The 144179-nt window shown below is 43.7% G+C and overlaps 3 protein-coding genes across 11 annotated transcripts in view; 2 read left to right on the top strand and 1 right to left on the bottom strand.

Annotated features, from left to right (window-relative positions):
• The first annotated feature begins 16487 nt into the window (after window positions 1–16487).
• On the top strand, window positions 16488–40026 carry SPMIP2 (sperm microtubule inner protein 2). 6 transcript variants are annotated; one of them, XM_069976618.1, is made up of 6 exons: window positions 16509–16591; window positions 18263–18349; window positions 18487–18574; window positions 20493–20722; window positions 25951–26009; window positions 39883–40026. In XM_069976618.1, the coding sequence occupies exons 3-6, from the start codon at window positions 18493–18495 to the stop codon at window positions 40001–40003; spliced, it is 492 nt and encodes a 163-aa protein (XP_069832719.1). In that variant the 5' UTR covers window positions 16509–16591; window positions 18263–18349; window positions 18487–18492; the 3' UTR covers window positions 40004–40026. The 6 variants fall into 6 exon arrangements, with proteins under 6 accessions (XP_069832718.1, XP_069832720.1, XP_069832719.1 ...); XM_069976617.1 differs by lacking the exon at window positions 18263–18349 and having other exon boundaries at window positions 16488–16591; XM_069976619.1 differs by lacking the exon at window positions 18263–18349 and having other exon boundaries at window positions 16498–16591; window positions 18492–18574.
• Window positions 40027–47773: 7747 nt separating this feature from the next.
• FNIP2 (folliculin interacting protein 2) lies at window positions 47774–118200 on the bottom strand. Of its 4 annotated transcripts, none has more exons than XM_069977855.1 (18): window positions 117890–118200; window positions 91832–91958; window positions 82864–82995; window positions 79704–79804; window positions 75964–76035; window positions 72123–72211; window positions 71475–71564; window positions 70237–70308; window positions 69855–69990; window positions 68959–69160; window positions 65002–65090; window positions 59237–59383; window positions 58923–59092; window positions 56085–57318; window positions 54514–54670; window positions 53744–53944; window positions 52322–52437; window positions 47774–49039 (listed from the first exon to the last, which is right to left on the bottom strand). In XM_069977855.1, exons 1-18 carry the CDS (start codon window positions 117961–117963, stop codon window positions 48961–48963), a joined length of 3288 nt encoding a protein of 1095 aa, XP_069833956.1. In that variant the 5' UTR covers window positions 117964–118200; the 3' UTR covers window positions 47774–48960. The 4 variants fall into 4 exon arrangements, with proteins under 4 accessions (XP_069833956.1, XP_069833955.1, XP_069833953.1 ...); XM_069977854.1 differs by having other exon boundaries at window positions 117865–118200; XM_069977852.1 differs by lacking the exon at window positions 117890–118200 and adding an exon at window positions 96410–96810.
• Window positions 118201–133995: 15795 nt separating this feature from the next.
• The window catches only part of PPID (peptidylprolyl isomerase D), a 15261-nt gene continuing 5077 nt past the window's right edge, over window positions 133996–144179 (top strand). The window contains exons 1-9 of the mRNA XM_069977856.1: window positions 133996–134200; window positions 135464–135604; window positions 135759–135865; window positions 138781–138969; window positions 139413–139535; window positions 140158–140264; window positions 143003–143144; window positions 143257–143343; window positions 143440–143482. Of these exons, the coding sequence (XP_069833957.1) occupies window positions 134116–134200; window positions 135464–135604; window positions 135759–135865; window positions 138781–138969; window positions 139413–139535; window positions 140158–140264; window positions 143003–143144; window positions 143257–143343; window positions 143440–143482 (1024 nt within the window). The 5' untranslated portion in view covers window positions 133996–134115. The remainder of the gene's footprint in view (window positions 134201–135463; window positions 135605–135758; window positions 135866–138780; window positions 138970–139412; window positions 139536–140157; window positions 140265–143002; window positions 143145–143256; window positions 143344–143439; window positions 143483–144179) is intronic.

Consider the following 144179-nt stretch of genomic DNA (forward strand, 5'->3'; position numbering starts at 1 on the left):
AGCAGGGGGTGACACAGGGGACTGGGGGGAGCAGGGGGGTGACACAGGGGACTGGGGGGGAGCAGGGGGTGACACAGGGGACTGGGGGAGCTGGGGGTGACACAGGGGACTGGTGGTGACAAAGGGGACTGGGGGTCTCTGAGAGGGGACTGGGGGCAGCAGGGGGTGACACAGGGGACTGGGGGTCTCTGAGAGGGGACTAGGGGGTAACACAGGGGACTGGGGGTCACTGAGAGGGGACTGGGGGGATCTGGGCACACACCCCTCCTCCTCCTCCTCTCACCCCCGACACCGGCGATCTCCTCTCAGCCGCACATGCAGCTCCTCGATCTCTGGAGGAGGAGGCCGCGGGGACTGCAGGGTGAGGTGATCGGATCGCTGCAAGTCCTGGGGCTGTAAAGCAGGATCGAGGGTCTACACTGCATCCCCCGATCCTGCTGAACAGCCCCAGGACTTGCAGCGATGCGATCACCTTGCAGTCTCCGCGGCCTCCTCCTCCAGAGACCGGGAAGCTGCATGTGCAGCAGGGATGCTAGGGGGCGGCGGCTCTGCTAGGTGGCTGTAGGCCCCTGCACCGCACACCTCCCCTCCCACCACCGCCGCCGCCGCCCACCTCTCCGTCGTCTTCGGGAGGCCGGCCGAACAGCTGCAGCCGTCACTGATGCCGGCCCCCCTCTGCCGTGTCATCAGCTGCTCAGCCACGATTGGCTGAGCATAAAGTTAAGCTCAGCCAATCCCGGCTGAGCAGCTGATGAGGGCCGCACTTACAGGAAAGCTACCATTGAGGTGGGGGCCGCAAACTAGTGTCCCGAGGGCCGCAGTTGGCCCGCGGGCCGCGAGTTTGAGACCCCTGGTTTAAACTGTGCTTCAAAGCCCTCAGCAGTGACAGATGTGCTATCTATTTTTGGTTTAGATCGGATTTATCGTTTTTTACAAATTTACTTTTAAAGACCCCTAATTTCCCATAGAAAATAATGGCTCATTGAAAATAATGTTTACACTGTATACGCTAACAGCCAATTACAGCACATATGCAAATAGCTGAAATATTGCAGCCAATAGAAATTCTAAGGTCTTGTCAGTCAATGCCTCATAACATCCACACAGTCACATGTCCACTATTGGCCAATAGAAGATGTAGAAGATGGAAGGTCCTTAACAATTTTGTCTCCCTAACATGAGTAAGATTGTTGTGGTAACCAAGCAATGATCTTTACCATTAAAAGTAGCAGAGGTCAGTCAGTGATGTAGTAAAGCTGATACCCGCATGACCTAGCAGAGGTCAATCAGTAAAGTAGCAAAGCAGAGAGGACAGTACCCAAGTCGCTCTTAAAGTGACTGTACCAAACTTGCTCTTAAAGGGACTGTACCAAAGTTACTCTTTGATGATCATCAGTGATGTCAACAATGATGTTGTCGATAAAGTTATCATTGTTATCAATGATTGTCATCAGTGATGTCATCAGTGATGTCATTGATGATGTCATCAGTGATGTCATTGATGATGTCATATCGATGATGTCATATCAATGATGTCATCGATGTTGTCATCACTATTTGATAACGTGCTCACTATTTGATGATGTCAACGATGATGTTGTCGACAACGATATCATTGTTGTCAATCATTGTCATCAGTGATGTCATCGATGATGTCACCAGTGACGTCATTGATGATGTAATCAGTGATGTCATCGATGATGTCATCAGTGATGTCACTGATGATGTCATCAGTGATGTCACTGATGATGTCATCACTATTCGATGATGTCAACGATGATGTTGTCAATAAAGTTAGCATTGTTGTCAATCATTGTCATCAGTGATGTCATTGATGATGTCATCAGTGATGTCATCACTACACGATGATGTCATAAGTGATGTCATTGATGATTTCATCAAAGATGTCTTCGAAGATGTCATCACTACTCGATTATGTCATCAGTGATGTCAACAATTATGTTGTCGATAAAGTTATCATTGTCAATCATTGTCATCAGTGATGTCATTAATAATGTAATCAGTGATGTCATTGATGATGTCATCAATGATGTCATCAATGATGTCAACGATTATGTCATATTGAAGATGTCATCGATGTTGTCATCACTATTTGTCAATCATTGTCATCAGTGATGTCATTGATTATGTCATCAGTGATGTCATTGATGATGTCATTGATGATGTCATCAATGATTTCATTGGTGATGTCATTGATGATGTCATCAGTGATGTCATCACTATTTTATGATGTCATTGATAAAGTCAACGATGATGTTGTTGATAAAGTTATCATTGTTGTCAATCAATGTCATCAGTAATGTCATCGATCATGTAATCAATTATGTCATCTCTACTCGATAATGTCATCAGTGATGTCATTGATGATGTTTGATGATGTCATCGAAGATGTCAACAATGATGTTGTCGATAAAGTTATCATTGTTGTCAATCATTGTCATCAGTCATCAGTGATATCATTGATGATGTCATTGATGATGTCATCAGTGATGTCATCACTACTTGATGATGTCATCAGCGATGTCAACGGTGATGTTGTCGAAAAAGTTATTGTTGTCAATGATGTCTACGATTAGTGATCAGTGATGTTGTTATTGATGTCTACGATTATACTATTAATTATGTCATTGTAGTGATTGAAAAAGCACAATATTTTAATCCGTATTCTTCTTCTTTTCCAGCCATTATTCTGTGATTCTGTGATGATTTTGTCAATAATCATTGTTGTCAATCATTGTCATCAGTGACATCATTGATGATGTCATCAGTGATGTCATTGATCATGTAATCAGTGATGTCATCACTACTCGATAATGTCATCAGTGATGTCAACGGTGATGTCGATAAAGTTATCATTGTTGTCAATCATTGTCATTAGTGATGCATTCGATGATTTCATCAGTGATGTCATCAAAGATGTCATCGTGATGTCATTGATAATGTCATCAGTGATGTCACCAGTGATGTTATCGATGATGTCATCACTATTCAATGATAAAGTTATCATTGTTGTCAATCATTGTAGTCAGTTATGTCATTGATGATGTCATCAGTGATGTCATCGATAATGTCATCGATGATGCCAGCAGTGATATTATTGATGATATAATTGATGATGTCATCACTATTCGATGATATCATCGATGATGTCAACGATGATGTTGTCGATAAAGTTATCATTGTTGTCAATCATTGTCATCAGTTATGTCATTGATGTGATGTCAACATTATTCGATGATGTCATCGATGATGTCAACGATGATGTTGTCGATAAAGTTATCATTGTTGTCAATCATTGTCATCAGTGATGTCATTGATGATTTCATCAGTGATGTCATCACTAGATGTCATCAGTGATGTCATCGATGATGTTTGATGATGTCATCAATTATGTCATCACTATTCGATAACGTCATCAGTGATATCAACAATAATATTGTCGATAAAGTTATCATTGTTGTCAATCATAGTCATCAGTAATGTCACTGGTGATGTAATTGATGATGTCACCACTATTCGATGATGTCAACGGTGATGTTGTCGATAAAGTTATCATTGTTGTCAACCATTGTCATCAGTGATGCAATCGATGATGTCATCAGTAATGCAATCGATGATGTCATCAGTGATGTTATCGATGATGTCATCAGTGATGTCATCAATGATGTCATCAGTGATGTCATCGATGATATAATTAGTGATATCATCAATGATACTATTCGATGATGTCATCACTATTCGATAATGTCATTTGTGATGTCAACAATGATGTTGTCGGTAAAGTTATCATTGTTGTCAATCATTGTCATCAGTGATGTTATTGATGATGTCATCGATGATGTCATCACTACTCGATGATGTCATCAGTGATGTCAATAGTGATATTGTCGATTAAGTTATCATTGATGTCAATGATTGTTATCAGTGATGTCTGCGATTATATTATAAATTATCAATGATGTCATCAGTGATGTCATAACTACTCGATGATGTCATCAATGATATCATGAATGATGTCATCGATGATGTTTGATGATGTCATTAGTATTCGATGATGTCATCAGTGATGTCATCGATGATGTTTGAAGATGTCATCGATGATGTCATCGATGATGTCATCACTTTTTGATGTCATCACTATTTGATAATGTCATCAGTGATGTCAACAATGATGTTGTCGATAAAGTTATCATTGTTGTCAATCATTGTTATCAGTGATGTTATTGATGATGTCATCGATGATATCATAACTACTCGATGATGTCATCAGTGATGTCAATGGTGATATTGTCGATTAAGTTATCATTGATGTCAATGATTGTTATCAGTGATGTCTGCGATTATATTATAAATTATCAATTATGTCATCAGTGATGTCATAACTACTCGATGATGTCATCAGTGATGTCATGAATTATGTCATGAATCGATGATGTTTGATGATGTCATTAGTATTCGATGATGTCATCAGTGATGTCATCGATGATGTTTGAAGATGTCATCGATGATGTCATCGGTAATGTCATTGATTATGTCAGAGATGATGTCATCAATATTCGATGATGTCATCGATGATGTTAACGATGATGTTGTCGATAAAGTTATCATGGTTGTTAATCATTGTCATCATTGATGTTATTGATGATGTCATCGATGATGTCATCACTACTCAATGATGTCATCAGTGATGTCATCGATGATGGTTGTTAATCATTGTCATCAATGATGTCATTGATTATGTCATTGATGATGTCATCACTATTTGATGATGTCTTCACTATTTGATGATGTCATTACTATTCGATGATGTCATCACTATTCGATAATGTCATCAGTGATGTCAACAATGATGTTGTCGGGAAAGTTATCATTGTTGTCAATCATTGTCATCAGTGATGTTATTGATGATGTCATCGATGATGTCATCAGTGATGTCAATGGGAATGTTGTCAATAAAGTTGTCATTGATGTCAATGATTGGTATCAGTGATGTTGTCAATGATGTCTAAGATTATACTATTAATGATGTCATTATAGTGCTTGAAAAAGCACTATATTGTAATCTGTATTCTTCTTCTTCTTCTTCTTCTTCTTCTTCTTCTTCTTCTTCTTCCAGCCATTGTTGTGTGATTAATACAACCCAAACCGCTTTGCGCACAGACTCCGCTCAAACTGCGCTTCGAAGCCCTGGGCAGTGACAGGTGTGCTATTTTTGGTTTTGATCGGTTTTGTCGTTGTTAACAAATTTACGTTTAAAGACCCCTAATTTCCCATAGAAAATAATGGCCACACTGCATACGCTAACAGCCAATCACAGCACATATGCAAATAGCTAAAATATAGCAGCCAATAGAAATTCAAAGGTCTTGTCAGTCAATGGCTTACAACATCCACACAGTCACATGTCCACTATTGGCCAATAGTAGATGTGTAGAAGATGGAAGGTCCTTAAAAATTTTCTCTCACTGACATGAGTAAGATTGTCACGGTAACCGAGCAATGATTTTTACCATTATAAGTATCAGTCAGAGATGTAGTAGAGCCGAAACCCGCATGACTTAGCAGAGGTCAGTTAGTAAAGTAGCAAAGTAGAGGGGACAGTACCCAAGTCGCTCTTAAAGGGACTGTACCAAAGTTGCTCTTAAAGGGACTGTACCAAATTTACTTTTTGATGATCATCAGTGATGTCAACGATGATGTTGTCAATAAAATTATCATTGTTGTTAATGATTGTCATCAGTGATGTCATCAGTGATGTCATTGATGATGTCATCAGTGACGTCATTGATGACGTCATCAGTGATGTAATCGATGATGTCATCACTATTCGATGATGTCATCAGTGATGTCATTGATGATATCATCACTATTCGATGATGTCGATGATGTTGTCGATAAAGTTATCATTATCATCAGTGATGTTATTGATGATGTCAACGGTGATGTCATCAGTGATGTTATTGATGATGTCATCGTTGATGTTATCGATGATATCATCACTATTCAATGATGTCATCACTATGCGATGATGTCATCAGTGATGTCAACGATGATGTTGTTGATAAAGTTATCATTGTTGTCAATCATTGTCATCAGTGATGTCATTGATGATGTTATTGATGATGTCATCACTACTCGATGGTGTCATCAGGGATGTCAACGGTGATGCTGTCAATAAAGTTTTCATTGTTGTCAATGATTGTCAACAGTAATGTCGTCATTGATGTAATTGATTATGTCATTAGTGATGTCATCGAAGATTATGTCAACGATGGTGTCCATAAAGTAATTGTTGTCAATCATTATCTTCATTGATGTCATTAATGATGTCATTGATGATGTCATCAATGATGTCATCGAAGATGTCAACACTATTCGATAATGTCATCAGTGATGTCAACAATGATGTTGTGGATAAAGTTATCAGTGTTGTCAATCATTGTCTTCAGTGATGTCATCAATGACACATTGAAACAGAGATACACATGTAACACCAAATTTGTTTTCTATTTAATCACTTGCCCCTGTGGTTTGGGTTATGTAGGGGAAACAACAATGGAAGCCAAAGCACGCATCAGTAAACATAAGAGCACCATCAGAAAGGACTTGACGGACCTCCCCATCCTCAAACACTTCCAGGAAGCACACCACACGATAAGTCAACTCAAATACATGATCATTGACCATATCCCACCCCCTAAACGTGGTGGTGACCGGCTGATGCTCCTCAAGCGTAGAGAGGCAGAATGGATTTATAAATTTAATACGCTACTGAAGGTCTGGGTTCATCTAGACATTGGTGTGTGTGCTGCTTATGTCCCAGGATATAACATGTATATTATTCTGTATATGGTTTTGATACATGACCTTTGGTCACTTTATTTTAACAGTGGTTGTGGTTATACATTCAGACTGGTTCCTTTAGGTCTCATGTCAGACCTGGTTATATCTGATTCTTTTTTTGCTTCTCTTTCAGAGAGTGCGGCCTGTGTGGATTGCCTGGATGACTCTATGACCAGTATCGGCAGTGTGGCCCACACTAGATCACCTCCTATGACCCCCTCCTCTTGTGGCTGGCACGGGATTCCGCCTTATTGCCTCACCATCGGCCCCCAAGCATCTTGAGAGCCTGATCCTCCTATTATAGCCTGTAATCTATCCCCATATGTCTTCAGATTTTTCTTTATCTCAATAAATACACCCCTTTTTTTGTGCATATTGGAGGCGTGTGTGTATCTTTCAGGTGGGTTGTTGGACTCTTGGGTGGGCCTTTACATTCTCCCCCTGGGTAAATGTGTAGTGATTTGTGGGCACTGTCTTGACCACCCTTCCTTGTCGACCTAGTGCCGAAGGGGGCTGGGTGTGTCATCTCCCCGGTTGGGGGGGCGCCAGGGCTATGCATACATGGCGCGGCGCTTCACATGACTGGGGTGGGTGCCCTGGTACGTAGAGTGTTTGAATCCTCCTATGGCTCCGCTGAGATCGGGTCTCACTCTCTGAGCCACTGTGCCGGCCTTGTACCCTCCAGCTCAGGCCAGAACACTACCATACCTGAGCCCTTCCCCTTGGTTTATGTTGTACACTATGATTCACCGGTTCCACCTCTCGCTCTCTTAGGATGCCCGAAGTGTGGGGTTCCCCAGGTCCTATGTCCCGCATGCGTGCCACCTATACTCTCCCTTTGAGTCACAGCGAAGTGGTCTGCTACACACAGAGTTTCCCGGTACGGAGCGCTCTCTGACCACATTGGCTGCACTCACTTTTGCATCTAGTCTGCTCACTGGCTGGCGCTGAGGCTCAGACTACGGTGACAGCCACGGGGCTGAGCGGAATTATTGATGCTACAGCGTCTCCATGGCAACGCAATACGCCGCTGGCTCTTAAAATGAGACACAGACATCACTTCCGGGGTTGCCTAACTAGGAGTTGAACTCCCGCCTGACGTCACCAACGGCCCGTTCATGCTTCTCCTTGCACATGGTCCAGTCGGCGGGCACTCCCGGCATGGAGCATTCTACTGTGGTACTCATGCATTCTTTAGATGATACATTGTTTGTTATAGCAACTGCATATGAATTTACCAGTGTAGAGCTGTCAGTACACAAAGATTCCAGTCCATCTTTTTTATGATACTCTTGTGTATGTGCAACTCCCACTTGACGTTTGATTGGTGCTAGTGTATTTCCTCACTTATATAATCTTGTGCTTCATTATGGTTGTGTATACTTGACAAAGACCCCGGATAGGGTCGAAATGCCGTATTCTTTGTAAGCTGACTCCTTTAATAAAGCATTAAAGTTTCATTGTGGATGCTGTTGGACCTCTTCCATACTATGTTATCGCTACCCACTTGAGGGATTGTGGGTTTACCAGCAAGCATCCCACCAGAAGGCTAGTTTGGCGTCCATTGGTGCTGCTGCTTCCACTTCTCCGCCCCCAAAGTTATCATTGTTGTCAATCATTGTCATCAGTGATGTCATTGATGTCATCAGTGATGTCATCAATGATGTCATCAGTGATGTAATCGATTATGCCATTGGTGATGTCATTGATGATGTCATCAGTGATGCAATCGATTATGTCATCACTATTTGATGATGTCACCGATGATGTCAATGATGATGTTGTCGATAAAGTAATCATTTTTGTCGATTATTGTCATCAGTGATGTGATTGATTATGTCATTGATTATGTCACCAGTGATGTCATCTCTACTCGATGATGTCATTAGTGATGTCAACGGTGATGTTGTCTATAAAGTTATCATTGTTGTCAATGATTGTTATCAGTGATGTCGTCAATGATGTCTACGATTATACTAATAATGATGTCATTATAGTGATTGAAAATGCACTATATTGTAATCTATATTCTTCTTCTTCTTCCAGCCATTCTTCTGTGAATAATACAGCCCGAACCGATTTGCGCACGAACTCCGTTCAAACTGCGTTTTGAAGCCTTCTACGGTGTCAGGTGTGCTATCTATCTTTGGTTTCGATCGGATTTGTCGTTTTTAAGACATTTACGTTTAAAGACCTCTAATTTACCATAGAAAATAATGGCCCATTGGAAATAATGGCCACACTGTAAACACTAACAGCCAATCACAGCACATATGCAAATAGCTGAAATATAGCAGCCAATAGAAATTCTAAGGTCCTGTCAGTCAATGCCTCATAACATCCACACAGTCACATGTCCACTATTGGCCAATAGAAGATGTAGAAGATGGAAGGTCCTTAACGATTTTGTCTCACTGACATGAGTAAGATTGTCATGGTAACCGAGCAATGATCTTTACCATTATAAGTAGCAGAGGTCAGTCAGTGATGTAGTAGAGCTGATACCCGCATGACGTAGCTGAGTTCAGTCAGTAAAGTAGAAGAGCTAAGGGGATGGTACCCAGGTCGCTCTTAAAGGGGCATTACATAAGTTGCTCTTAAAAGCACGGTACACAAGCCGCTCTTAAAGGGACGGTACCCAAGTCATTCTTAAAGGGACGTTACCCAAGTCGCTCTTAAAGGGACGGTACCCAAGCCACTCTCAAAGGGACGGTAACCAAGCCGCTCTTAAAGGGTCAGTACTCAAGCTGGTTTTCAAAGGATGGTACCTAAGTATCTTTTAAAGGGACAGTACTTCAGCTGGTCTTAAAGGGACAGTATATAGGTCACTCAAAGTGTTGGCACCAAAGTCGCTCTTTAAGGGACTGAACCAAAGTTGCTCTTAAAGGGACTGTACCAAATTTGCTCTTAAAGGGACTGTACCAAAGTCGCTCTTAAAGGGACTGTACCAAAGTCGCTCTTAAAGGAGGGTATTTAGGGTTATTCTTAAAGGGAAGTCACTGTTAAAAGGAGCGCTGGTGTAAAGTAGAATTGTCTTAGTTGCCCCTAGCAACCAATCAGATTCCACCTTTCATTTTTCAAAGGTTGTGTGAGGAATGAAAAGTGGAATCTGATTGGTTGCTAAGGGCAACTAAGACAATTCTACTTTACACCAGTTTGATAAATCTCCCCCTGTTTCCCTGGAAATGCAAATCTAGTTTTAATTTGATATTGGCAGCCTCATAGCGGGTACCTCCGCCTATTCCATTAGGTCATCCAAACTAGATGATACGGCCCCTGCTGTAGGTAGAGGAGCTGGAGGAGAAGTTACACACATCACTTAAAATGGCTGTAGTACTGTGAGGCTTGTGCAGGTGCTCCCTCGTAGTCCTGCTCTGCGCTCACCATGCTGACTGTTTCTGAGCTTTCTACTCCCACTAAGGCAGGGTCACAGTCTCTCATCAGGCTCTCCTAAAATGGTGGCACTGTGTGGACTCCGGATGTTTTGGCAGTAAACTTCCTGAGTGGAAGTTGCTAGAGAAGTTTGGTTCTGGTCTTTGTAAACTTTTGTTCCCCTGAGAGGCAATTGTCAGAGCAGCACAGTGGCTCAGTGGTTAGCACTGTAGCCTTGCAGCGCTGCAGTTCTAGGGTCAAATACCACCAAGGGCAACATCTGCAAAGAGTTTATATGTTCTCTCTGTGTTTATGTGGGTTTCCTCCCACACCCAAAACATACAGATAGGTGAAGCACTGCAGAATCTGTGTGAACTATATAAATAATAATTCTTAGCATGCTTTTGACAAACCTGCTACACTATATTGAAGGGCAGTGGCTGTCAATAGGGGGAGACTTTGAGGTGAAATAACACTAATAAAAGTCATTAGTGATAATCCCATGCTCATGCCATTGTTCTAAAACATCTTAAAAATGTTTTAAAACACCAAACTTAACCAAAAATTCACTTAATTAACAAACTGAATTTGTTGCAAAGTTTAAAATGAACCCAGGTTCAACAGGTTTGGTTTGTTCATCTCTATTTGTTTAGTAATAGCTTGCAATAGGGTGGTAATGCTTTATCTATAATCTCTCTGGATGCTTGACCAAATAGTTATATTTCTCTGATAAAGCTCCAGGAATTCCTAAAGCTTCCTGTCTGTTCAGACTCCCAATTCTACAGATTTTACAGCCATTTCACTAAAGACGATCAGGTGAATGAACAATCCTACATACATTTATTCTATTACGCACCTAATGGTGCGTTTACACAGACAGATTTATCTGATAGATTTTTGAAGCCAAAGCCAGGAACAAACCATAAACAGGGAACGGGTCATAAAGGAAAAACTGAGATTTCGCCTCTTTTCAAATCCATTCCTGGTTTCGGCTTCCAAAATCTGTCAGATAAATCTGCCTGTGTAAACGCACCATAATGCTGAGTTTACACGGAGCGACAATTCGCCCAATCGTACGATTAACGATTTCTTTTATAACGATCAGCGTTTAGATGGAACGATATATCGTACAGAAAATTCGTTTTGCGATCGCTTAAGCCTATCTCACACATAGGAAAAATCAGTGAACGACTGTTTACACGGAACGATCGGCGAATTTTTTGCGAACGACCAACGATAATTTAAGAACCTGTTAAAAGATCAAAATGAACGATTTCTCGCTCGTCGTTCGATCGTTCGCTGCGTTTACACGTACGATTATCGTTCGAATTCGATTGTTATCATGCAAATTTGCACGATAATTGTTCCGTGTAAACCCGGCATTAGGGTCCATTTACAGTGAAACATTATCTGACAGATTATCTGCCAAAGATTTGAAGCCAAAGCCAGGAATGGATTTGAAAAGAGGAGAAATCTCAGGCTTTCCTTTATGACATGATCTCTGTTTATAGTCTGTTTCTGTAATCTTTCTGTGTAAATCAGGGGTGGGGAACCTTTTCCATGTCGAGGGCCGGTCGGGCATTAATAAAATCATTCGAGGGCCCCATACCATGCGCGGCAATTAGTAGCGGGGGTTTGCAGCACCCAGGACAAGGCATAGTATTGTTCCCCTAGTGCCCCTGCTATTGTAGTTAACCCCCAGTGATGCCCCTTGTAGTCTAGTTAACCCCCAAGTCATGTCCCTGGTAGCCTAGTTAACCCCCATCAGGCATGTCCCTGGTAGCCTAGTTGTCCCCCCCCCATCAGTCATGGCCCTGGTAGCCTAGTTATTCCCCCCCCATCAGTCATGTCCCTGGTAGCCTAGTTATTCCCCCCCCATCAGTCATGTCTCTGGTAGCCTAGTTGTCCCCCCCATCAGTCATGTCCCTGGTAGCCTAGTTGTCCCCCCCATCAGTCATGTCCCTGGTAGCCTAGTTGTCCCCCCCCCCCATCAGTCATGTCCCTGGTAGCCTAGTTATTCCCCCCCCATCAGTCATGTCCCTGGTAGCCTAGTTGTCTCCCCCATCAGTCATGTCCCTGGTGGCCTAGTTATCCCCCCATCAGTCATGCCCCTGGTAGCCTAGTTGTCCCCCCCCCATCAGTCATGTCCCTGGTAGCCTAGTTGTCCCCCCCCATCAGTCATGTCCCTGGTAGCCTAGTTGTCCCCCCCATCAGTCATGTCCCTGGTGGCCTAGTTATCCCCCCCATCAGGCATGTCCCTGGTAGCCTAGTTATTCCCCCCCCCCCATCAGGCATGTCCCTGGTAGCCTAGTTAACCCCCATCAGGCATGTCCCTGGTAGCCTAGTTGTCCCCCCCCCCCATCAGTTATGTCCCTGGTAGCCTAGTTATTCCCCCCCCCCTCAGTCATGTCTCTGGTAGCCTAGTTATTCCCCCCCCCCCATCAGTCATGTCTCTGGTAGCCTAGTTATTCCCCCCCCCCATCAGGCATGTCCCTGGTAGCCTAGTTATTCCCCCCCCCATCAGTCATGTCTCTGGTAGCCTAGTTATTCCCCCCCCCCATCAGGCATGTCCCTGGTAGCCTAGTTGTCCCCCCCATCAGTCATGTCCCTGGTAGCCTAGTTGTCCCCCCCCATCAGTCATGTCTCTGGTAGCCTAGTTATTCCCCCCCCCCCCATCAGGCATGTCCCTGGTAGCCTAGTTGTCCCCCCCATCAGTCATGTCCCTGGTAGCCTAGTTGTCCCCCCCCATCAGTCATGTCCCTGGTAGCCTAGTTATTCCCCCCCCCATCAGTCATGTCTCTGGTAGCCTAGTTATTCCCCCCCCCATCAGGCATGTCCCTGGTAGCCTAGTTGTCCCCCCCATCAGTCATGTCCCTGGTAGCCTAGTTGTCCCCCCCCATCAGTCATGTCCCTGGTAGCCTAGTTGTCCCCCCCATCAGTCATGTCCCTGGTAGCCTAGTTGTCCCCCCTATCAGTCATGTCCCTGGTAGCCTAGTTGTCCCCCCCATCAGTCATGTCCCTGGTAGCCTAGTTGTCCCCCCCCCATCAGTCATGTCCCTGGGATCCTAGTTAACCCCCAAATAAAAAAATAAACATCCCACTCACCTTACCTCCGCTCCCACGCAGTCCAGGTCCTCTTCTCTCCCAGGTCCTCTGTGCCGGTCTTCTCCTGCAGGCGGCGCGCGATGAAATGACGTCATCGCGCGCGGCCCGCAAGAGACTAAAGACACGCGCCGCTCTGCTGGGGAAGAAGCCGGCACAGACAGCATCCTCCGGTGTCCGCCAGCTGTCACAGACACCGGAGGATGCGGTGTATGCCGGCTTCTTCCCCAGCAGAGCGGCGAGCATCACAGGGGAGCTGCGGGCCGGAGGTTCCCCACCCCTGGTGTAAATGGACCCTAAGATTTCCAAACTTTAGCCAACAAAATACATGAACAATCTTGTAACACCCCTTAGGGCATCATAAAAATCATGGTTTGTCAGTATCTCCTTGTGTAAACAGTTCATTTGTTGTGAACAAACAATGTCTATGAGCCCAGAGGTTTGGATGACCAACTGTAGGAAGGATGACTTCATGTAAACCCCTACTGATAATTAACAAACTACTTATAATATTGTCAGTCAGCGCTTATAATGGGCAGGTTAACTGTCTGTGGGAAAGGACATCTGGATGCAGGCTACAGTAAACCATTCCTCTAATATAGAAGTCAGAGGGGGGATGGTCAGGTGAATGAATCTTTAATTCTGACTACATTTACTACATTAGTGAATTGGGGCATATTTTCACGTTCTACATTGGGACAGTGCAGTAGACTCCAGTTTCTTATAAATAGAACCTGTCTCTACATATTATATAATATATTGCCTACATGGCCTAATAGTCATCTTTGACTGGGTTCACATTGCGTTTTTGCAGTCTATTTAACATATGCATTTTTAATTGGTTAGTCAATGTTGGTAATTGGTAGTCAATGGAAAATGGATCCAAATGGATTGCACACAATTGCATTCATTTTTGCATCCTGTTTTTCTCATAAACGGAAATGTTAAACAGACGGCACAAATGCAGTTCACACTACGTGGGTTCACACTACTTTTTTGCAATCTGTTTTTTTCATCAGTTTTTGAAAAAAAAAAAAAGGTTGGAAAAGTAGATGGAAAAACAGATGCAACTGTGTGCATCCGTTTTGATCCGTTTTTCCATTGACGGATCCGTTTTTTTTTAAAGGACACAAAAATAGGGTTGACTACGTTTTTGTTTACGTTAAAAAATTGATCCATTTTGATCCGTTTTTTTTTTTTTTTTTTTTATGGAAGTCAATGGAAAAACAGATCAAGACGGATGCAAACAATTGCAAAAACGGATTGTAAAAACGTAGTGTGAACCAAGCCTTACTTTCTTCGGGTAAATTTATGCTTGGCTCAAAATTATGTAATGTAATTTTGATTACATCATCACTGGAAAGACAATACAGGAGGACAAGGAGCAATTGATCAGTACCTACAGCATAATAACATAAAACGGTCAAAATCCTCTTTTAAAAACTTGAGTATGTATATATACAAACACACAAATGTTTGCCTATAAACTACATTTCCTGAAAAAACAAGTTCTTGCAATGTGACAGGTGTGACAGGTGCCAGTTAAACTGCCTTCATATAGGATGATCCTACTTAATGTCTGTTTAGCCTACACAAATAGGTAGCAATAGTGGATGACATCTGGATGTTCATCCTCCCCATGGAGCAGCAGGATTACTTTCAGCATCACTGGTGCCCATTGGTGCAGTTCCAGAATATCCACATGCAGAGGCTGTTATGGATCATTGATGATCATTTGCCTGTAGCGCTTACAAATGTGCCAGATAATAATCCTATTCATTTCAATATGAAGACTGTGAAACATCAGATTTTCAGCACCAACACTGATAAGAGTATACAAACAAATCACAACAGAACACAACTTGCATATTGGATTACATAAACTGTCTTTTATTCCTTGGACTGCAGTAGTTAATACAGAAATATACAAACATGGGGAATAACCCTTGAAATACATGTATGCGATAATAACGTCAGGTTGGCTTAATTATCCACATAACAGCAAATGTGAACAGACCTCTGAAGACTCTCATTATACATTCTAGTAGGTAGCAGAACTGCACTAAAGTGGAACATCACTTCTCACAGCCAGTTCATCCAATAACATTTCTGAACCCACAGGGGAATGCTTGAAAACACCCAAGTAAGGGAAACATTTCAACTCACAATGAACTTTAACTGTGGTTTTGCATTTAAAATGATTTTGTAGATCATCCTAGGCAAAATGCACATATCTCTCTATGACCGTCTGTGCCTCATATGGAATAGATTTAGAGGGAGAAAGCTAAAATTCTCTAAACACACGACAATGCCTCCAGTTTACTTCATCCACGTCTCCCAGATTTTGGAGAAGGGACAGGTTTATGCAAGGCATTATCTAATATAGGTCTGATTTACTAAGGTGTTCCTAGCAACAAATTGTTTGTTTTTTGTCCATTTGTCCATTTTTGTATCGACACAAACCCACCAAAACCGCCAAGTGGGGGTGTTGTGGGTGTGTCATGGGTGTGTCATTGGTGTGTCCATTAAAACCCACTACAACTGACAGATTTAGGGCCAGTTCACATGGAGTAACAGAGGCAGAATTCTGCAATGGAACCTTCGTTTTTGCAATGTGTTTTCTATTCTAAAAACCAGCCACTTCTATTTTGGCGGGATGGTCTGGCGTTAATTTTGCCCTGTGAACCCCCCAAATTGATGCAATGTTAGTAATTAAGGCCCTATGACTCTAAGCTGTAGTGCCTTCATAACACAGCCAAACAGGGAACTCATAACAGGGCCAACAATAACTCAATCCCCAACAGAGCTAGCCATAGTCATGCACATACACTCGCTGAGGCTAGTTTTACATAAGCATGTTATATGCACTATATATTTTTTTTTTAAATCAATTACCGGTGTGAGTGCCAGCCTGTGTATCTGTCCTGCGTGGTCAGATAGGGACACTACTACAGAATGACCAGTCACTGGTTGCTTTCTAGTAGTCTCCTCTTCATGTCAAAGAGTTTGACACATTAAGCTGATGTTGTACTTTTTATTCTTGAAAACAATTGCAGAGAATGTTGTGAAATAATATCTGTATATTTTTATTCACAGATTCTTCCATAAAGTGAATTCAAATGCAGAAATAATACTATGTGGCTCGAGCATCTCCAAGCCACCTCCGGCTGCTCAAGGTTGCTAGGCAACAAAACAACTTTTCTTCAGTTACAGCGGCCGCTCTTGCCTGCATCACTGGCAGCGACAGGTTGAGGTACAGGCCTTGCCTAGCTATTGGTTTCTGTATTATCAGCCGCTTCCTGATTCCTGCAGCTGACCCTACCTCACCCTACAGTTATCATCTGCTTCCTGTGATTTTGTTGCTGGCAGGGGTAAATGCATGGAGGGAGTTAAAACCGTCCCCTGACAAATATGGTTGTCTGCTATAGTGAACTAGGGAGCCATTAGCTGGAGGGAGGTAGGGTTAGGTATTAAGGAAGCCTTTTTACAAAGAGGGGGCATCCTTACTTTTCTGGCCCACTATTACTGTATGTGGAAACAAGGGGGGGACCATTACCATGATGAGGTGCTAAGTGTTATTAATAGAGATGAGCGAACCTCGAGCATGCTCCAGTCCATCCGAACCCGAACGTTTGGCATTTGATTAGCGGTGGCTGCTGAACTTGGATAAAGCCCTAAGGCTATGTGGAAAACATGGATATAGTCATTGGCTGTATCCATGTTTTCCAGACAACCTTAGAGCTTTATCCAACTTCAGCAGCCCCCGCTAATCAAATACCGAACATTCGGGTTCGGATGGATTTGCTCATCTCTAGCAATTAATACTATATTTTTGCCACTAAGGGAGAACTATTACTTTGTCAGACACTAAGGGCCTGTTCACACTGAGCAAATTCGGCGATATTCGGCCTTCCTCAGTGTCAAACAGTGTGTCTATAGGAGGGCTTGCGCGCCAATTAATTCTTTGAGCAGAGAGCAGAGGCACGTGAGCCCTCCCACGCTGGTTGACACTGAAGCAGGGGGGATTCAATATCGGAGAGCTCAGCTGCGGAATTCCACCGAATTTGTTCAGTCTGAACAGGCCCAAAGAGAAGCCCTTTTAACTGTGTAGGACACAAACTAATATTCTGTGGGGTACTATAGCCATCTTGGGTACTATGTGTTTTGCACAATGTTTGGGAGGCAGCAGCAGGCACAGTACTGATAGGTGGTGTTAAAAGGTTAGTGGGATGAGAAGTTTAGATAGAGGGTGGGGAATAAGTAGAGAGGGTGCTGGGAAACTAAGGAGCTACATCGGTTCAGTCTATGTCTCAGGTAATATGTAGTCATAATGTGAAATTATTTGGCACTTTTAGGCCATGTTCACACACTGTTTCTTGAAGTGATAATTATGGCCGTAAAAATTATCATGATCATTATTTAAGGACATCCAAAAACTGCAGCTTTTCACATAATAAAAACGATGTGTGAACATAGCCACCTATACTGCTATATGGGCAGTATAGGTGGTATGGTAGTATCCTCTACCTTAAAACATGCACCCTCACCAAAATGTTATGGTTTAACAGGTGTAGAATGGAATGTAACCCAGGGAGCCCAGACAATTTTACTGTATTGATATTTCAAAAAGTGGCACAGGCCATGGTATGCACATAGTAACCATAACCCCAATGATTATATGTTAGTGATTTGTCATTGCAGTTATTATCTCGTAGCTGATTACCTTTGACAGGCCATGCATTGTTTTAACCCTAATTACACATATGAGGAGTGTTTAATTACAGGTCATGATAAGACGTCAAAGCATGAGAATGGTGCTGTGAAAATTATATATGTTGCTTGTTGTACTTTAGACTGGATGTAATGTAAATAGCTATGTATACTGTGACTGTATGTAACACAAAGCTCCTGTAATGTGCCTTAGGAGTCGGACGACGTTAGCTAGGACCACTTTCAGTCCTATCCACTACCATTGTGATCTCCCTGGTTGTCCCGGTGACTTTGTTGCTTGGTAAACATTGTTTAGTCAATGGACGAAGATATGAGAATCCTATTACAGCACTCAGAGACTGCCGGCTGATCAGGCTGCAGGCTTCATCCATTCATATAGAGTTACTGAACTTCTCTTGCTATTTGGCTTCCTGACAGCACAGCATGCATCCAGTACATAATGGTCGGCCCTCAACCTCTTCATCCTGCTACCCTCATGATACAGGAAAAAGGATGCTGTATACAGGTAACGCACCAGCCCACCAATACATCACCAGTGCATGAAAGATGTCTGCTTCTCATTCAGTAACAACTGCATTGCATAGTTTATAAATATGTACAGTTTTATATTATAGTCACAATTATACTGCTGCATATCTATGTATCCTATATCTATCAGCCATGGCGGCAGGTATAACACATGCAGTTTTAGATACAGACTTTTTTTTCTAGATCTGGCTTTGGCCTAAAATGTGCAATAAAGGGGCCATAAAAATGTCATGTGTGATTCTCACCTACCTTTCTGAGGATCACTGTATCATTTACTTGACTGGGTTTCCCTCAGTTTGTAGTACCCTACAGGTAATTAAGTGATAGGCATGTAAGGTATGTATTATGGTTATATCAGGAGAATTGTCTATCCAGATACAAGTGGATTGGTATATAATTTAGATTATGTACCATGATCTCAGATTTTCAGATATACAGTACAGGTACAGTGGATGAGCAGCTGTGTCTATATGAACAATGAGGGATTGTGTCCCCTTAATTGTGCTGACCGGCAGAGTCCCAGAGATTGGATCTCCACCAATCAAACATTGATGATCGCAGAACCCCTTACCGATGGTGTAATGTCTTGCTGAATGCCTCCTGTGTTTTTATATATTTGCAAATCCTTATGTAAAGTCAAAGTCCATCACAAATCAGTTTGCCATTGTATACACATAACCAGGTAATACAGTAAACTAGTCAGTCTGCTAAATGCTGTGTCTATAGATTTATGGAACACAATGAAACCTCATAAAACCATTGTTGTACAGGTAACTAAGCAACATTAGGCCCTGTCAAATAATTTTCAAAGCATCTAATATTTACTAGCTTTTTATACCAACACAAAGTATATAAAAGTGTAAAAGACTGCTTATGATAAGTAACATGAGGGAGACTAAAACCAAACTTTTATTAATATCATTACAGTATCCATCAATAATGTTTGAAATTTAATACTTATAATACACATTTGAAAAGTAGCTCTCACAATGGTTGCATCCTTTTCATTATATACTCTACCAAACCGGCTCCATCATTTCATAGTCAGTGTGATTTTGCTGTCATTGATCCATGGCTGGTAGAAACACCAGGGATATATACTTTGTCCCCTAGCAGGCTCAGCTCACCTCTCCCCCAAGGAGCGGCTTCTCCATTCAGTCCCTTACCAATTGTAAATCCCAGTACATCTACCTTATTACAAGTCTAAAAACATACGCAGACGGAACACTTGGAGCTTAAAAACTGAGCTGTAATTGGTTGTCATGGGCAGTTTACACAGCTTTCTATTGTACACAGTTTGATAAATCTGGGCTACAAACAATCCAATTATCTTTACAATTCTGCTCATACACATTTTGGCATGACCGAACGTTGCTGTGTTCTATATGGGCAGGCTAGAAAGCTCTAGCAGCAGTTTATTCCTCCAAGAACAAAGGGGTCAGACAGTGAGTGAACAGCAGGTTCAGCTGAAAAAAATATAGCATGTAGACTGGTGTAATGCTGTGCGCCAGGCATCGGTGCTATGGTGCTGTGTCTGTGTAGCCCAAAGCAAGCGGGCTTAGTCTGGCAGCAGTGGGGTTGCTGGACTACTGGGATGCTCCCCTATGGGAACTGGTATTGCAGCGATGGTGGTGCTACTGCACCGTTTAGCTAAAAGATCCACTTGAATCAGAGGGGGCTGTGAAGTGGAAACTGGGCATGTACAATTTGATCAATATGGGTAATAATTTTGTAATTTTAATTAGAATTCTGCTGAGAATCAGTTGATCAACTTTTAACATGTAGAGGTGTAGCTAAGTCTTTTTTCTACATTTTTGATAAATTCCTTATATATATTCATGTAAAAATTAAAAATGTGGTTAATAAAAACATTTGACTCATTCTGTCCCCAATAGGCCCGGATTATAGAAGAGATTACAGGCCAAAACTTCATGACTACACCAGATACATTGGAGAAGTGATGCCATCTGCTGCTAGCACCAATGATGTTGAGTATCTGTGTCGCCCTGCACCAAGCACTCCTGCCCCCCAGCCTAAAGACTGTTATGTGGGTGGAATAGGCTGGGGAGTGTCTGAATTCAGCTTCCTAAACCAAAGTCAGTTATGTAGTAATAATCAGATCAAGGTATGTATAGTGGGATTACCACTAGAGATTAGTGAATCTCCAGCACTCTCCAGCACATGTTCGTCTGAACACGAGTATGCAGCATTTGATTACTGGTGGCTGAAGAAGTTGGATGCAGCCCTAAGGCTGCCTGGAAAACATGGATACTGTCATAGGCTGTATCCATGTTTTCTAGGACTCCCTAGGGCTGCATCCAACTTCTTCAGCCACCGGGAATCAAATGCCGTACATTCAGGTTTAAGTGTGCTCTAGATTCGTTCATCTCTAACTACCACATGTATACATGCAAGTCTTACACGTCAAAGTCAACTATATCAATCTACTCATTGTAAAACCTCCTGCCCTGCTATCCTGTACTGACCTGCCTTATTTCCAGTCTGTAATAGCCTGCGTCATTTGGGACAGATACACTCACAGCGATTGCAGTCAGATTAGCCCCTCCAGGTGTTGGTTATTGGTGCTTAAGAGAAACATTTCTAAATATAGCAGTTTTAGCGGTTTTCTGACACTGTCTTTCAAGTTTTTCCGTAACCTAAGCAGGACTGTAAGGACCATAACTGGATATGAGCGAAGCAAGTGAAAGTTTGTTTTGCAAGAATTTGCGAATCAGATGCAAACAAATCTCATTAAAACAGCACAACTTGACAAAAATGTCAATAAACTAGTCAATTATTCAATTTCCACTATGGAGAGCAGTGCACATTGATGTATCAGCGACGTAAAATCGGAAAGCTTTCTAAAAACACATTGCACACGTTCCAATCCACCGTCAAGTACTCTTGTGTGGAAACCTTTGTCTCCCCAGTGAATTTAAGTGTCAATTTTATTTCAATTTCAATTAATTTAACTTTATTTATTTCAATTTTAATTCAATTAGAAGTTTATTCACATTTTCTTTTAAATTCAAGACTCCAGTGGTTTATATGCCAAAAAGCAGTTAGGAAAGCAAGGGAGTGGCAGCCTATGACAAAAGTATGGGATGGTACCAAGAGAGGTTAGGAGAGGATAAGTTTGTTCTAGACTGCAATGATGATATTGCGCACCCTACGTGAAATCTCATCTTCCGGGGATGAAGATGGATTTGATCCACCAAGCCAGTGTCAGGTCCCATCCACAGCTTGTCGTTCCAGAGACAAAAGGGGGAGGGGTCAGCTAATCAACAGCATTGTGCATAACCTAATACCACAGAACAAAAACTAAAAAGGAGGAAAAAGGGGTAGGCGTACAGCATCAGGCAGTAGACAATGGCAAGGCCCAGGCACTCAATGAGTACCCCAAGGCAGCAGTGGCAATCCACAACAGCCTAACAGTGCGCCTGCTTCGATCTTGCAGTTCTTCTGTGTCAGTGGCAGCAAAGACCACGTAGCCATCTGTAGCATTTGTGAGCATAAAGTTGGTTTTGGGTTCAAACCAAGGTACTGCACCTATGCGTCAGCACATGGAACCAGTAGTCGATTATAATAGGGGCGTTTTGGACGGCAGCCCGGGGCCCTGAGCTTCTGGGGGGCCCATGACCACCCAAAAAGACATACTTTCAATGGTGTACTGTTTCCTGGCTACACTTCTGCCATGATTTGCAAAAAAATCACTGTTTTTTTATGGCAATTTTGCACAAATCAGGACATCATGACATTACCTATCCTGTACTATGAACGCCAGTCTAGTGCTTCCATAGTTACAGTGGGGTGGGGGGCCCAGGCTTGGTGAACAGCCCGGGGCCTATGGTAAAATTAATCCGCCTGAACCCACACGCCACTTCTTGCCTGTAAACAACAACAGATGCCGTTACCATCGCACAGCCTCATTTCTGCAAGTCAGAATAATACAATTTGTCACAAGACACCTATCTCGAATTCGCTAGGATAAGTTATAGGGAAAGGGTTAATGAACCCTACACCACTATATACAACACACTACAATATACTAATAATAACCTATATAGCTAACTAAATGTAAACTCCCTTGCTCATTTGTATTGTGCACAATGCCTACGGTGTGAATGACGTCATCCCCCTGCTTCACGTCATGGAGACTGCATAGAGGAACCAAAATGCTCTTAAACCAAGGTACCACTGTATATTGTAAACTTGCGTTATATCACATCTGGTGCTGACATCACAGAGGGGCTTGCAGGTGATTGGAAGGGAGCAAGAGATTTGGGATAATCCCTTTCTCCTGCCAAGTGACTGTCTGTAAGCTAACGTGTCCATGTTTTTGTACACAAATCACTGCGAATTTGCTTTGGAGAATGAAACTAATTGACATCCCGCTTATCTCTTATCATAGCTATAATGTGTAAATTGGTTATGCTGAATAGGTTCTTTTTTTAGGCACAATTGGCAATTAAATTAACTTTTGACTTGACACACAGACATGTCAAAGGTTCCGAACTGATCAGACCCCCTGATCAGTTGCTGGATGAAGAGTGTTGCCAGTCATGGAGTGAAGTGTGCTGCTTCAGACTTCACCTGGCTATAAAGATGTTCAGAAGTGGTTTAAAGAAAAAACAAACACGCCAAAGGGCCAAAAGAACTCCTCAAATGGCCACTAGATGGCTAAGAGTTCTCTAAATTATAAATCTCATCATTCTTTTACATAGGGGAAAACATTCTGGAAGAGAAATGTACATGGCTGGAGGTCATGGAACCTGGTAGCAGAGAAGTCATGTTACAGATTTTGCATTGGGGTCCTTTAGCTTTATGGTACTCATCTGTCACCCCTCTGTTCTAGTTTTAGTGTTTTGTCTGCTTTGAGATTTTATTCTGTTGCTCTTCACTTTCCTGCTTAGGGATCAAAGTTCATTGCCCCTGATAAATATATGTAAAGGTCGTGCCATCTGCTGTTCCGCAGTTATCACAGATATTTTAGGCTGAGGAATAGTGACACATTCTATCACTCTTCCTGGTATAGTTACACACTTGTATACGCCACACACTTATGGAATACTTCTGTCATTTACCATAGATCCCAACAGGCATGACTTCTTATAGAGATTAACAAGTCTTTAGAGTCAATGAAACTGTACAATATCTTATAGCATTCTAAAGAAAGAAGTACTGTATGGCTTTGTTTCTGCTTGACCAATTCACTAACTGGGGTTACATAGTTATGTATTCAGAAACCCTCTTCTGTCATAGAGTATGATCAAACCAGAGGAGACACCAATTTGTCAAGCATGGTTTACTTGTTTTAATTGAGAACTAAGTTCTTTGTCCTTCAATGTTTCTAGGTCATATTCTGTCAATTTCCTTACACATCAAGTACCTATGGCCCTTAGATCTGTTCAATACACATTTCCTTCAGAGATATAGAATACCCATTGGGCATCAACGTTAAAATGACTTGTTACAGACTTGTTACTATGAACACAATGAATGTATCTTGCTCAATCCATTGATAGGAGGTTTGGCATAAAAGCAAAGCTTTATTAATTTCATGTAGATAGCCTGTGGATAGCTCACACTTACCCCTTCTATTTCCTGTGTTCAGAATAGAACAGCAGGAATCTACTCTTAATGACTAACCTTGGTGGCATTTCCTACAATGCTCTTCTCAATAGGTCACCTTTGAGTTAAATCAAACACTGACTATTCTTGAAGGGTACAATTATGTTCTTAATTATATACAGAAAGAATATAATCAATTCATCCCTATTATTGCTTATGCACTGGTGGGCAGAATAATATACAATGGATTTCTTTTCAGTCACTGGTGACTTTAAAGACTGTAATATTATCTCTGAATCCTGTCAATGTCCTTACATTACATTGGCATAGTTACATCTATTCTAGCAGCATTTAATAATATGGCTACTAGGATGCTAAGGAACTCACCAGTGAATTGCTATAGATTGTATGAGTTTTTCTTTACAGAAATATCCAGAAGGGCTATTTCTAGGTTCCTAAAATAAAGGGCCTGTGCCTCAAATCATGATTATTATTATTTCTTCATTTCCAGTCAGCTTCTTTATTTTCACACTCTGATCAACAGAAAACACTCTTTAATTCTATATCGTTCGAATTTAAAAGATAATCGTTCTGTGTAATTGCAGGCAACGATCGAACAATTGTTTGTATGCCGCTGATCGGTGATTTAGATCTGAACCTAAAGTTATCGTTAATCGCTCGCTAATCTTTCGCTGTAATTCCACATTTGTTCGCTCAAGTTCTGCATTTGTTCACTAATCCGTCAGCGTAATTGCACATTGCTCATTGTTTTGCTGGGATCAGAAGGAGTAAACGATCATAGTAACGATCGCAATAACGATTATAGTAACGATCGTAACTAACGACCATCGTTCTGTGTAGTATGGTGAACGAATTCAGGTTAACGTTAACAATCTCGTTTGCGATCGTTTATCATTAGTCGTTAATTGTTAAAAATCACTCTGTGTAATAGGACCATAAGTTTACCTATACAGTCTGTATATATATATATATATATATATATATATATATATATATACACACACACACACACACACACACACACACATATATATATAAATTATAAAAAAAAATAAAGAAAAAAAAAAAATATATATATATATATAAAAAAAGAGTTTTTTCTGAAACAAAGATAAATTACCTGCCAAATGGGCGCAAAAGGCACAATCTTTTGGCATCTGCCTGGTCTGAAGGGGTCCACTGAAAATAGCGTGAACATAGCCTTAGGTATACTAATAGCTATTGCCTGCCAAGCAAGAAAATAGTGGAGTAATTCTCCATGTGTTATACTAGGTTTTCATGTGATGGGGTGTGACATGGTGGAGAAGTAATCCACAGGAATGAGACAGCACTTTAAACATGACATTTATTCACACCAATGACGCAACATTTCGGCTCACTAACAAGCTTGAGAAAAGCTAATTAGCCGAAATATTGCATCACTGGTGCAAATAAATGTCACATTCATGTCTGAAGTGCTGTCTCATTCCTGTGGATTGATTCTATATGGACTCAGGGTCCAGTCCGTTGAGGTGTGCATGATGGATCTTAAAGATATGTTACGTAGTATTTATATCCTGTGTGACTCAAACATATGTAAAGAAGAATGGAGATTATTAACTGGTAGGATCCATTCTTCTCATAGGAAGGTGCATACAAAACTACTCATTGGAATAAAGTTGTATGAGAGATGGTGGAAATACTCCACACAATTGTATTACCTTTGGATTTCACTTTTGTTTGTGATGCTCATGCTGGTGTGATGTTTATTTCTTACATTAGATTGGAGAATTCCGCAAAGAATGTGAAGATAAAGTAACTCACAGATATCAAAATCCTTGGTAAGTGCTGTGCATCTGACCTATTAACTGTGCTACTGTGCTAGTATTATCATTAGCCTTTGTTATAAAGTATTCGCCTTTATTCATCTTATTCATTGTGACTTCTAACACATATGGACAACAGGATTCTGATTAACAATATGAAATATTTAGGTACTCAAATAGGCTTTCCTCTCTAGACATACGTTTATGTCAGATTGGTTCCATGACGATAAGCTGATCGGTTGATCACAGAATGACCAGAAGCAGGGGTGCACAGCAATCAGCTACAATCTGTGGGGGGACCTAGAAGTATGTGTGCAGTTACCCTGCAGCACCACCCCAAGGGGAAAAAAGCATTATACAGTTCCCATTGAAACTAATGTGCTGTCTGTGTAATGCATGGGTGTGTTTAGTCCTCCAGAGCATTAGACAACATATTTCACCACAATGGAGGTCCAATAAAGGTCCAATTAGATACAACCTCCCAATTAGATACTTACATATATAACTTCAATAGTTTTTCTCCTTTGGGTGCCGAGTCCATTAACAAGGTACCATACATGTCATCTAAAAATACGACCCGACAAGTAAATACACACAATGCCCATACACAGTAGTTAAAAGGTGTCTGATCCTACCAAACCCAACATTCAACTGTATGAAGGAATTGGCAATGGTAGCTGTCTGGTCTGTTGGGCTGTCAGCTATTGAAGGTATATAGACATTTTTAGTCTTCACAAGTCACCCAATTTCATGAGACAGCATCACACAGGAAAGCTTTAGCAGAGAAGTCCCATTCAGGTGGCATGGAGCCACAGCAAAAAAACAAAAAGGTCTATAAAAAGATTTATTGAAATGCAACAATGAAATTGTATGATATTGTGCTACTGCAAGGTTCAATTGCTTATTATATAATATTGACAACTGCTGGTGATATAAACACTGGCCTGGGGCTATACCAAGTATATAGTCCTGGTTGGAAAGTTTGGTAATATACGTATAACAAACCCTAGTAAAAAGGTCAAGGGCTGGTTGCAGCGGAGTCTCTAGATTGGATGTAAAGTGTTTATTAGATTTATTTGGTGTTTGCCTTGCTAATAGATCTATTTCACTGTCACATCATGCCAGCTATGCTAAGGACCACAGGAGTGTAATTTGGCCTATATCAGGGGTGGGGAACCTCCGGCCCGCGGGCCGCATCCGGCCCCTGAGACCTCCCGATGCGGCCCGCGGCTCCCCTGTGACACGCGCTGCTCTGGAGGAAGGAAGGAGCCGGCGCACACAGCATCCTCTGTGACAGCTGCCGTGCTGTCTGTGTCGGCTCCTTCCTCCTCCAAAGCGGCGCGTGTCTTCAGTCTCCTGCGGGCCGCGCGCGATGACGTCATTTCATCGCGCGCCGCCTGCAGGAGAAGACCGGCACAGAGGACCTGGGAGAGAAGAGGACCTGGACAGCGTGGGAACGGAGGTAAGGTGAGTGGGATGTTTATTTTTTTTTTATTTGGGGGTTAAATAGGCTACCAGGGACATGACTGATGGGGGAGGATAACTAGGCTACCAGGGACATGACTGATGGGGGGGGGGATAACTAGTCCACCAGGGACATGAGTGATGGGGGGGGGGGGATAACTAGGCTACTAGGGACAAGACTGTTGGGGTTTAACTGGTCCACCAGGGACATGACTGTTGGGTGTTTACTGGTCCACCAGGCATATGACTGTTGGGGGTTAACTGGTCCACCAGGGACATGACTGTTGGGGGGGGGGGATAACTAGGCCACCAGGGACAAGACTGTTGGGGGTTAACTGGTCCACCAGGGACATGACTGTTGGGGGTTAACTGGTCCACCAGGGACATGACTGTTGGGGGGGGATAACTAGGCCACCAGGGACAAGACTGTTGGGGGTTAACTGGTCCACCAGGGACATGACTGTTGGGGGTTAACTGGTCCACCAGGGACATGACTGTTGGGTGTTTACTGGTCCACCAGGCATATGACTGTTGGGGGTTAACTGGTCCACCAGGGACATGACTGTTGGGGGTTAACTAGGCTACCAGGGACATGACTGTTGGGGGTTAACTAGGCTACCAGGGACATGACTGTTGGGGGTTAACTAGGCTACCAGGGACATGACTGTTGGGGGTTAACTAGGCCACCAGGGACATGACTAATGGGGGTTAACTAGGCCACCAGGGACAGGCCTGATGGGGGGTTAACTAGGCTACCAGGGACATGCCTGATGGGGGGGTTAACTAGGCTACCAGGGACATGACTGAGGGATTAACTAGGCTACCAGGGACATGACTGATGTGGGTTAACTAGGCTACCAGGGACATGACTGATGTGGGTTAACTAGGCTATCAGGGATATGACTGATGTGGGTTAACTAGGCTACCAGGGACATGCCTGATGGGGGTTAACTGGTCCACCAGGGACAGGCCTGATGGGGGTTAGCTAGGCCACCAGGGACATGACTGTTGGGGGTTAACTAGGCCACCAGGGACATGACTAATGGGGGTTAACTAGGCTACCAGGGACAGGCCTGATGGGGGGTTAACTAGGCTACCAGGGACATGACTGATGTGGGTTAATTAGGCTACCAGGGACATGCCTGATGGGGGTTAACTAGGCCACCAGGGACATGCCTGATGGGGGTTAACTAGGCTACCAGGGACATGCCTGATGGGGGGTAACTAGGCTACCAGGGACAAGACTGATGGGGGTTAACTAGGCTACCAGGGACATGCCTGATGGGGGTTAACTAGGCTACCAGGGGCATGCCTGATGGGGGTTAACTAGTCCACCAGGGACAAGACTGATGCGGGTTAACTAGGCTACCAGGGACATGACTGATGGGGGTTAACTAGTCCACCAGGGACATGACTGATGGGGGTTAACTAGGCTACCAGGGACATGGCTGGGGGGGTTAACTAGGCTACCAGGGACATGGCTGGGGGTTAACTACAATAGCAGGGGCACTAGGCGAACAATACCTTGCCTTGCCCTGGGTGCTGCAAACCCCCGCTACTAACTGCCGCGCACGGTATGCGGCCCTCGAATGATTTTATTAATGCCCGACCGGCCCTCGACATGGAAAAGGTTCCCCACCCCTGGCCTATATTAACGATATCTGATGTCTCCAACTCAGCAGCGATTGAATGGATCTATACAGATTATATTAGAGGCCAACAGTGATTATACAAACAGCCTGAAGATTCAGGTTCTTTGCATATCAATGGGACACTAGAGTGCTACCGCTGCTCCACTAGCTTTTTCATCTGAGCCTGAGAGTGCATAGCAATAGTATACACTTAACAACTGGGGGTCCTGTCTGTGTCAAGTGAAGTATAAGGAGTGGGGCTAACTGTCAATCATTGCTCCGCCTGCTTCACTATCCACTTGAAGCACTCTTGACAGACAACTTCCTAAGGTGTAATGTCTATGCTTATGCTAATATTCACTAGAAGACATCAGGGAAGGTTCAGTAGCACTAGTGCTGCACACACAGCTATCAATATCTAAATGTGCTGTCCCTAAGGCTGCCTGGAAAACATGTTTTCCAGGACTCCCTAGGGCTGCATCCAACTTCTTCAACCACCGGTATGCAAATACTGAGACGGACTCAAACTCTCTATTTCATCTGCAATGCTGAACTGGCCCCAGTTCAGGCTTCCTCAGCACAGCATCTTATAACATACACCACCTGGTGGGAACCTCTCCTATTTTTGCCAGCAACAACAATGCCAACAACAGTCACATGTGCCAATCAGCTCCTTTTTACAGGGCTTTCATGTTAGTTTCATGTGACAAGCTGCTGTGGTTGCAGAGACTAGCATTCTCTAGCGCCTTGTTGCTTAATCACACAAAACTGTAGCCATAGCCAATTCACAAAACAAAAATACAATATAAGTAGAGAATGCAACTTTGCAGAACATATCACATTTTCCACAGCAATAAACATATTTTCCATTATTAACATAGCAAAATAGCAGTAAGGACAAGGCACCAATGAAAATATAATGAAAACCCCCCACTAAAGATTAAGTTGGAATTTACAGGGTTTATAAGGATGCACAAAGTCTTCAGCTATACTGCCATGTTACTGCAGAGGCTGTGCTCCTTCTCTGAAAAGGAGGACAGAAAACTGTTTCTCATGGCTGCTCTACAGTGAGCATGGGGTCACTATGATGAGAGCTGTCTGTGCAGAGAGTGACTGAGCATGTGTGGGCAACCAGCCTGAAAACTATACTGAAATTCTTTGGGGCATTGAGAATGCTTTAGGAAAAATGCATGGCCACTGGCTCACTTGCACCAGTCTCTCAGATTCTAAACCCTCTGTGTGTGTCTCTCTCCCTCACAAGTGATCCCTATGAGGGCTTCCTCTCCCATGAACAAAAGGATTGGGCATGGTAAAATTGGACTGTTTCCTCCCTCAATATTTGCCATCAAGATATAAAATCATAGATATAGACTTCCGGTTCCGTCGCCATGCTGTAAGCCACGCTTTGCCTCGGCTCCGCTCGGCGGCTCCCGTACCTGACATATATACACCCGCAGCTGCGATCTAAACAAGACCTTTTCCCCCCCCGCTCCTGTTGGGCATCCAGATGGATAAGTACGTCCACAAGAAAGGGCAGCAAATTAAGCAAAAGAGCCGCTCCCGGACCCGGAGGACAGAAGGAGTTGAGACCAACATGGCGCCTTCGCCCGCGTCATCCAGAGCACCCTCACCGACAAGGTCAGAGAGAGAGCTGTCCGGGGGAGAGGAGGAAGTAGATGCTCCTACCTTGGACTATGTAGCATTGGCTGCGGAGGTGGCCAGACACATTACGCCGGAATTGCACGGTACCGTCACGGCGGCGGTGACCGCGGCCATACAACAGCTGCAGGCGGAAGTAGGAGCCCAGGGGACACGTCTCACAGCAGCAGAGGAGAGAATCAGCGCCATAGAGGATTCGGCTGATTCCTGGCACACGAGAGTAGTCGAGGTGGAGAAAGAAAATAAAAGGCTGTGGGACAAAGTCGAGGACCTAGAAAATAGGTCTCGGCGAAATAACTTGCGAATAGTGGGGGTCCCGGAAGCGGTCCGCCAAAAAGACTTAATGCAGCTGTGTGAGGTAACCATACCCTCATTGTTGGGCCTCCCGCGTCCGTGCAAAGTGGAGCGAGCTCACCGGCTAGGCATGGAAGCCCGCCAGTCTCCCGATGTCGGGATCCCCCAAGGACTAGCACACAGAGACAGACCACGGCAAGTAATTGCCAAATACCTGGATTTCACTGATAAGGTTGCTATCCAGCGGGCCTTCCGCAATTTGCCTGAGGGACTTCGCTATGACGGGCAGCGTCTCCTTATCTTTGGCGACTTCTCAGCAGAGGTCACCCGCAAGAGAAAATTGTTTTCCCCCATCTGCACTATGCTGTTCAAAAAGCAAGTACGATTCGCATTGATATATCCGGCAGTGCTAAAGGTGTTTCATGCTGATGGCTCAATGCAAACCTTTCTGGGTGTTGATGAGGCTGCGGACGGCCTGAGAGAATATATCTCTATTCTCCCATCGGATGGTATCTCCAGCCCCCGCCGAGGTGGAACTACTGCAACGACGTCCTTGGCTATACCGAGACTCTCTCAAGACCAATGGCCCGAATTACCGCGGAGCCAGAGAGCTCGCCGGATGTAGCCCTGTGGAGTCTTGATTCAGATTTCGAGGCAACGTTTCCATGGCGGATGCAAATTGGCAACGTGGAGAAGGGTCATGCCGGGAACTGACTTTTGACACAAGGGGCTTTTTGGGTGCTACCCTGTTTAAACTTTTGTTCTCTTAGCTGTAGTAAGGAGTCAATCTTTTGGTTTCATCTAGGCTGCCCCCCTCTTCTTTCCCGGGGCTATGGTTGCTACCCCCCCCCTGTTCCCCCCTCCCTTTCCCACCCCTCCGCCACATCCCCTTCCCCCTCCCTTTTCCCCCTTCCCCTCTCTCCCCCCCCTCCTCCCTCCCCCCCTTCCCCCTCCCTTCCCCTTCCCCCCCTCCCCTCTCTCCCCCCCCCCTTCCCCCTCCCTCCCTCCCCCCTCCCCCCCCCTTCCCCTTCCCCCCTCCCCTCTCTCCTCCCCTCCCTTCCCCCTCCCCCTCTCCTTCCCCCTCCCCCCCTCCCTTCCCCTACTTTCCCCTCCCCCCCTCCCTTCCCCTGCTTCCCCCCTCCACCCCCCCCTCCCCCTTCCCTTTCTTTCTGGGTCTTGGATCCGTTGACGGCAACGGTTGGAAGATTGACGATACATGTGATCAATAATATGCTGCCTGAGCCTTAGAGCCGTAGGCGTTATTACTAGAAGTGTTGTGAGATTTCTGCGACTTTGCTGTGGAAGGCTCAGCATGGGAAGAAGTGAAGTCCTTAGCCATATGGCATGTACATGGTTTTATGTGTTGTTTTCTGTTGGGTGGGAGGGTTGTGTTTGTTGGGTTGGGGGTGGGGGGGTGGGAGTTCTCTGCTTGCGGTTCACCAGTGGTCACTCATCCGGGTTACATAGAGTTATCCTATATTTTGTCCAAACATGGTACATGTGATATCATGGAATGTTAAGGGCTTACGCTCTCCTCACAAGAGAAATATGGTTTTGCGCCACCTAAAGAGGCTTGCTCCCGACTTGGCGTTGTTACAAGAAACACACTTGGATGATGCGGACTTCTTTAGGATGCGCAAAGGGTGGGTGGGTGAAGTGTATGGGTCGGCCGCTGTCTCCCACAAGGCAGGGGTCATGATACTAATACATAGATCGTTTAGTCATGACACTATTGACACCTGGGCAGACTCCGAAGGGAGAGTGTGTAAAGTACGTCTCAAAACTGCAGCAGAGGAAATGGAGTTCATCAATGTCTACGCTCCTAATGATACTAACATAGCTTTTTTTGACTCTCTCACCCCTATAGTACTCCGGGAGGCAGTCCGGACAAAGGTGGTAGGGGGCGACTTTAATACTGTTATCAACCGTGAGGAGGACAGGAGATCGAGCAGGACCGTCAGCCAGGGGTCCCGGAGCAGGGATCAGGTACTGTCGCAGTGGACTCGAGCGGTGGGCATGGTGGACGCGTGGCGGTGGAAACACCCTGATGATAGGGAATATTCCCATTTCTCACACCCGCACAACTCGTGGTCCAGAATAGATTACGTTTTTGTCGCTGATTCTCTGCTGCCTCGCCTCCACCATGCGCAGATCGAGGACCTGGTCATCTCGGACCACTCACCTGTATCTATTCTACTGCAAGACACCATTCCGAGGGGCTCAGATTTTATATGGCGGTTCCCAATGGGCTTAGCCAGAGATGAAAATTTTCAGTCTCTCCTTAAACTCTGGTGGTGGGAGTATACTAGGGACAATGCAGAACACGTAGCTCAACCCCAATTATATTGGGAGGCCGCAAAGGCGGTTTTGCGGGGGCGCATAATGGCATATGTCTCAGGACAGAAGAAACAAATTGCATCTCAACTTAAAACACATAGTGATGCTCTTCGGAGGGCGTATACTGCTTTTGTGGGGGCTCCCTCCTCGGAGACCAAGGAGGCTTGGCAATCAGCCAAAACTGCCTATGAGAGTTGGTTAGAACGTAGTGAGAACATAAACAGGTCTCATTTTGAGGCATCGTTATTCCGATATGGCAATAAGCCGGGTAGAATGCTGGCCAGGCTAGCAAAAGGCAGACAGAATCTTAATCATATTCAGTCTCTCCGGGATGGTGCGGGGACTCTCCGCACCCATCCGGGTGAGATTAACGATGTCTTGAGATCCTTTTATGAAACTCTATACGCTGACTCACCCTCCCAGGCGTCCTCTGTCAGGGACTGGTTACGGGAGGCGGGCCTCCCTACGCTGACCCCTGAAGAAAATGAATCTCTCAATGCTACCATCACCATTGAGGATATTACTAAGGCCATCAAGGATATCAAGCCCAATAAGGCCCCTGGGCCTGATGGTTTCACCGGAGACTTCTACAAGGTGGCAATTTCAGAGATTGGCCCGGCCCTACAGTCCTTGTTCAACGCCTATTTGCAGGGGTCTCCGGTGTCCCCCACCATGAACACAGCTGTCATCAAGGTGTTGCCCAAACTTGGGAAAGACCTGACATCTCCGGGGGGATATAGGCCTATATCCCTCATCAACGTTGACCTAAAAATTATGTCCAAAATCTTGGCGGACCGGTTGGCGGCGGTCCTCCCTCGCCTTATCTCTCCGGCACAGGTGGGATTCGTCAAGGGACGATCGGCAGTATCCAACTTGCGCAAAGTGATAGGTGTCTTGGACACCATCCGCCTACATCCTGACTCACACCCCACCCCCGCAATTCTTTCCATAGATGCCGAAAAGGCTTTCGATAATGTGCGGTGGGAGTGGGTGTGGGCGGTGATGTCCCGGATGGGTTTTGAGGGGTCATTTATGCATTATCTCTTTGCATTATACTGTGAGCCATGGGCCAGGGTGGGAACCCCGGGTTTTTTATCTCGTCCATTCAGGTTGTACAAGGGGACCAGGCAGGGATGCCCACTATCACCCCTTTTATTCAACATAGCTCTTGAGCCTCTGTCAAGGGTCTTGACGGCTCTTCCAGATGTTAGGGGCATAATGGTAGGTGGCATCCCTGTCAAAACTGCCCTTTTTGCGGACGACTTACTTTTGTTCTTGGAGCAACCTGAAGTGGATCTCCCCGTGGTACTGGACTGCCTCCAGGACTTCGGGGTCAGCTCAGGCTTTAGAATCAATGTTGCCAAGAGCACGTTGCTAGACCTTTCCACTGGACAAGAGGGATTCCGGGACGGGACATCTGTGGCAGTCACGCGAACTGCCATTAGATATTTGGGCATTATGATAGGCCAAACTCCGGGCTCGCTTTATGGGCTCAATTACCCACCCCTCATCCAGTCGATCCTCGGAGATGTGGAAAGGTGGAGGTCGCTCCCCTTGCCTACCATGGCTAGGTGCCACTTACTCAAAATGCTAGCCTTTCCAAGATTACTATACCCTATGCAGACCCTTCCTGTTCTACTGAGGCATGCAGACATCCATAAGTTACAATCGGCCTTTCTTAAATTTATTTGGAAGGGGAAAAGGCCTCGGATAGCCCTCAAAAAATTACAACTGTCTCGGGATCAGGGGGGATTAAATTTCCCGGATCTTAGAAGATATAACATTGCGTGTTTGCTCCGCCACGGTTTTGACTGGATGAGGGGGGGAGGTCCATACTCTAATTATAGTATAGAGGCGGCTATGGCGGCCCCCTGGTCTCTGAGAGCAATGCTCTACGCCAAATTCTCGGAGATACCCTCCTTTATAAAACGTTCCTTGCTACTTCGTGACACCATTGCAGCCTGGAAGGCCGGATTGAAGGATATCAAACTCCCTGCTTTTATAGGAAAACATATGCCATTGTGGGCCCATCCAGGGTTATGTACGAGTCAATTGGACAAGTCTTACCTTATTTGGCAGGGAAAAGGGATAACTCAGGTACTCCACCTTCTGCATGATACAGAACATCGGTACCTCACCTTTCCCGAGTTGAGGGCGAAGTTTGGTTTGATGGTTGGACATTTCCTGCTGTACGGCCAGATCATGGCTTTTCTCAGACCTAAACTGAAAGATCTTTCCTCTTTCTATTGCTCGCATTTGGTACATGATTTGTCACAGCTGGAGACCCCCAACCATTCACTTTCTTACATTTACTGGGCGCTACGTCAACGGGCCTCTCAACCCTTTGGGGCGGGAATCTTCCGATATTGGGAGGATAAGCTAGGCAAAACTGAACTGGTGAAGCCGATCTTAGATGGGTGGGCAATGGTGCGGAAGGCGGTGGTGAGCGAACACTGGAGGGAGACTCAGTTTCGCATTATACACCACGCCACATATGGCTTTACATTACCTAGAACGGTAGATAGACCTGATAGGATAGATGCATGCCCTAATTGTAATCTCAGAGGAACTGACTTGTTACATGGGTTGGTGACGTGCCCTATGACTCGTCATTTCTGGGTAGGACTGAAGGACCTCTTATACACAAAGATTCATGTGCGTCTCTCATTGAAGCCCGATTTCCTCTTGCTGCATATCCCTTCAGGTGATGGGGCGCCAACGCTACTTACTCATGTCTTTGTGTTGGTAGCCAAGCGCTGCTTGTTGGCTCACTGGTTAGAGTCATCCATGCCCTCCACTGCTGAGGTGGTTTCCCAGGTTAAGAAATACTTGCTATACGACCAGTTGGAGGTGTCGCGCACAAAGGAGAAATCCACGAAGGGCTTCTTTAAAAAGTGGACGACCTTCATTTGCAACTTTCTTACTCAGACTGAAATAAGACAAGTAGTCCTGCCCTTTAAGAATACCAAATGGTATCTGGCTAAAGATGTAGCCGGAACTTTGGGACGACTGAAGGTGTAGAGGTTCTTACAATAACCTGCAGATAGTGCCTCTATACTGCCTTTCCATGGTACCTACGTGATGAGTGATGATCTGGAATTCTCAGGGGACACGGGTGTGACCGCAGGAGGGGGGAGGGGGGGAATTTTCTATTGTTTCTATTGTTTCTGTTTATGTAATTGTTGCTTTTCACCTGTTGCATTATGGAACTTTAAGTCACGGTCTGTGCCAGAACTGTCATTGAGAGATGCAATGTGATGTGCCTTTGAATATCTGAAGTGGAGGTTTGTCTCCGCTAACTTTGTTGACATATGTAAAAGGGTGGAAAATTTTGAATAAAGTATTTAAAAAAAAAAAAAAAAAAATCATAGATATAAAATGGGTGTCCATTGCTGCCAAAACAGTTGCCTGACATTTAAAGGGGAATTATCAGCAGGTTAGAGTCATCTATTGCGCAAGAGGTGCCAAGGATGAAGGTATGTCTCTTACCTTAATTCTTGCCGCTGTTCCCAGGCATTATTCATTTACTCCTTGGTCCCCATAACATTAATTTGCCCCCAGGGGGGTACTCCTAATGGTCTTACTGGACTGAGGATTAAATGACTAACTGCACAGGAACAGTGATGAGGATGAAGGTAAGAGACATACCTTCATCCTTGGCGTTTCCTGCGCAATAGGGGGCTATCAGCAGGTTAGATTCATCTAACTTGCTGATAGTCACCCTTGAATGTAAATGGTCAGCTTAAAAGGAATCTGTCACATTGAAAATGAATGCATCCCCCCCCCAAAGCTGCTAAAAATTCTAGTTCTAATTCAAACCTATGTTCACACACCACTGAAATGACAGCCATTCATAAAGGACAGACATCATTTAACTGTAAATTTTAGCCATTATTCTAAAACAACCGCTGTTTTTTTAAATAATGGCCAAAATTTGCTGTTGCTAAAATTTGCTTGTTTTAGTGTTGTCCACTAAAAACGACCATCATTTCAATGATTACACAGGACGATTATCGCTCGAAAAATAGTTATATCGTTCAAATTTAAACAATAATCGTCCTGTGTAATTGCAGGCAACGATCCAAAAATTGTTCTTGTGTCGTTGATCCTTGATTTGGATCTGATCCTAAAATCGTTGTTAATCGTTCGCTAATTGTTCAGTGTAATGGTGTGTTTACACAGGCAGATTTATCTGACAGATTTTTTAAGCCAAAGCCAGGAATGGACCATAAACATGGAAGGGGTCATAAAGGAAAGACTGAGATTTCTCTTCTTTTCAAATCCATTCCTGGCTTTGGCCTCCAAAATCTGTCAGATAAATCTGCCTGTGTAAACGCACCATAATTGCACATCGTTCATTCTTTTGCTGGGATCAGATGGAGTAAACAATCGTAGTGACGATCGTAATGGTGCATTTACACAGACAGATTTATCTGACAGATTTTTTAAACCAAAGCCAGGAATGGATTTGAAAAGAGCAGAAATCTCAGTCTTTTCTTTATTACCTGTTCTCTATTTATAGTCCGTTTACTGGCTTTGGCTTCAAAGATCTGTCAGATAAATCTGTCTGTGTAAACACACCATAACTAACAACTATCATTCTGTGAAATATGGTGAACGATTTCAGGTTAACAATAAACAAGCTCGCTTGCAATAGTTTATCATTAAAAATTGTGTAATAGGGCCCTAAAGCATTGTAGGGATAAGACTTTCTAGTAAATCTTAATTTCAAAAATATATATAAAACATTTGAGATTAAATACATGGCACAATACTATGGTGTATCCAGTGCATGGATTTCAAAATCCAAATTAAACGGGTTTTTTATTTCCTACGGTGCTGAAATGAAAAATGATGACTAAGAGTGTGTAAAAAATGTTTGAGAGATTAGGTCGCAAAATGTTTTTGACTTCAGCCTTTTTTCCTTCTCCTGACTAGGAACAAATGGAATGCTGTTCTATGGAAGAAAAATATTTATGTTTAATTTGACTTGTCTTTGTGAATCAGAATCCAGATGGGATCTATTAGGAAAGGTTCTGTGATGTCACTAGAAAATAGGGAAATACACTTGTTATAACTCTTTAGGGCCATCTGCTGGCAGTAAGATGGAAACATTTGGTACAAAAGTAGTGACAGAGTGAAAAAAGCACTATTACACGGCTCTATACTGTGGTCCTTTGCTGCAAACAGTTGTCAGACGCTTATCTCCCATTATACAGGGAGGTGAGTGGCCGATGGCCGATCATTTTTTCACAAATCAGCTGACAAATGAGTGATTGCTCTTTTGTTCGCTAATCACTAGCCCTATTACACCAGGCAAATGTAATGTGGGCCAGAGAGAACATTCACATGTACCCTGCTTGCTGCAGATATGATGCTGTGTAAATCAATGTAAATGAATGATTAAACACAGCATTAAATCTGCTGTGTCAACTCAGCAGCAAACATGATACATGTAATTGTACTCTAAGGCGGTGTTGAAATTTGTAAAGCTGATTTTTATGGATTTGGCTCGTCACGTTGTCAAGGGTGAAATTTGCCATATAGGACTGGCTACCAATCTTTTCTCCATGTATTGTACTTCACTGCAAATTTTCAGGGTGGAATTTGCAAGAAATCCTCCAAGTCGGAAAGTGACTTAACCACAAGAACTCCCAATAGGCCAATATACTTTCCAAATGAACAATTACCCTAGGTCCACATTCAGAACTGGGGTCAAGAAACATAGGGTGATGATCCCATGTGTATTACCACTTTATTCATTATTTGTGTTGTGTTTGCTCTGCTCCTATCTTTGGCCATTAAATAGTGTGCAAACGTGACCACTAGAGAGGAGTGCAACTCAAGATCAATCATTCGGCATTTGAATTCTGGTTAGAGTTGAATGAACTTCAAGCATGATCAGGTTCGTCTGAACTTGAGCGTGTGGCATTTTATGGCTGCTGAAGTTGAATAAAGCCCTAAGGCTTTAGCATATGGCCTATGGCTGTATGCTTGTTTTCCAGGGAGCCTTAGGCTGTATTCACACGTCCGTAGATTTTGCAGACCTACAGACGACCAACGTATTGTTTCCCCGCTGTCGGGTGAGAAAACAATCCATTGCATGCATTCACCATCCGTAGATCCGCAAAGTCTACAGACGTGTGAATGCAGCCTTAGGGCAGCATCCAAATTTAGCAGCCACCGCTAATCAAATGCTGCACGTTCAAAGTTCGCTCAACTTTAATACTGGTGGCTGAAGAAGCTGTATGCAGCCCTAGGGAGTCCAGTAAAACATAGATACAGCCTATGGGCTGCAACCAACTTCTTCAAATGCTGCACGCTCAGGTTCGAAAGAAACAGAGCGTGCTGGAGGTTCGCTCATCTATAGTGCTGATTCCATAATGTTTCCAAAATATTGAGGTTTCCAGATAGACATTCGCCATGTATTATTTTAGTAATTGTATTAAGGTTTCTGAAAGAATAAAATAACCTAAATGTTTTATTCCCCCCACCCACTACAGGCACCCTCTGCCACGTTTGCTGGATTCAGAAGGATTTGGATCACGGGCATCACTTGCATGGACTCAGGACAGATATCTAGATTACTGCCATACTAAATCAAAATGGGCACAACTGCAATGAGTAAAGACACTTATCATCCAGTACTGACTTTTTAGCGCTGGTATAAAAGAATAATGATCCCCTCAATGAACGATCAATACAGTACAGGGGTATATGGATAAAATAATAAGACTGGTCTTAAGTTATAGTACACAAGAGTAAGATTTACTAGATGTATTAAGAGGAGGAAGCCTTCTAATAGATTCAGCACTTCTTTCTCACTGTCCATGCATCACCAGCTATGAGATGAAGTAGATTTCTGCCATAAAATACACCTTTTCCTGCAAAATGTTTAAAGTTACAAATCAACGCGTTGACCTCTGTGTTCCCCAAATGATTCCTGAACAGTTTTTGCTCTCTGGCAGGGTGCCTTATCCTGCTGCAAGAAGCCACTGCCATTAACGAATACTATGGTCATGAAGGAGTGAAAAGAAGTTTCCCAGCAAAACATTATCCAGAGCTTCATGCTGTCACCACTGGCTTATCTTCTTCCCATAGGGCATCCAGGTGCTACCTTTCCTAGATACACAGTGCCCATGTACAGGATCTGGACATCCACATGATGAAATTTGATTCATAACAAATCCGTACCAGGTACAGAGCTGCAGACACAGGCAGATAGGGAGATAAAACACGTGATGCTTTTGTCTTTGCCGATGGCAATTAGCAAAGTTATAAAATAGCATTTTTCTACAAGAGATTAAGTGCCACAGCAATCTGCTTTTAGCCTTTTTCTTGGAATCTGAAGTGCCTGTCTGCAGCTCTACCTGGTAGGGACCAGACAGATTCCATTTACCCCTGGTCTGTCCAGTGTTTAAGGATTCTTCCCATTTAAGAGTTCTTCCCTATATCATTAAGTGATAAATCTTAAAGGGAACCAGTCAAGTTGAAAATGAAGTTTAATCTGTTACGTGTTATAGAGCAAGAGAAGCTGAATATATTAATACACATACTTGTAGGAAAACAAATAATTTATTCATCTAAACCTCTACTTATTCTAGGTCTAGTGGATAGACCTACTCAGTGACTTAGGGCCATATCCGTGGTTTGGTGTAATAGTTCATATTAAAAGGAAATTATCACATTTCCAAGTCTCCAAAACTGATTTTTTTTTTAGGGACCAGTTCTTTTTTTAAATGGATTTAGGAGGCTTGTATACTGGAAACCCCCATAAGTGACCCCATTTTGGAAACTAGACACCTTAAAGAATTAATCTAGGGGTATAATGAGCATTTTAACCCTACAGGGGCTGGAGGAAAGTATTCACAATTAGGCCGTAAAAAAAAAAAATCGAAAATGTTAAGTTTAGATTAAAGTTTCTTATTTTCAAAAGGAACATGAGAGAAAAAGCCCCCCAAAAATTGTAACGCAGGTTCTCCTGAATACAACGGTACCCCATATGTGGGCATAAACCACTGTATGGGCACACAGCCGGGCTCAGAAGGAAAGGAGCACCAATTAGCTTTTTTAATGCAGATTTTGCTGAAGAAGTTTACGAGCACCGGGTGCGTTTGCAGCGCCCCTGTAGTGTCCGCAGAAGAGAAACCCCCCAAAAGTCACCCCATTTTGGAAAGTACACCCCTCAAAGAATTCATCTTGGGGTGTGGTGACCATTTTGACCCCACAGGTATTAGAGGAAAGTATTTAAAATTAGAAGTAAAAATGAAAAACTTGAATTTTTCCAATATGTTCGTTTAGTTTGAAATTTCTCAATTTGACAAGGAACATGAGAATCCGCACCCCAAAATTTGTAACGCAAGTTCTCCTGAATACAACGGTACCCCATATGTGGGCATAACCACTGTATGGGCACACAGGAGGGCTCAGAAGGAAGGGAGCGCCAATTAGCATTTTCAGTTCAGATTTTGCTGAAGTAGTCTCTGAGCGCCAGGTGCGTTTGTAGTGCCCCTGTAGTGTCCGCAGAAGAGAACCCCCCCAAAAGTCACCCCATTTTGTAAAGTACACCCCTCAAAGAATACATCTTGGGGTGTGGTGACCATTTTGACCCCACAGGTATTAGAGGAAAGTATTCAAAATAAGACAGTAAAATTGAAAAACTAGAATTTTTCCAATAATATGTTCCTTTAGTTTGAAATTTCTCAATTTCACTAGGAACAGGGGAGAAGCTGCATGCCCAAATCTGTAACGCAGGTTCTCCTGAGTGAAAAGGTACCTCATATGTGGGCATAAACCACTGTATGGGCACACAGCCGGGCTCAGAAGGGAAGGAGCGCCAATTAGCATTTTCAGTGCAGATTTTTCCGAAGAAGTTTCTGAGCGCCAGGTGCGTGTGCAGCGCCCCTGTAGTGTCAGCAGAATAAAACCCCCCCAAAAGTCACCCCATTTAGGAAAGTACACCCCTTAAAGAACTCATCTTGGGGTGCAGTGAGCGGTTTGACCCCACAGGTATTAGAGGAAAGTATTCAAAAAAAGACAGTAAAAATGAAAAACTCGAATTTTTCCAAAAATACGTTCGTTTAGTTTAAAATTTCTTAATTTCACGAGGAATGGGAGAAAAAAAAACAAAAAAACAAAAAAAAAAAAAAACACCCCAAAATTTGTAACGCAGGTTCTCCTGAGTACAACGGTACCCCATATGTGGGCATAAACCAATGTATGGGCACACAGCGGGGCTCAGAAGGAAGGGAGCGCCAATTTGCTGGAGCAAAACCGCAGCTAGTAATAGTTATTAGAATAGCGCAGTTACTAAAATACAATAAAAAATGAGATTACAGGTAATATGGGGTGGTCACGGGCAACCTGCGGTGGTTACGAGCAACGGATAAACTGAAGTGCTTATAGGTAATCTGGGATGGGTACCTGTAATTTGGGGTCATTAAGGGCAATCTGGAGAGGGTCACTGGCAATTTGGGGTGGTCGGAGGCAATCTCGGGGGAATTGCATGTGATGAGGGGCAACATGGGGTGGTTACAGACAATCTGCGGTGGTTACGGGCAACATGGGGTGGTTACAGACAATCTGCGGTGGTTACGGATAAACTGAAGTGCTTATAGGTAATCAGGGTACGGGCAATCTGGAGGGGGTCACTGGCAACGTGTGTGAGTTAGAGGCAACGTGCGGTGGTTATGTGCAATCTGGGGGGTTACACGCAATCGGGGCTGATTACGGACCATCTGGAGGGGGTCACTGGCAATTCAGGGTGGTTACGGTCAACATGTGGTGCGGTGGTCATGGTTACGGTGGGGGGCGACACTGACACTTTTTATCCCTGTCACCAATCATTTATGGTGACAGGGGATAAAAAGTGCTTCTTTGCACTGGGAACAAGCGATCAGCGATATATAGTATATACCGCCGATCGCCTGCTCCGGGACCACACGGGGGGGGTCCCCGATCACTGCACCATGCTCTCCGCTACCTCCGGTGGCAGAGAGCATGGGGCTTTGATCATTTATTCATTTCCATCCCTGCGAACAAACAGTTTGTTTGCAGGGATGGGGACGGCCATCTTGGATGTGATGGCCACCCGGGGAGGGGAGCGGGTTAGTGATCGCCCACTAGGGGGGCTGATCTGGGGGATACATTTTCATCTCCCCCCACTGGGGATTCACGGTGGGGGGGGGGGGGGAGATGAAAGCTGTCGGCGGCGCCGGTAATGCCCGGTACTGGTGATTCGCCGCTATAACGGTAAGCATTTATTTCTGTTAAAGTTAATGATTATGGATTACAGCCAAAAAAAAAAAAAACAGAAGTCAGTATTTCAGAAAATTAGATTATATAAAACCAACTGAAAAAAAAAAGTTTTTAACACAAATGTCGACCAAATGAAAAGTCTGTACAGTAAATGCCCTCAATACTTTGTCAAGGCACCTTTTGCATGAATGACAGCATCAATGCGGCGTGGCATGGAGGCAATCAGCTGATGGCACTGCAGATGTGTTATTGAAGCCCAGGTTGCTTTGATAGCGTCCTTCAGCTCGTCTGCATTGTTGGGTCTGGTGTCTTTCCTCTTGACAATACCCTATAAATTCTCTATGGGGGTAAGGTCTGGTGAGTTTGCTGGCCAATGAAGTACAGTGATGCCGTGGTTAGTAGACCAGGTATTGGTACTTTTGGCAGTGTGGACATGTGCCAAACTTGCTGGAAGATGAAAATTCAATCTCCAATATTTTTTCACCACAAGGAAGCATGAAGTGCTCTAATATTTCCTGGTAGACGGCAGCATTGACTTTGGTGTGGATGAAACACAGTGAACCTACACCAGCAGATAACATTGCTCCCCAAACCATCACTGATTGTGGAAACTTCACACTAGACCTCAAGCAGCTTGGATTGTGTGTCTCTCTACTCTTCCTTCAGACTCCAAATGAAATGCAAAATTTACTTTAATCTGAAATCCGCACCTTGGACCACTGATCAACAGTCCCGTTCTTTTCCTTGGCCCAGATCAGACCCTTCTGGCGTTGTTTATTGGTCAGGAGTGGCCTGACACATGGGATGCAACACTTGTAGCCTATGACCTGCAGATGTCTGTATGTGGTGGTTTTTGAAGCCATGACTCCAGCAGTAGTCCACTCTTTATAAATCTCTCCCAAATTTTTAAATGGCATTTTCATTACAATCCTTTTAAGACTGGTTCTCCCGGTTGCTTGTGCACCTTTTTCTACCACAATTTTTCCTTCTACTCAACTCTCCATTAATATGCTTTGCAGCCAGCTTCTTTAGCAATGAACTTTTGTGGCTTACCCTCCTTGTGGAGTGTGAATGACTGCCTTCTGGACATCTGTCAAGTCAGCACCTTTTTATAATACTTCGGAAGCCACTGCAGGTGTTTTGGGTTAATTATTCTAATTTTCTGAAACACTGACTTTTGGGTTTTTCTTGGCTGTAATCCATAAATCAACTTTAAAATAAACGCTTGAAAAAGTTCACTCTGTATGTAATGGCTCTATAGAATATATGAGGTCACTTTTTGAATTAAAATACTGAATTTTTTTTTTTTGTTAATATTCTAATTTATTGCAAACCACTGTATATTCATTGCAAACCACTGTATATTCAGAGTTATAAGAACACCATGCAGGAGCATATTTCTTCAGCTCTAGATTAGATTACATAGTTGGGGGGGGGGGGAAAGAAAAAAAAAAAAACTAAAATTTTTTATTCAAAGCTTTATTGCACCGAATTCCACATAAAGTTTATTTAAAATGTTACAACAGTAGATTTGAAGCAAATATTTCCCAATTTTAACTTACAACTGTTCAATGGAGATGTCCAGTGCAGACTGTTCAGGAGTTTCATGTGGACATGAGCCATTTGTGAACAATTCATATGTTAATAAATAAAATTCTGCCTGGTAAAATCATAGCCTTCAATAAACCCCATTTTTATACAATGAGACAAAATTTAAAAACAGGAAACATTTATGAAATGAACTCTACTGTACTAACCCTCCCCCCCCCCACACACAAAAAAAAATTGCTTCAACACTGCAGCAGCTGATTAAGACACAGATCTTTAGTTTTTTACACCTTCCTGAGGCTGGGTTCACACTACGTATATTTGAGGCTGTATTTGTGAGGCTGTATAGCAACCAAAACAAGGAGTGGATTGAAAACACAGAAAGGCTATGTTCACATAATGTTGTAATTGAGTGGATGGCCGTCATTTAATGGCAAATATTTGCTGTTATTTTAAAACAACGGCTGTTATATTGAAATAATGGCCGTTATTTACTGTTATATGGCGGCCATCCACTCAATTTCAACATTGTGTGAACAGATCCTTTCTGTGTTTTCAATCCACTCCTGGTTTTGGTTGCTATGAGGACCTGACTTGAGGACCAAATACTGCCTGAAATATACATAGTGTGAACCCAGCCTCAGTCTTCATTTAGCTAAAGAGTCAAAAGGGTGACAAAGTGGCAAATGTCCACAATAGGCCTTAGCTAACAAATCCAAGCAATACATACAAATCCAAGCAATACATACAAGGCTGAAGCAGAGTCTACTTTAATACTGACAAACAGGTAAAAAAAATTTCAGCGTGTACATTTCTGTAAAAATTCTGAGGGCTTAACATAAAAAAATAAATCTAGCATACAAGAAAGCACAGTCTATCCCCCCACATCATGCACAACACATTACAAATTAACAAAAAATGTATTTCTTCAGCAAATTTCAATACAATCTTGCTTATCACACCACAATATCTAAATTTTCCATTTTAAATATTAAAAAAATAAAATAAAAAAACTAAGACCACACAGTAGAGTCACAATGCTAAACAATTGAGGTAGAAACGTGAGGAGAAGATAGTGACTAAAGGTCTGGATAGTTAGTGTCATTTCTATTCAACAAAAGACTTTGTACCTTACTGATCCGGAAAACACTTGAGGTTTCTAGACAAGTCTTCTGCACAGTTTCCCCGTGGTCATTGCTCAACAAAGGCCAAATGCAGTAGCAATGTTAAGCATAGTCTTGGAAATGCTGCATGTGTAGGATCTAGTGATAACCTAATAACTTACAGAAAGGTGTGCATATTGCTAATGAAAGACTGCTAAAAGTAAACTTCATGCTAAGAAATGGTCCATATAGGTTGTAGAATTTACACTGCAATTCTGCACCAAATGAAAGTACAATGTAAATAGGCAAGGCTTAACAGGCCCAATTCACTTAGGGGTATACACAGTCCATTTGTTGTGTCTTCTGCAGAAATGCTATAAGTTTCATCGTCGCAATGTCTGTTATCTGCAATGTAATGTGCATGCAACGTTGATTCGTAGGCTGGCTTAGTAGCAATTTATCTATGTATGGACCCAGCTTTAGAAGTTTTTCAGAGAATAGCAAAAGAAAATTTACAGTAAAGATGTGTGGTTGACGTATAGCCGAACATTTTCATATGGCCAAGGCATTATCCTAGATACACAGGAGCATTAGGGAACGTTGTATACATACTGTGGGTTCTATTACAGCACTTATTAGAGGGTTTCATAATGTCTTTTTTTCTGCAGAGATATCTATATCCCAAAGCTTTCTCCAGATCAACCAACCAGTTTCATATAATAAGAGAAGATTGTAGAACAGTATAGCCCAAGAGCCTGAGAAACCCAATATTTAATCCTTCCGTCAAGGTCTTTCCATTGCTTTCACACACACAAAAAATCTGGTCACGTACAAAGTAAAGCTTACATGTGAGAATTGTTTTTAAGTTTTATATCAGAATTTTCTTAATACTAGTACAATGCACATAAATGATAATATAACTAGCCGAATACACTCACCCTTAGCACCATAGCTTTATCTGTACTGCAAAAAACTTTGATGCATTACACAACCTCCAATTACACCCACATGATTCTTCACATTAGCATTAATATGTCTGTACTACTGTATAATCAGTGTCAGCAAGCGTGGTGCATATATAGTATACACAAGACTCAAGTAGTATTCCACTCAGACGGATACTCTGACACAATAGTCAAAAAAAACTAATTTATGTCAAGTCATGGAATCAGCATCATTGTGTGGCTGTGATCTGACATCACCACGCATTGACTTTTTATTTTTAATAGAATAAGGATTGGCATCTTGATTGAAACAAGAACAAACAGATTGTGAATATTTTGTCAAATGAAAAACAGCATCACAGAAATTCTACTTGGAGTGTTGTGGATAGAGAGATAGACATACATATTGAGGGAGATTTATCAAACATGGTGTAAAGTGAAACTGGCTCAGTTGCCCCTAGCAACCAATCAGATTCCACCTTCCATTTTCCAAAGAGTCTTTGAGGAATAAAAGGTGGAATCTGATTGGTTGCTAGGGGCAACTGGGCCAGTTTCACTATACACCATGTTTGATAAATCTCCCCCACTGTGTTCTGGCTCATGACTGAGTAGAGATTATTCTGTTTTGAGGGTGAACCCCCACTATAATGTGAATAGCACCACCCATACATACAATATGTAAAGTAGACTCAACTACCAGAATTATCACACAGCATGATTGTTAAACCCTTAAAATAAATGCGCTGTCAAAGATTTTCATTGGTGAATTCCTATATAGCCACTGCAGCCAGAAGAAACATGGTTTCCAACACAGTATAGAGGTCAAATCCATACACTGCTTTGTTACTATGGGATCATCTTTTCATTGACAGCAGGCCTTGAGTACTGAAACTAGAAGAGGAGTTGGAGGCCTTCTATCAGAATCAACGGAGCAGCATACAGATCAGTATTAGTGCATGTTCCCACATTCAGGTTTTTTGATAAAGTTTGACTGAGTGCAGTCTTTTCTTTACACATATCTTCCACTAATGTTCCAATACTTCCTGAGTATTTGAACTCGAAGTACCATACCTTGAACGTCCCTTTAACTAGTATAACTTGTTCTTGGGATTGTCTTCAATGATTTATGTTTCTCCAACTATCACAGAACTACAAGTTGTCCAAATTTCATGGTAAATGTAGGGAAAAAAAAAAAAGTGATGAGGTGGTGGAATTATTCTAATACATGGTCACACTGCAAAGTACTATATCATAGAAAAGAAAATATTGTGCATACAGATAGTTGTGTGACCACATGTATGTATACATAAACATTAGGTTGGGGGTGCAATATATCTAATTTACACACTTATGTCCCCTGAATGCCATGAAATATTATATGCTGAATCCTCTACGTCCTCGTTATGAACACAGTGCAGTAAGACTAAAAAAAGATACTGGTGGAAAGGGGGAACCGTACAGTAGATAAGATTTCTGAAGAAACTGGCTGTCCAGACATCAGCACTATAGCGTTTTAGAATTTCAGGTCTCCAAAATTCTTCCCTGTGAAGCGACAAAGGCCACTGGGAATAGCGTAATGCCTTCACTTCATGTAAACTTTAAAATGTGTCCCCCATAGAGTAGAGGGGGTACAGTTCAGTAGAGGAAAACAAGCATCATTTCCTGTCTCCATTTTTCCTGAATGGTTGTTTCTCTGTAGCTTATGGAATGACCTAATGTTAGATGCAGCTTATAAAAGGATTTGGGCAACATGAGGAGAATGAGTACTTGCCACAGCAGCCAACAGAGGCAAGTCACTGGATTCAATCCTGAATGGGAAACAAAATGCAGAGGATATTAGTTAGTGTGCTTGGTACAATATCCAGCTATTAAAATATTTCTCTTCAAAAGTTTCCTAGCAGAAGTGTCAATGTGTGTGCAGGGCCTGCCATATCCTGTGTTACACAGGCTCCACCTGCTGCCACTGCCCGGAGGGGAGCCGCGCTCCACCCTGGGCAGTTAACCCCATAGGCACCGCAGTCTGTGGATCCGCAGCGTCTATGGGGCACCCAGAAGGAGAACTGCCTGTGTGACATGGTATAATGGATAAAAAAACTGAAATAAAAAAAAAAAAGCCCCAAAATTCCCCAGGCCTCTGTCATGTCTGAGGTCTGTGGTTGAGTCAGGTGACGCACTGAGGCCACATATGGGGGATTTCTAGAACCATTGGAATAAGGGAAATATGAAGTTCCATTTCTCAGTTAGTATTTGTTGTGTTAGAAAAAAAAAAATGGATTCAAATAGAATTCCCCCCCCCAAAAAAAAAACAAAATTTTTGTATTTTTTTTTTAATTTCCCCTCCAACTTGCTTAAATTTTTAACACAGCCCTAAAGGGGTAATTCCATTGCAGTTACTGCACATCCTGAGCATGTGTCATAAATGTCTAAGGGTGAGATTTAAAAGGATTTATTCAGCCAAGGGTACAAACTCACTGGGCAGATCACTCACGGGATGTGTATCCTTCTGCGAGTTTGTCTGCCCATACTGTACAAGGCAGGGTTTCACAGCAAGTGATCCGCCCAGTGAGTTTGCACCCTTACCGTAAATGTTTACAATACATGTAGGATAAAGAACAGTAGCAAAAAACATGACCTATAAAACTCCACATAGCCTTTAGTGGTCTCCTTAAAGCGGCACAATCAGCAGTTTCTTCCCAGAGAACCTGCTGATATGCCGCAGTAGCAGAGGAGCTCTGTAGAATGGCAGTTACTTTGACCCTTGTCTTCCCCCGCATTGTTTGTAAAATCGCTAAATGCTCTTATGCAAATTACTTGCTTAAGAGCATTTAGGGCGTTGCTCGGGGCTGGAGAGCCTTGCTGCACCCCGCCCAGTTTGCCCCCTCCCGTCCACTATGAATATTTATATATGCATAGTGGGGTCTATACACTCCAGCTGCGCAGGGAAGCAGTCCCGTCGGAGACTGGCTGCTTCCCGCGCATGCCTGAATCCCCCAGGACGCCCCCGATCCTCCCGGAGGTTCCTCAAGACGTAAGTATATCTTATACGTATGTCCTGAGGGACCACCAGGAGGGTTGGTGGCGGCCTGGGGATTCAGTCCCACAGGACTGCTTCCCTCCGCAGCCGCCATGTATAGAGCCCACTATGCAGTTATGAATAATCATAGAGGGCGGGTGGGACAGGGCGATGCTTTTTGGCCCAGAGGAAACGCCCTAAATCCTCTTAATTTGCACAAGAGCATTTAGCGATTTTACAAACAATACGGGGGAAGACAGGGGTGAAAGTAACTGCCATATACTACTGGAGGGACACAGCTACTGCAGCATATCAACAGGTTCTCTGGGAGGAACGATAGATTTTATTTGGGCATCTGATCGTTACCAATTTTTCACGGGCAGATTGTCGGCTGAATGAGAGTTTGTAGGGATGCTTGTTGCCAATAATCAGCTTGTCATAAGAGCCCCCCTAATACAAGAATTTTTTAAAGCTCTTAAGGGTATGTTCACACTATGGAATAAGCAAGGAATTCCCGCCACAGACTTGAAATTCTGCCTGTCCCATAGATTCAATTGGATTTCTCAAGCACACCCAGCCATCCGCCTAAATAAATGGCACGTCAATACTATCGGCAGATGGTGGAGGGCGCTTGAGAAATCACATTGAACCAATAAAAATAAATAAAATATTCGCAAATCGGCACTTTCCGCCGAGTACGCCAGGGGGCGGAAAGTAGGCAGGAAGTGGGCGGAACGGAGGGCGCGGACTCAGAGTCCGCGCGATTTATCATCCGTTCCGCCCAAATGTACGCCGAAAACCTACTCCACTCCTCAGCTGGCGTAGGTTTTCGGCGGTGCGCACAGGATTTATGTACAGGCAGTCCGCCTCTACATAAATCCCCGTACCGCCGGAGCTGCGGGGGCATTTTTAAGTCCGGCGTAAAAACCGCCGGACTTGGGAAACGCTGAACTTTCTCCCAGAAAGTTCAGCGTTTCCCAAGTCATCTGCGCTCTCGCAGAGAAGGCAGTCATGTGATTGATGGACACATTGAGCTGTGACACTCATGACAAAGTTCCAGCCCGTACAGTCTTTTTTAAAAAAGCTGCCTACAGGAGACTGGACCTGGATTTCCGGTAAGTATAGCTTTGTTTTATAGGGAACCAATCAGCACATGGTTCCCAGAAATATAGTATAGAGCTACTGTGCAGCCCGCATCACATACCAGAAGAGAAAAAGTACTTTTATTCTGTTGTGGGAGGCAGTGAGAGGGGTGGCAACTAGTCATCTGGGCAGGGAGCCGCTGGTGACTAGTCACCGCTATCTCTGCCTGTCGGAACACAGTACAGTGATGATTGACCGGCAGAGGGGCTATAACGGGCCTCTCTAGCAATCATCCCCCACTGCCTACCGACTGGCAAAGAGCAGTGACTAGTCACAGGCTGCTCACCCCGCCCAGATAACTAGTTGCTGCCCTTCTCATTGCCTTGCTATATGAATTTGAAGTTTATAACGACAGTGACACTTTAAAACTTGAATATACCCTGTGTCAAGCTCAGGAAATCTCAGGTGATATCATGAATGTAGTTGAACCCGATTATAGCCAAACATAGCTCCTCTATAAAGCACTGATCTAAAAAGAACCTGTCAACTTATTTTAAATCTCTGTACAAACGCTGTAGAATCAGTGACAATCCTGCTATAGATTGTCTATGAAATGGATGAGAAACATCATGCTTAGATTTGCTTAAACCTTTTTAGTTAAACTTCGGGCCCATTACACAGATTACAAGAATTTAATTATATGATTAATAGAATTATACATTACTCATTATATGTTTGAATTTAAGCGATAATCTTTCCACGTGTAGTCAAATAACGAAGAAACTAACGAAAATTCAATCGTATGTTGATCGCATCTTTTGAGCCCACCATAAAATCATTGTTAATCATTTGCAAGTCTTTCAATGTATGTTTATTCGTAATTGCGATCGTAACAAACAAAATCGTTCCATGTATTAAGGTGATTGATTTCATGTTTGCAGCTGTTTATCGTTGTAACCCTGTCTCTAATAGGAACAGGAATTGAAACACTTACCCTAACACAACTCCAAGCTCTTTCACATGGACTCTGGTGTGTCCTCGAAGGTACTCAGCTAGCATTTTACTTTTGAAATACAACTCTTGAAGTTTGTCCTCTAGATGCATCACACACTAGCAGCAGAGGGAGAAAAAAAAAAAAAAAAAAAATAAGATATAAAGGGATAACTGCAATGACAGCTGTACACATAGAAAAAGGCTAAAAACAAGATCACTCATTTACTACTACTTTTCAAAAAGGTGAAAGATCTTCCACAAATTCCTAATGCGGCCTAGTGGCCTAATGCGGGAATGAGCAGGGAAGCTACAGTGATGTCAGCCCTCATCTATTATTACACAGGTAATTCCTTTTAGGGTCTGTCCACACGTATAGACTTTCAGCGTAAATCTCACTGCGAGTCTGGCAGTTCCCTGTTACTACATACTTGCAGCTGTCTGAAAGACTGCTGCAAGTATGTAATTCTGCCGCCCCCTTAACGCCTTCGTCTCCCGTTTAGCTGCGTGTATACATTACCTCTCCTTGCTGCGGGAGCCGAAGGCGTTAAGGGGCGGCAGAATTACATACTCGCAGCAGTCTTTCAGACAGCTGTGAGTATGTAGTGACAGGGAACTGCCAGGACCTGCAGCAAGATTAAAGAATTGTACTTAAAGAAGCACTTTATTTCCCCTTATATAATGCAGCGTGGGCTATTACAGAATAATTTAGAGCTTTTTTTTAGCTGATGTGACATGCATGAAGTTCCAATTTCCCCTCCAATGTGGTTTCCTAATGCTGCCTACATTTGCCCCATCATCTCTGGCTTTGCAGAGGGAGGGATGGAGTCTTATCACTGCTCTTGCTCTTATCAAAGTGCACTTATGTGATATGGCTACACGGGGCCGGCGCCAGCACAGGGCTTACCCGGGCAAGTGCCAGGGCTCACGTCACCTCTAGGGGCCCAAAGAGTGAGAGGGGCCCGGTGCTCTGATGTTCAGCCCCCTCACTGTACTGCAGGGTGAGTGCTAAACATCAGAAGATACGAGCAGGACCTGTCAGCGAGGGATGAAGGACCTGATCACATGAACCGCAGGTCCTCAATACTACAGTGTGGAGATCTGCCAGGCAGAGAGAAAAAGAGGGAGAAGACTGAGCTGTAAGTGTGTAAAATAATATATTATATATATATATATATATATATATATATATATATATATATATATATATATATATATATATATATATATATATATATATATATATATATACACACACACATACATACACATACACTAGTGGTGTCTGAAATGATTGCGTACAGTGGATGGATGAGAGGCCCACTAAGGCTCTGTCACCCAGGGCCCGCTAAAACAGTTAAATTGTGAAAATTCTTAACATTTATTAAATACTACTAATAAGACCACTAGTAAGATGAGTACTTACAAAAACAGGGGGTGTCTTCAGTTTATGAAGCTGTAAGATAGATTGAAGCAAACTGCACACTTGACTGGACACTAAAACCTCTGTACCAAGCTTCATGCTGTCTACTATAGTCTTCTGGCTGCTCACCACCTGGACGCTGCATTTGTCAGTGTCTGCCACGATGCATACGGCTTCTGCTAGGGGCTCATCCAGAACAGGGTGCTAGAACCAAAGAACAGTTTTCAGTCAATCAGTTCAGTTTCTCTCTCGTTTATTAATTCCTTAGAACTACATACAAAATTAATCCAAGCCTAAAAACCAATATTAACAGCTTGTGGTGGTTTGAGAATTTCAAGCAGACCCCTTATTCCCCCTTGCACAGCTACAAGCTGACACTTCATAATTTCACTGCATAAATGTTTAAACAGTTAGGCTGCATTCAAACGTCCTGTAAAATGGTCTGTGGTCGCGGATCCAAATTTTAGGGACCATTAAAGTAAATGAAGCCATTCACATGACGCGTGCCATGACCAGCACCATGAAAAATAGGAAATATCCTAGTGCGGATCGCGGCATAGATCACATCCACCCCACCCCCCGGGGTAGGGGCTCCACCGGATTGTGGCATGGAGCGTGTAATACTTCAATAACCCATTTAGGCCATGTTCACATTAGTGCTGTGGTTTCTGCTCATTCACTTTCAGCAGAAATGTGAACAGAGCCTTATTTTATAATGAGGACCCATTGTGCTCCCTGGGGCAATGTCATCTGGCTTTAGGCATAAAACCTACATGGGTTGAGTGAGACAGGCTGGCTGCCAAACTTGACTTCAGCTTCTCAGCACTTGCAATTCCATGAAGCACCATATCAGGCATATATGTGGAGCAGTAACCACCAAACAGAGACCTCCCAAAATTTTTAACACTTGGGCTGCTGATTACATCAGACCTAGCAGGAGAAAATAGATAAATAAGATAAACACCACCACCAAAACACCTGTTTCTATACAGCTACAATCTTCTGTTTTATAGTAAATGATTTTGGAAAATGTACCACCTCAAGGGCTCAAAAGACAAAGATGGCTACATCTCTAGCAAGGTAATATTAAAAGGGTTATACAGAGTTAAAATAACATCCCCTATCCATGGGTCTTTGTTATGAATAGAATTGCCATACATGTGCGCGGCCACCTCAGTCATTCAGTATGGGGGCTGCCTCAGTCAGCCAAAGCATCATACTCCGCTGTTCTTGGTAGCACCATAGAAAATTGTGTTAGATTCATAAAGAGTTTAAACCTCATTGGAGCTGTTCTGGAGATTGCGGGGGGTTCTGAAACTTAACCTCTAGGGTCGGCTCCAGGCTTTTGTTGTCCCTTGGGCGATAAGAGTCTCAGCCGGCCCCTTTGTATAGCAAATCATGTGGCATCCTTATGAGGGGGTCTTAGCAAAACCTTACTACTATACAAGATGCAAGGAAAGCTGGGTGACCTCCATTGTACGGCCTACTATACAAGATGCCAGGAAATCTGGATGACCCCATTATGCTGACTACTATGCAGGATGCTGGGTAACCTCCAACTATTAGTGGCTTCCTGCTGTACAGTCCCCTCTCTAATCCTCAGGCCAATCCTCCACCCGATAGGGAGGAGCCTATGGGATATACTAGGGGCCCTATTTTTGCTGGTACAGTGCCAACAAAACTGGGAAAACTGGGGGGGAGGAATGTAAGGCTTGCAACAGGCATCATTTCACTGGGGTCTGGTTTGCCTGCATTCTGGGGGGACGGGGGGGACGGGGGACAAGTCCCAGGGTAAGCCAGGTGCCCTGCCTCTATCCATAATTTTGTTTTTCTTTTAACTCTAAAGACCCTATTAAAGATTTATTTAAAACCTAGGAAATGCTAAACATTTATATCAACTGGTGCCAGGAAGATGTACAGCTTTGTAAAAGACTTCTACTTTTTACTGCTTTTTACTGCTTATCAGCTGCTATGTGCCCCCGAGGAAGTCATGTTCTTTCCAATACCCTCAATCCATGTAAAGAACTGTCGTCCAGGACCGAAGCAAAACTTTTCCTCCTGTGCAGGTAGCATCGTGTTGAATTGGAAAGAACGACAATTTTCTCTGGAGAATACAGCAGCTGACTAGAAAGGTACAAATCATTTACACATCTATATAACTTTTTGGCACCAGGTAATTTGAAAATCTTCATGCTTTCTGGAACACCCATTTAGTACTAGATAATAGAACAGAGAAAAGTGACAAAGTATATTGCAAAATGTGACACCATATATAAAGCCAGGCAGTCTGTAAAAAACACATGTAAAAACATTATATAAGTTGATGCTTGACTTAATGTCTTACGTAGGTAGTGGAAGTTCTACTTCTGTGTGGTCACTGCTGTGGTCCCAGTTTTCTGGATGGCTGTGACCTGTGTTCAGCTCCTCATCACTGTGGCCCAGGGCACTGTCATAACTTTTATTCCTTGGAATGTTGGTGCCAAGCTTGCCGCCAATCTTTCTGAGGGAATCCCCACAGGGGATACTTTGGGAAAGTATCTGAGGAGGGTGTATGTGAGTGTGAACCGCATCTGTCAGGTCGTTCTCACAGGTCCTTTTCTCTGTATGGTTATTTGATACAATACTAGAAACAAAACATTTTTCTGATAATAGGGAATGACAGGGAAGAGATTCTACTGTATTCGTTTCAATACTGTTACCCTCCACAAAATACTCATCAAATAAACTCGATCCTCCCTCACAGGAGGGGATACGCGAATGCATCAGCCTCCTTTTTTGAGCAGCAAGTGACACATCTGTGGGGGCAAGCGACCTGTAGTGTTGTGATTTGACACTTCCATTCAGTTCCTTATTGCAGGTCTTCATATCAGAGTCGGATCCCATACTAAAGGCTACTTTCCCCAGAAGGGAACTATCCTCTTTCTGGTCTGCACGGAGTACCTCTTTTGCCCATTCAGACAGTTGCACTGGAGAGCTAGTTCTCTTTTCATATCTGCTAGCAGGAGGGTGGCTTTTAACATGGGATGGCAGAGAACCAGAGGTAAACAGATCAGTGTTGCATGCTGGCATCCTTGTGACAGAAACCAGTGTCTCTACTTTGGCTTCTTTTACCAAGGTTACAGTTTCTTTACAAGAACCTCCATTACCTAAAACAGCTCCATTGCTTGTTGACGATGCATCAGTCCTCTGGGCTAGCTGAAAGCGGCCATCACATTTACTATCCGTGGTTACTGAAATGTCAAAGGCCTCAGGTCCATTTCCTTTCTGAGGGGATCTAACACCCGAATTACAGGGCAATGTTGGAGACAACAGGGCAGACTCATTGTTCAGTGTAATGACCACATATTCAGAGTCTTCCACCTCACCCTTCTCTAGTAATGTTGTGACATTACTGCCCTGTACTATCTGCTCCCCTTTTTTTAAGGCTCTGCTGTGCACTAGATGGTTCTCCTGAAGTTCAGAGCAACGGATGAAATAGGTAAGAATGTACAAAATGCGCTGGACCAAGTCTTTCCGTTTTCCGACAACAACTGTCCGATTCATCCTCACAGGGGATCCTATAGCCCCATATAGATCACCTAAAAATAGTGAGATAAAGTAAAAGGGATCACAAGAAAATCTTAATTGAATCCAACAAACATTTCACTAACAAGTGAAGTCCACTGGGCTTGGCCAAGATGTCGTTATATTATATGTTGCATGTAGTAAATTTTTTTTTTCTCTTCCAAAAGACAGAATCTGTGACAGAGGCCCCTTATGCTAGAGCTAAAACTATTCTCCAGAAGAAATAAAGACAAGAAAAAAAAAAAAAAGTCAGCAGTGTTGGAAATTTTGGGGCAATAGTTGTCCAAAAATGTATTTCGTTCATGAATTAATGTTTAAATGTGAACAGTCTTTTAATAAGACATAGTCCTTATACAACCTCAATAACTTTCAGCCGAATGGCTAGGCTGCAAGTTATCCCCCCCTGTCCTTCTAATACACAGACATTCAGCATGGCCCAACATTCAAGGTTCTGTATGAAGAGGGGTAAGCTAGCACCAGACTCCTCTGGCACAGACTTATCTCTTCAAGACCAAAGGGATTGGGTAGTAAAAGTCCACGACACCCGACCTTTATCTCTACCATTATAATCCATCAATGGAGACTTGTGGAGATTTTCTACAGACAAAAAATAAAAGTGTTGGAGCGGTCAGGAAAAAATGCTTTTAGAGAAAACACAGATGAGCCAGTGACACTATCCTGTCTCACCTGATATACTCAAGGATGTTCTAAAGACTTTATAAAGCTGCTGAAGATAAGAAGTTTATCCCTATGTCGTCAGATTTACTGCAGCCTGGAAGCAGTCACCCACTAAGCCCAAGGATCAGCTTTTTTTTTTTTTTTTTAAACACAAGTATGTTAAACAAGAAGTCCGGTCAGTTCTCAGCCAGTCAATGAGTGGTTTGGGATGCTGCACCAGTGTCACTGATTTGGGGGGGGGGGGGGGGGGGGGGGGTATTCCATTTTTACTACAAACAAATGTATGCAAAAACTTGGAGGTAAACAAGGCCTCATTTAAAAACAGCCAGCACTTGTAAGGGCCCAGACCCTATAAAATTACATTAATGACAACTAAAACCTACCAAACTATGAATTGCTTGGAAAGGCACAACATGCGAGAACAGATAAAGGAGAAGTAAAGCGGACATGTACATGACCTGCCCAGGAGCTAATAAAATGATTCAACAGAATGGATATTATGGGCTCAATACATTTCAAAGGGAAACTGTATTACATGGCTCCAGGTAAGTTGTGTATGTAAGTGTTGATCTAGCAGATCAGCACTTGTTTACAGACTTTACACAACCTCACGATCATACAGCCAGGGCTCCATGAACCTTGCTAGATTACACAGAGCAGTGTCTGGCTGATGGTGGATAACGTGACTGCCAAAACAGGCCAATATTAGAGCCAGCTTAGTTTAAGCCTGATACTGTCCATGTAATAGGGCATTTACAAAACCTGTAAAGTGCAACAACTTCTAGCAATCTCAGAAAACCCAGTTTCTTGCTTACTACTTTAAACGTCATTGAAGGATCAGACGTACAGAAACAACGAACACACATATATGGCAAAATATTAAAGGATAATCACAAACATTCACAATAAAGTTTAGAATACACAACTGACTGGCACTTACCAAGCTGAGCCCACAAGGGGTTATACGGATGGGACTTTGCCAGCAGATTGACTGACTGGGATGTGTGCTTTTCACAAAACGACTTTATTGGAGGATGGTCATGTGGCATCACTGTTGGGACCCATGCAAGGTGGTAAGTCAGAACAGCAGTGATTAAAGCTGCAAAGAACCTGTAGAAACATCAAGTGCAAAATGGTAACTGAAAGAAAAACTAAAACATAAGTGAATAGTTAATATACAAGAGCCATTAGTGTAATGCAAAGCTGTATGCTGTTTGTACATTAACGTGGCTGCTGTTCATATACTTTACTTACTGGTTCTTGTTAAGCTGCTCAATAAGATAAGTGAACTCTTTGAGGAAATGCTGGCAGAGCTGACCTTTCTCAGTAGTGATTGACATCATGGTAAGCCATACTGGCTCAGCAATGCGGGGGGCACAGTACAAGTTCCAAATGGTTTCCCTGTAACATGAAACATTTTATCCACAACAGTATAGGAAGCTACTGAGGATTATGTTCATATTTACACAAAGCTTATTCAGATGTATAATACAAAAAAAAAAAAAAGTGTTGTTCATTAATGTATTTTCAACCAATTACTATTAGAATATCTGCTTGCTGTCTGAATGAAAACACTCTAGATTATACCCAGAGGCAGAGAGAAATAAAATAGTTTCCTTTGAATCACTAAACATGAATCTTAAAAGAGTACATTAGGTTAGTCCAATAACTTTAATGAAGCTATTATAGGAGTATTCCCTATCCATAGGATAGGAGATATACAAGCTGATTGTGAGGGTCTGACCACTAGGACCCTCACTAAATCTGAGAATGGTGGAAAATTATATCCCCATAATGAATGGTGTTGACTTTGTATGCAACTAGTGTTCATATCTATAAGGGGCCACCAAACTATTTTGTGCAATGCTCAGTGTCTCCATAATGAATAAATGGATAGTTGGCCAAATACAACATTAATTCCAAAGCAACATTTTGTTCCAGTACTTGGGATTTGCGGGGGTCCCAGTGACTGGAATTATAAATAATGTAATGAACTTTATAATGCGCCAACATATTCTGCAGAACAGTACACTTATAGCAGCTTATAAAACCTTTCAAAAATATTAATTAAAATGTAAATACAAAACCACAATTACATCAAAAAGATGTGTTTGATTTCTTGTAATATCCCTGTAAATGGCACAACATTCCAAGAAAGATTCATGGACCAGCGTGTGCAGGTGAAGACATCAGACGTGTTTATTGGAAAGACCCATAAGAACATGGACACATCAATCACTTCTCACAGAACGTCAACGCGTTTCTGGCGCATGCGCACCCTTGATCACGACAAACATAGGTAACATAGTGCACACATATATACACGTAGCCCATCCCCCCCCCAAGTGGGGAAATGGCTCACGTGTTGACAATAAAATGTTCTTAATAAGCATTCATTGTAACTGGTTACAAATACATTTAAAAGCATTGCTGTATAAATTCACTCAAAGGACTGTACATAGATGTTAGGGGCTTGTTAAATTTTTTTATAATATAAATGCAATTCACGGCGCTGGTTCAACCCGTTGGGGGCACATGTTTCTAAATGATACATCCAAAAAGCTTCTCTTTCTTGTAATTTGACCCTTCTGTCCCCACCCCTCCATGGACGCTGAACTTGTTCAATAGCCATGACTTTCATATTATCTACCTTACCCTCATGGGCCTCGGCAAAATGTCGCGATGCACCAGAGAGATTGCGTGAGTTGCTGTGTCCCGCATCATAAATATGTTCCAGGACACGGGTTCGTAGCTGTCTCGTGGTGCACCCCACGTACTGTACATTGCATTCCGCACAGCTTATGGCGTACACCACAAAAGAGCTTTTACAGTTTAGAAAAGTTTTTATTTCATGCTTGTTGGCATTTTTGTTATCTGTGAAATGTTTACTTTGGTTTGCATATGCTGCAGCTCCCGCATCTATAATATCCTTTACAGGATAGCCATGTTCTCGCTGATGTGTTGGATCTAGGAACCAATGGGGATAAAGTATCCCCTAAGGTTTGTGCTCGTTTGGAAACTATGGTACACCGTTCTTTTAGGATTTCATTCAAAATGGGATCCCCTCGCAAGATACTTAAGTTTTTAGTGATAATTTGTTTAATACTGTTGAACTGTGGACTAAATTTAGTTACAAACACTGGTTTATTTTTTATTTCTTCCCTATTTTTTGTTGGGTTGATAAGATTATCTCTTATCTTTGTTCTCCACCCTTTTTAGGGCTCTTTTTAGCATCCATGTCGGGTACCCCCGATCACGGAGTCTCTCCTGACTGATATTACACTCTTGGGTAAATGCTTCCACAGTGCTGCAATTACGTCTCATACGTGTCAGCTCCCCAACTGGGATGGATTTGACAGTGTGTGGCGGATGGCAGCTTCTGGCGTGGAGTGTAACATTTCCTGAAATCTGTTTCCTATGGGTTCTCGTCACAACTGTTTTGTTTTGTATACCTGTTAGCTCCAGATCTAAAAATATGATTTTATCTTGACTGTACATAAAGGTGAATTTTAAACCCCATGGGTTGGAGTTGGCATAATCTATGAACAGTGGTATGGCAGGTACAGGACCGCTCCAGACCAAGAGCAAGTCATCTATGTACCTGCCATACCACTGTATGTACTGTAAATATGGATTATTATGCGCATAAACATGCTTTTCCTCCCAATAAGCCATGGCTAAATTTGCCATGGAAGGCGAGTGTTTCGCCCCCATGGAAACTCCTGCTACTTGTAGGTAATATGAATCACAGCACAAAAAATAGTTATGAGTCATTAGGTACCATGCCACACATTTGGTAAATTCTTGAAAGTTTTCATCATAGTTGCTGTATTTTTTGAGATGGTAGTCCAGAGCCTCCATTGCCAGTGTATGTGGTATACTGGTGTATAAGGACACCACATCCATACCCACCCAATGGTAGCTACTGGTCCATTCAAATCCTGAAAATATTTTGAGAACAGAGCCTGTGTCCTTCAAATACCCTGGTGTGCGTTGGACAAGTGGCTGTAGAATGTCATCAAGCCAAGCAGATAATCTTTCCCCTAGTGACCCCCTCCCCGATACTATGGGTCTCATCGGTGGTGGGATGAGACCCTTGTGTGTTTTAGGGAGACCATATAATATAGGGGTGACAGGGTCAGAAGGTCTCTGGCGTTCAGTACACCTAATGCAACACCTTCCCCCAATAATCTAGACATTTCTTCTATGTACTTACTAGTCGGATTTCTATCTAGTAATTGGTAGGTGGAAGTGTCAGAAACCATACTGAGCATTTGCTCCCGATACATGCTCTCGTCCATTACTACAACCAGACCACCTTTTATCTGAATTTTTTATAACCACATTGGTCATGGCCCTAAGTTCTTGTACCGCAATTTTTTGTTTGGTGGTCAGGTTGTACGAATGGGAACGAGAGGATGCATCATATAACAATTTCAGCTCATACATGCCCCGGTCCTGAAAAAATTCCATGTGGGAGGTTCTGTCCTGAATTGGATAGTAACCTGGGTTATGCATTCTGAAACCTTCATGACGTGCAATTTTGTTTGTGGCATGATAATCACTACCTAACTCCAACAAGTCCTTAAGGGCCACCTGTTCTAAGAAATTAAGATCACAAAATTCATTATTAACATTAACCTTGTTAAGTACATTTTTATTTTCTTTTTGTATGTCATGCTCCCCAAAAAAGTGCTTCTTAACAGTAAGATCCCTTATGAATTTGTTAACGTCCGTAATGGTGGAAAATAAATCAAAGTTCCTAGTTGGAGCAAAATTTAGACCCAAGGAGAGAACATCTATTTGTTCAGGAGTTAAATTTACACTTGACAGGTTCAAGACGCTTTTACTTGTTGTTTCCGATGGGCTCCTTGATTCTTCGCCTCCCTTGGTAATGTTGCTCTTGTGCTTCCGCCCCCCCCCCCCCCTCCTCCTGCGTTTTTTGGAGGCTTACGGTTCCTGGGTTTCTTGTAATAGGACAGAGCTGAGACGGTTGTAGTAGACTCGGCTCCGTCTGTATCGGTCTGTTCATCTGTGGAGTCACATTCTGTGGAGGTAAAGCTGACATGAGTCTGTAGTCTATTTGATGCATTACGATCCCCAGGTGTTTTCTTCTTTTTAAGAATGGGCTTTGGTTTCGGGGCATCTCGGTCCCAACTCCCCCACTCATAAACTTGATCATGTTTGTAATCGTATGTGTCACGCTGATATTTACTCTTTTTAAGTTTTGCAATGACATCCTCTAATTCTTCAATACGTTTATTTACTTGATTAAGCATGGTATCATAATCAGATAAGACATTGTACTTTACCATTGCAGTCTTTAGATCCTCTATTTTCATCTGTGTTTGTTGGTGTTTCTCCTTCTCATACCGAATAATCAGCTTCATTAGATGCAGAGAGCAGCGTGTTAGCAGAGCATTCCATTCACATACGAAAACCTCTGGGAATACCATTGTTGGGATTTTCTTAATTCTTAATCCTCTAGGTATCATCTCTCGTTCAAGATAGGTTTCCAATGTGGTATAATCCCACCATAGACGTGTTTCACTCGATTTGTGCTTCTCCAATTTCTTGGTATCAGCCTTAAATTCCAAATCTAGCAAGTCAATGGTGTTCTCCTGAGCAAACACATCAGCTGCTTAGTCCATGCGTGATCGTGCAACAAAATTCAACAGAGAAGGATGGCAAAATTAGATCGGAAAGTCCATGTACTCATGCTGGGGAGCTGACACGTATGAGACGTAATTGCAGCACTGTGGAAGCATTTACCCAAGAGTGTAATATCAGTCAGGAGAGACTCCGTGATCGGGGGTACCCGACATGGATGCTAAAAAGAGCCCTAAAAAGGGTGGAGAACAAAGATAAGAGATAATCTTATCAACCCAACAAAAAATAGGGAAGAAATAAAAAATAAACCAGTGTTTGTAACTAAATTTAGTCCACAGTTCAACAGTATTAAACAAATTATCACTAAAAACTTAAGTATCTTGCGAGGGGATCCCATTTTGAATGAAATCCTAAAAGAACGGTGTACCATAGTTTCCAAACGAGCACAAACCTTAGGGGATACTTTATCCCCATCGGTTCCTCGATCCAACACATCAGCGAGAACATGGCTATCCTGTAAAGGATATTATAGATGCGGGAGCTGCAGCATATGCAAATATGCAAACCAAAGTAAACATTTCACAGATAACAAAAATGCCAACAAGCATGAAATAAAAACTTTTCTAAACTGTAAAAGCTCTTTTGTGGTGTACGCCATAAGCTGTGCGGAATGCAATGTACAGTACGTGGGGTGTACCACGAGACAGCTACGAACCCGTGTCCTGGAACATATTTATGATGCGGGACACAGCAACTCACGCAATCTCTCTGGTGCATCGCGACATTTTGCCGAGGCCCATGAGGGTAAGGTAGATAATATGAAAGTCATGGCTATTGAACAAGTTCAGCGTCCATGGAGGGGTGGGGACAGAAGGGTCAAATTACAAGAAAGAGAAGCTTTTTGGATGTATCATTTAGAAACATGTGCCCCCAACGGGTTGAACCAGCGCCGTGAATTGCATTTATATTATTAAAAAATTTAACAAGCCCCTAACATCTATGTACAGTCCTTTGAGTGAATTTATACAGCAATGCTTTTAAATGTATTTGTAACTAGTTACAATGAATGCTTATTAAGAACATTTTATTGTCAACACGTGAGCCATTTCCCCACTTGGGGGGGGATGGGCTACGTGTATATATGTGTGCACTATGTTACCTATCTTTGTCATGATCAAGGGCGCGCATGCGCCAGAAACGCGTTGACGTTCTGTGAGAAGTGATTGATGTGTCCATGTTCTTATGGGTCTTTCCAATAAACACGTCTGATGTCTTCACCTGCACACGCTGGTCCATGAATCTTTCTTGGAATACTTGCAGCACATGCTTGAGTGCCGGACCGTGCGAGGCAGACTAGCGGCCGAGGGGAGCTGGCGTTCTATACACTTCACAGAAATGGCACAACATACCTAAACTGCCCCAGAGCCTCCATGACCTGACTGAGGTAAACTTGCACCCGCTGACTTGATTCTGTAATCTTCCTGCAGGAGATCATTGCCTAAAACAAAAAGCAAGTTTTAAAACCAAATCTATTCTACTACTGCAGTATCATTTTCAGGTTCTATATGAAAGAGGACAAGTAAATAATGTACATGTAGGAGTATGACAACACTGGTTACATTTACTGTAGCTTCAGGATTCCTCCTGTGTTGCAGTAAAACAAACATGCAGAAGATGGCAGCCACGAGCAAGCATCAAACAGCTCAGTCAGCTTTACTTCCAGATACTATATAGGAGGCAAAATGTTTTCCTTTATCAACTTGTCAGCCAACAGAGGAAACGCTTGGTTTTCCTATTTTGTAGAGTTCAACTGGCTCAAATTTCCTTTAGGCCATGTTCTCACACGGTATTTTTGCTCAGTATTTTGCAATCATAACCAGGATTGGATTGAAAACACAGAAAGGCTATGTTGACACTGCTGAAATATAGGGGCTGGCCGCCATTTAATGGCAAATAATGTCCGTTGATTAACATCAATTATTTGCCATTAAATAATGGCCATCCAGTAAATTTCAACAGTGTGTGAACATACTGTAGGCTCTCTGTTTTCAATCCACTCCTGTTTATGCACACAATCCCAAATCCGTCTCTCAACTGCGGATCAGAACAACACCCTAACGGTGAATCAAATCAAAATATATAAAGGGGTGTACACCATTAAAACTTCACTTTTAATAATTTTCTAAACACACACGTAACCCCACATCCAAAACCAAAGTCCAAATGAATCTGTATTTACACCAGTCCACAAATCTATTCGGTCTACGCAGTCCCAGCCGGGATGTATAAAAATAAAACCAGTTGTATCTCACCAGTGTGTCGTCCCGAGATCCTGCGATTCTGCCTCTGCATCTCTGTAGACTTTTTTTTGCACAGTCAACAGGTTGTGACCAATCAGGAGTTCCTCACTCCCTAAATTCGCCCTTTATCTTATATGCGTGTTGGTCACTACCCCTTCTCTCTCCGGGAACTGTCGGAGCACTCACCCTAAAAAGGGTGACCCCTGCCCCGGTTTATCCCTTTGTACAGTCCCCGTTATACCCCGTAATTACTCCCAACATGTCACGTTTCCTCTGGGTAACCAAATTCATCAGGGGAAAAAACAAAATTAGGGTATCAGAACAGATGTCAAACAATAATGAGATCAACTAACTCAAATACATAAGAATTACATAAACCAATTACGGGGTACCTTTGACATGCAGAGTGGTGCTAAATTGTCTATACTGCTCACATAGCCTGGCCTCAAATAAAGTGCAAAAATCCTCTACAGCTGATCCTCCAAAGTGCAAATGCAACTAGCAGCTTATTGGAACCTTCGTTCTCCACTAAAAGTGCAAATGTATTGGGCGGTCTGGGGGCTTCAAAGTGACTCTTTACTAACCCATCACGTAGACTTCTTCCCTTTCTATAAGTGAAGAGTCACTTTGAAGCCCCCAGACCCCCCAATACATGGCTTGACAGACAAGAGTCGGGATGCTTCCATTGTAGTGGCTGTATAGCCTGTGCCCATATAGAGAAATGCAAAACCTTTAAGAGTAATGTGACGGGCCGCAATTATAAAATCAGAGATTTTATTAATTGCAGGTCAAAGGGCGTGGTGTACAAGGCCAGGTGTGTATGTGGCCTGGAGTACGTGGGGAAGACGGCAAGAGAGTTTAGGCGTAGAGTGGGGGAACAAAAAGATGTGGCAAATGGAGCAGACAAACCGGTGGCAAGACACATCAATGCCATCCATGGAGGAGATGTGACAGGCCTCGGGTTTGTTGGGATACAACTGATACGCCCTCACTGCAGGGGTGGCGATTGGGATAGAGTAATCCTACAAAAAGAGACCCAATGGATCTTTAGACTGCACACTGTATACCCGAAAGGTTAAAAGAAAAATTGAGCTATGCATGCTTCATTTAAGTAACTGACTTTGCCACTGATGTGGTCCACCGTCCGGTGTAAATATGCTTTTATGCACGAATATTTGTCTCTTATTTTGCTCAAGGAGAAAGACCTAGAGTGGACATCTAATCTATAGTAATGACTGCTGGATACTGTATATATGCTCCAGCACTCCTATGAGAGGGTTAGGGATTGCGGATTATGACTTAACAGAGCCTGTGTGTATGCTATGTGCCATTTATTTTCTCTGTAATGATCTGAGCTTGGATATCGGAATTTATTGGAGGTATTGCAACATCCTGTTTGACAGTATAAGTTAGGTAACAGCCGCACAGGTTGCAAATCAACTGTGGATGCAGTTCGCATTATTGTGTACTGTTTCCATAGTTACCAAGGTGCGCTCCGGAATTACGCGAGCGGCCGCCGGAAACAAAGGTAGCTTCCGGAAGTGGGGCAAGCATGTTCAGGGACACGAGCGTATATAGGAGGATCCCCACAGTAACTACTCGGGTTCCGATAAGCTGCTAGTTGCATTTGCACTTTGGAGGATCAGCTGTGGAGCATTTTTGTACTTTATGTGAGGCCAGGCTATGTGAGCAGTATAGACAATTTAGCACCACTGTGCATGTCAAAGGTACCCCGTAATTGGTTTATGTAATTCTAATGTATTTGAGTTCGTTGATCTCATTATTGTTTGACATCTGTTCTGATACCCTAATTTTAGGTTTTCCCCTGATGAATTTGTTTACCCAGAGGAAACGTGACATGTTGGGAGTAAATACAGGGTGTAACAGGGACAGACCGGGGCAGGGGTCGCCCTTTTTAGGGTGAGTGCTCCGACAGTTCCCGGAGAGAGAAGGGGTAGTGACCAACACGCATAAGATAAAAGGGCGAATTAGAGAGAGAGGAACTTCTGATTGGTCACAACCTGATGACTGTGCAAAACAAAGTCTACAGAGATGCAGAGACAGAATCGCAGGATCTCGGGACGACATACTGGTGAGATACAATTGGTTTTATTTTCATACATCCCGGCTGGGACTGCGTAGACCGAATAGATTTGTGGACTGGTGTAAATACAGATTCATTTGGACTTTGGATTTGGATGTGGGGTTGTGGGGTTGTGTGTGTTTTTAGAAAATTATTAAAAGTGAAGTTTTAATGGTGTACAGTATGGTTGCAAAATACTGAGCAAAAATACTGTGTGTGAACATAGCTTTAAATGTCAGTCATAACTCTTTAATATCTAAAGTACAGGGGATGCAAAATAAATTTATGTAAATTGCCAACATGATTTTTTTTGTTATCATACTTTACAATAAAGCTATAGTTTCTGGAAATCCAAAAAAAGTCCCCAAAAATTTTTTTTTACTGACTGGGACTTCATGTGTTTGGTCTCTTTTTCAACCGACAAGACTAAAAAGCTGCCTTCAGAAGACTGGACTTGAATACACAAGTATTACTGTTTTAAATCATGATAACTAGAAATAAAGTATATTTGCAGTTAAAATTTATTTTTTCTAGGCTGGCCATAGGCTTGTCAGCCCACTGCCTTCGAACTCTTTGCTGGTCTGTGTCCCTGGAGGCAGGCTCATGTTAGGTACACAGAACTATGTATATTGATGTTCCCCAGCCTCTCCTCTTAGCAGTGGTTAACAGCTATAGCTTTCTGCCTATTTGACACTACTGCTGTCAATCATAGCTGGGAGGAGAGCCTTGGGAAACTCAATAATGTACAGAGAGCTCAGGACTCAAAGACACTTGCAGTGGTGGTGCTTAGGAAACTAGGCAAGTTGCATGACCAAAACAATAGGTTTTTTCCCGCTTCCCAGCCTCTGTATACGACTGTTAGTTGTTTTATTGGCTCAGTTTTATTGGCTCAGAACTGCTGATAGACGCCATTTAAAAGGCCCCATTAGTACAAATAATGCCTGCAGCTAAAAAAAAAAATGTTGTTAAGATGGTCAAGCTACCTTCTCTATTGCAGACTTAAGCTTATTCATGTGAGACTCAAACAGAGGGAAATGTGAGAAAAAGAAGTCTTGGAAGTTCTGTTGTGCTTCCTCTTCGTCAGACAAGGAAAAGATGATGCTGATAGCTATCTTCTTTCGACCAATCATTGCTGGGTTGGACGTATAACTTTCATCAGCCATGCTAAAGGTTTCTTCTGTGGTCCTATAAATAAAGCCAGTCACATCAGATGGACCATACACAATGCAGGAGCATCTTTACCCAGAGACACACATTCTATTGCCAATCCTGAGCATTGTACTCTGCTGGAGCAGATAGCTGGGTCTCTTCAAAGACTAAGCAGGGGGTATCAATAACAACTGTTACTATTAAAGATGTGCTGAAAATATAGCTCTAAAGAAATATCACGTGTGAAGTGAAATGTTGTCTATATACCAACATAACTGATATTTTACTGCAGCAGCCACATACACGAGGTGGCAATAATACATTGTGTACATATCTGCTGGTAAGATCCAAGTTTCATAGTTTCCCTTTTGCATAAGTGGAACCATAAAAAATATGGCTTAAGAAGCTGCCTAAAGAATAAGGCATGTGATGCTGCAGTGATTCATTAACTTTCCATGTGCAACCCTTACATGTCAGGTTTGGGCTGGATTCACAAAATTTGTTATTTTTGTTGCCATTTTAACAGCTTTGGTAAAAAACACTGTTGTCAGATTATAGCAAAGTAACGTAAAAGTCTCCCTTCGCAGCATTTTTGGATTTTGGCATTTATGGTCACAGTATGGCATTCTTGCTTTACCCCCCATAGGTTTCTCTAATGGATTTAAAAATGTTAAAAATCAGCAATATACAAAGAACAAAAAAAAAAAAAAAAGGGGAGGTACCAACTCACCATCGCGGCACAAGGCCATTCTCTAAACTGGTAGTCTGACTCCTCAGCCAACGGCGCTGATAGCTGCTAGCACAGTTGCTTGAGAAGGAGGTACTCGGAGAAGGGAGAGGAGTAATCAGGAGGCTGCTCAGAGATGCTGCAAAAAGCAAAAATTGTTAACATTAAAAATAGACATACATTGGAACATAGTAAGAGACATCATATGCAGTCTATATTGCTCAGCCACTGCACATTTTATATACAAATATTTTCAAGTTAATAAAGGAATCACAGAAGGGACAAACAGATGCAGTGTAAGCACCTAGGGCAATAACGGCTTGCAATCTAAGGAACTGTTGTTAAAACAAAAAGGTAGGATGTATGTATTATATAAAAAAAATACCTGAACGGGCAATGCCACTGTCCTTATCTTCGTTGTGCCCCCTGCTTGGCATATCCACCGGTGTACTGTGAGCTGCACAATAGATGACATTACTTGAGAATGTGAATAAAACTCAACATTCACAGCAGGACCACAGGAAAATGGCTATTAGAGGCCCATCAATGCCAAATATAAGGTCAGTAAGTATCAATTAGGTTAGTACCTTCACCAATCTCCATGCAATGTAAAAAAGAATTCCATATAAGTCAATGAACAATTGTTATACACTGTGAGGAAGCACCGTCTACTCATCTTAAAGGCAGAACCACTTTACCACTGGTTGTAATCTAATGAAGCAGCATGGTGCATGTCCCATAATAGCAAAAAGTATATCCATAGCTAGCACAAGAGGACGTTTCAGCGTTAGCCTTTCTCAATAAAACTATGAAGCATTTATGGCAAGTGCAGGGATTGACTTTTTACAGTATTGCTGGCATTTTTTCCTGGCATGTGCACCACCCACAGACACAGAAGTGCTGTCTAAAGACTTTTTCCCCATAATAGCAAAGGGCAGCAAACAAAAATATGACATACGGGGTTGTTACAGGTTTATTTCTATAGGTGACAATACATGACATTATAAATCATTCACAAAGGTTTGATGAGCCAAGTAGACTGCACTTTATCACACAAGCAATATTTTGTGCCATGGTTAGCAGATCTCAAGATGAGGCTAAAAAGTGCCCATTCAATACATTTATAGAAAAATCAAGCTGATGTATTTCTGCTTTACAATGTTTTCCTTCCAGTAAAATTCAGAAACTGTAAATCATTTCATTTCATGTTATCACACATGGGATTTCTACCACCACAACACTATAAACTCTTGTCAACTAATAGAATGATACTGCATAACACAGACTTGAAAGGAATCCCACTAGGTTTATGCTGTCTTATCTGAGGGCAACATAAACCTGCAGTAGAGACCATGATGCCAGCTATGCATTACTTCTTGTCATAATGCAGTCGTTATAAATCACTGCTTACTACAGACCAAGGCAAGCACACTGCTGGACCCCTGTCCACCACCAGTATGTATGTTCGTGTACAATTTACAACTATTAAAAAAAGTGGAAAAAAAATAAAATAACTAGAACATGGACGCAATGTAATTTGGATTGGACCATTGCTGCTCAATATCATTACAATCACACAGGCTGTTTGTGTGGCTTTTAAAGTATTCCGCATTCCACACAAACCTGCAAAGAAAGAGGCACTCCGGATGAGCCGGAGGGGGCGTGCTTCCAACATGGCTGGCAGCAGTTTGCTGCCACACATCTGTAAAATACCTAAAAATAGGAAGCGGAAGCAACAATTGAAGAAAACAAAGCAAATATAAAAAAATAAAATATCACAAAGCCTAACAAAAGAAAGCCTATGAACACTCAAGTACAGAACCTATGGACAAGTAGTTTATGTCATGAAGAACGCTGACCTGATCAGTGCGAAACCCAACCAGTTGTCAGAAGTTCGGGTATCTATTGATACAACCAAGCCAGGTTGATACTGTGCATGAACCCAATTAGATCAAAATGGATGTCACACCCAGTACCCAGTACGCCCATAGATACATAGAAACATAAGATTGTCGGCAGAATAAGACCACTTGGTCCATCTAGTCTGCTCTTTCAGCGGCTGAATGGATTTGATCGGGTCAGCATACTTTGTGACTGGCACACTAAGTATTTTGATAAAATGTTTGTCTGAAGATGACAACCCTTGTCCAAATGTCCTACTAGTTCATATGAAATAGAATATTCCTAAAAGGGTATAAAGAGCTAGACCAGTGTTGATTAGCTATATACAAATAACGCCAAGTACTATAAAATATTATATAAAACACACACCTAGATTAGATCCATTCTGACCAGGGTGGCTGACACCAAGCTTGACTCCAGCACCATCATGATTTATGTTCTCCATACTATCCTGTAAACTTTACAGATAAAGACAAATCAATATAAAACTTAGGAGACTTTTAGGACAGCACCTTTAACCCCTTAGGGACCAAGCCTGTTTGGGCCTTACTGACCAGGCTCATTTTTCAAAATCTGACCTGTCTCACTTTATGCGCTTATAGCTCAGTGATGCTTTAACGTATGCTAGCGATTCTGAGATTGTTTTTTCGTAACATATGGTACTTTATGTTAGTGGCAAAATTTGGTCACTGTCTTGTGTGTTTTGTGAAAATCATCAAAATATAATAAAAAATATTTGAAAATTTTGCACTTTACGAACTTTGAAATTCTTTGCTTCTAAAAAAAAAAAAAAAAAAAAAAAAAAAAAGGCACATGACAAAAAATTAGTAAGTCACATCATCAATATGTGCTCTTTATTCTGGCTTCATTTCGTAAACATATTTCACTTTTTTAGGGCGTTACGGGGCTTAGAAATGTATCAGCAAATTATCAAATTTTCATGAAATTTCCAAAACTGATTTTTTTAGGGACCAGTTCTTTTTTTAAGTTGATTTAGGAGGCTTGTATGCTGGAAACCCCCATAAGTGACCCCATTTTGGAAACTAGACACCTTAAAGAATTAATCTAGGGATATAATGAGCATTTTAACCCTACAGTGGCTGGAGGAAAGTATTCACAATTAGACCGGAAAAAAATGGAAAATAGAAATTTTCCAGTAATACATTTGTTAAGATTAAAGTATCTCATTTTCATAATAAACATGAGAGGAAAATGCACCCCAAATTTTGTAACGCAGGTTCTCCTGAGTACAATGGTACCCCATATGTGGGCATAAACCACTGTATGGGCACACAGCAGGGCTCAGAAGAGAAAGAGTGTCATTTTAGTTACAGGCAATCTGGGGGAGATTACAGGTAATCCAGGGTGGTTATGGGTAATCAGGGTGGTTACGGGTAATTTAGGGCACTTGACTTGGTCACAGGCGTAAAAAAGTGCCGGCACCATTTGGAACAAACAATCAGTGGTATATAGTATATACCGCTGATCACTTGTACTGGGACCACACCGGGTGATCACCGATCACTGCCCCATGCTCTCCGCCACCTCCGGTGGTGGAGAGAATGAGGCTTTGATAATTTTTAGGAATCCATCACTGTGAACAGAGTCTGTTCACAGTGATGGCGGCGGCCATCTTGGATCAGATGGCCGCCCTGGGAGGGGAGGGTCAGTGACCAGGTCACTAGGGTTAATTCTGGGGACAGGGGGGGGGGGGGGGGGGGGGGGGGGAGACATGTTCTCATCTCTTCTCACTGTGGATTCACTGTGAGAAGAGATTAAAGCTTTCAGCTGCTGGTAATAACGGCGATCGCTGGTGAGGGGACTGACCCCACACTCTGCCCCAACCCCTCAGCTAGCTCCGGTAGCTGAGAGGAGGGGGCTGCGAGCATTACCGGCGCCGCTGCACTATTCTGCACCATCGCCATAAAGAGCTGATGGCAGCAGAATAGAGCCTATTAGTGATCGCCGTAAAAATCCGTATCGGCGGTCACTAATAACATAATACATGTATTCTCTGGGTCATTACGGTTATGGCGATACCACATTTGTATAGGTTTTTGTATAGGTTTTTTTAACTATTATCACTTTGGCGCAATAGAAACTATCTTCCTAGAAAAAAACCCACAAAAACTGTCGCCGCATTGCAAGATCCATAGCGTTCTCATCTTTTGCGCGACAGAGCTGGTTTTGGGCTTATTTTTTTAGATCTGTAGTTTCTTTTGATACCAAGTTTTATATGTATATGACTTTTTGATTTCTTATAATGTATTTTCTAAAGTGGATTGATAAAATACAGCTATTCTGGTACTGTTTTTTTATTTTTTTTTTTACAGCGTGTGTCGTGCGATATAATTATTGATGTAGTTTTATAGATTGGGTCGTTACGGACGTAATGATACCAAATATGTATAGGATTTGTGTTTTTGATCACTTTTATGTCACTTTTTTTTCTTTTTTTAAAATTCTTTATTTTATGAACAAGGGGAGGTAGCGCGGCAACACGCCCGCCAGTCCTCTCAAAGAAAAGTACACAATAACCACAAGGTGGATGAACACGGCATGTCATTGAAACACACATTAAAACAAAAGAAAAGCATGTTATATGTGCCGACCCCTGTGTCTTCCGTAGTCAGACACCAAGTGTAAAATTATAGAGTTCCGGAGGGCATGCCCACCCCAAGCCCCCTATCCATAAGTTTTATGATATAATACACAAATTCTGCAAAAGATCGATGCAGCACTAGACCATACGGGTGTCCACGAAAGGGCAGAAACAACACCCAACAGAAAAGGGAGGGGAGGGGAGAGGAAAAAGTAGAAGAGTGGGACATCAGAAGGGCAGAGGGGATAAATAGGGGCACGGGGTAGGGAGAAGGGGCGGAGGAAAGAAGGGAGGAAGGGGGGAGGGAAAAAAAAAAAAAAAAAAAAAAAAAACACCTATAGCGTGTCCATGATGCCAGCTCCGCTCAACCCTCACGAGTCGAAGCATGGACAGGGCTAGATATACAGTGAGTCTGGGATCTCAGAACGACCGCCAGCCAGACAACCGAAGGTCCTGTAGCCCGCGCCCCCCCCCCTAAGCAGGGAGCGGTACTCTGGAGTATCCTGGAATGTCAGCCAGTCAAACCAGACTGTCCTGAATTTGTCGTTAGTGTTATGTAATGAGGACAAATCCTCCATCAAATGTCCCGTTTTATTTGATATAGGGAATGTAATGCATCTTTATTATTGGGGGGGGGGGGGGGGGGGCTGTGTTGTGTTTGGTGCACACTTTTTTTTCACTTTTTTTACTTTTACACTAGTGTACATTACTGTACACTAGTGTAAAATTCTTTGATCACTGATACAATACACTGCAGTACCTGATGTACGAGGCATGAGGCATCTCCATGGTGACCCCGGGGACCTTCATTAGGACCCCGGGATCACCATGGAGACATCGGGACCCATCGGGACCCGTTAGATGCCGCTGTCACGAATTGACAGCGGCATTTAACGGGTTAAACTGCCCGGAGCGGAGAATCCTCCGCTCCGGGCAGTTACAGGAGGGTGTCAGCAGTCACACTGACCGCTGATCACCCGTCCTGCAGCCGCCGCCGGGCGGTAATTTTTTCCGATGCGCCCGCCGTTAAAAGGCGTACGCATCAGAATAATGCCCATTAGTGGCCGCCGTGATATGCGTGCGGCGGTCACTAAGGGGTTAATTCCAAAAGCAGCACTGTATTGCATTGGATATTAAATCAAGCAAATATGATTTTATAATGAACCATTAGATATTAATGCATTTTAGGTTGTTCGTCAGTTTATGAACAATATCAAAAGGGATTATTCCCATAATTGCCAGGTGTTTCCTATAATTTAACATGTACCTCCAGTTAGGGTATGTGCACACTACAGGAATAGGCAAGGAATTGCGCAGGAAATGCCTTACCTATTCCATAGTGTGCAAACACCCATAAAGTGCAGCAACATGTCCTCAGTAGCAGAGGGTTCAGACAAAGACGTCTCTCCTTTTACTTAGAGCCTCTTTACTAGGAAAAGATTAACGTTACATTGGAAGCTATTTACTGGAGGTACACTAATATATAGATAGTAGGTTTAGAAAATGTATTGAACATTTCGTAAGTAGTAGTGTACATACACATGCAGACATTTATATTTAAAGATTTGCACCTTCTATCATAAAATCGAAAAAGAACACAATTCTTACGTGCTGGTGCTTCCACTAAAACCTCCAACTTTCGCAGAGAAAACTTTACTAATCATGAGCTGAGGAGGACACCTAAAGGGAATAAGGGAAAATTGATTGCCATGTCTCCAAATTATTAGCACATTCACACTGCAGAGGCTTTGCTCCTATAGAAAATCTGAGGCATAACAGATTTCTGCTGTGAATTTTTACTCTGTTTTAGTGCAGATTTTGGACAGATTTAGACCCATTCAATATCTGGGTCCTGTACAGATGCTATTCCCACATGTAGATTACATCAATAAGCGACATGTCCTGCAACGTGGATTTCCAATTGATGGGAAAAAAAAAATCTGTACAACATAAACTACTGTTCAGACTTCCATAGGAAATAATGGACTGTGATTTGCAAGCCAAAATGTGAATTCTGCATTGTAATTTACAGGTTTTGTAATACCTGCTGAGTGTGGTATTGCCCTGTGGCACACTACTTCTGGTGTAAAAAGGTATCATAAATGGTTGTATAGTTAGGGGTATTGGTAAAAAAAAAAAGTAAAATAAGTCTGAAGTATAAGAGGGATAATTGCATACTATTCATAATTATAAAGTACTGGGGCTTGAATTCAACCAATTTATTATGGGTTTAAGATATTCTCAGCCTAGACCAGGGATGGGGAACCATGAGCCCTTCAGCTATTGCAAAAGTACAATTCCCATAGTGTGAGTGAATGTGTGTGAGTGTGTGTTTTGTATTACCTGCAGGTCTTAAGTAATCCCCAACTAGTGCACATGCACATTGGATTTATGTAGAGGTACACACCTCTACAAAAATGCCAGTGTGTCAAAGCTTCCTGTGCACTCTTACTGGTATCTACACAAGCTCAGAGCTGGGGCAGATTTCAGCTGCAGTTTATGCTTGTGATCACAGGGTAGTAGTTCTCTTCACCGAGATCAGTGCACAATTAAATTGTAAAGTCAAAATGCTAGGACATTTTTTTTATAAGAAGATTTCAACAACAATAACAACGATTATTATTATCATCATTATTAAAATAGGTTTTGAAGATGGACATTAAAGTGTCACTGTTTAAATATTTTTTGCAGAAATCAATAGTACAGGCAATTTTAAGAAACAGTGAAGGAAAAAGGACTATTGTGGTGAGCCCAGCATATTATACAAAAAGCAACTTTATTAGATGATCATAAAGTGCAGAGTACATAGAAAGTGCAATTATTCCATAAGTGTGCAATGGAGGTGTGAATGAGTTATTAAAAAAGTTAGGGTGCTGTCGGGTAAGGTGACCCTGTTATACCCTACCTATACTAGTTGAGGGACCGCTGGGTAAGGCGTCCCTCCGCCAGACGGTTTCTGGCCCTGCACTGGTTTGTCATATAGAGGTATGTAGGCTGTCAAGGAAGTATATATGTCAGATCGATGGCTTTAGTAAAATAGGCACCGATCGGTTGTGCAGTAAGGGGAGTTAGGAGACTAGGATGGTGTCTCAGGTCAGTAAACGGCAATGACGACTCATAACATTTGTATATGCTATCATGTGTGCTTTCTACAATTCCTGAGTCATTATTGCTGTGTACTGACCTGAGACACCATCCTAGTCTCCTAACTCCTCTTACTGCACAACCGATCGGTGCCTATTTTACTAAAGCCATCGATCTGACACATATACTTCCTTAGCGACAACCAGGTCCTAAGTAAACTTCAGGAACCAAAACAGATCCTCCACAGTGGCGGCGCAGGTATAAACAGGGTAGTCAGTGGTAGAGGAGATAGTAGCTACCAATGATTTTGACTCCCAGCCGAAATGATAATATCAAACCCTTGGGCTTGAGAAAGGCACTGATGGATTGTAGTGCCGAAAAGCGTTGCTGCTTTTAATTTATGTTATTATCATTTCGGCTGGGAGAATCATTGGTAGCTACTATCTCATCTACCACTGACTACCCTGTTTATACCAGCACCGCCACTGTGGAGGATCTGTTTTGGTTCCTGAAGTTTACTTAGGACCTGGTTGTCGCTGTGCATTTTGTCCATACCTTCGTGTGGAGGATCCCGGGCTGAGCTGCGGTATTGGAGTTGTGTGTGACATAGTGTTGTGCCTATAATTGCTGCACAACTCCTAAAGGTCAGCACATTTTGAGACACCTTGTGCACCACTTTTAACTACGTTATTATACTAGGAGGCGCCCTTTTCCTTTTACTATATATACTTCCTTGACAGCCTACATACCTCTATATGACAAATCAGTGCAGGGCCAGAAACAGTCTGGCGGAGGGACGCCTTACCCAGCGGTCCCTCAACTAGTATAGGTAGGGTATAACAGGGTCACCTTACCCGACAGCACCCTACCTTTTTTAATAACTCATTCACACCTCTATTGCACACTTATGGAATAATTGCACTATGTACTCTGCACTTTATGATCATCTAATAAAGTTGCTTTTTGTATAATATGCTGGGCTCACCACAATAGTCCTTTTTCCTTCACTATTTCTTGTTTGTACTACAGACTTGTGGGAGCCACATATATACAGGCGATTTTAAGAAACTTTGTAACTGGGGGTTTATTGTTCTCTATGAAGAGGGGACAAGTGGAGGGAGATGAGGCACCAAAACAGAACAAAGTTAATTTACAGCTACATCACCAGGCTCTCTCCTCTGAGGTCTCTGACCTCTGAATAGCAGCTTTCACACAGTTCCCACTGTGTAATCCTTTGTTCTCTGCTGCCGACTAATCTCAGTCCTCCCCTCTCCATAGAACAGACATGGCCCAACTGATGTCAACTAGTTGAGATTTCCTGATAATGAGCAGTGGATGAGACAGGGGAGGGAAGGAGGAGGGAAGGGGGGGGGGGAAGGACACCTGGGGAAAGTCTTTTTGAATGCAGATAATGGCATATTTGCCAATTACAAGGTTTCTTAAAATTGCCTGGACCATTGATTTCTGAAAAAACAAAAAAAAAACAAAACACACACGACACTGACACTTTAAAGTTAGCCAAGGACCTCTAATAAAAGTAAACTATACTGATGGCTGACAGCAATAGTCCACCATAAATATGCATGTTCGGAACACCACTAATCTTAAACAAAAACAATAAGACTGGACAAGTTGAAATTCAGTACAGTAGTGAAGAGCTGAATATGATGCAGGAAGTTCCGACAGTTCAGTCCATGACACAGTCTGCTTACGGACTTGTATAGACAGAACGTTTGGATCCCGCCTAAACCTTGTTGGTGGAATCTAGATCTAGCTTAGGTAGATTAGTCAGCATTTCAGTAGTCAGTGCTCATGTTTTATGTAACAGCCATTTCTGTCATTTCTCCATGCTGTGTTAGTCTATCACCTGCCTGGTTTCTCAAATCAATCATTTGGCACAACAGTAACATCACATAACCTATATTACAGGACTACTTTCCTGATGGGATTCACATCTTTGGTGCCATAGAAACACAACAAATATATGCTGATGACTTCACCAGTCTACTCACTGTATGTATTTATCCTAGTTTCAGAGTGGAATCAGTGGGACATAAAACCCCCTCTTCTCTCTTCTAGTTTGGAGGCAGCTGCTTATTTTACAGAGCTGCCGCAATAATGACTGTAATTACGTTTCCTGGTAGATATCGTAGACAAGATGCAAGAACTGCAGGTGCACCCCCTTCTATTCTCCTCTGATACAGATATGGAATGCTGTGTAGTTCATGCAGAATATTAGTTAACATTTGTACTATCCAACTCACCGGATTAAGTGAATCTTTAAAGTGGATCCTTTATAACTCATAGCCACAGAACCGAACATCATCTCGCCCAGCATGTTCACGTCAGAGGCCGGCTTTGTGTACTGTAAAAACATAGAACTTGTCATACAACTAGAAAGAAAAGGGATTTAGATTTTTTAACTACTTGAGAGAAACCTGCTTATCAACATGTGATTTTACACTTCAATAGAAAAGCAAACAAATCATAAAAACAGTGAGTATTACACTGAAACTCAGGTGACTTATCTAGTCACTGTATGACTGAGGAACTGAGCCACAGTTCACACAGTGGTGTATTGTACCTTGGGTGTTCCCTCACACACAGTACCCAGGAATATCAAGACATCATAAACCTATTTGTAATAGGTGAATGTTTGCTCAGTGACTCACACCATCATAAGACCTGAACAAATGTTATTTCCTATTCAGTGCTTCCAGTCAGTCGTCCAAGGAATATCGTAAGGCTCTATTCACACTAATGTTGGACTTCCTTCTCTAGTGGAAGATACAACTATGTAATAAATGACAAAGTGTATTAAATAGTATAAAGTACATAATTGGGAACGTATCCAGTAAAGTAAACTGCAAAAATGCCACTTATGGCTAAGTGGATTAATTTACTGAGATGAGAAACCCCTTAAAGCGACTCTGTACCCACAATCTGACCCCCCAAACCACTTGTACCTTCGGATAGCTGCTTTTAATCCAAGATCTGTCCTGCGGTTCGTTCGGCAGGTGATGCAGTTATTGTCATATAAAAGTAATTTTAAAATTGCAGCCCCGTGCCCTATGGGTGTATCTGTGCCCTAACTTTGCACCACCCCTCCGTCCCTCCTCCGCCCCCTCTTCATCATAAGGAATGCCACTGGAACATTTACTTCTGTTTGAACATTGCACAGGTGTCTTAATGATACAGCCCATGTGCTGTGGTAACACAGGTGGTGAATAGGAGGCAATCTGCCTGGAGCATTCCTAGTGATGAGGAGGTACGGAGGGGTGGAGCAAAGTTAGGGCACAGATACGACCGTAGGGCACCGAGCTGCAATTTTAAAATAACACAATAACTGACAATAACTGCATCACCTGCCAAACGGACCGCAGGACAGATCTTGGATTAAAAGCAGCTACCCGAAGGTACAAGCGATTTTGGGGGGGGTGGGGGGGGGGGGGGTGGTAGGTGTCAGATTGTGGGTACAGAGTCGCTTTAAAAGGTAGCTTCTCTCACACACACACACCGCATTGCAGCGGATTTGATCTAAATAACTGAACACATCACCAAATCTGCACCATCAAATCTGCTGCGGATCCGGTGTGTGTGAAGGCATCCTTAAAGTGAATCTAACAGCTGTAATTCAGGTGCCAAATTGCTGACACCGTTAAACAGCTGTTACGTCAAGAAGACACATGGTACCTTTTATATATCCAGCTGTGCTTCCATAACATTCTATCTACAGTGCAAAGAACTGAAAAGCATGATTGATCCCCCCTCCCATGCCTATTATTGCTTGGTTGACAGTCACGACTTATCTGTTTCATAGTGTACCCAATTGTTTCTCTTATGTATATAGGGCACATATTCACTTTTAAAAGTGTGACCTGCCTCTTTCCACTTTGAAAAAATTATGTAGGAAATAAAAAGGATTGGGGGGGGGGGGGGGGTGTTAGGGTGGATGTTGAGACGAATCGTACTTCCTCATTTTCAAGAGTCAGTAGATTAATGCGGTCCATACCATAGACAACATAAAATCCCATCAGGCTACTTTGTTATTTGTTAGTGCTGTAATAAAGTTTCTCTAAAATGCACTAGTTGTTAAAAGTTCAAAACGGAACCATGGTTTTGGAGGGAACAGAGGCGGCTTGGCTTCTTTCAAATGTCACTTAAGTGGGACAGACAAAAAAGGGGTTAAAAGTATACTTTTGGTCAAATGTGGGTCTGCATTTTGTAACTTTCTGTGAATGACAATTTGTTTTGATACTGATCATGTGGTTGAGAAATAAACCAATCAGATCCCAATGATGCCACAGTTGCCGATGTACGGTAAATAATTAGCAGGAGAATATTGGACATTAATACAAGTCAATTTTGCACAAGTCTCCGCAAATGTGGATGATTTATATTTATTTACATTCGGAGGTCCACTTTACATATTTCCACACATTTATACAGCATTCCATAGCCTAAAGAGAAACTGTTTACTAAATTCAGATTTCTTTCATTTACTTATCTTATTCTTTGTTGAAAGAGTAGTACAAGACGTGATGGGAATGGACAGAAAACCAAGGTCAACTGAGTCCACAAACAATACTCACATTGCAGACGTTAAAGCGTAACTGTCATTTTGTTTTTTTGTTTTTTTATTGCAGAAATCAGTAGTATAAGCGATTTTAAGAAACTCTGTAATAGGTTCATCAGCCAAAAAAAGCCTCCTTCTGTACTCAAGAAGCAATCTCCCAGCCCCCCCCTCCTGACTTCTTATCTGTGCATTATCAGGCAAACACGTCTTCATTACAGAGAAGCCAGTGAAGACGGGCTCTGCTCTCTCCATTGTGAGCCTATGAAGGGGGGAGGGGCTGAGGGAGATGAGGGAGCAGGAAGAGGCGACATGAAGGTCAGCTGTTTGTAGACTCTCTGGGCACCTAAAACGCTAAATTCAGGGGTCAGAAAGGTCAGTGCTTATCTATCAATTTACTTAGAGAAGATTGCAGGGTATTGTGCTTTGCAGAAATCCTCCGTGCTCAGTCACTCCTAACAGCCCCTCCCCTCTCCTTAGCCACATAATGGACACAGAAATCCTGCTTCATTTGATGTGAGGGGGGAGGCTGGGAGATTGCTTTTTCAGTGCAGAAGGAAACTCTTATGGTGCGTTCACACCTACAGGATCTGCAGCTGATTTTCTGCAGCAGATTTCATTTAAATAACTGAACACAGCAGCAGATCTGCTGCAGATCCTGTAGGTGTGAACGCACCCTTAGTACATAAAACCTATTACAGAGTTTCTTAAAATCGCTTGTACTGTTGATATTTAATGTTTTCAGAAAAATGACCCTGAAATGACAGTTACGCTTTAAGTTTGTAAACCTCCAAAGTGCACCTAACACTGGTTGTAAATGGCAAGTTGATCAAAAGCAAAATGGCTCATACCTGGTACTTGGGTAGCCGCTCCCTGGCAAGCTGGGCATTTCCTGATGTTGTATTACGAGAGGAGATGGTACACGTTCCACTGCTGCTGGTCTGACAGGCTTTTGACCTTGTTGCAGTCTCTTCTCCCGATCTCTGTATTTACAGACAAAGTTCTTTTATTATTCTGTTTAATGTTTAAGCAAATATGATAATTTTACTGTTCATGTATGTTAACATAGAAATTTATTACACTTTATCATCAATTTTTAAAAAAGCATAATTGAAAACATGGTACTGCCTAGGGTACAAGATACCATCTTTCACTGTGGTATTTAACGGCCAATGTACGGGTAAAAGCGCTGATCTGCTATTACATGGCTCGATAGCCATGAAGGCAGTGCTACACGGACATCTTTAGCGATGTCTGTGCAGCCCTTGCTTTGTATTAGCCATCGGCCGCACATACCTTATTACACGTAGAAATGTGCAACTGGCAGAAGATTTTTTTTGACATGTTGAAAGACAATGATCGGTTGATGAGTGAGCGTTTCTTGCGCATCAGCTGATTGTTGTCTCTATTACACAGGTAGCCATCTGCCAAATTTGGCTCCAGGTAATAGGGCCTTTAGTCACTACTCCCTCTCTGCCTGTCAAGCACTGACAGAAAATGCTCGATGGCTGGCTGATTGCATCTTGCATGGCTTCAAAATTTTATTTTAAATGGCTGCATGTATTGTTTGTGCAGCCATTTTAATTAAAACTTTAAAGCTGGTGGGTCTAAAGAGGATTATGGCTTCTGAAGGCACTGCAAATGTGCGCCAATCTCACTAAAATTGGCAATTGCTTATATACTTGCACACCCCATACTGGATTGTGTAAAAAGGTCCCTGTAGGGTGACCTTCTCAAAAGGTCACAGAGCCAACTCAGTAAGTGTAAAAAAAAATAAATAAAAATATGTAAATAGAAACATTATAAAGAGATTGAGAAAAAAAAAAAAAAAAAAAAACACAACTTTAGTATTTGGCTCAAATCAGTAACCGAAAATCTAGGAGACACCTCCCCTTTAAGATTAAAATAAAGATCCTGAATATTAAAAAACGTTTTGGTATTTATGTGGAATATATAATATTGACATTGACCTGTAGATTTCAAAGAAATTTTCCTAGCATGTAATAAGGCTATCTGGTTTATTCAATCTTCAGTGTGACTACCACTAGGCTATTAAAGTGTGCATGCAGCAGTCATGTGCTTGACAGAATGCAGGAACGGGGAAAAAACAAAACCATTAAACATGTCCCCTCTCCATAACAGTGTCCATGTAATGACTGTGCAAAATACATTAACCTAATTCTGATATCAATCTGCAAACTTTATATAACACTGTACATCTGCCGTACACAGGTGAGGAAAAAGCATGGGCTGGTCACTTTTAGAACAAATACTCCTAGCATTAAACAGGAATTATGACATTGGAAACAATGTCACTCAATGTTATAGTCTGTCATTGCAGTACAAACCTATTTAAGTGGATGATCTTGCAGTGCCAGATACGGTCAACAGACATAAGTGACAAGGTTTCTGGAGAAATATAAAAATCCTTTAAAATTTGAACACCACCTTTATGGTTCTATATCAATACAGCCACAAGTCTGGGGCTACACAGAGACAGGGGCCACTGTATTGCACTGTGCAGTTTATGCAGAATGAAATCAAACTGACACACACGGCCAAACCGCACCCCAACAGTTGCAATAAAGCCATCTTGGAGGGATTTTTATTTGTGAGCACATCTAGTAAACAATCAAGTATAATAGGTCCAATATTGCAACAATCGCCAGTCTGTTTTTTTTTTTTTTTTTTTTTTTTAAATAATGGAAGTCAAGGGAAAAATAGATCCAAACGGATGATGACACACAATTGCATCCATTTTTGCATCCGTTTTTCCCCATAAATCGTATACGTTAAACGGATTGCAAAAACGCAGTGTGAACCCAGCCTAATAGAAATAATGAGAAAAGCCAGCACAGTCCCATCCCTCAAGGAGAGGCACACACAGACATTCAAAAAGCAATGTTAGACCCTACTCACTATTGTGTAAATAGGAGTGGTATGTTGGCATAGCATGGCATTCTGTCCATGCAGACCATATAACACTATGAGATGCAAGTTCATTATTGTGCTCCGCCATAAGCTCCTCCATACTTTGCAAGAATAAAGATTTCTGAAAACCACTTATCGAGGGTGGGGTCTCAGATTTCCCCCTTCTAGGAATCACTGTCCTTGCTGCTAATAAGAGGAACAATAATGGCCGTAATTGTCATAAGCCAGCTTCTCACCAGTAACCAACTTTATCAAATCTATTACTGTTGACCAAAAACTTTGCAACTTCAGGACTCTATGCCAACGTGATAATACTTTAGAATTGGTTTCCTGCGCCTTGCTAGCTATCGAGAATTTATGGCAAACTGACCAAAGTACTACATTTTCAGAAGTTTGCATGACCGCTGCAATACTCAAACTCACGCAATTCTAGTGAACCAAACTTCCTAGGAGTCTATGTAGTGATCAAATTCACTTTAGTTGAATTGCGGAAGGGTCAGATGGGTCCTAAACACAGTCCCCAGATTTAGTAGTCTGCCTAAAACCAGAACCATTTTATTTAATAACCTGCTGCCCTTGGTTACGACCCACTTACGTGGCCGAGCATGCTCAGTCCAACTGCAATCTCCAGGAAGTACAGGCAGCTGGTCTCCCTTGCACATGCAACTGCATTTCATGCTACAACCCCTTTAAGATATAAAAGCTGAGCTGTTCTAGGTCAATGTGGGTAAAACCAGACAGTCCTAGTTTCAGGCAGATTAAGGAGTCTTGGTCAAATTGTGATTTCTCTGTGCATCGCCAGAATTCAGTAGAACATGTAACTATTATTTTCAACTATTATTTTCAACTATTTTCAACATTTTTTGTATTGTTTTCTCAATGTCCCCATCGTATTTCTACAAGGTATCTAAATTGCAACAGACAGTGTGTGCTATGAAGTCGCCAGTTATCACATAATGGTTGAGACCTCTCGACCCACATGACCTTGTCACTGTGGATGGAAGTCAGTGACAGCCAGGCATTAATATTAAACAGCCTGACCCATTTGTGCTCACAAGCAGATGATCAGTCAGACATTGCTATTTGGCAGCAGTTCAAGGGATCACGTGATGCTCTTAAGCCCTGTGCACACACCCGCATTAATCACTTAGGTGTGAGGTCACACAGCAGAATGTGAGCGATGAGGAACTAAACAATTCCCAGCAGTGCCACTATGTCCTATTATACATAAAATACTAATGCCCCTATTCCACGAGTCGTTTGAAGGAGCAAACGAGCGCTATTAGCGCTCGTTTGCTCCTCGTTCCCCGCTCGCTGCCGCCGCTATTCAACGCGGCGTCAGCGAGCGGGTGAGTGCGGGAGGGGCGGCGGGGAGCTGCCCGGAGGATCGATGATCGTCCGGGCAGCCCATAGGATATAGCAGCATCTGCTGCCGATGCTCCTATTCAACGGAGCGACGGCAGCAGATCGCTGCTATATCAGTTGCTTGTTTTTCAACATGTTGAAAAACAAGCGACTGCAACGATCAGCCGACATGAACGATGTCGGCTGATCGTTGCACTCTATTCCACGTGACGAATATCGTTCGTAGCGGTCGATATCGGCCGAATACGAACGATATTGCTCCTCTAAACGACCCGTGGAATAGGGCCTTAAGACTACTGAACGCAACAACTGCTACTCAAACAAAACCTGAATTGATAAATACCCAAGTAGTGGGAGTCATTGGATGCATGTGGGCCACCAACATGATTTCTAGTGCCGTTCTATGTTTGCTGTATTGTAAGTCATTAAAGGAAAAGTTCATTGATAACATTATACAGGGTTTTCAGCTATATAAGGCAGCCAAAGTGACATGCACTGTGAACCCGCAGACTACACTATTAAGGGTTGTGAAGACTGGCTAAATAAATGAATATATGTGGGAAGTGTCCTGAAAGTAATTACTAGCAGACCATGTTTGAGTGGCCGTACTGCAGTGTTCACGGTTACCATACATGCATTTACATAACATGCACCCAGCCTTACTGGGGAGCCACTCAAATGAGTAGTATGGGATTCCACTTGGCTCATTGGTAGGGGTCTTAAATTAGTCTTTTCCTTCATAATGTAAAGCACACAGCGTATGGAAATTGCAACACAGTTCCATTAACATTGTGCAGGAAGGTAGTTATATCACACACGTAGTAGGTGGACTCCCAGCTAACAGTAAGGGCCCTTTTACACACACAGATATTTGCCCAATTTATATGACAGATTTTTTAAGCCAAAAATTGGATTTGAAAAGATGATAGATCCCATTCTTTCCTTTATGACCTGTTCTCTAGAGATGAGCGAACCTCGAGCATGCTTGAGTCGATCCGAACCCGAACTTTCGGCATTTGATTGGCGGTGGCTGCTGAAGTTGGATAAAGCCCTAAGGCTATGTGGAAAACATGGATATAGCCATTGGCTGTATCCATGTTTTCCAGACAACCTTACAGCTTTATCCAAGTTCAGCAGCCCCAGCTAATCAAATAGCGAATGTTCGATTTTCGGATCGACTCAAACCAGATTCGCTCATCTCTACTGTTCTCTTATAGTCTGTTCCTGGCTTTGGCTGGACACACACAGTTTTGAAAGAACTTAAGCGTAACTGTCTTTTTTTATTGCAGAAATCAGTAGTATAAGCGATTTTAAGAAACTCTGTAATAGGTTTCATCAGCCAAAAAAGCCTCCTTCTGTACTCAAGAAGCAATCTCCCAGCCTCCCCCCCTGACTTCTTATCTGTGCATTATCAGGCAAACACGTCTTCATTACAGAGAAGCCAGTGAAGACGGGTTCTGCTCTCTCCATTGTAAGCCTATGAAGGGGGGAGGGGCTGAGGGAGATGAGGGAGCAGGAAGAGGTGACATGAAGGTCAGCTGTTTGTAGACTGTCTGGGCACCTAAGACGCTAAATTCAGGGGTCAGAAAGGTCAGTGCTTATCTATGAACTTACTGAGAGAAGATTGCAGGGTGTTGTGCTGTGCAGGGCTGCTCCGTGCTCAGTCACTCCTAACAGCCCCTCCCCTCTCCATAGCCACATAATGGACACAGAAATCCTGCTTCATTTGATGTGAGGGGGGAGGCTGGGAGATTGCTTTTTCAGTGCAGAAGGAAACTCTTTTATGGTGCGTTCACACCTACAGGATCTGCAGCTGATTTTCTGCAGCAGATTTCATTTAAATAACTGAACACAGCAGCAGATCTGCTGCAGATCCTGTAGGTGTGAACGCACCCTTAGTACATAAAACCTATTACAGAGTTTCTTAAAATCGCTTGTACTGTTGATATTTAATGTTTTCAGAAAAATGTCCCTGATATGACAGTTACGCTTTAAAGCATAATTATAATTTAGATTTGCTGCAGATCTCCCGCGGATCCGGTGTGTGAATGCGTCCTAAAGCAAATCATTTTAACACGTTACCCCTCAAAGAATTCAAAACAAGCCATAGGACCTTTATTAACCCTTTTAGGTGGTTAACTGAAATAAAAGCAGGTGGAGGGGAATTGTATAAAGTTTTTTTGTGTGCACATTTTTTGAGAATGAGGAGGGGAGGGGATGACAACAGTGAGAGGGGATGATGAGAGCGAGGGGGGGGAGCCAGGCTCACTTGGGGGCGGCAACAGTGGCGGCAGGGCAGAGAGTAGAATTGCTGAGACCCAGGTATATGGCAGCTGGCGCCAGAGGGGTGCCCGCAGCCCCGGCGGCTCAGGCACATCCCTGCCCAGCTGTGGCAGGGCTCCAGGAGCTGTCGCCAGGCATCAGAGCAGAACTGGCATAGTTGCCAGCAGTCCGGGTATGACCAGGTAAGCCCCGCCCCAGTAGCAGATTATAATAGGTCTGTTTCGGGAGGTGCCCCCCCCCCTTGTAGCCCATGGCCCCCCAAACAGACTTAAACTTTTAGTGGTGTATTATCTCCAGGCTACAGTTTTGCCATGGTTTGCATAAAAATCACTGCGTTTTACTGCAATTTTGCACAAATCAGGGCAAAACTGCAGCCAGGAGACAATGCAGTAACATTACAGTACATACTGAAGGAGCTTATGTGACAATGTCGTCACCACAGGTCCTTTACAGGCTGCATTATGGAAGAAAAAGACTAAAGCTAGTGCAGCCATAGTTAGTGGGTTGGGGGGGGGGGGGGGGGGGCAAGCTTGGTGAACAGCCCGGGGCCCATGGTAAAGTTAATCCACCCCTGCCCGCAGTAAGCCCTGCAGTGTGCCGGGGGCGGGGCTTACCGGGTCATACCCGGGACTGTTGGTAACTATGCACTGGGTGTCATGAGAGGGAAGAGGGGGGGGGAGCAGCAGCAACGTCGGCATTGTAGAGGGCCCAGTAACATGGCGGCCGGCGCCGGAGGGGTGCCCACAGCCCCGCTGGCTCAGGGACACCTCTGCCGGACATCGGTCGTCATGAATCATCTGTGAGGAGACAGAGAGGGATCGGCCACACTGGCTGGGCAGCCATGAAGACAGCAGCCACAGTGCCAAGGCTGCAGGGAAGGGATAAAGGGAGGGGGCGGGACCCTATTTAAGAATCTGTACAAAGCAAAGAGTACGGATTTTCAGGAGTGCTGGGCAAAATTGAACAAGTAACTTCAAGCCAAACACAGCTCTGAAGGGACATTCATCTACATGTATTTCAAAAACTTACTTTTCATTACTATAAATTGCAAAAATCATAATCATCATCATCATCATCACCACCTAGGCTAACTAAAAATAAAAAAAAAAAAATGTATAGCTGCGCTTTAAGGCCCTATTGTGCTAAACTATTATCGGCTGTATTTGTCCGATAATAGTCTAGTGCGATTGAAAACAACGATCAGCAGCAGGCCGCCGATATCCTTTATGGGCTGCTGATCAAGCGATCACCCGGGCATCCCCCCCGGAGCTCCACACTGAAAGCGCTTGTTTGCTCCTCGAGTCGCCTCGTGTAATAGGGGCTTAAAGGGGTTATCCAGCACTACAAAAACATGGCCACTTTTGCACCACTCTCCAGCTCCAGGTCAGGTGTGGTTTGTAATTAAGCTCCATTTACTTCTAAGGAACAGAGTTTCAAACCCCATCCAATCTGGAGACGAGTGGTGCAAAAGTGGCCATGTTTTTGTAGCACTGGATAACCCCTTTAAGGCTTTGCATGGCATGAAACAAACCACACTACTGATTTCTGCAAAATATTTTTAAATGACAGTTACACTTAAAGGGCCACTTTCCCCCTACTCTTGTCTCCAGTTTGGGTGGGGTTTTGAAACTCAGTTCCATTAAAGTAAATGGAGCTTAATTGCAAACTGCACCTTAAAGTAAATGGAGCTTAATTGCAAACTGCACCTGAACTGGAGACAACAGTAGGGGGAAAAAGTGGCCATGTTTTTGTAGCGCTGGATAACCCCTTTAATATTTCCCTAGAGAACCTCAGATCAGAGCACCTCTGTAAATGAACAGCTTAATTTACATATTACACTAAACCAGTGCTGAAGGTGAAAAGGTAAGAAATGTACTTTTATCTCAATGTACTGTGCTCTTTGGGAACATAACAGCATGTTAGGAGTCTATCCTGCTGTTAGTTTCCCTATGCTCTGTTAAAGGGCTGCAATTTCCAGACGGAAGACAACACTGCAGTAAATGGGTTCGCAATGAAGGTTTGTTTTGTCTAGGTTGACAAACTTATAGGTACAAAGCTGAATGTGCAGATGACAACTAAAACCAAACTCTACAAGGAAAATATAAAAGTTGAAGGTCAACAGCAGTCAAGGCAAAGACATCCACTCCAGCATGATGCAATATGCAAAGGACATTGAGCACATATTGTAATCTCTAGAAAGCATTCTTAATAAGGGACTTTCATGGCATATGTACCATAAAAAAAGTTTTATTGGGGGGGGGGGGGGGGGTGTTGAGATATACAACACCCAAATTGCACATGCTTCTCTGACAGGAATGGAGTCTGGGTATCCCTATTCCGCTTATTGAGAAAAACTCCAGCATCAGAACCCGGGTGGTCCCTTTAACTGGTTTTACCCACTTTGTAGAGTATCTAAAACAAAGTCTATGCATCAATGTTGTTCCAAGTGTGATGTGTGTATATATAGCATGAAATAGAGATGATCATGTATTTATGAGGAATCAAAGTGCTGGACTTGGCCATTTGGTTTACTGCTGTAAATGCTCATTGGATATTCGGCTGACCCGCAGACGAAGACAACAAAATGCTTTGGGCGGTAGCATCCCAGACAGTATGTATTTACTTGAATGGGGTTTATAGGGGGTACTGTCCAGTGAATTCTTTTCTTCATTCAAATCAATGAATGTCAGAAGGTTATACAAATTTGTAAATTACCTATATTTAAAAATCTCAAGTCTTTCAGTATCAACTGCTGTATGTCCTGCAGGAAGTGGTGTATTCTTTCCAGTCTGACAGAGTGCTCTCTGCTGCCACCTCTCTTTGTTAAGAAATGTCCAGAGCAAATCCCCATAGAAAACCTCTCCTGCTCTGGACAGTTCGTGTCATGTTTTCTATGGGGATTTGCTCTGGACAGTTCTTAAAGACAGGGGTGGCAGTAGAGAGCACTGTGTTAGACTAAAGAATATACCACTTCCTGCAGGCCATACAGCATCTGATAACTAGAAGACATAGAAATAAAATATAAAAACTATGTAAAAATTACCTTTTTGAAACAAATTTGAAGATAAATAACTGGTAGTTGGAACCTTTGGTCGGTTTCAGTTAGAAATATGAAAAAAAGTCAGTGGAGCCTCAATTAAGAGTCTCCAAACACGGAGAGCAATTGCAAATCCATAAATGCGGACAGAATGCACAGATATTGAAAGGGGACTAAAAGATCGAGAGGAAAGAATAGCTCACCTGTGCATTTTCATCTTTAACTTCACGTACTGCTTTGGAGTCAAACAAGACCTGTCTGCCCCTTCTTTCACAGTCCTGGTAAACAATCAAGCGAATGCAGTTCAAGTCAAGTTCTGTACAAGGCCAGCTGCAAATGGAAAACATGAAGTTTGGTCAGCCAGAGTGGTATTGACAGGTCACAGACAGACTATACCACACGCACGTATGCACACCTAGCCCACACAACAGGTTAGCAATTTACCTTTTCGAAAACAGATAACCCACAGAGGCCACAACACCCCAACTTGTTAAAAATGTACACTCTAGCCTGCTGTGGGTCCCAAAAGCCATCTTCCTATACACAAGGTAGGAACTCTACATGGCGGTGGAAGGTATATTGAGCGAGTAATAAGCATTACCAATAATCACATGACATCTAGTCCCAATGATGTCAGGTCAGATCAAACCCATTCTATTGTACCAGTTTGTATTACATCTTCTGTTATGGATATCTACCAGGGAGTAGACATTAGAATACAGCATACCAAATATGTGGGGAGAACTATCCTGCTGCACCATTTTCTGGTATCCCAGGTAAGCTATACATTATAAGCACATCAGATGCGACATAACTACAGGCACACATGCATTACAAGTATCAATGTCATGAAGAAAACAGTCATGATTTGAGTTTTGACAATACATATAGTCTGCCAAAAATTAAAACCAACAACAGTCTACAAAATGCATCCTACAGCATTTTTTGATGGAGCTCCACATGGACAGAGGCAGGTTGTCCAATGCACTGCACAGAGCACTGGCCTCACCTTCATTCGGGGTCCGTTCCAAAAGCACAAGACTATCAGATGACTATGGGCTGACCCCCCTTAACCCACATGACAAAAGCTGCTGAGCAGACTGACGGCTGCACTTCTATTCTGCATTGTATGGGCGCTGATCACAATACATCACACACCGATATCACCCTGCGTTCAGCTCCGGCCAGTACCCAGGTCACCAGTTCCTGCTCATTCCCTGGGGAACACTTCTGTACTATACTGGAAGAGATCTTTACTTGTATGTGTTATAATATACCCATCACTCTCTGGATCAGTAATGCACATTGCAGCTTGTGCTAACGCTTCAGTTGCTAACAAAAAAGCATGTTATACCTTTACGAACAGAAATCAGTAAAACTAAAACCTATGGAAGGGAAATCGGTCAGCTTCAAGTCACGTTCCAAACCGCTGATGCGGTTAGATAGCTGTTGGGTCAAGACGACCTTTTATGTATCTGTCTGTGCTTCATGAAAAATACTACTTCTTATGAGTTTTAAACACAATGGAAACCCCAAGCCCCTATTTCTCCCCCAATAGTCAAGCAAGGTTACTGGAATTATTGGTAACATTGAATGGCAATTGGGGGGGCATTCTTTTCACTATGTTCAAAAAGATCCCTGCTTCATTGACAGCCAAGGCTCAGCCTCTAAATCTTGTCTCTAGGCTGTGAATCAATACTGTTCACATGTGCAAGATATGGAAGCAGGGCCTGGCTTCTACCGGGACTGGGATGGGAGTGGAGTAAGGTATTCCAGCTTTCTACACTTCAGGGGCTTGGAAACACCCCTGACTCTTTGTACCAGAGAGGAAAGGCATTTTTCGAAGTTACAAAAGCAGACAGATAGAGCATGAAAGGGACGGTGTGCCTTACTGCTCTATCAGTGTAAGGGTGCGTTCACACGTACAGGATCTGATGGTGCAGATTTGAAGTTGCAGATTTAAAGCAAATGAAATCTGCTGCAGATTCTGTACGTGTTAATGCACCCTTAGGGTGCGTTCACACCTACAGGATCTGCAGCAGATCTGCAGCAGATTTGATGCTGTGTTCAGTTATTTAAATGAAATCTGCTGCAGAAAATCAGCTGCAGATCCTGTAGGTGTGAACGCACCATTAAAGTGAATCTGTCTGCTGTAAATTTGCTTTTCATTTTATTCCCCTAGCACCTGACAGGATCTGCAGCTGTGCACCTAATACAGAAACCTCAGATTCCTATAAAATGTACTGACACCATGTTAGCTGCATCCACAAAATAATGCTTTTAACCCCTTAAGGACCGGGCTTATTTTCATGTTTTAGTTTTTTCCTCTTTGTGCTTAAAAGGCCATAGCACTTGCATTATTACACCTACAGACCCACACGAGCCCTTATTTTTGCTTCACTAATTGTAGTTTGCAATGACAGGCTGAATTTTTCCACAAAATATGCTGCGAAAGCAGAAAAAAAAAATATATGCGTGGTGAAATTGAAAAAACAAAACAAAATAAACGCAATTTTTTCTTCTTTTTTTTTTTGGGGGGGGGGTGTTTGTACACCCGTGTCCCTATATGGTAAAACTGACATGTTATATATGTTCCTCAAGTCGTAACGATTACAACGATATGTAACATGTATAACTTTTTATATTATGTGATTGCTTGTAAAAAATTAAAACCATTGTTAACAAATATATGTTCCTTAAAATCACTCCATTCCCAGGCTTATAGCGCTTTTATCCTTTGGTCTATGGGGCTGTTTGAGGTGTCATTTTTTGCGCCATTATGTGTACTTTCTATCGGTACTTGACTGCGCATATGCGACTTTTTGATCCCTTATTACAATTTTTCTGGATTTGATGCGACCAAAAATGTGCAATTTTGCACTTTTTTGTGCTTACGCCGTCTACCGTACAAGATCAGAAATGGGACAAATTAATATTTCAGGCGATTATGCACGCGGCGATACCAAACATTTATTTATAAAACGGGAAAGGGGAAGGGGGGCGATTCAAACTTATTAGGGGAGGGGATTTTTTATTAATAAAAACAATTTCATTTTTTCTAACAGTAATTAGAAGCCCCCTGGGAAACTTCTATATACACAGCACTGATCTCCCATTGGGATCAGTGCTGTGTATATATTAGAGCAATGATCCATCAGATATCAGATCATTGCTCTATTAAAATGGTCTGCAATCTAAATAGATTGCAGAGCCGGGATCAGCGTCATTCCAACGCTGAGCCCAGGCCAACTCATTAGAACGGATCTGGGGGGGGGGGGGGGGGGGGGGATCCCCCACTAGACACCAGGGAGAGGGGGCACATATACTCTTCAAATGCAGCTGTCAGCTTTGACAGCTGCATTTGAATAGTTTAGTAGCCAGCCACGGCGGCTAATACCTGCTGCCCCTGGCTGCACATAGCAACCGGGGACTGCGGGCTGCAGAGAGTGCTCACGCTGGGAGCCCTCTGTTTACCCTTAACGGGTGCATGACGGGTATACCCGTCATGTGTCGTTAAGGGGGCTAAAGAAAAGTGGCAGAAAACTTACAAAAAAAAAATTGCTCATGTTTCTAGTGAGCTGAACTGCATCAGTTCATACAAATGGTGGCTAACTGAGGCTAGCCAACTTCTTATCTGCAGAGATGAGCAAATTTACAGTACAAAATCAAAGCACTTTGTTAGCATGGCAATCTGCTTGTCAGCTGGCTGCCTTTCCCAGGATGGGATCCAGCTTTTTCAGGCGCCCAAGGTGGAGCGCTGAGATAAAGCAATTTGCTTAGTTTGTACTGTAAATTAGTTTATCTGTACTTTTCGACCATAACTTCTGTATTACTAAGGGAAGGGCAATCCCATCCTTGTCTTCAAAGGATAAAGACAGAGCCTGATAAGGGCACAAACAATGTCCCCTTGGTGCTGTACTGGAGTGGGATGGGTAAATACAGTATACATGTTTGCTATGTCTCCTGCAGCATCTTTAAATTTACAGTAAGGAACAGACCTGGCTTAAAGGAAAAAAAAAAAAAAAAAAAGTCACCTGCCCCAATCCCTCACCAATTCAAAATGCCAAATGAGAAACAATTCTGGCTTTTGACCAAATTCTTTGCCAGCCAATCACTGTCTGAGGCCGGTCACTGGAACAGCCAGCAATTGGTTGAACAAGGAAATGCTGCTTAGCTAAAGACAGCACCATCAAAGGATCAGGGCAGTAGAGTATAACTTCCTTAGAGTTTTTAAGCCAAGTGAGCACATGACTGAAATCTTTATGAGATGGAGTAAATTCAGAATTTAGTCTTTAAAATTCTCTTTGCACAATTCATTATACTGCACATACAAACATACTACAATGCAGTATAATGTCATGACAAGGTGGATTCAAACACAAAGATGATGTTCTTTAGACTGTGCATTATAAACACTTCCACCTTCTTCCTTACTTTCAGACACTTACACTGCCAGTCGATATCATAATCAACCAGATGAACTTGTGTACACTATTTGTTCTGAGGACCCTCAGAACATGAATTCATAAAGCACAAAGCAAAGCATTCCAGCGCATTTTGGGGCTATATTACATTTTATTTCTTTTAAAAATTATTATTTCATTCCAGTAACTCCCCTCTTGTTCATGACCGGAATACAATGCTTGCATGCATTAGTATATTCAAGCTCTTCAAATGGCTAACTTCAAGTTCTACATTACGGCAAATGGCATTATGACAGAATAGAAGTAAAACAATAAATGCTTAGGTCTTTTCGCTAAGAAAGTGGTGGAATACTTTACCTTAACTGTGTGTAATAGTCATCAGCACGAGCGTTTGCTGGCAGTCTCCTGCGTTTTCCCTGTGCTGCCCTGCTGTCAGAATCCTTACACCTGTCTGCAAGAAGACAAGACACAATCCACCTGTTCCTTAGCCTCTCCGAGCAGCACCCGGCATAGCTGCTAGTTCTCTGGGTGCCCCCACACATTTTCTTAGCTGAATCACAAGAGTAATATAAAAAAATAAAAAATAAAAAAGCCACCTATGAAGCTTATCCCATCAATTCAGAAACAAGTCCACCTTGAGCATATGGAGAGGAAATACAAGGAAATCCCAGTATAAGATGGGGTGTCTCCTTTCCAGGTTGTTTGTGGTGTGCACAGATAAGAACATGCTGACAGGTACGACGTGCTGCCCTCCAGAGCTCCACCAACTGACCATACGTTAAAGTATTTGCAAGTCACAAGACTCAGACATATGTCTGGCAGAAGGTTGGGCTTCAGCACGGTGAACACCCTCCGTAGAAGCACTGAAATAACATTGGGCAGTCTGCTAAAAGACTGTCATGTGAGAAATGTACATCATGTGACAATGCAATGTATTGCTGCTGCTCTCTGCCATTGTGTGCACTCGTGTGCGGTCATGTACTGTGACCTGCATGTCTGGTTAGGAAGCTTATTCACAGTCATCTGCAGTAAGAAGAGGGTTAGCAGAGAATCCATTTACTGGGTTACTAATCTATAACTCACATACTAAGGGCCCTATTCACCAACAGATATCTGACAGATTTTTTTTGAGCCAAACACAAGAATGGACTATAAACAGACAACAGGTCATAAAGGAAAGACAAAGATCTCTCCTCTTTTCAAATCCATTCCTGGCTTTGGCTTAAAAAAAATCTGTCAGATAATCTGTTGGTGTAATAGGTCCCTTAGTATAGTGTATCTATGCCAGTCTAAGCAAAGCAAATAGCTGGCGTAATTTCTGCCAAATACCACTTAATAAACGTGCATTTTATAGTCTAGGAAGCAGGTGAACATATCCATATCTACTATGAGCAGGTACAATTGTACCTTTAAACCTTTAAGGATGGGGCCACTTCATTTTTGCGGTTTAATTTTTTCCTCCTTGTGTTTAAAAGGCCATAGCACTTTCATTTTTCCACCTAGAGACCCACATGAGCCCTTATTTTTTGCATCACTAATTGTACTTTGCAATGACGGGCTGAATTTTTTCATAAAGTACACTGCGAAACCAGCAAAACATTCAATGTGTGGTGAAGAAAAAAAAAAAAAAAAAAAAAGCATCTCTTTTATTGGGAGGGGGGGGGGGGGGGGAGAAATGGTGTATTGAGTTCCTCAAGTTGTTACGATTAAAACGATATATATCACATGTATAACTTTTCTTGTATCGGATGGCCTGTAAAAAATTCAAACCATTGTTAACAAATATACGTCACTTAAAATCACTCCATTCCCAGGCTTATAGCGCTTTTATCCTTTGGTCTATGGGGCTGTATGAGGTGTCAGTTTTTGCGCCATGATGTGTTCTTTCTATCGGTACCTTGATTGCGTATATACAACTTATTGATCGCTTTTTATAAAAATTTTTATGGATTTGATGTGCCCAAAAATGCGCAATTTTGCACTTTGGGATTTTTTTGGCGCTTACGCCATTTACCGTACGAGATCAGGAATGTGATAAATAGTTCAGGCGATTACGCACGCGGCGATAGCAAACATGTTTGTTTATTTATTTACTTTTATTTAAAACCTGGGAAAAGAGGGGTGATTCAGACTTTTATTAGGGGAGGGAGCTTTTTACTAATAATATATAAAGTGTCACTGTCGTTAAAATTTTTTGGGCAGAAATCAATAGTCCAGGTGATTTTAAGAAACTTTATCTTTATAATTGGGTTTATTAGGCAAATATGCCATTATCTGCATGTAAAAAGCCTTTTCCCAGGTCCCCCCCTCCTCTCCTTTGTCATCCACTCCTCAGAATCAGAAAATCTCGACTGTTTTTTCAACTGAGAGCTTCAAACTGCTTTTTCATGATAAATATTCATTTTTCGGCTAATAAAACCAATTACAAAGTTTCTTAAAATCGCCTGTAGTATTGATTTCTGCAATAAAAATTTTAACGACAGTGACATTTTAAGGCTTTCTACTTCTTGCAGACCAAGACAACTTTTCACAGAGTGTGAATTATTACAGCCATGGGATCGTATCACTGTCCATTAGGTATAGAGACTGACACAGGGCTTTAGTGCAGACGGGTCCTTCCGTATGTTTGTTTATTTAGGCACAAAGGGAGGCATTTATTAAGTCCAGCGTTTTTTACGCCGGACGTAAAAATGCCCCCGCAGCTCCGGCGCTACGGAGATTTATGTAGAGGCGGACTGCCTCTACATAAATCCCGTGCGCGCCGTTGCGCACCGCCGAAAACCTACGCCAGCTGGGGACTGGAGTAGGTTTTCGGTGTACATTTTGACGGATGATAAATCGCGCGGACTCTGAGTCCGCGCCCTCCGTTCCGCCCACTCTCCCACCCCCTTACGTACTCAGCGGAAAGTGCCGATTTGCGAATATTTTATTCGCAAATCCGCCATTTTTGCTTAAAAAAAAGACGCAAATCGGCACTTTCCGCCGAAAATCATCCATTCGCCGGATGATACATGTGGCCCAAAGTGTACAGGTGCAGCAAAACAAACACAAAGCAACTTCTGTCTTCCTCCAGTCCAAAAGCAAAGTCCTAAATATGAGCTGCCCTGGTCAGCTGACTAATAGCAAGGTCAAAATCCTGGAATGGAACATGAGGAGTAGGCACCTACCCAACACACTGCCTACCCCCAGTAAGAGTTGTCCCAGATCATCTGTTACACAGATATACTACTGTTACCCAGCAGCCAACTAACGTAGCTGATCCACTAAATGGCTCTTACTTCACCAAGGCGCATTACTTTTGGCACTTCTCCGGGTATATGTAAAGAACCTTGCCGGTACATACACATCACAGACCTTCCCAGCTGCTGTCTTACAAGTGATAAAGTAATAAAATAAAAGTGTACTCTGCACTCTGACAGAGCCGCTCCCCACTACGCAGCACTTCCTGATCTCTCGCCACAAGGAAACACTTAGTTAATCTCTGATCCTCTTCTAAAAGTGAGGGCTCAGCATGCTCTTCTCATGTCAAAACAGACCAGGAAGTGATGCGCAGCATGACAAGACTTAATCGGAACAGGGGAAGCACGAGAGTAAGTATTCTTTTCGGCCAGTTTTACATGTACAGGAATCGCAGCGGATTTCATGCAACAATATTAGCAGTAGCTAGACCCGCTACCATCAGTTTGAATTTGTTTACATACTCGCAGCGGATTTTTCATTCTGCTGCCAGTATGTAAACCCCATCCCCCTTTATCCATACGCGCTCCGTTCTGCTTCTGTGTTTCCCGGCTCCCAGGTGTCCCGCTCAGTGAATCGGTGCACTGCCCTGCCACAGCCACAGATTGGCTGAGCCGGACTTACGGGAGCGACAGAAGCAACCAAGAGTGTGGATGGGTTAAGTATGCACCTGCCAGCTATGGGTTAAGGGGGACAGCATTTACACATACTTGCAGAAGAATGAAAAATCCACCAAGTATGTAACCCCATTCACTGACAGTACTAGGAAACGCAGCACATTTCGCAGCGGAACTTGCAGCATGAAATCTGTTGCAATTCCGGTAGTGTGGAGCTGGCCTTATGCCAAAAATATGTATGATGAACATGGTTTAAAATAAATAAAAAAAATTACACTACCCCAAAAGCCCCTCCCCCAATAAAAGTTTAAATCACCCCCCTTTCCCATTATATAAATAAAACATAAAAACATAATATACCGTAGCGTGCGTAAATATCTATTAAAATATAACAAGCGTCATCACGAATGGCCAGGTGCCAGGATTGCCGATTTTTTGTTAAAATTATATATAAAAAGTTAATAAAAAAAAAAAGTTAATAAAAAGTGATCAAAATGTCCAATTTTCAAGTATGGTACTAATGAAAACTAGAGATCATGTCAAAAAAAAAAAATGACACCACATACAGCCCTGTAGGTGAAAAAAATAAGACCGTGTCACAATAGGCCCATTTTATTAATAATTAATTGCAAAAAAAAAAATAAAAGTTTTCGTAAGAAAAAATATAAACATTAGAAAATATGTGTAAACCTGCATGTGGTTGTATTCAGGCTGACCTATAGAATAATGGTATGTCACTTTTACCATATAGTGCATTACTAGACACAGGAACACCCCCTTACACACACGTTACCTTTTTGCATTCTTTTTTACGATTTCACCAATTTATATCTTCATAAATAATAATTTTGGGGTTCCATCATACATGTTATGGTAGAATGAAAGACGCCATTTTAAATTACAACTACTCCTGTAAAAAATAAGCCCCCACATGGCCCTGTAGATAGAAAACTGAAAGTGTTAGAGCTCTTAGAAGGTGAGAAGGAAAAAAAATGAAAATTTGTGTGGTCCACTGGGTCATTTTGGGCTTGGTCCTCAAAGGGTTAATGGCCAGTATTTATTGTTTACATAGCCTAATGACTTAAATATTATATAGCCTCCCTCATCCAGGTTAGTTGCGGTGTGGTTAGTGAGGTGGGGGCAGGGCTGGAGGGGGCAGTTAGCAAGGGGCCCAGAATTTCTAAACCTCCCAGGGCCCATGGTATTCTTAATCCGCCCCTGCACACAATAATGCAAAATAGTAAGCATAAAACAGATATATGTTGAGGCTACGGCACTGCAGGGTATGGCATTTAAAAAAAAAAAAAAAACCACACACACACACACACACACACACCTTCCTAATAAAAGTCACACTTGTTCTAAGTCGCCACATTACACCACAAAATAACGATTAGAAGGACCCTCATTCTCCACATGTCCTGATGCGGAGCTGCTCAGTTATTTGCTTGCTTCATGGCTATTGGCCCATTTGCCGTTGAACACAATGACCAGCATACACATAGCTTCTTCTATTAGCGGTGATCATTGACATGCTGTATGCTTACAAGTGCAGGGGTGCTGCATCACTGCACTGGTCACGAACTGAGAGCGCTCCACTTCTGGAGGAAGGTGTCTTGACCTGTCAAATATCTGTCACCCCACAGCTCCTCATTTATGCTGAGGGTACACACAGCACCAGCTGAGGAGGCTTAGCAGTACAGCTTTTAATGTAGCCTGAAAACTAATTATTAACAGGCACTGAGCAGACTGTAGCCAGGAGATAGCAGTAATCTCTCCCAGCTTCTCCTTCATCAATCTAGTGTCTATTCTCCCTTCAAATCCACAGGATAGCCCATCAATCAAGGGTACTTAATAAATTTCACCAAATGTAATCGAATGAAGAAGTCCACCGCAGCCTAAAGACAACTGTCGTCAGACCAACAAGATCACAAACATGCACACTATACATTGTGGCATCCAACACAGTACAGAACTGTGCGTACCACTACGCAAAGCAGCATAACAAGACTCACCATGCAAAGATCTAATTATTTCTATATTATTGTCACCAATAATAACCTACAATACTCATTTATTTGAAAAGTAGCCAATTTAAATCACTACAGTACTATACTGTATAGTACATTTGAAACATGAAATTAACAAAACCAGCAAACTGTAAAGGATGGGAGATGGTGGTGCACTGACTGTACTACTGTATATGCCAGGGGTCCCCAAACTTTTCACACAGGGGGCCAGTTCACTGTCCCTAAGACCATCCCTCTCTTTCCACCCCTCACCCAGCCCACACTTAGCCCCTCACTCCCCCCTCAACCAGCCTCCCCTAACTCCCCCTTCACACCCTCAACCAGCCCCCTCACCCCATATACTAATAATGTATCCCTGCATTGTCCCCCATATAGTTATATTGTCCCCCTGCAATGTCCCCCATATAGTTTTAACTAGAAAATGTACCCGGCGCTGCCCAGGTATAAAGTGTCAGTGTGTTAATTAGATTTGTTCTAAGGTGCCCAGGAGGCCAAGCTAAAGGTATTGTTTCATTTGAGTTAATCAGTGTATACCTGTAGTGCATAGTTGGAGGGGTTCTGTATACCCACAATGTATAGTTTTTAGGGGTCTCGCATATCTGTAGTGCATAGTTGGGGGGGGCTGTATACCTATAGTGTATAGTTGGGGGGGGTCCTGTATACCCGTAGAGTGTAGTTGAGGGAGGTCCTGTATACCTGCAGTGTACAGTTGGTGAAGGTCCTGTATACCTGTACTGTATAGTTCGGGTGTCCTGTATACCTGTAGTATATAGTTGGTGCTGTATACCTGTAATGTATAGTTGTATACCTGTAGTAAATAGTTTGAGGGTCCTGTATAACTATAGTATAGAGTTGGTGGAGGTCCTGTATACCTGTAGTGTATATTTTGGGGTCCTATATACCTGTAGTATATAGCTGGTGGAGTTCCTGTATACCTGTAGTATATTTGGGGTCCTGTGTACTTGTAGTATAGAGTTGGTGAAGGTGCTGTATACCTGTAGTGTATAGTTTTGAGGTCCTGTATACCTGTAGTGTATAGTTTTGAGGTCCTGTATACCTGTAGTGTATAGTTTGGGGTCCTATATACCTGTAGTATATAGTTGGTGGAGTTCCTGTATACCTGTAGTGTATAGTTTTGGGGTTCTGTATACCTGTAGGGTTGTATTTACCCGTATGGCAGTGTTATTCAGTCACAGGTCTGGTATAGCGGTGTTATCCAGTCACAGTATGGCGGTATTGGTCAGGTCTGTTGTGGCAGTGTTACCCAGTCACAGTATGGCGGTATTGGTCAGGTCTGGTATGGAGGTGTTATCCAGTCACACACAGTATGGCGGTATTGGTCAGGTCTGGTGTGGCAGTGTTACCCAGTCACAGTTTGGTATATCTGTAGTGCCCTGTATATACATGTAATGTATTGTTGGAGTAGGGGGCCCTGTATATACATATACTGTATAGATGGAGTAGGGGGTCTACCAGTTATTACTGTGGATGTTGTGAGGCAGCTTCCCTAGCAACCATTGCTCCCTGTGAAAATGAAAGCAGTAATCCTATTGGTTGCCAAGGTTCCAACTGCCATGTCTGCTGCAGCTAATTATATCACCTGTGTTTGCAGTGTGGAGATTTTCCCATTCATCTCTATGGGGCGCCTCTCTTTCCCCTCCCCCTCCCCTCCTGTACATCTGGCGGGGACGGGACCTTCGCAATAACCTTCCCGGGCACCCAATGTATCTGTGTGCCAAATTTGGGGTCAAACGGTTCAGGCGTTTGGAAGTCTATAGAGGACAGACAGACAGACTTTGATTTTTATGATATAGATGACCCCCATATAGTTATAATGACCCCCTGCAATGTCCCCCATATGGTTATATTGTCCCCTGCAATGTCCCCCATATAGTTATAGTGACCCCCTGCAATGTCCCCCATATAGTTATAATGACCCCCTGCAATGTCCCCAATATAGTTATATTGTCCCCGATTATAGTTATGTCCCCCTGCATTGCTACAAAAAAAAAAAAAAAAAAAAATTATAATATATATATATATATATATATATATATATTATATATATATATATATATATATATATATATATATTATATTCACCTAATACTGTGTTCATCTCTTCTAGCCTCTTCAGCCGGTCAGTCGCCGGAGGGGTCCCCCAGCAGGAGCAGCGACGTCATCACTGCCCCTGCCAGAGGATCCCTCAGAGATCATTTCCAGGTTACATCCCAGGCGGGGGGTTGGTGGTCCGTGCGGCGCGGAGGAGGCTGGCGGCAGGGATAACATCTGACACTGCAACGGACCGCAGATCCCGAAGCAGGACCACAGATCTCGGAGCAGTGTGAGATGTCAGCCCTGCCGCCAGCCTCCTCCGCGCCGCACAGACCACCAACCTCCCGCCTTGGATGTAACCTGGACATGATCTCTGAGGGATCCTCCGGCAGGGTCAGTGATGACGTCGCTGTACCTGCTGGGGGATCCCTTCGGCGGGGATGTCGGCAGCAGTGTGGATGCTGGGCAGGGGCTGGCGTGATCCAGAAGGGGGAACTTTTTATTGGTGGTCAGTGAGAGCAGTCTTCTCACTGACCACCAATGAAAGAGTTGTCCCTTCCGGAAGTGCGGCGGGGGCCGGATAAAAGGCCTCGGGGGGCCGCATGCGGCCCGCAGTTTGGGGACCCCTGGTATATGCACTCCTGCAATCTTATACAGTACTGTACGTGAAGCCTCTCCAGTGCTAAACTCACCAGGTACAACCCACCATCCACAACCCACCATCCACACTTGCAAAAGTGTTCAAATACCGAGCAAAGTTTGCTTTCCAAATGCTACCATGAGGTAAATTTGTTTGAATACCGAAAAGTTTGCGTTTGGAAATGTTTGAATACCAAGGTATTACTATATAAGCCATTGACTAGGATTTATCTCGATATAATTTCACAGGCTCATCAAAACAAAGCTTCCCAGCAGTACTTACAGCCACACACCACGTGCCTTGGTGGCAAGGATCATAAATAATACAGATATAGTCTTGTGAAAGTTCTGTGAAAGTTCGCAGTCCAGAGGTCATCCTCCTTGCCAGACACCAAGCCTTATGTCTGTATGGGGTGATGTCTATGAATGTAACTTGTCTGAATCAATGACTTAAAATTCCAAATATTCTGCACATAATGACCAAACCATTGTTAGCCCGATAGCCAAGTCTGGCTTACAAGGGCAACACTGCTGACAAGAGGGCACAGGGCCAGGATGTCCTAGATGTCTGTCCACAGGAAAAAAAAAAAAAAACTCCTGCTTTACATTCCACTATATTCCTATGTCTGGTGCTTAGTGCATGTGATCTAGGGTGAGGAACAGGGCAGCCACCAGGATCTAAGAATAGGAGCTGCACTGAACTGGTGACCCCTTCTGAGGTCTTGCTCAGAATAACTTTCTACCACTGAAACACCTTGATAAAACAAAAATCTACACACAAGGAGTCTGCAGACAGATGGCCGACACATAGTAAGCAGCTAAAGATCAAGCAGCTAAGTGAGTGTGAGAGGATTAAATGTACCCTGGGCCCCTGGCTGTCCATCCAACATTCCAAAAATGAAAAAAGGGTATTGATGTGAACATATTTATGCAGGATATTTTTTTAACGCTTTTTTCATTCCTTCTACAGGACTTAACTATGCTGGCATTACAGTGAAATTTCAAATTGGTGGTCTGCAACTACAGCCTATGGCAGGGTTTAAAGCCTATGTCACACTTTGACATTTTTCAGCTTCCAACACATTATTTCTGATTTGCCTGTTCGCTTGCATTTAAATATATCCCACCCCTTGTAAGGCGCCATTGTTACAAGATAATCAGTGTTCTCCACTTCACCTGTGAGTGGTTCTCATGTTTATGTGGGAGAAGACAATTAAGGCACTCACCTCGCCCCACTACAGGACTCCAATGCTGCTGTTTAACCATATCTTTGCTAAACCTCTAATTTCTGCAAGTTTCAATTCATAGAATATATCGAACATTGGCTTCCATCCAGGGGCGTAACTAGAAATGGCTGGGTCCCATAGCAATACTTTTGATTGGGGCCCCCCCTCCTCGACCAACCACTATGCCATCAACACACCCAGCTCTACACAGGTTCTGTACACCATATAAGTTACACTACAGTTATATTAAGTGACTCACAGGGGACGTCTTCTCTCAGAGTTGTTTCCTTTTCATTTTCTTCTCCATATGCCCTGGGCCATTATAAGAACTTCTCCGAGCCACGAATCAACAGAATCTGCCAGACAGACAAATTAGGCTCTGTATAGACAGCTTATAGATTGCCCCTTGTTCAGTCCTCCATATAGATGGCCCCATGTGCATCTACTATAGTAGAGATCCCCCTCTGTGTAATTCATTTATAGTAGATGACACCCTCTGTGCATCACCTATATCAGTGATTTTCAACCAGTGTGCCGCGACACATGGTCGGGTGTGCCACGGGGAAAGTTCCCCAAACTATGGTGCCCCTGTGAAACAGGAGAGAACAATGGGGGAGAGAAACCTAGGGGAGAGAAGCAGGGGGGGGGGGGGGGGGGGGGGAGAGAAGCAGGGGGGGAGAAGTATGGTGGAGAGAAGCACAGGGGGGGAGAAGAAAACAGGCCCAGGTTTCACACTGAGTATAAATACATTTAGAATCTATATTATTAACTATATGTATAATATGTACTGTTTTAGTGTCATTTTGTGCCATTTTGGTTGGTGGTGTGTCCCGGGATTTTTTAAGTATAAAAAGTGTGCCGCGGCTCAAAAAAGGTTGAAAATCACTGACCTATATCAGTGGCAGGAAATCTCGGCTCTCCAGCTTCTGCAAAACTACAACTCCCATCATGTGTGGACAGTCAAAAATAAAGCTGTAGTTTTGCAATAGCTAGAGAGCCAAGGTTCCCTATCCCTGCCGTACATTATATGGTCCCCTCTGTGTAGTCCTCTTAGATGGCCCCTCTGTGTAGTTCCCTTTTAGATGGCCCACATTCCCTATAAAAAGGTAGCCCCCAGTGTTGTGCACCCCCTAGTCCCCACATAACCCCCAGTATTGTGCACCCCCTAGTCCCCACATAGCCCCCAGTGTTGTGCACCCCCTAGTCCCCACATAGCCCCCAGTGTTGCCTTTTTGATTAAAAAACAAACACAACTCACCTAACCACACGCTCCCCCGTCGGTCTCCTCTTCTCTCGGCCTCCGCCCGATGAGCAGCCCTCCGGTGAAGTCCTGGCAGAGTCAACGCTGAGCACTCTGTGCGCCGCCGCGGCTGGGACTTCCGGTACTAAGAACACAAACCGGAAGTCCCAGCCGCGGCGGCGCACACTGAGTGCTCAGCGATGACGCTGCCAGGACTTCACCAAAGAGCTGCTCATCGGGCAGGACACTCTTGTGTTCGCAAGCAGAACGCTTGCTTGCGGTCACAAGAATGATTGACAGGGCGGGAAGCCTATGGCTTCTCGCGCTGTCAGTCAGAACACTGAACACCCGGGAGGCCCGCTCGGCCGACAGGTGTTGCAGGTGGTCATCTTTGGGGGGGCCGAGGCCACGGGCCCCTGATGTTAGGGCCCCGTAGCAGCCGCTACGACGGTAGTTCCGCCCCTGCTTCCATCTTCCTAAATTACCTGATGGAATCTGTAATTTATCCAGGCTGACAAAGCCGTGTTCACACATGCAGTATCGCAATGAAGATACAATGTGAATGCATTATTTAATTGCAGTCATTGATATTTTCATTGCAGTGCTGCATCATTTCATTGCAGTAATTAATCATTTAATTGCCGTTCCTCATTGCGCCAATACAATTAAACTCCAGGAGGATCGCACAGCTCAGCTTCACAACCGTTCTCCCTGCCTCTTCCGACACGTTACTATTGGGATAAGTTCACTGAATCAACTAAATTTAAAACCCTCTTGACTCTGAGTGGTGCATATTACTCTACCCCCTTCCCTCTCCACCCCCCTTGTCTTCTTTCGATCCCTCCATCTTTCGTAGTGGACATAGAGCAAAAGGTGGAAATTTCAAGTGAAGGCCGTGCCACTGACGCCGCTTGAAATTCTGCCCCGTCCCATTGATTCATTATGATTTATTATTATTGCTTTGAGCGAAGACACAATCAGTGGGGCAGGCAGAATTTCAAGCGGTGTCCGCGTCATGGGCTTTGCTTGAAATTTCTGCAGCTTTTGCTGTGTGCAGAGACCCTTTCCCCTCGTCGCTTTCTCTTTCAAGGGTTGGGGCTTGGCCCTGAGTGTTGTATCTAAGGCTAAATTCACACAAACTGATCCACAGCGGATTTCTCCCTGTGGATCCCTGCCCTGTAAAGTCTATGGGCAGACATACTCGCAGCGGGATGAACATCCCGCTGCGAGTATGTCGGGAGACCACCCCGTTAACCACCGGCCGGAGCTCATACATTACCTGCTCCGTGATCCGGCTTGCTTCGGCGGTTCTTGTCAGCAGCACACTGATTGGCTGAGCACCCGGGAAGCAAGCCGGAGCGGTCTCCAGACATACTCGCAGCGGGATATCCGCCCATAGACTTAACAGGGCAGGGATCCTCAGCGGATCTCGCTGCAAATTCGCATAGAGTAATCCACTGCAGATCCGTCTGTGTGAATTTAGCCTTAAAGGGGTGCTCCAGCGTGGGGGCACTTTTTTTGGGGGGAGGAGGTGGCTGAAATAAAAGACGTCCACTCACCTCCCCGGTTCCAGCAGCGGGTCACTCATCGCGGCGCTCCGGTACCCGGTTGCTTCCCGATGTCTGATGCCGCCTGAGACGCTACTTCTCAGGGCCACTCAGTAAAGGAGGCGGGATCCGAGCGGACTTCAAACGGATCCCACCTCCTTCACTGAGTGGCTGAGCGGCCCTAAGACGTAGCATCTTGGGCGGCGTCAGACACCCGGAAGCAGCCGGGAACCGGGCACCAGAGCGCCGTGATGCAGGACCCGCCGCTGGAGGCGGGAAGGTAAGTGGACTTTTTATTTCAGCCACCTCCTCCCCGTTCCCCAGAAAAAAAAAGTGCCCCCACGCTGGAGCACCCCTTTAAACCAGCACTTCTCAATTCCAGTCCTCAGGCCTCACCAACAGGGCCTGATTTGAGGATTTCCCATACAAAGAACAGCTGTGATAATTCCTGATACACAGAGTATAATTATATCACCTTTAAAATACTAAGGAAATCCTCAAAACAAGACCTGTTGGTGAGGCCTGAGGACTGGAATTGAGAAGCACCATCTTAAAGGGAACCAATCACCGGAAAAACGCATATAGAGCTTTTGAAATGTGCTGTTAGAGCACACAGCACACTTGGCACACGTGTTTCCATAGCCTCCGTGCCTTCCCCGTGTAAGCCGCAAAGTAACTTTATAAAACTGGCGCCCTGTATGCTAGTTACCTGAGGTAGTCACCTGGGCGGTGTTCGGCTAGCAGGTAGTCACGGTCCCCTGGGCGTTCTTCCGCTGTAATCACGCCCCTCTGGGCGTGATTCAAATGGCCGAGTAGCTGTGACATTCTGATGCCGGACGCCGCCGCACATGCGCAGTGCCGCCGCTTCCATTCCGGCGGTACTGCGCCTGTGCAGAATAGCCTCGAATAGCCTGTTAGCCGGAGTTCGAGGCTATTCTACACAGGCGCAGTCCAGCCGGAATGGAAGCGGCTGCACTGCGCATGAGCGGCGGCGTCCGGCATCAGTACGTAAGCGCGCCGACGTTGGGCACGGCGCGCTCCCGAGTGACGCCACAGCCACTCTGACATTTGAATCACGCCCAGAGGGGGCGTGATTACAGCGGAAGAACGCCCAGGGGACCGTGACTACCTGCTAGCCGAACACCGCCCAGGTGACTACCTCAGGTAATTAGCATACAGGGCGCCAGTTTTATAAAGTTACTTTGCGGCTTACAGGGGGAAGGCACGGAGGCTATGGAAACACGTGTGCCAAGTGTGCTGTGTGCTCTAACAGCACATTTCAAAAGCTCTATATGCTTTTTTCCAGTGATTGGTTCCCTTTAAACTATAGCTTCTTTCCCAACCTATGACATGGTTACTGTTACATGTTTCGGATGTTGTCTCAATGTACCGTATTGTCCGCGCCTAGTTTAATTCTGAATACACACACACACACACACACACACACACACACACACACACAATGCACCGAAATATCGATAATATCGATATTCGGGGCAAAAAAAAACCCGGTTCGGTACCAGGATTTCCTGGTATCGATACTTTATATTAAGATGTGCAATAGCGCAGCTTAACAGTATAGTGCAGAGAACACGGCGGGCGGCTAGCTTAGCACCAGCCGTGCTCTCTGTCTGCTCCCCACCCCCCCCCCGCGAGGCTCACCAACTCCTTCTCCATGCTGCCTGGTCCAGGTGTCATCTCGGACATCTCTCTCCCCCCCTCCCCAGCAACCAGCGGGGGCCGCCCGGGTACGGCATGCCGCTGTCACTATGGAGCGGCATTCATACTGGACTGTACTGCGTTGTGATTCCGGGCCCCCGCACACAGGCCGCAGCCTCCTCACTACGGGACAATCTCCAAAGCAATCGGCTGCTGCGCACGGAGCGGCTCGGATGCTGCTGACACAGCGGCATCCACACAGTTAAACCGGCTATTTAACTGTGTAGATGCCGCTGTGTCAGCAGCATCTACACAGTTAAATAGCCGGTTTAACTGTGTAGATGCCGCTGTGTCAGCAGCATCTACACAGTTAAATAGCCGGTTTAACTGTGTAGATGCCGCTGTGTCAGCAGCATCCGAGCCGCTCCGTGCGCAGCAGCCGATGGCTTTGGAGATTGTCCCGTAGTGAGGAGGCTGCGGCCTGTGTGCGGGGGCCGGGAGTAATGCGGAGCGTGGAGAGTGACGCCGGGACCGGGAAGCATGGAGCAGGAGGTGAGGAGGCTGCGGCCTGTGTGCGGGGGCCGGGAGTAATGCGGAGCGTGGAGAGTGACGCCGGGACCGGGAAGCATGGAGCAGGAGGTGAGGAGGCTGCGGCCTCTGTGCGGGGGCCGGGAGTCACAACGGAGCGAGGAGAGTGACGCCGGGACCGGGCAGCATGGAGCAGGAGGTGAAGGTTCTGCTCCACTACAACTATTACTATCCTAGTGCTGGGTCAGCACCAGTATAGTATGTTGGGGATAGTAGTTGTATAGCTATATGTCCATAGTATAGCCATACTACTACCCCCAACCTACTATACTGTACATCTGCCCTACTACCCCCAACCTACTATACTGTACATCTGCCCTATTACCCCCAACCTACTATACTGTACATCTGCACTACTACCCACAACCTACTATACTGTACATCTGCACTACTACTACTACTAGCACTACTACTCTACTGGCATCTGCCATACTACTAGTACCCCCAACATACTGTACATCTGCCATACTACTACTACTACTACTCTACTGGCATCTGCCATACTACTAGTACCCCCAACATACTGTACTGTGCATCTGCCGTACTACTACCCCCAACATACTATACTGTGCATGTGCCATACTACTACTACCCCCAACATAATATACTGTGAGTCAGCTTCACTACTATTACCCTCAAAGTACTATACTGTGTGTTAGCCATACAACTACTACCCCCAACATACTATACTGTGTGTGACCCATACAACTACTACCCCCAACATACTATGCTGTGAGTCAGCCATACTACTACTACCCCCAACTACTATAATAAAAACAAAAAGAGGGGGAAATATTGGCATCACCACATGCGTAATTGCACGTTAAAATGATCACCTTCCCAATCTCTCACAGTATACAGTGTTCCAAAAAAAGTCATATCCAAACATGGTATCAATCAAAGCTGCAAATCATTGCGCGCAAAGACTCTCAGACAGCCCTACAGTCTGAAAGATATGGGAATCAGAAAACACCAATTTTTAACACATGTATTTAAAAAAAAACAAAAAAAAACTTTTGTAACATTTGTACAGTGTAAGTTGGAAAATAAAATGAAAATATATTGTACCATCGTAATAGTGCGGACCTGAAGAATATAGATAACATGTCAGGTATATTACATAGTGAACATTGGGGAGTGTTATATCTGCAGTTGAGGGGGGGGGGCATTATATTGAGTTATTATTGGGGGGGGGGGGGGGGGGGGGGGTTATACGCTAAGTATCAAAATGGTATTCAGTATCGAAATAAAAAAGTTGGTATTGGTATCGAACTCAAAATTTTGGTATCGTGACATCCCTAACATGCACACTAAGGAATTCTCGCGGATACCAGATTCCGACATTCATCCCTGTGAGTTCCCTCTCCGCCTGTCCTAGACTCCATTCTATGGTCAAGCAGATTCTGCCATCTGCCCAAAGAACTCCCTTGGACTTTGATGGGATTTCCATTATTTGGTCTCCTGGTTCCAGTGATGTTCTTTGCCTGTAGATACTGCCCTCTAATGGCAACTGTGACCTGCCTCAGTCAGTGAAAGGGTGGTGCTTGCAGGGGCAAGAAAATAAAGGACGCAAGAAGCAGCAGTATGCAGCAGGAACCGAGCGCAGGCAAGTACTCTTTTTTTACTTTCACACAACCCTGACTTTTAAGGGTACCGTCACATGTACTGGATCCGCAGCGGATTTCATGCTGCGAGTTTGCAGCAAAATCCGCTACGAATCGTGGTAGTGTGAAGTTTAATGGGGTCAAATACCTGCAGCGGAATTCATTCCGCTGTATGAACCCCGACCCCTTTAACCCCCAACTGCCCGGAGCATACATTACTTGCTCAGCGCCGCAGATGTTTGTGAGGCTCCTGTCGGTCCCCAATCAGTGCACGGCAGGACTGATAGGGGCCGCACAAGCAGTCGCAGCACCGAGCAGGTAATGTGTGCTGCAGGCTCTGAGCTGCAGTCGGGGGTTAAAGGGGTCAGGTTACATACTTGCAGTGGAATAAAAATTCTGCTGCGGGTATGTAAGCCTATTCAACTTCACACTACCACGATTCGCAGCGGATTTTGCAGCGTGAAGTCCACTGTGGATATGGTACATGTGAAGCTACCCTAAAGGATATTAGTCATGATGAAGGCCAGCGCAGAATGGCATGCAGCCGCAATTGACTTGGCCATGGGGCATGTATCTGAGGAAATGCAATCCTCCCAAGTTCTGTGCACAAGCAATATTAAATTAGAATAAGATCAAGTGCTGCCATGGGACGTATTCTGGTATATGTGATGCGATTTTATTCTACCCCCTTAAAGGGGTTCTCCAGCGATTTTATTCTACCCCCTTAAAGGGGTTCTCCAGCGAAAATCTTTCAAATCAACTGGTTTCAGAAAGTTATATAGATTTTTAATTTACTTCTATTTAAAAACCTCAAGTTTTCCCATCCTTATCAGCTGCTGTATGTTCTGCAGGAAATGTTCTCTTTTCAGTCTGACACAGTGCTGCCACCTCTGTCCCAGACAGGAACTGTCCTAAGCAGTAGATGTTTTCTATGGGGTTTGCTGCTGCTCTGGACAGGTCCTGTCTCGGACAGAGGTGGCAGCAGAGAGCACTGTGTCACACTGAAAAGAGAACATTTCGTGCAGGACATGCAGCAGCTGATAAGACTTGAGATTTTTAAATAGTAGTAAATTACTAATCTTAATAACTTTCTGAAGCCAGTTGATTTAAGAGAAAAAGATTTTTGCTGGACAACCCCTCTAACTCTACTGATACACCTGTCACCAAGACCACCTTGTTGTGCTATAAAAAGTTGGACCCAAGAGCAGCCAAGGTACCGGAGTGAAGACACTTATGCTGCGTTTACACGGAGCGATAATTCACTCAATCGTACGATTAAAGATATCGAAAGAACGATTTTTTTTTTAGAACGATCAGCGTTTAGACGGAACGATATATTGTACGAAAAAATCGTTTTGCGATTGCTTAAGCCTATCGCACATAGGTAAAATAGGTGAACGACTGTTTGCAAAAAATTTGCAGATCGTTCCGTGTAAACGACGATTTAAGAACATGTTCAAAGATCAAAATGAACGATTTCTCGCTCATCGTTTGATCGTTCGCTGCGTTTACACATACGATTTTCGTCCGAATTCGATAGTTATTGTGCAAATTCAAACGATAATCGTTCCGTGTAAACGCAGCATTAGGGGGAAAGTTATGAAAGGGTGTACATATACATCTGGTGTAAACTGCCCACAGCAACCAATCACGGCTCCCCTTATATTTTGCCAGAGCTGAAAGCTGAGCTGTGATTGGTTCTGTGGGCAGTTTACACCAGGTGTATATTTACAGCCTTTCATAAATCTCCCCCCTAACCATTTAAAGGGGTGCTCCAGCATGGCGGCACTTTTTTTTGGGGACCGGGTAGGAGGTGGCTGAAATAAAAGACGTCCACTTACCTGCCAGGTTCCAGCAGCGGGTCTCGCATCATGGCGCTCCGGTCCCCGATTCCCGGCCGCTTCCGGGTGTCTGACGCCGCCCGAGACGCTACGTCTCAGGGCCGCTCAGCCACTCAGTAAAGGAGGTGGGATCCGAGCGGCCTTCAAATGGATCCCGCCTCCTTCACTGAGGCTGAGCGGACCTGAGACATCACGCTCGGGCAGCGTCAGGCACCCGGAAGCGGCCGGGAACCGGAGCGCCGTGATGCGGGACCCGCCACTGGAACCGGGGAGGTAAGTGGACGTCTTTTATTTCAGCCACCTCCTCCCCGGTCCCCCCCCCCCAAAAAAATGTCCCCACGCTGGAGCACCCCTTTAATCATAAACCCAAAATAACAAGAGCAATGGATTCTAATGATGGCGTATCATAGTGGGGCGGGGGGTTCCTCCCACTGGGGGTGGGTCAGCTCACCTCCAGTGCTTCAGCACAGGTCTGATGGTACAGTCACTAAGACCCCCGAAACCACCACCTGTAAACATCTACAACTAAAATGGAAGTATTAAAGGCGGCAGAGATACAACTCCTTATAACAAGCTGACCTGATCCCGCCCTTTGCCTGATCATAAACCCCTAACTGAATTGTCATACGAGAAGCAATAACAGTATCACTGAACACCCCATAAACTTCATATCTAAACGTTGTCATTTTATAACCAAACAAGGTATGGCACTACTCATTATACATGGCTACCATAGAGGTCCAACCACTAGCCTTTAACTAAGCTACTTTAATGCCTATTTAAATTATTTAGGGTGCTGTAGCAGATTTGATGGAACAGATCTGATGCTGTGTTCAGTTATTTAAATCGAAAATCTGCTGCGTTGCGGTGTGTGTGATGCGACCCTTAAAAAAAAAAAAAAAAATGCACGGGGGAGTGAATGGAGGATCCATAGGGCTACTGGTGTGAAACATGGCAATGTCCGGGAGCACATTACACCAACATATGCACTTGCAGCACACAGAAATACCATCTGTACTATAGGATGCCCAAACCAAGTGACCATTCTGCAGCATGTGTGACAGGTAGACATAGCGCAGAACCATCATCCCTTCCAGCAGCAATGACTGGTTAGGGGCAGCACTATAAGCAGGCAGGTAATGGGTAGACATGGGGCAGCGATATCGTTATCAATGACTTGTTACAGGCAGGTAATGGGTAGACATGGGGCAGGGATATCGGTATCAATGACTTGTTACAGGCAGGTAATGGGTAGACATGGGGCAGCGATATCGGTATCAATGACTTGTTACAGGCAGGTAATGGGTAGACATGGGGCAGCGATATCGGTATCAATGACTTGTTACAGGCAGGTAATGGGTAGACATGGGGCAGCGATATCGTTATCAATGACTTGTTACAGGCAGGTAATGGGTAGACATGGGGCAGCGATATCGGTATCAATGACTTGTTACAGGCAGGTAATAGGTAGATGTGGGGCAGCGATATCGGTATCAATGACTTGTTACAGGCAGGTAATAGGTAGATGTGGGGCAGGGCTATCAATGATAGGAGATATAAGTGATAGGTAGGCACAGAGCAGCACTATCAGTATCAATGGTAGGACAAGTATGAGATAGGTAGACATGGAGCAGCACTATCACCTACCTGTCCTATCAGTATCAATGACTGGGCGGGGGGCAGGCAATAGGTAGCCATGAGGCAGCACCATCAATGCTAGGGCAGGTAGGTAGCCATGAGGCAGCACCCCAATGCTAGGACAGGTATGTAGCCATGAGGCAGCGCTATGAATGCTAGGACAGGTAGGTAGCCATGAGGCAGTGCTATGAATGCTAGGACAGTTAGGTAGCCATGAGGCAGCGCTATGAATGCTAGGGCAGGTAGGTAGCCATGAGGCAGCACCATCAATGCTAGGGCAGGTAGGTAGCCATGAGGCAGCACCATCAATGCTAGGGCAGGTAGGTAGCCATGAGGCAGTGCTATAAATTCTAGGACAGGTAGGTAGCAATGAGGCAGCACTATGAATGCTAGGGCAGGTAGGTAGATGTGAGGCAGCGCTATAAATGCTAGGGCAGGTAGGTAGCCATGAGGCAGTGCTATGAATGCTAGGACAGGTAGGTAGCCATGAGGCAGCACCATCAATGCTAGGACAGGTAGGTAGATGTGAGGCAGCACTATGAATGCTAGGGCAGGTAGGTAGATGTGAGGCAGCACTATGAATGCTAGGGCAGGTAGGTAGCCATGAGGCAGCACTATGAATGCTAGGACAGGTAGGTAGCCATGAGGCAGCACTATGAATGCTAGGGCAGGTAGGTAGATGTGAGGCAGCACTATGAATGCTAGGACAGGTAGGAAGCCATGAGGCAGCGCTATGAATGCTAGGGCAGGTAGGTAGATGTGAGGCAGCACTATGAATGCTAGGACAGGTAGGTAGCCATGAGGCAGCTCTATGAATGCTAGGGCAGGTAGGTAGCCATGAGGCAGCACTATGAATGCTAGGGCAGGTAGGTAGCCATGAGGCAGTGCTATGAATGCTAGGGCAGGTAGGTAGCCATGAGGCAGTGCTATGAATGCTAGGACAGGTAGGTAGCCATGAGGCAGTGCTATGAATGCTAGGACAGGTAGGTAGCCATGAGGCAGCACCATCAATGCTAGGACAGGTAGGTAGATGTGAGGCAGCACTATGAATGCTAGGGCAGGTAGGTAGATGTGAGGCAGCACTATGAATGCTAGGACAGGTAGGTAGCCATGAGGCAGCACTATGAATGCTAGGGCAGGTAGGTAGATGTGAGGCAGCACTATAAATGCTAGGACAGGTAGGTAGCCATGAGGCAGCGCTATGAATGCTAGGGCAGGTAGGTAGCCATGAGGCAGCGCTATGAATGCTAGGGCAGGTAGGTAGCCATGAGGCAGCGCTATGAATGCTAGGGCAGGTAGGTAGCCATGAGGCAGCGCTATGAATGCTAGGGCAGGTAGGTAGCCATGAGGCAGCGCTATGAATGCTAGGGCAGGTAGGTAGCCATGAGGCAGCTCTATGAATGCTAGGGCAGGTAGGTAGCCATGAGGCAGTGCTATGAATGCTAGGGCAGGTAGGTAGATGTGAGGCAGCACTATAAATGCTAGGGCAGGTAGGTAGATGTGAGGCAGCGCTATGAATGCTAGGGCAGGTAGGTAGCCATGAGGCAGCGCTATGAATGCTAGGGCAGGTAGGTAGCCATGAGGCAGCGCTATGAATGCTAGGGCAGGTAGGTAGCCATGAGGCAGCGCTATGAATGCTAGGGCAGGTAGGTAGCCATGAGGCAGCGCTATGAATGCTAGGGCAGGTAGGTAGCCATGAGGCAGCGCTATGAATGCTAGGACAGGTAGGTAGCCATGAGGCAGTGCTATGAATGCTAGGACAGGTAGGTAGCCATGAGGCAGCACTATCAGTGACAGAAGATGTAGACGGGGCAGGCACAGCAGGTTACACCGCCGCCCATGGACTGGGCACCATACACACGGTACAGAGGGGACGATGCTGTGTAGTCACCTGAACGCCGCTGCCTCCCTGGTACCTGTGCTGGGGACTGGGGCACAATTGGTCCTCTTGCTGAACAGCCTGTGGAGAAGGGCCATGGTGATAGCACATAGCGGCCGCTCCTAGCACGGTCTCCGGTGCCCGGTCAGGACTACAGCCGGAGCCGGTAAAAGCCCTCGCCCGGTGCTGCCCGCCATGGTTGGAGGAAAGCCCTTTATCTCCTGCATGGAGCTTCGGCTCATGTGACTGGATGGGAGGAGGGGGAGGAGCCGGCTGTGGGAAGACAGGCTGGGCGGGGCCAGGAGGCTTCTTCTCCACTAATTCTCGGGGACCCCTTCCTCTGAACCACGTGGAGTGCTCCAAAGGTGTGAAGTCATCCGGGGCATGACGTCATCGCGGAGTCTCCTTAGCTGTACCCTGCATGCACACGTAGCTGCTATCCTCTACTGCCACACAGCTCTTATGTACAGCGGTGCAGAGCCCGAGCCAGCCTTCGTTGTTTAGAAGTGCACAAGGGATTCGTTGTTTAGAAGTGCAGCAATAAAACACATCTGCTAGTTTTGAAATGAAGGTATTAAAAGCAGATTTTTACTTTTTCATGAAAAATGTCTGTTACCTGTGAAAACTGCGCAGACTATTGCATCACTAAGGCTGCCCTCACACCTCCTTTAGTTTGGGCTTTTTGACGCTGTTTTTGACTCTGTGTGTGAATTAAACATTTTTTTATTTTTACCAGTTTTCAGGCACCAGATCTGGTGTTACCAGCCAGGTTAAAAAAAAAAAAAAGACACAATAGAGAAAAGTAGTTTACTAAAAAAATAACACCCCACACCCCTTTCAGTATGCCTACGGTCTGACACACAAGGAGTTAAGTGAGGATGCATGGTATCCACACTTAGCGTGATAGGGGCCAGATTGATCTCACACTGTACCCATGCCAGCAAGGAAGGGGGTTGGGATTGGTGTCTTGGCTCAGCCACTGCTTGAAGAAGATGGGGAGAAGACTGGAGGGTAAGGGCCCTATTCCACAGTAACGATAATCGGCCCCATTTGGCCAGGTTCCGCCGATCATCGTTCAGTGAAATAGAGAGAAAGATCAGCCGATGATCGTGTCATCGGCTGATCGTTCATTTAGGGCCAGACCTAAAATCATTGTTTCCCCACCGCGCATCGCTACGGTTGAATAGCGGTGCGCGGCGGGCGACCGACGATTTGAGAGGAAGCAGCAGCAGTAATACATTACCTGTCGAGGCAGCTTCTCCGCGCTGTCTTCATCCCCGGGTCCCGTATGATCTATCTTCAGAATGGCCGGTCAGCTGACGGAGCGCTCAGCCAATCACAGGCCGGGACCGCCACGGCCTGTGATTGGCTGAGTGTGGCCTGTCAGCTGACCGGCCATTCTGAGGATAGAGCACGCAGGACCCTGGGATGAAGACAGCGCGGAGAAGCCGCCTGGACAGGTAATGTATGATGCTGTAAGGGCTGCAAGGACATCGGTAACGATGTCCTTGCATCCCTCGCTCACCGATCATCGGGCCGTGGAATAGGCCCAGTAAACGAGCGGCGATCTAGCAGATCGCCGCTCGTTTAAATCGTTGATCGGGCCCACCTCGGCCCGTAGAATAGGCTGTGCGGACAGCTGACGAAATTCCTTGGATATTATCCGTTAGAATTCCATAGTGTGAACCCAGTAGTGTGGTGTGATCTCTCCTATTTATGATCGCACCACCCAAAAATGATCAGTAAATGCAGCTCATGAGGACACATACACAGCTCTGTTACAATAGAATGTCAGCTATACAACACAGTTGTATAAGTGATAAGTGATATTCGTCCACAGCTCCTGCACCCATACCATCAATCCGCTGTTATTATATGGCCACCCCTCCATGTTACTAGCATGTAATGGCCTCTGTCGGTCTTGTTCTGGTGCCTGTCTCTTCTCCGCTGCCATAGACATTAGTGGCAGCTACTGGCACGACAGCTGGCACGACTGTATTTGGATTCCAATTCACCTCTGGCCACCGCTCATGGTTACGTTATGGGAAGCATATTGGTGTTTGGGTAGTGGACTGTTATAGTGGTATTACTGATTTATTATTGAGTGATAATGGTATTATGTCATGACACAGCGGTTTTATCTGTTCTGTGTGCTTTGTTCAGTAACAATATGGAGGTGATAGAAATGAGCGAGTTTACAGTAGAAAGCGAATGGCTTCGTTAGCTCAGCAATCTGCTTATCAGTCTGCTGCCTTTGAAGTCCAAGGCCCTGCGCCTGAGTGCCTAGAAAAGCTGGGAGAAGTTTCCCAGGACTGGATGCAGCTTTTCCAGGCACTCAGGTTGGAGCAGCACAGACTCCAAAAACAACAGACTCATAAGCAGATTGCTGAGCTAACAAAGCTATTCGCTTTGTACTGTAAATTTGCTCATCTCTAGTGATAGTTTATTGCTGTATGGCAGTAAAATTTGCTCTTGGTAAAGAGGTACTGTATGTACAGTATATAAAGATTTATGTGTATAGGAAATATGTCATCAGTTTTGAGGCTGAGGAGGCTATGGCACACGGAGTGTGACCGTGCTGCTTCTACAATATTTCAGCATTTGAGGCCTAAAACCGGCCCTGCTGCCAGAACTCCCCTGGCCGTCCTCCTCCCACAGTGGTTTGCTTCTCTTCTCCCCTGCCGCATGTCCATCCAATCAGTGAGGGGACTGGGTCTGGGTGAAGAAATGTCTGGTAAGAACTCCCTGCGGTGGCTGGGGGTGCTAGTTTGGGGGACTGGGGGTGGTAGTTGTGTGTATGGCTGGGGGATAGTTGTGTAAATGGCGGAGGGGTAGGGTAGTTATGTGTGTGGCTGGGTAGTTGTGGGTATGGCAGAGGGGTAGTTGTGTGAATGGCTTGGGGGGGGGATAGGTGTTGACTGGAGGGGTGGGAGGCTGAAGGAGCTCTATGTTACCTTAAGGGGGGGGGGGGGGGCGCCTAAAAAAGGTTTCGCACAGGGCGCCATTTGCCCTAAGGCCGGCCCTGGCGAGGCCGACATCTGATTCAGTAGATATAAAATATTAAAAATGTTATGCTTATCTCTCCACGTTCCCTTGGTGTTCCCTGCTGACCATAGCCACTGCTGAACCTGTCTCTGCAGTGACAGCCTGCTCAGCCAGTCCTCGACCACGGCACTGTCCTATCTCGGTCAGTGATTGGCTGAGCGGGCTGTCACTGCAAATGGGTTTGGTGGCTGTGGTAACCAAAGGATGCAAAGACATGGCAGGAGGACACTGGGGGGAGCATTGAGAGGTAAGCATTAAAAATCATTATTTTTTTACAGCTTTAAAGCAAGGGCTTCACAGACATAGCTAATGACCCACGATCAGCGAGCCATCTAAAAGGCTTGGTAAGCGAGAGTCGGGCCATCTAATACGGCCTTTGTCCTGAGTTCACACTTACAGCTATGCCCCATTTGGCACTTCAAAACATAGCTGGATGGTCTGTTCATGAACACTTTGGGGGCATTCACACATCTGCACAACATAGCTGGACAGTGCTCTGTGGACCAGACCTCAGAACCCCCAGAATAAGGATTAATTACGATGTTGGGAGCTCCTAAACTGTTTAAAAGTTTGCGCTAGTGTACTGACACAGCTGTGTCAGTACACTAGCGCTAAATTTTAAACAGTTTTGGAGCTCCCAAGTCCAGTCTGCAGAACACAGTCCATGCATGCACAGAATTGTGCAGATGTGTAAACGCCCCCTTAGGGCCCTGTTACACAGGCAATATTATCATTGCTCTGTGTTATAAAGATAATCGGCTAATCGTATGTTTAAGGCCTTACCTAAAATCATCGGCCGCCGGGCGCATATTGCTACATGTATTAGCGATGTGCGTCCGACAGCTGATAAATCTGTAAAGGAAAGAAATTATAAACTTGTTTCCAGTAGAACTTGTACAAAAGCAACGGAGCTATGGCACTGTCTTTTCACCCACTTGCAATTCTGTGGAATCGGCTCACCTGGACACCTTTTCGGGATCAGCATTGCTCAGCAACAACAGCAGACATGATAAATTCATGAGAATTAGAATGCATCACTCGCTTCCAATCCACTATTTTCCTTTATTATGCCATACACATAACAATGATGCACAAAAAAGACAAGGCTACGATCGTTTCACGCTTAGTCGCGCTTTGTAACAGCCCCAAGTTCCCAGTAGAGTCTTTAGTGAAAGGCCGATGAGCCAATCACCGGGACGTCTGTCAGTTCAGACACTGCTGGTAGCAGGCCGAAGCAAGCAGGATGTCAGGGAGTGTGAAGAGGCATGTATAGTTTATTATTTTACAAGGGCTGCACGGACATGGCTAATGATGCCCTTACTGCAAGATTAGCAGGTCGTATATGTGCTCAGTACCGAGCACTGATCGAGCAGAACAGTGCTCGTCTACCCCAAGTCATTGGGCTGTGTAATACAGCCTTTAGGATCCTTACACACACAGATATCTGACAGATTCTTGAAGCCAAAGCCAGGAAGAGACTATAAACAGAGAACAGGTCATAAAGGAAAGACTGATAGCTCTCTTTTTAAATCCATTCCTGGCTATGACTTAAAAAAAATCTGTCAGATATCTGTGTGTGTAAAAGGACCCTAACTGATGCAAACACCTACCTGAGCGATCCTATTGACTACAATAGAATCGGTCAGCTGTCCTTTCAGCAGGGAATCAGCAGGTTAGACAAATCTAACAAGATAATAGCTTCTATTGTGCACAGGGTGCTGAGGATGAAGGCTTGTCTCTTAGGGTGCCTTTACACAGAGATATTTATCTGACAGTTTATTGAAGCCAAAGCCAGGAACAGACTATAAACAGACACACGCCTGAAGGCAGGGCCGGCCTTTGGGGTGTGCGACCTGTGCGCTTGCACAGGGCGCCTCACTCCCGGCCAGCAGGGGGCGCTCCGGCAGAGAGCTGCACTGCACAGCTCCCAGCCTCGGGTCTCTGTGTCAGAAGCTGCAGTGAGTGTCCTCCACCACAGGGGGGCAGTGTGTGGCAGGCCGGGGGCGGCACCATGTCTCTCTCATCCTCCTGTGAGGAGGCAGGAGGAGGGGATCAGCGCTCCATACACACAGCCTGGGCTCCTAACAACGGATTACTGTGCCCAGCACTACACAGCTCAGCACCAGGTACACTGTCCGCAGTGGGGGAGGAGCCTCGGGCCGGCAGGGGGAGCTACAGTCATGTTCTGGAGGGAGGAGATGGAGCTCACCCTGGTAGGGCTGCAGCATGAGGAAGCTGAGATACAGGCTGCTGCAGGCCTGAGGAAGCTGAGATACAGGCTGCTGCAGGCCTGAGGAAGCTGAGATACAGGCTGCTGCAGGCATGAGGAGGCTGAGATACAGGCTGCTGCAGGCATGAGGAGGCTGAGATACAGGCTGCTGCAGGCATGAGGAGGCTGAGATACAGGCTGCTGCAGGCATGAGGAAGCTTAGATACAGGCTGCTGCAGGCAGGAGGAAGCTGAGATACAGGCTGCTGCAGGCCTAAGGAAGCTGAGATACAGGCTGCTGCAGGCCTGAGGAAGCTGAGATACAGGCTGCTGCAGGCCTGAGGAAGCTGAGATCCAGGCTGCTGCAGGCCTGAGGAAGCTGAGATACAGGCTGCTGCAGGCCTGAGGAAGCTGAGATACAGGCTGCTGCAGGCCTGAGGAAGCTGAGATACAGGCTGCTGCAGGCATGAGGAAGCTGAGATACAGGCTGCTGCAGGCCTGAGGAAGCTGAGATACAGGCTGCTGCAGGCCTGAGGAAGCTGAGGTACAGGCTGCTGCAGGCCTGAGGAAGCTGAGGTACAGGCTGCTGCAGGCCTGAGGAAGCTGAGATACAGGCTGCTGCAGGCCTGAGGAAGCTGAGATACAGGCTGCTGCAGGCCTGAGGAAGCTGAGATACAGGCTGCTGCAGGCATGAGGAAGCTTAGATACAGGCTGCTGCAGGCATGAGGAAGCTGAGATACAGGCTGCTGCAGGAATGAGGAAGCTGAGATACAGGCTGCTGCAGGAATGAGGAAGCTGAGATACAGGCTGCTGCAGGCCTGAGGAAGCTGAGATACAGGCTGCTGCAGGCCTGAGGAAGCTGAGATACAGGCTGCTGCAGGCCTGAGGAAGCTGAGATACAGGCTGCTGCAGGCCTGAGGAAGCTGAGATACAGGCTGCTGCAGGCATGAGGAAGCTTAGATACAGGCTGCTGCAGGCATGAGGAAGCTGAGATACAGGCTGCTGCAGGAATGAGGAAGCTGAGATACAGGCTGCTGCAGGAATGAGGAAGCTGAGATACAGGCTGCTGCAGGAATGCTGAGATATGAGTAGGAAATATAAAATCCATCTAGTAATTACTATACTATGTTTTCTCTTGGGTCTGCTGACCACGCCTGCCGGTCACCCAGCTTTCCTAGTGTTCTGTACGGCCATTCTGTTGTTCCTTTCTTACTAAACAACCAGACAGAGTGTATATAGGAGGATATTGGCTGATCATTACCTGTCACCCAGCTTTCCCAGCCTCCTGAATCTGATGCAGCAGTGCTCCCCTTACCCCCTGAGGAGGATGCTGGGGACAGTGTTATGTATGATGTGTGTGTAGACATCACTGGGATGGAGGGTGGCCATGATGTGTGTGATGTGAGCTTCCTCTCATAGACGAGCAGAGCTGTGCCTGGATGGATGGAGGGGAGAGGCCCAGCAACAGGGGTATGGGGAGGCCTGGGGCCTTATATACAAGCCTGGCCTCTACACACATCATGTATATACTGTATGTATGTGTATATACTGTGTGTATATATTTATTAGAGATGAGCGAATTGCTGGCGCAGCGCTCTGTTCATCAAGCCAATTCAGCGCTGCTCCACTCCCCGTTGCTTTACCCTGGGTGCCAGGGAAAAGCTGGATCCAATCCTGAAAAACGAAGAGAATTTTCCCAGGATTGGATCCAACTTTTCCTGGGAGGGGTGGCCGGGAGCAGAGCAGCGCTGACAGGCAAACGGCTTGATGAGCAAAGTGCTGAGCAAGCGAAGCACTTAGCTTTGTTGAGATGAGCGTCTCTCTCTCTCTCTCTTTATACATATATATATATACACACACACACACACACACACACACACACACACTGGGATAAATGAGCTGATATATTAAATGAAACTGCTGTACCAGCTGCACTGCTCTGCTCCTACAGGGGTTGTCACGCAGCTTTCGTAGTCTGCACTGCTCCTACAGGGGTTGTCACTCAGCTTTCCTAGTCTGCACTGCTCCTACAGAGGTAGTCACCCAGTTTTCCTAGTCTGCACTGCTCTTACAGAGGTAGTCACTTAGCTTTCCTAGTCTGCACTGCTCCTACAGAGGTAGTCACTTAGCTTTCCTAGTCTACACTGCTCCTACAGAGGTAGTCACCCAGCTTTCCTAGTCTGCACTGCTCCTACAGAGGTAGTCACCCAGCTTTCCTAGTCTGCACTGCTCCTACAGAGGTAGTCACCCAGCTTTCCTAGTCTGCACTGCTCTTACAGAGGTAGTCACTTAGCTTTTCTAGTCTGCACTGCTCCTACAGAGGTAGTCACTCAGCTTTCCTAGTCTGCACTGCTCCTACAGAGGTAGTCACCCAGCTTTCCTAGTCTGCACTGCTCCTACAGAGGTAGTCACCCAGCTTTCCTAGTCTGCACTGCTCCTACAGAGGTAGTCACCCAGCTATCCTAGTCTGCACTGCTCCTACAGCTGTAGTGTGTACATGGGTGTATACATGTAAATACTCGTCTTGTAGTGTGTACAATACAGGATGTGTACATATACGTATACAGCTATGTACACACTACAGGACTTGTATGTAGAGGTATACAGCTATGTACTGCATAACTGTATCACGTCCTGTAGTGGCTGTATACCTGTATATACATGTCCTGTAGTGGCTGTATACCTGTATATACACTCCTGAAGTGTGAGCATAGCTGTATACCTGTGTATATATTCATCCAGGTTTCTGCTGAGACCCCCTAATAATAACAAATAATAATAATGGCTATAGACTAAATAGCACGGCCTTGTGTTGATGCTCAGTAAGTTCCTTTTTGGCATGGCTAAGTGGATGTGGCTTGTTAAAAGGGGCGTGTCATAATTATCGTTACCGTTATGTTAGTTGTTTGGGGGGGCTGGGGGTGGTAGATGTGTGAATGGCGGGGTGGGGGGTGGAGGAGGCTGAAGGAGCTTTATGTTACATTAAGGGGGGGGGGGGGGGGGGGCGCCGAAAAAAGGTTTTGCACAGGGCGCCATTTACCCTAAGGCCGGCCCTGCCTGAAGGACAGAAATGGCTGCACATCGCACCCATGGTTGATACGAAAGCCTATTAGCTACATTAAAAACTAAGATCAGAAGTTAGTATATAATTTGATCAAACCATATTGCCTCATGTACCACGTGCAGGTCTTCTGATACACGCTAAATGACACTGTGCTGGTCAGCGACCGCCAACTCCGCAAAGCAAGCACAAGAAGGGAGGGGGGGGCCACAAAATGGCCCCGCAACCCCACTGTCACAGGACCAAACCCCAAGGGTCCCCCCAAACCCTGCAGGCAGAGAAAGCGGCCACCAAGCAACACAAGTGTGAACAAGGTGTTACTACTCACCAAACCACCAGTAGGTAGAATGGAGAAAAGAGGAGGTACTTACCATATGTACACAGGTGCTTCCTGCTAATTTGGATCACATGGGTCTTAAAAGGGAGGAGTGCTAGCCACAATGAAAAAAGGGACAGAATACATAAAATAAGGCTATAAACAGAGAAAAGATCACAAAGGAAAGACTGAGATTTCTCCTCTTTTCAAATCCATTCCTGGCTTTGGCTTTAAAAATCTGTCAAACAAAACCTTTCTGTGTAAAGTCACCCTTACATCCATCCACGGCAATGTTCCCTGTACACTGTAGTGTAATTCTGAATCCAAAAAGGCTGTTAGGAGCACTGGGGACGGGGCTATTGCCCCCAGTGTCCCAAAGGTCTTACCGGACCCAGGATTACACTACAAACTGCACTGGAATGGCGGCAAGCAGATAGGGATCTATCAGCAGGTTAGAGTCGTCTAAAGGCCCTATCACACGAAACGATTATCGTCCGTATTCGGCTGATAATTGTCTTGTGTAGTAGAAAACAACGATCAGCTGACATGAAGGATGTCGGCTGATCATTGTCTGTCATTTGTCTAGTAACAATCTGCTGCTGTCGCTCCATGAATTAGGAGCAGCAGACCACTGCTATCTCCTATGGGCTGCCCGGACGATCTGGCGTTCAGCCGTGCAGCACGCCACAGCCCTTCCTGCATGTAATAGCAGCGGCAGCAAGCGGGAAACGAGGAGAAAACGAGCACTGACATCGCTCATTTGCTCCTCTCGGTCGCCCAGTGTAATAAGAGTTTAACCTGCTGTTCATTTCCTTTTAATTGTAAAGAACAGTGGTGCCTTGGATTACGAGCATAATGCATTCCAGGACTTTGCTTGTAATCCAAATCCACTCTTAAACCAAAACAAATTTTACGATAAGAAATCACTGATATGCAGACAATTGATTCCACACCCCAAAATAATGATTTCTTATTCTAAATAACAATTGAAATCAACATTTAGAAACAGCTGAATATATGATATTATGTTACTCTACAGTATAGCAATCAGCATGTGGAGTATAATGTATAGTAAGTGCATAAACCTGAAGAAATAGCAGCAGTTTGTAGATACAGGAAGGAGCTGCAGATCTCAATAATGCATTAGTGTATTACAACAGGCTAAAAGAGAAGCAGGGCTGCTGTCAGAGGTCTGTGTGGTCACATGACAGCAAAGGGGTGTGTGTTCAGCATGGACCAATCAGGAAGTGAGAATCACAGAGCTGTGCAGGAGGAGTGACAGAAACTTGTGTAAGTGTAGGCATATTATAGCAGCAGTGTGTATAGCTGAGTGTGAGTGCAGGCACATTATAGCAGCAGTGTGTATAGTTGAGTGTAAGTGCAGGCATAATAAAGCAGGAATGGAGAGGATGGGAAACACACACAAGAGCTGACTGCATGGAGTATGAAGGAATGAGCAGGGAAGATATGGGCACATACATGCAGCACTCTCAGTCTGGGGAGTGCCCAATTATTTAACCCCTTAAGGACAGAGCCTGAAATGGCCTTAAAGGGGTTGTCCGGCGATAAAAAATTATTCACAGAATAACACACATTACAAAGTTATACAACTTTGTAATGTATGTTATGTCTGTGAATGGCCCCCTTCCCCGTGTCCCACCACCCCCACCCGTGTACCCGGAAGTGTGGTGCACTATACATTACCTGTCACGTGCCGACCACGGTCTCCGATCCTCAGCAGTGACGACTTCTTCGGGAGGCCGGCGGATCTTCCCGAGTGCCGGCCGCCCTCTGCAGCGTCATCAGCTGCTCAGCCGCGATTGGCTGAGCACAGTTATGCTCAGCCAATCGCGGCTGAGCTTCGGATGACGCTGCAGAGGGCGGCCAGCACTCGGGAAGATCCGCTGGCCGCCCGAAGAAGACGTCACTGCTGAGGATCGGAGACCGTGGACGACACGAGATGCGGTGAGTATAATGCACCACACTTCCGGGTCTAGCGTGGGTGGGGGGAAACACGGGGAAGGGGGCCATTCACAGACATAACATACATTACAAAGTTGTATAACTTTGTAATGTGTGTTATTCTGTGAATAATTTTTTATCGCCGGACAACCCCTTTAAGGACAGAGACAAATTTTATGAATATGACCAGTGTCACTTTATTCATTAATAACTTCGGGATGCTTTTACCTATCCGGCTGATTCTGAGACTGTTTTCTCGTGACATATTGTACTTTACATTTCTGGAAAATTGGAGTCGATACTTATAACGAATCTTTATGTGAAAAAACTAAATAACGTGAAAAATTGTGAAAAAAATGCATTTTTCCAACTTTGAAACTTTTCTGCTTATACAGAAAATGGTTATGCCACATAAATTATATATTAAATAGCATTAGCAACATGTCTACTTTATGATGGCGGTATTTATTAAACTATTTTTCATTTTTTTAGACAATAGAGGCGAGTTCAACACCACAAAAAACGCAGCTACTTTCATGCGAGTTTGATGCGAGAAATAAGCAGCGATACGGTACGTGTGAAGGCACCCTCAGGGTATGTTCACACTGAGGAATAGATGAGGAATTTCAAGCTGAATCTGCGCTTATGCATATTCTGCTTAAAATTCTGCCTGTAAAAGATGTACAGAGCAGTGTCCCATTGTGTTCAATGGGATTTTTCGTCCTTACATACAGAGTTTACCACTGTGGATCTGCTTTCCCCCCAAAGAATTTGCATGTCAATTCTTTGGGCTAATTCCACAAGAGAAATCCCATAGAAGCCATTGGGGCTTTGAATTTCCGCTTGACTTCTGCACCGACTCAGGAAGAAATTTCCCTTTCAATTTCCAAATACATTCATTTAGCAAACTTGCCTCCTTCTCTCTTTTAATCCTATTGTTGACAGCTCATTGTCTAGGTTTCCGACGACCAATCGAGAACAGAGGTATTACTGTGTGTGTATATATATATATATATATATATATATATATATATATCACTGATCACTGCTGCTTTTAGAGCACAGTGGTGGTCAGTAACCTAAACAATGAGCTGACAACAATGGGATCACAACAGGAAAAGGAGGAAAGTTTGCTAAATCATTGTATTGAATGCTGAATCCTACAAATATAACTGTTGAGATAGGAATACCCCTTTAATTTTGTGCCTTATCCCTGTACGTTTAATAGACAAGATTCAGAGGGTATCTCATAAGGGTATTCTAGTGATACAAATAGGTTTCCAAATGCAGTCAGGGATGTGCAAAACAGGCAAACTCATTTACCCCAATCCCCTGCAGTTGCTATTTTGATGGTACCCACTGCTTTCCACTCCTTCTTGTCAACACAGTACAAAATGGCTGCTCAGCCAGTCATTATCTGACATTATCACAGACTGTGACTGGTAGCAGCAAAACGGTAGCTGCGGGTTATTAGGCAATTTTGCTTTTATTTTTAGACCACCCCTGGTTTATAAGGAAAAATATCTGCATTACTGGAATAGCCAGCAGAAAAGTTATGCTTAGGCACAATAATAGATTATTACACTTCATGTTTATGTCGGCAAAAGTGTGGAGCTAACCTAAAATACACCCACAGCTGAATAAACTGGAGCGCAACTGAAGGTTGCCAACCTGATTTTTCTCCTTTTCTTGACAATTTATCCTAAAATCACGATCAGCCAAGGTTTTATATGCACACTAGAAAACCATAAGAAATGGAAAAGAATATAAATGCTGAATGATGTTATGAACACATTAGTAGCGATTACTATAAACATGAAAATGATTACTACAAATACAATAAGCTATAAAAAGAAAATCACAAATGAATTTTGTTCACATAAAAAAACTCAAAAGGACATGATATATCACTATTCAATGCCAAGTAGAACACCCTCCCTCTAGTAGAGCAAGACACACACAAAAGAAAAACCTCTACTTGCTTGTCCTTGTTGTGGAGTATGGAGTAGTTTGCATCATGCAGCATAAAGTGCTGTACAGAATTATAATTTGGCATTATTACAATAGTAGATGAGGATTTCTTAGCTTCTTCATTGAAGGACTGCTACCATCAGGCTCAGCCCAGTCTTCTACCCATACTAGGGTTATGACTCCTGACACACAAGTCACTGGACTCCTTGTAAAGTTGCTGTTAGGTGCTGTGATGGCAAAGTGACTCAGAAGTCTCATCTGAAAACATCTGACCACAGAGCACATGGACACAGCTGTCACGTCACCTAGAATGGCATTACTGCAGAATGGGTTAAGGAAGGATAATGTCCTTAATCTGGATGAGGATGGGAGAATACTAGAGCTCACACAAGCAGCACCGAAGACAAAGATAGTAGACTGGCAGCAGAAAAATGATAAATAATTATATATATATAGTGGTGCCTTGGATTACGAGCATAATTCGTTCCGGGACCGCGCTTGTAATCCAAATCCACTCAAACCAAAGCAAATTTTCCACTAAGAAATCACTATTACAGATTCTTATAATCATATTTAAATTGGCACAAAAATATATAAACATTTTTGAGATGCCATAGATACTGGTTGGGGTCTGAGTGTCCAAACTTAATCTGTTCAGGAAAACCAGCTGGGAGAAGTCCACACTCAGCATGTTCTCTCCCATATCTGTGTCACGTGTCTCGTTCATGTAGGCACAAAGTTGAGAGAGACGTGTCCAATAGCTGCAACATAGGCAACATTGCGCAGCAATTGAAAATCACAATGATCAAGATATGCATGCACCCCCTCCACATTTTGGAAAGCTTACTTCATCAGAAGGGAGCACCAGGGAGCAGAGGGCTTCACAAGTGTTCTGCTCCCTGGACAACCCCTTTAGGGTCTGTTCGCACGTACAGACTCTCAGCTGAAATCTCGCCGCGAGTTCTGCAGCCATATCAGCTACGAGTCAAGGTCCTGGCAGGTCCCAGTACTACATACTCGCAGAGGTCTGAAAGAGCCGCACCCTTAGCCCCTTCAGCTCCCGCTCCGCTGTCTGTATATGAATTACCTCTCCTTGCAGCACGGGATCCCGGCGTCCTGCTCTCCCGCCCAGCCAATCAGTGTGTTGCCCAGCCGCAGCCACTGATTGGCTGGGTGGGAGAGCAGGACCCTGGGATCCCGTGCTGCAAGGAGACAGGTAATGTATATACAGACAGCGGAGCGGGATCCGAGCAGGAGCAGAAGGGGTTAAGGGGGCGGCTGCATTACATACTCGCAGTATGTAGTACTAGGACCTGCCAGGACCTTGACTCGTAGCTGATCTCACTGCACAACTCGCAGCAAGATTTCAGCTGCGAGTCTGTACGTGTGAACAGACCCTAAAGGTTCTGGGCTTAGTACATGACAGTGTATGTGAAATGGCATAAAAAAGATATGAACAGAGAGCTCCAGCGCCATCTATTTGCAGATACTGGAATCACAAGGGTGAGTCAAAAATTGTCCACACTTCAGTTATATTAAAACCTTAGTGGGCCATGTTGTCTTTTAAAAGCTTTGATTTATCAGAGACTTTGTGTACAGTACAAAGAAAGTGTTTTGTGTGTATGAACGGACAGAAAAGGTAGCACAAGCATCAACCATAAATGAGCCAGACATCTCTCCAAATCCATAAACATCCTCAATTGCTGACCAAGGAAAAGTTTAAAAGTCAAAATATCCCTTCTTAGTGATAGCAGATAATGTAACATTCTCTGCACAGTCTATTTCGTGCTGCACAAAACAGACATGTCAGTTTTATGTGCAGCCACATGGAATCCTGGCTGGAGTGTATACACTTCGGCTGGGATTCCATAGTAGTTAATGCGATCAGCCATTGTTTAATCAAAAAATACAGTGTGTGAACAAGGCCTAATAATGAATTCTATATGCAAGTTATATAATGGCCAAAAATTGTGCCTAACCTCACATACACACCTGAAAAATTATCCTAAAAGGTTATGGTTAGTTTACACAGAGATTTATCTGACAGATTTTTTTAAGCCAAAGCCAAGAATGGATTTGAAAGGAGGAGAAATCTCAGTCTTTCCTTTATGACCTGATCTCTGTTCCTAGTCTGTTCCTGGTTTTGGCTTTAAAGATGTCAGATAAATCTCTGTGTAAACGCACCATTAGACTAGGGCAGTGTTGGCTAACCTTGACAATCCAGTTGTTGCAAAACTACAATTCCCATCATGCCTGAACAACAAAAGATATGGATTTGGCTTCCCAGGTGATGATGGGAAATGCAGTTTTGCAACAGCTGGAGTGTCAAGGTTAGCCATCACTGGACTAGGGTCACACTGCGTTTTTGCTGTTTAATGTATTTGTTTTATGGAAAAAAAAAGTTTTTCTGTATGTTAAAATGACACAGTAAAATGAAAAGCCAAAATGCCAGTGTGAACCCAGCCTTACCTGAAACATCAGGAATGTGTTTAACCCATTGACGTTCTCATCTTGTAGGTTTCCCCTTTGACTTTCTACAAATTTACTTTGGAAAATGCATACTGCAAATCCAAAACATGCGGACTACAGGTCCATATACACCTTAGATAAGAGTGGGCACCCACTGACTTGGGCAGTACCCCGGGCTGTCTGGGGTGGCTTCCCGACTCTGCCCCGGGTCACCTAACATTTTAGAAGGGTCAGAAATGTTGGATTTTGTTCTGAGAGATCTGCCTGGCATCAGTTTAGGGCCCTTTTACACAGAAAGATTATCTGACAGATTATCTGCCAAAGATTTGAAGCCAAAACCAGGAACAGACTATAACCAGAGACCAGGTCATAAAGGAAAGCCTGAGATTTCTCCTCTTCTCAAATCCAGTCCTGGCTTTGGCTTCAAATCTTTGGCAGATAATCTGTCAGATAATCTTTCTGTGTAAAAGGGCCCTTACTCCTCTTCTCTCCATAGAGAACATGACGCTCAGCTGATCCTAGTATGGGCGCTTGTACTATTGTAAATGTCAGATATTGTAACAACAGATCCCACTAAGACCACCGCCTATAGAGCACACGCCTACTATTCTGGTGTCCACTTTGCTCTGTCTTCTCCTTCCCTGAGGGGGTGTACACACCAGGCTGGGGGCTGCATGTGTTGTATGTCAGCCCAGCAACCAATGTATCCTGGCCCCTGTAACTACCTAATAGAGTTCTGGGGTCCTGCGTCCATTGTATGGAGAGTGCACTGTGTCTGTATGTAGTCTCCAGTGACGCTGCACACACAGGGGGGGGGGGGGGGCTCTATTACTTGTGGGGGTCGTTTGCAGCTGTGTATCTCCATCCACTCTCATCACCTATTCCGTGGCGTCCATTACAGGAAAACCCTTTTAAGTGTTAGTGCTCGGCAGTATATGGAGAAACCCTAGGAGCTAACCATAGGTGTCCCTATAACGCGTGCCCGTACTGCTCAGTCACATGTAACCATGACCACCGGGCACACAGGCCACCACCTACACAGGGCGCGCTAACGGAGAGGTCACGTGCCACACAGCGCCACCGCCCGCGCTGCTCTACAAACCTCCAGAACTATCCAGCACTACAGAGGGGCGGGGCCAATGGCAGCGGAAGTCCCGCCCCGCCGCAGCGGAAGTGTGCTCAGGTGTGAGAAGCCGGTGAAACAGTTATAGAAACTGTCCGCAGGGAGAACATGGCTAACCCCGCTCCCAACAACAGACCGTCCAACCCCGACAACCCGCGGGTGTTCTTCGATATTGATGTGGGAGACGAACTGGGTGAGTGGCGGCAGCGCCTGAATGAATGGTCGGGGAAGTTGTGCTCACAGCATGGAGGGCGGCTGTGTGGCCGAGGGGGGGCTGGGCGCAGGCTGTGTGACTGCTCCACTGATGGCCTATATACTTATTATAGGGCCCCGCAGCTTATGTGTTACCCCTGGAGGGCACGTGTAACTCCTGCACCAGCTCAGGGGTGCCCATAGTATCCAATCACAGCGCAGCTTTCATTCCTCCCATTGCTGAGCTAGAAAAGATGCTGAGCTGTGATTGGTTGATATTGCTTTATGTCTGGTGCAGTCTGCCATGATGTACAGTAGGTGACCACATCATGGTTTTCACCAGAAACTGTGAATCTTTGTGCAATGCTCTCACACTTTTGTGGAAAGCACAGGAAAAGTCATAAGAGTTTGAGCAAATAAGGGACTGCTCAGAAATTTGCAACCATCTTACACAGAAATTAAGTAAGGTTACGTTCACATTAGTGTTCGTCCTTCCGGCACCATTCTGTCATCCTTTTCCGTTTTACAGAAAGTGAAACGGGAATTGTTGGATCCGTTACAATCCCCATAAGTTTCAATGATATTTTATTGTTCTCCATTTGACTAAATAGTGCTCCGTTAGCATGCAATCCGTTCAAGTTCCGTTTTTCTGAACAAGTTTTCAAAACTTAAACGGGTCGATGCAATACATTTTTTTTTCTTAAGATAGTCAACGGTGATGGATCGAAACAAAAGGTTAATCAGTTTCCGTCCCATTCCGTTTTCTAGTTGAAGCATGCGCAGAAGGGGAGAGAAGACAGGAAGTTCTTCTGGGAAGGAAGGGGAGGAGCTGGGAAAAAAACCCTGAAAAACGGACACGAACGGAATTACAAACGGATGACAATGGATAGCAAGCTTCCACTAATTTTACTAAAATAAATGGATACACTAAAATTTTTGGCTATCCATTTGCTTCCGTTGACATCCATTAGCAAATCCGTCTTTAGCTATCCGCTTACAAAAAATGAAAGGATCCATTAGTTTCGTGTAAAAACGCTAGTGTGGCCGAGCCCTAAGTATATTTGTTACCTGCATTGTCCCTACAGGGTGAATACACTTTGGCATGATGTGTGTAGCCTGCCTTCATATAGCTGTACCTTTTTAGTTTCAGGATCTTTTGAACAAAAGCCTATTTATATCTATGTATCATGTAGTATAGGTATTGCCTCTGCTTGTTTGTTGCGTCTTCCTTACATCTAACTTTCTTGCTTCTTTATCGTTGTAGTTGGCCGAATTGTACTAGAATTATTTGCTGATGTGGTTCCAAAAACTGCAGAAAATTTCCGAGCACTGAGCACAGGTGAAAAAGGCTTAGGAAAGACCACTGGAAAGCCGCTTCACTTTAAGGGGTGTCCCTTTCATAGAAGTAAGTAGTGTTAGCCTGCATTTAGCAAATTAGTCTATCTGTATAAAAATACATAAAATAAAAAAGCAGTGCCCTCATGTTTTGCACACCGTATGAGAAAAGGATCTGGATTCATGCACTTTTTTTATGTCTCTTTACTGTATTTTTATTTTAGTTATAAAGAAGTTTATGATCCAGGGTGGAGACTTCTCAAACCAAGATGGAACTGGTGGTGAAAGTATATATGGAGAGAAATTTGAGGATGAGAACTTCCATTACAAGGTATTTAAAATAGTGGTGTTAGGCAATGTGCACATCACATGTCTTCTGTATGCTTGGAGCATACATTAATGGCGTCTGCTGCAGTGAACTGACAGCAGGCCTGTTGCGTTTAATGAACCTGATGTAGTCACTCTGTTCATTCCATTTACAAACATGCAATTTGGTGTTTAAACAATTCGGTTCCCAAACCACAATTTCCCCCAAAGTGTTGTTCGCTACTCGAAAACTGGGGAGAACTGTTATTCATCCAAACGTTTTCAGAGCTGTTCGGGTATCACTGTTTAGAGTAGGGAATCCCTTCATTATGAAGAGATTCTCGACTCGTCTAAATGGGGTTTCCCAGCCAGAAGCAGAAAACGTCTTCTTTGGAAGTAGCCCTGTCTGTACTGCTCCTGCTGCTGAGCTGGCTCAATTCCAGCCAAGGCAGGGGTTAAGTTGTGATGTTGTGCACAGCACAACACCAAAATGATGGGTATTGTGTTCCTCTTTGGAAAGGATATACTTACTCTCCCTGGGCCCTGTTTGTGTATCCATGTGCACAGCAGCCTCTAGTGACGATCATGTGCACATGAATACACCGACCGGACCCAGGAAGAGTAAGTGAATCCTTTCCAAAGAGGAGCACAAGACTTTGACGCTTAGGGTTATTTGGTGCCCCTTTACCTACAGCAACACCTTCTAGTTTACTTTCCAATTTTGCTTTTTGTAGAAAATATTATGATTGGGATGAAGTTGTTAAGTTGCCATACAGTCTTGTTGGGGGCAGTGTGTGTGTGTGTGTGTGTGTGTGTGGGGGGGGGGGGGGTAATAGCTTGTTTTAGTCATCACAATTTTTATTTGGGCTTAATTTCTAATTTCTTTGACTTTCTAGAGCAGAGCCTTAGGGTAAATTCACGCGGGCATATCCGCCGGGAGTTTCACGCACAAAATCTGCAGCTAATCCGCAATACACGTATTATTAATAATAAGAATAATACATGTATTGCGGATTTTGTGCGTGAGACTCCCGGCGGATCCGCCCGTGTGAATTTACCCTAAAGGTCCCCATACATTTGCATAGACCGAACCCACTATTTATTTGTCTAGAACCACCATTGACAGATGATGTTAGAGGTCATAGGGGATAGTCAGAGACAGGGTGGATTTGTTTTAAATCAAACTGATTTAAATCACGATTTAAATCACGATTTAAATCACTAGTCCGGAAGGCTTGATTTAAATCAGTGATTTAAATCAAAGTTTCTACCTAAACTAGTTCTTGCTACTTTAACATGCAAGTAGATGAAGATTTTTAGAATCACTTTTTATATTACTTTTTTCTCCCCAGTTTAATGGGTTAATCATTCATATTTGGACACCACTGTTCTGTTGTACTAAGGAAGGAGAAAAATAATCCTGAACTTAATAACAATTTAAATGGATTTATTCAACTGAAACAATAACAACATTACAGCATACGTTATTTGCTTAAAGAGGACCAATCACCTAAATGTAACTGTCCCTATTATGAAAGTATATCTCTCCCTAACTCTATTCATGAAGATACAGACTGCATTTGCAGTCTGTATCTTTATACTTTACCTGATCCTCTGTTCCCTGGCTGTTCCGGTGGGCGCCGCCATCTTGATGACGTCACTTGCGTTCCAGCGGTGCGTTCCAGCGTGACGTCATCAAGATGGCGCCGCCGCCGGAACAGCCAGGGAACAGAGAATCGGGTAAAGTATAAAGATACAGACTGCAAAGGCAGTCTGTATCTTCATAGATAGACTTCATGAAGATACAGACTGTATTTGCAGTCTGTATCTTTATACTTTACCTATCCTCTGCTTCAGTGCCGCACGGCCGGGCGCCGCCATCTTGATTACGGGCCTTGCGTTCCACCGCTGGAACGCAAGTGACGTAATCAAGATGGCGGCGCCGGCCTTGCTGCACCGAAGAAGAGGATAGGTAAAGTATAAAGATACAGACTGTATTTGCAGTCTGTATCTTCATAAATAGATTAGAGGAAAGGGACTAGAAAATACACAGCGATCTTGCGCTGTATAGCGCGAGATCACTGTGTATTAACGGAGCGGCGGGCAAAGGATCATGGGAACCTTTCCTGCCGCTCTGCATGACGGGAGTTTCCTGTCTCGCGCCGGCTCTTTTGAAAAGAGCCGGCTCGAGACAGGAAAATAAAAAGTGAATAATTAAAAAACGTGATAATAAAAATAATTAATTATATTTACAAATGTTAATAAAATGATGATTTACATCTAATTAGGGAAAAAATTTTTTTTAACTTTCGTCCATGATTGGTTCTCTTTAAACAAACATCCATGTTAACTAATTTGGCTAAACAAAAAAAAAAAAAAAAAAATAGTCCAAACAATCAGAAACATATTGTCTAACTTCTTGGACTTGGTACTGAAGGGGATGATTCTGTATTCATAGGTTTGTAGAACAATAGGATTAAGGTCTTTTTCTCAACTCTGTTCATGTTGTAACATTTGAGAACATATACAGCCTTTATTCTACTGAGTTAAACAACTCAGCTTTATCTCATGATGGAAGAACCTTTGGATGGTAAAATATTTTCCTCAAAAAGCAGTTTATTGAAAAAAATCCGATTTAAATCAAAAAAATCCGATTTAAATCAAAAAAATCCGATTTTTTTTGATTTTTTTAAAAAAATCATTGATTTTTATCCACCCTGGTCAGAGATAAGCGCAGCAAGAATGCTCCCACTGCGTCTCCCCTCCCCATAGAGAGCACAGGAACGTGTTAGTGGGCAGGCGACATAACTGACGGCTGGGCAGTTGCTTGGCCATTAGTTATTGAAGGCGCATGGGGGTCTTCAGCCTTAGATCTGGCTTTTTAAGATATTAATTATTCTTATGTTTTCAGTGAGCTGATCACGTTTCTTTCTCTTGCAGCATGACAGGGAAGGCCTGCTCAGTATGGCTAATGCTGGCCCCAATACTAATGGTTCTCAGTTCTTCATTACAACTGTCCCCACACCCCATTTAGATGGGAAACATGTGGTATTTGGCCAAGTTCTGAAAGGATTTGGCATTGTGAAAATGCTGGAAAATATTGAAGTTAAGGGGGAGAAACCTTCTAAAGTAAGTGTTGTTGGTGTATCTTATTTTTGGATTGGTAAGAACTGTTTGTAGTTATGTAGTGGTGTAATAATTATACAATGTCCTCATTGATGTGAACAGTTTAAGGCAATAAATTGTATTTTTCTGGCAGCACATTCTGGCTAGAGGGCTGTCAGTCAGCGATTCCACTCCAGTCAGTGGCTTTTTGCAGGATACAAATGTGACTATTGTCTATACACTTAAAACGTGCACAACCTATCTATTGAGATAAATTTAGTCCTAATTTTGTGGGTAAAAACATGCTTATATCAAATATGTATATGTATACATATACAGAGAATAAGCTAATATCTGTGTATAGGAGGCAATACCTCAAACATTAGGTAATTTTATAGCAGTGGGAATTGTAATAGCTTTCATGCAGTTAGTATGTTTCAACAAGCTTATTATTTATTTTTATCTAGTTATGTGTAATAGCAGATTGTGGAGAGTTGAAAGATGGAGATGAATGGGTTACACCTCCTGTGGATGGTTCTGGGGACACCCATCCTGATTTTCCAGAAGACTCTGATGTTGAATTAAATGATGTAAGTACTTATTCAGGTGGAGCTGTCACTAGGTTTCATATGTCATATACATTTATTGCTGAAAGTAGTAAAATATAGTACCAAGGTTTTTGATTGACAATGGACACTACTGTTAAGTCTCCTACACATGCTCTACTTTTCCGGTGCTTTTCAGCAGTTAAAAAAAAATTATGGTAAACCTCAAACAAGCCATGTGTTTTTTTAATAGAAACAGGAAGACCAGCCAAATCCTAGGTGCATTGCTCCCTGGGAAACAAAAATATGCAAAAGAAGAGCCTGTGGAGCCTCATTTAAGAGACTAGCCAGATATCCCTCCGGGAAGGACCCAGCCAAGGGGTGGCTCCTGTAAGGAAACCACCAAATTATGTAATATAAGTCATTACATTGACTTATAGGGCCACTTAATATGGTGGTTTTAGTTGTTTACCTACAGGAGCCACCCCTTGTGTTTCGAGACTCTTAAATGAGGCTTTGCGGGCTCTTCTTTTGCATATTCGCTTTGTTTTTTAAGGCATCTATATTTTGCTATAGACTTTAAAGTAACATATATTCACAGAAGTTATAATCTTTTAAGGTTTGTAATAATTCTTGTGTAAAAGCAATGCTCCACGTATTTTAACAGGTTGAAAAAATTGTCAGCATAGCAGAAGATGTCAAGAATATTGGTAATAATTTGTTCAAGTCTCAGAACTGGGATATGGCAATTAAGAAGTACAACAAGGCGTTAAGGTATGTTAACATGTTTTACATGAAGTGATTTGCTACATTACCCTACTTGTTTATAATGGTCAGCAATGTAACGTGGTGTTTCATACTGATTTCATGAATCTACTATAGTAAAAGTGTCTGCTCATCAAGCGTGTTGTGTGTGGAAAGGGCATTCCCTAGGTAAGTATGTAAAAGATAATCCTGGCACTCGCCAAAGTAGTAGTAATGATTCCTTCATTTCATATCCATGTGGATGAAGCTTTGTACATATAAATGTAAAATAGGACTATTGCATTACTTTTACTTTTAGTGTTGGGATTATCTTTCATGTTTACCTTAGGAATGGTTGGCAAGCTGAAGCTTTTACTATAGTAGATTGATGAATTAATAGATACACAGCATGTTATATTAACCCCTTAACGACATAGGGCGTATATCTACGCCCTGATGCCGTTAGGGACTTTCAGAGCGGGGCCGCGCGGCGGCCGCGCTCTGAACCGCGGCGGTCCCGGGTGCCGCTTGTAGCCCGGGACCGCAGGTATTAGCGGGCACGGTCCGATCGCCGTGCCCGCTAATACAGTAATCAGATGCAGCTGTCAAAGTTGACAGCTGCATCCGATTACCGGATGCAGCGTCATCCCTGGTGTCTAGTGGGGAGATCGCTCCTCCGGGATGTTATCCCGGAGGAGCGATCTCCGTTTCTGAAGCCGGCCGGGGACCGCTCCAAGATGGCGCCGTCCCCGCCTTGGCACTCGTTAACTCATAAACGAGTGCCTATCTCATGGATCTCTGCAGCATATCTATGCTGCAGAGATCTAGTATAAGTGCTTTGACCTCTCATTGAGAAGTCCCCCAGGGGGGCTTCTAGTATAAGTGTAAAAGTAAAAAAACAAATGTTGTTAATAGTAAAAAGCCCCCTCCCCTAATAAAAGTCTGAATCACCCCCCTTTTCCCAGGTTATTAATAAAAGCAAACAAATAAATAAATAAACATGTTTGCTATCGCCGCGTGCGTAATCGCCTGAACTATAAATTAATCACATTACTGATCTCGCACGGTAAATGGCGTAAGCGCAAAAAAATCCCAAAGTTCAAAATTGCGCATTTTTGGTCGCATCAAATCCAGAAAAATTGTAATAAAAAGCGATCAAAAAGCCGTATATGCGCAATTAATGTACCGATAGAAAGATCACATCATGGCGCAAAAAATGACACCTGACACAGCCCCATAGACCAAAGGATAAAAGCGCTATAAGCCTGGGAATGGAGCAATTTTAAGTGACTTATATTTGTTGACAATGGTTTGAATTTTTTACAGGCCATCAGATACAATATAAGTTATACATGTTGCATATCGTTTTAATCGTAACGACTTGAACATATATAACTAGTCAGTTTTACCCCAGGGCGAATGGCGTAAAAACACATTTCCCCCAAATAAACAAAATGCGTTTTTATTTTTTCAATTTCACCACACTTTGAATTTTTTTCTGGTTTCGCAGTGTACTTTATGCAAAAATTCAGCCTGTCATTGCAAAGTACAATTAGTGACGCAAAAAATAAGGGCTCATGCGGGTTTCTAGGTGGAAAAATGCAAGTGCTATGGCCTTTTAAGCACAAGGAGGAAGAAACGAAAACGCAAAAATCGAAATTGGCTCTGTCCTTAAGGGGTTAAAGACGAATCTAACTTGCTGATATATATATCATATATTATTTTTTTTTTTTTTTACCTGCTAAGGCTCGGTTCACTTTACGTTTTTGCATCTTTTTTTTTTTTTTCCTAAAACCGGACGCATCCGTGTTTTTTTGTTTTTTTTTTTGGACTGACACAAAACGTGGTCGACCACATATTTTGTGTCCAGCAAAAAAAAAAAATGGATTTGTTAAAGAGATTGCAAAAGCGTAGTGTGAACCCAGCCTTAGCTCTGTTTGTGAATGCAGAGTGAGCAGTCTACATTCATTGAAAGTTCTGCTTTCATGAGCAAAACTGAGCAAGAAAAAGATGGAAAGCAACTGTCAGCTAATCCCTTCTAGTGATCACAATTTCTTGCGTGCCACCATGATGTGTTAGAGGATTATAGGAGTAGTCTGGCAGTTTCTGAAAGCTGTCAGCTTGCAGGGAGAGGGGGGGGAATTTGATTACAAGTAACAACTTACCTTTCCCTGTGTCTGCGGTGAGCAGCAGGAGTGGCTGCGGGACCCCTGCCAGACTTTGGGATCTTTGGGTGTCCAAGTCACAACCTGGCAGATGGACTGGCCACTCAGTCATTGCAACTCAGGGAAAATGACTTCCGGCAGGGGTCCTCTGGCTACTCACTGTGGGCACGGGGAGAGGTAAGTTCCCCCCTACCTATGCAGGCTGCCGGCTTTTAGAAATTACCAGACTTCTCTTTTTATCACGTCATCAATACATTTCCTCTTTTATTTAAAGAGATATTTAGTCTTACTATAATAAGCTATTGCATTTATATAATGACTGTTATTGATATTGTTGGGCTGTTTTTACACATTTTAACCTTTGGTCCTCAAGTCACTTTCAGAGATTGCAGTGCACCCCACATATAAGGATCCCCAAGACTGCTCAGGTTATATCAATGTCTGTGTGCATATAGTCCTGTAAACCAACAAACATGTTTGCTTCACGAGTGAAGGACCATGCTTAGTCATTTAGGATATTTACAGAGTTCTGAATAGTAATGTTAATCACAGTAATAAATACGTTTTTCATTTTTCTGTTGACCGCTTTTTGGATTTTTCTAGATATGTGGAAAGCTGTAAAGATGTCACTGGAGATGACAACATTGCAAAGTTAAATCCAATTGCAGTAAGCTGCAACCTGAATATCGCTGCTTGTAAACTGAAAGTGTCTGACTTCAGAGCAGCAATTGAAAGCTGTCATGAGGTGAGTGGTTATAGGACAGTTCTATGGTATCTACCAAACCTTATTGAGAAACTGCACACCAGAAACAGATGGGTAACCCTTTGGTTTAATAATATATGTATTTTTTTAATAGGCTCTAGAAATTGATCCATCTAATACAAAAGCACTTTACAGACGAGCCCAAGGCTGGCAGGGGTTGAAGGATTATGAACAAGCACTGGTAAAGTGTAAAATTAACTTGTACTTTTTATTTTTTTTTACAATTGTAAGGTGTGTTTTTTTTGTTTTTTAAACATAATTTTCTTTGTCTCTTTAGGAGGACCTTAAAAGGGCCCATGAGTTGGCACCTGAAGACAAAGGTAAATTTAGAAAGTCAAGTTCTAATTCTGATTGTTGGAAAGATTCAGCTTTGTGGGTAGCTTTTATTTTTCAGTACCACTGGCTGCCATACATTATGGTGGAAGGTATGAGAAATAAAAGTACACCAAAGCATACAGGAAGAAACCCTTTTCATATCTATTATGTAAAATAAGGGGAAAAACATAATTGGTATTGCTGCATATATAAATGTCAGAACTGTTAAAGTGAATCTGTAACATCTTTACTACCTACCCAGCTGGTAGCCTTGCTTTACGGATATTGGTAAAAGCATCAGAACATACCTTTTTATTTCCTGGTTTTATATTTACAAAAAAACAACTTTTATTTGGACTGTGAATATTGTTAAAGGACAACTCCCACAAAATGTTTTTTTTTGTATATTTAACACACATTACAAAGTTATATATCTTTGTACTGTGGTTAAATGCCCGGTCTGGAGCGCATCACATGGCTTCCAGTTTGCTCAGCCCTGATTGGCTGAGCTTGCTGGAAGCCATGTGATGCGCTCCAGCCAATGAAAAGGCTGCCGGTGTGCAAGCGCTCTGGCAGCCTTTTCTCTCCCATGGACCCGGAAGTAAGAGACATCGCTGGACGGCGGACGCAGGTGACTGTGAGGCGGACAGCGGGCGAATGGAGTGGCGATCGTCACCAGAGGGATGGTGAGTATGGTGTCTG

This window comes from Dendropsophus ebraccatus, chromosome 7 (assembly GCF_027789765.1).
Source record: "Dendropsophus ebraccatus isolate aDenEbr1 chromosome 7, aDenEbr1.pat, whole genome shotgun sequence".
Taxonomy (NCBI): Eukaryota; Metazoa; Chordata; class Amphibia; order Anura; family Hylidae; genus Dendropsophus; species Dendropsophus ebraccatus.

Coding starts and splice junctions, on each gene's coding strand:
- SPMIP2 (XM_069976617.1), top strand. CDS start 18,493: ATGCATCCAGTACATAATGGTCGGCCCTCAACCTCTTCATCCTGCTAC. Junction 18,575..20,492: donor AAAAAGGATGCTGTATACAG/GTAACGCACCAG, acceptor TGTCCCCAATAG/GCCCGGATTATAGAAGAGAT. Junction 20,723..25,950: donor GTAGTAATAATCAGATCAAG/GTATGTATAGTG, acceptor TTCTTACATTAG/ATTGGAGAATTCCGCAAAGA.
- FNIP2 (XM_069977852.1), bottom strand. CDS start 96,594: ATGTGTGGGGGCACCCAGAGAACTAGCAGCTATGCCGGGTGCTGCTCG. Junction 76,036..79,703: donor TTAAAGATTCACTTAATCCG/GTGAGTTGGATA, acceptor TATTCCCTTTAG/GTGTCCTCCTCAGCTCATGA. Junction 53,945..54,513: donor GCCTGTCTCACTCAACCCAT/GTAGGTTTTATG, acceptor CTTTGGTTCTAG/CACCCTGTTCTGGATGAGCC.